Source organism: Schistosoma haematobium, chromosome 1 (assembly GCF_000699445.3).
Source record: "Schistosoma haematobium chromosome 1, whole genome shotgun sequence".
Lineage (NCBI taxonomy): Eukaryota > Metazoa > Platyhelminthes > Trematoda > Strigeidida > Schistosomatidae > Schistosoma > Schistosoma haematobium.
This window is the reverse complement of record NC_067196.1, coordinates 45,503,356-45,613,946: the sequence shown is the minus strand read 5'-3', so window position 1 is coordinate 45,613,946 and position 110,591 is coordinate 45,503,356. Positions and strand designations below refer to the sequence as shown.

Sequence of the window (110,591 nt, the reverse complement as noted above, 5' to 3'; positions counted from 1 at the left end):
GCTGAAAGCGATCGATCATGCATCCACACCAGATCACGAGTGGGAACGCCGTGCTCAACATCCCCTGCAATCGCTAACCAGATTAGATCAGTCGATCCTCAATATATTGATAGTCTATCAAATATATCTTCGAACCTCCTCGCTTCTGTCTTTTCATCTCACTTGGTTGGTACGATTCATATTAGGTGTTACTGGTTAGAGCGTTGTCAAACTCCAAATACATGTGCATCTTCAGGTGGAAGTGTTGATGGATTTAATCGGTTTATGAGACATGGATATGTTTTCAGCTTGGTTGACGTCTATGCACTTAGACTTCGTTATAAGTGGTACTTCGACTGGTCAATCTGTGATCAAATTGTTATAAAATTTTAGCCTGGTCATGTATGTGTTTTCTGCAGCCTGAGACTAGTTTAGGAATTATTTTTTAGGCAATAGTCACATAAAGTTCGTACACACTGGGGAAAAATATGGTATCGGAATATAATATGAAGTCGTCTGTTGCTCACTATCAGCATGGGTGTAAAGGCATAAGGAATATTTGTGGATTCATAACACTTTTCTCCGTAACAAGCGAAAAATAGCCAGGAATGAAGACGCCTAAAGATATGTTTAAAAAGCTGTCAAACAATGAAAAGCATTTGATTGATATAATGAACCGATTGATGCCAGACCATTGTTGGAAACCTGGACGCACTGAACGGTCGTTTCATCTTATCGTGGGACTCCTCAGTAGTGCCCAACCACGATCCTGCTCGCGAACTCAGGGCTTCCAGTCTCGCGAGGGAATTCTTAGAGTTCTAGTGAGAAGCCGTGACCAGTGGAGCTAATCCGTGTCGGATAGCAACAGGTATCCACCTCATTACAATGGAACATGGTCGCGCCGTTTCGTGGATTGGTCGGTGTTAGGGCACGGGCACAGGGGTTTTCGCGCACATGTTACATATTGTCGTGGATTTTTTGTGTTGTTATTTATCAGCTGTTAACATCCTCTTTTCCATCACACGTCAATTTTCGTAATGTCTGTGCTTGTTACATAGTTTTTATTGCAGTTTGTTAGCAGTTTGACGTATTTGTTGCTCATCACATAAGTGAAACTTTAATAAGCTCAATATAGTTATTTGTAGCGATACAAACTCAAGCAAGTAAAATTCGGCATTTTTCAAGTCAAAAATAGACCACAAATTGAGTTTTCAGGAAAATAAGCTTTAAAACCTTTTATATCTGGTTCACCTCCTTGATTATGGTGATGATGAACATGGAAGTTGGGAGTTGTTTATAAAATGTAGGTTGAAGCAACTAGTATTATATAACTTGCTGAGGATTGGCAGAACAAGGGCCACATTCCTTCAGTTGAAGAAAATATGGAACTCAAAACAACCTTCAACCAATACCAAAGTCAAAATCTTCAACACCAACTTCAAGGCAGTTCTACTGTTCAGAGCTGAAATATGGAGAACTACTACAACCACCACCAAGAAGGTATAAGTACTTATAAATGGTTGTCTACGCAGGACACTTGGCCGGATATCATCAGCAACAGCCTTTTGTGGAAGAGAACAAACCAGCTTCCAGCTGAAGAGGAAATTAGGAAATGACGATGGAAACGGATGACATATATTACGCAAATCATCAAACTACATCAAGAGGCAAGCCCTAACTTGGAATCCTGAAGGGAAGCAGAAAAGAGGAAGGCCGAAGAACACATTACGTCGGGAAATAGAAGCAGGTATGAGAAAGATGAATAACAACTGGAAGGAGCTGGAAAGGAATGCCCAGGACAGTATTGGATGGAGAATGCTGGTGAGCGGCCTATGCTCCTTCACGAGCAACAGGCGTAAGTAAGCAAGTAATATAACTTGCTAATATATAGCCATAAACAGTTATATCCACTATAAGTATCATCGTTTTGTACTGAAGTGGCATATTATTATGTAACGTATCTGAGAAGAATTATGTGAATAACAATTGACGTTGATAGTCTTCTCCACCCGCTTTCTGAACATATACAAGAACAGTGTATAACACCATTAGAAGTGTCACATTAAGTAGTCACAAAGTCTTCATAGGTAAAACGATGCTTGTTTCTTTTGAGCATGGTGACAAAACCATGTCGTAGTTAATACTGATTTATGATGTCTGTTATAAGGTTCACGAATAAGCTTTTGTAAACAGGATCCGCGATCACTGACCAAATTATGAACAAAGTTATAATGCATATTGTCGAGTAATATCCAAATGATGCCTACCAACTTTTTGTTAATACCAAATGTCTAGGTGAAATACTAGGTGGGTTAGAAAATGAAATGCGCTGCTTAAATAAAATAAGAAACTTATGGGTTATTTGTAACCTGCTAGTGAAGTCAAAGATATACTGAAATCAGAGTTTTAAGGCAATATGAGCTGTGAAACCATTAACACTTCTTTTACATCATAAACTTGGTATAAACAAATGTAATAAGACTGTGAAGCGTTCACAGTTACATGATGGGGATTTGAAGCTCCCAGTCCTTGACACAATACAACCCTGGAATCGAATAAAAACTATGAATGAGTTAATTCTTGAATTCCTACTCCATTTCAGACTGACTCGTTCAAAGTAATTCATGCAAAACACGTGCCGAAAGTGAACGAGCGATCGAGGCTAAATCACAAATTTCTAGCACTCATATCTCCTTTGTGCCACACTGATTAGTCACGTTTTCCTCATAAGTCGAACGATGCCTTTGTTATGTGATCATAGTAACTATACCAATATCTAAATAACACTAATTTTTGATGTGTCTGTTCTAAAGATTACCAACGAATTTCTATTGACGGAATCCGAAATCTCTAATGAATAGTACTGTTTACAAATAAGAGAGTTATACGTACATTCTGTTACCTGCTATTTGATTAACTTATTGAATTTGATACTGATAAAAAAGTTTGATTGTTTGTCTCAAGACTGATTTTTCGTTTTTCAGAATAGTATGAAGCTTATGGAATTTATGATTATGGAAGATCGCGTGGAAAACCGGTTTACAAGTTTACGATAACTGTTTTATATTGCCTACTGCCATGTTCATTCTTCTAATGAATTATTTAAATATAACTATAACAGCCGTACTCAGTGTTTTACATTATAAATCCTGTATGTATAATTATAGTCTAAATAAAGCCAAAACAAATATTGATGCAGAATAATGTGACTGCATTATATTTCGTGGTTTCTCGCGAGCTGCATACAACCAAATATGTATTATAATTTAACATTGCAGCAAGAAATAGTATGAAACAATTGACATAATAGAAAGCAAAGAATTGGAATGACCTAGGTTATCAATAATAACTATACATATATATATATATGCTTGAACAGGTCAAAGGTTATTTGGTGCTAGACTCAAGAAAACGTTAAGGATGGGTTGTGTAATAGTCGAGTGGAGTTAAGAAGCATATAAGATAAATTTTGTGATAATTCTAGAGGTAATGAATGAATCATTGAATTAAAAAATGATAACATAACTGAATACAATTTGAAGAGTTCACATAATTTGAGAGGATAAAGTTAGCAAGTAAATGTGAGTGAAAGGGATTACGTAAACCATCTTACCAGGGAACTAACTGCATGAAATTGTATAGTTCGGTACTAATACTAATTTGATAATAAACGTAAACCGACAACGTAAAATGTGTCAGGCAGTTGCCTTATCTGTAAGGTTTTACGTGGAAGTCGGATTACTCTTCTAAGTGACTCGTTGATTCGTCAAAATTAAAAATGATATAACGCTAAGTTCTAACGACACTTTGAAACTAATGCAGTAGTATAAGTTCTTAATTCTCACACACAATTATTCGTTAAAACTATTGGTATACCTCCCCATGAAAGTATGAAGAAGACGAATATAAATATTGAGAAAAACTTTATTGATTTGTCATGGCTACTAAAGTAGAAAAGTAAGTTTACAAGTTGTAAATATAGTTAAGTCAAAAATAAAACCACAAAGAACTTTTTATCGTGAATGTGCTGTCTAGTTGTTGATAATTCTTAAGTAAAAATAGTAGACTTTTCTCTCGACCTGTTTCGCGAATTGTTTACTGCAAGTAGACAGATAGCTCAATCTTATGGATGCTGATCTACCAAGGTCGATCATACAAAGCTCAACATTTGGCCACAAAGTCTTGTGAGTTTCTCAATGTTTTATTTGTCTTACCCTGAAATCTTTTTCTTTTCTTTCTACAGTTTTATACCCTCTCATATCTTTTGATTTGCTATTAGTCCTTACTTCTTTAAACCATTAGTTATTTTCATAGCAGTGTGATATACTATATGGACATCTAACCCAAAAAAGACTTTTCAACTATCTGATTTGCTTGTAATATGGACCTAGTAGAGACAGTGTATTCCAACTATGGGCTTTGATTAAAGCAGTATTCATACTTACCATAAACGTAAGAGGGCCTAACATCACAAGAGGAGGGAGGGTGGCGTTACTGACCAGCAAACATGATGGTCGGGAGATAAATTCAATCCACCCATGTCTGTAGGGCAGAACCTTTTGTTTAATTACGGCTCCTTATGGTTTAGTGGGATGTCACGAACTTATGGTATTGAAGCTGATTGATCACGCAAAATACCTCTTTAAATCGTGTTACGAACGTTGAATTGGTTTCACTTCCTACCCAGTAATCCTATTACAAGCAAACTAGACAATTCGCTAATATACGAAGCCTACTCAAGACCCTATGATACCTGAAAAAAAATAATAATACAAAAAAAAGAAAAGGGCTCCAATTGCTTCCATAAAAAAAGATAGCCAATTGTACATCACAATACTGTTTCTAGCACCATATTTTATTTTATAACCACACATAATCCCATACTCTCAGCTCCTTTCCGAATCGCCTCCATTTGTCAGTTGTACGTCCACTCACACCTTGTTAACACTTATTTTCTTTAATCTATTAAATGCTCTTTCTTAACAAATACCTTAATAAAAGAAAATAAGACTGAGTAATCATACCTTAAACATTCCTTTATGAATATTGGCTACTCTGCCTCTAGTCCTTTCTTTACTTGCTCCCTCTTTCGGCCCCCTTGTGATATGGAACGAAAGATTTTATCCTGCACCATCCTCAAAGCCTTAGACATTCCAAAGGGACATAAGGTTGCGACATTTAGAAACTCCCACCTTCAATGGACCTATTCTTCACCACCAGTTGCACATTCGCGACGCAACTTTCGTGAAGCGCGCTAACTGTGATACTGATTAAAACCATCTACATTCATATCTTATAAATCATCAACCCAGCTGTGTAATTTACTACAGTGGATATTGCATCATTTGTATCAATTTGATCTTGCCTGTAAACTGGCATGCCTCATGTAACAAACTGTTATTTGAGAATAAAATTATTATTATTATTAACTCAATAATTTGTTGTTTGCACATCCTTTGGAGCCGTTGAATTTGTATATATTTTTCACTCCGTCTGGGCAATGAAATTGTTGTTGTTTAGTAAGTTGTGCGTATTGTCTAACTTCCTTCTACATCAATGATTAAGAATTTGATGAGCTATATAATTTATATTTCGTAAGTGATAAAGCTTACCAGTAAGAGTTCGTCTTTTAACATATGCCAGTAGCATATGGCGGTAAGGATACCTTCCAACCGTTTCGGCGGTAACCAATCGACTTAGGTACGTTCTCAATATTTTGTTGTCTTCCATATTTTATGGAAATCCTTTAACGCACTATCAAATTCAATCCAACTTCCGAATCGCTTGTTTAGTATAATACATTGAATCGCCTCGCTCACTTCCACTGAAATTTCAATTGAGCATGAAGCACTACAGACAACACGCACTAATTATTAAGAAAGATTATTCCTTGGAAAAAATACTAACTGGAAGAAGTACAACAAATATTTAGGACTTACTGTTAAGTTGACATTTCGTCTTCCTTGTTTAACAGCGATTCACAAAAACCTTGTGTATCTATTACTTTTAAGGTCGTCTTATCTTTTTTACGTTGTTTTCTGGACCTTATCAACAAATTATATAAAGGTGTTGACGTTTACTACAGCAGTTGAGGCCAGAGATCAAGTTACGAAGCGACAACAGAGCTAACTGTACACTACAAAACAGAGAATGCTAAATTAATGCTCTTGGCAGTTATTTTGTGCTTTTTCATGCAGCAAAAGATGACTTAAATATGGAAAAACTTATTACTCATACGACCCAACACACCCACGGCAATTGAAATACAGAGTGACCGCCTCTGTTTAGGCCTTTCAAGGTCGTTGAAACGAAACGGCAGGAGGATTTGAAGGGGTTTCCCGTTTTTCCCGTGCCGGATATTAGACACTAACACTATCGGATGCCGGCTCAGTGGTCCAGTAGGTTAAGTGTTCGCGTGCAAGACTGAAGGCTCTGGGCTCGAATCTCTCGAGCTGGGTCGTGGATGCGTACCGCTGAGGAGTCTGACAATAAGACGAAACGGCCGTCCAGTGCTTCCGGGATTCCAGCTGTAGTCTAGCATCAATCGGTTCATGATCTCAATCAAAAGTTGCGTTCTTCACAACCCTCCACACTGATGATGAAAAGCGTTTGATCCAAGCTGACTGGTCTCTGTTGGTTTAATGACCGCTCAGAATGTTAAGGGACAACTTTTACGATGACCCATCAATTCATGTTAAATATGAAACCGATTAACTGCTCTAAAGCCGGACAAAACGATTTAACTCAGTTTTTGAGCTCGTTTTGTACGTGAAGAATCTTTTATTGTCTTTTTTTGACTTCAAATATTTGTGATGAGTATTCGCGGACTACTGGTCAGTGATATTGACAATTTAATGTAACTGCGGACTTATCAACGTTAACGCTGCAGCTTGATGTGATCTCGGTTAGTTAGTGACTGCTAACATGTCAGCTTGTTTTTAATCACCATATTTATTGCCTATCAATTATTATTTTGTCTATCCAGATATGTTTTTATTTGTTTGGCGAGAAGTGCACTTGTGTGGATGGGCTTACGTGGTTACTAACCCTCTTTTGGACTATCTTATACGATTGTCATGCTGTCGGTGTTTACCTTAGAAGAGGTTGCTAATATCTGCTCAAGTTAATCATAATTTTTCAAATATTCGTACCTCAATGTCATTTCATCTCTTTAATGACAGTTAAAGCGGCCATTATGGCTTAGTATTTCGTAAGTATATTCTGACTGGTGTTTTAAAGACAAAACCTACCACATGTGCTGTATCAAGCTTTCAAGAGTGTCTAGTCTTCACATAAATAAGTCAAGTAAAGGGGCGAGCAGCAATTCTTCGGGTAACCGTTAACAAGTACTGATGACTCGGTTTGAAAGTCTGTATGTCACGGGTATTTTATTCGTTCTTGACTTTTGTACTTTAATGGCATGTTCTCTGAGTTATCGTGATCTGGTGGGAGAAAAAAGGATCTATCAGGTTCAACGTCATTACTTAATATCTAGTATCAAATGCCCTTTTAACATATTGTGGGACAGTACACTGGTCTAGCTTCCCAAGTTGCTTCGGGATTGCATGGGTGGCTGCCCTCTGTACCTTTTCTGAGATATCTGTGTCATTATTTAAGCAAGGGATTGGAGCCTGAACGCAATTTTCACCGAGGTTGTGTGTACATAATAGTTTCTAACTTGCTTTCCGTCTTAAAGTCTATAGTTCCCTGAACCCATTAGCTGTGACCTCGCGGCAGTTAGTCGTGGATTTAAGGTCATGGGTTACTGTTACTCCAAATCAGTCAGCTACAACGCAGGGCCAGGCACATATATACATCGGTCAAGGTTACCATACCTCACTAGCACAACACTAAATTCATAGAGGCATTTACTTCTATGGTAGTAATGTATAAAAACAGAGTGCATATAAGGAAATGATTCAAGAAGGAAGAATTAGTTCATTGAAGGAAAATTATAGAGAAGACAGAGTGTAAACATCTACGCCATTGTGATCAATTTTGAGTCATGTCATTCAGAGTCTTTAACCATTGGTTACGTTAGTCGCGCTGACCTCAACCAAGTAGTCTGCATCTATCAACATGGCTCAAACCAAAAGTTGGTGACTTTATGGACTGCGGTCATGTTTTAGTTTGGCCGCCTCAAATTTTCTTCCAACCATCTCAAACACTAATTAGCATTGCGCGTCGTGATAATTGGTTATTGGGCATGCGTAATACATGGCCCCAAGATCATTGTGAGGCCTGACTACGGACGCTGACTCTTTCCTTATGCTGTACATACTTACCTTTGTATCCGCAATGTTCAGGTAGACACATTTGGCTGCGTTGATAGGTGTCTGCTACTTTCCAAACCAGCTGACCAGAATATATAAGTGTGCCTGAAATGCACATGCATCTGGGCCTCCTGTTATTTCTCTTTGGATTTTTACATCGTCAGCATAAATTAGCATCGAAAACTCAACTGTATTTGAGTTCATTTACGTGTAGTATATAAAGTAAAGGACCTGGGGCAGGAATTTGTGGTACTCTACCAAGTACTGGCTTCCAGAAGAAATATTCGGAATTTGTTCTTACTTTCTGTCCGCCTTTGGTTCTTTTTAGGAGGACTCAACTTGTGGAAAGTGACTGGCCTCTCTGCAAGATCTGTTTTGACCAGCTTTGAGGTTTTGTTTCCTAAACTCTCTTTATCCCTGAAGTCCGAATGGGAAAGAGACGTTAAGGTTTAGCTTTCCCCCCCCCTAATATTCTAGATGCTATCATAAGCTGAGCATCGACTTTATTTTATTTTTTAATCAAATCTCCAAAGTCCAGGCTTTGCTCTTGTTTACTCTTATGTGTTTATATGGAGATCTGCAACCGTTAACTCATGTATTTTAGAGCTCTCTGTAGTTTTCTTCTACTTTCCGTACTTCCTCTTCTTTCTTGGGACCATGCCTACATCTGTACGTTTGTTATTCACTACGTTATGAGGGTTCATCTTGATGGTTTCCTTCAGATCTAAAGCTTGACTTATGTTGACGCTCGTTTCTTCCTCAAGATCTGACAGCTGCTCATCTTCTGCTGGTTGTTCATATGAAGGTATCTTTCTATATGTGTTTAACAGCTCAATCGCCTCAAGAATCAGCAGAAACTTTGTGGAGTAGCATGCTTTGCATAGCTAATGTGATAGTGGCTTGCAACACCTCTTACATGCAGCCAATGTGAGTCCAGTGTACACGTTTTGATATCACTTGTTTCAGTTGCCACATTGCATTACATAGTTGGAACTCAAAGATTCATTCAACGTGGGAAAATACCAGTTTCTTTTCTGAATAGCACGCATACTATCATTTTTCCAGCCCCAACTTAAGATGACAATTAACGTACTTCTCTGGATTCTTTTACAGTAATATCATGTACACAATTTATTTATTTGTTTATTTGAACACAAATATTGGTACAAGAGGGCACCAAATATATATGCACCACAAACAATAAGAATAGAGAGAGAAAAAAAGAAGGTAAGGAGCGTAAAAGAAAAAAAGAACAATAACGAACAGATTAGTGTAAGGTAGTGTAATAATAATAGTGGGGGAAACGGAAAGGTACAACCAGAAGAAATCTTTCAGTTAAAGAAGATATAACCACTTTTTATGAAGAAAGTAAAGTAAAGTTACAGCAGGATCGCCACTAGCTTGTTTCGTTTACATTAAAATTGATCGTGATGCGTAAAAAATAACCTTCCTAGTTTGATATATGCATTGTAACTTGAGTTCACCCTATCGATCGTAATTTGCTTGTATTCGTGTTTAACCTAACCGTTCTATCAACCTTTCTGGATTAGTAGCTGTTTGTATATGGAGTGAGTATTGTCACACTTCCCTTTTTCTTATCATGTTGATTTCTTTTCATTGTGCTCATATCAAATGTGGCAAAATAGGACGATGCAAATTATGGTAAATTGTGCGGTTTAACTGGTACAAACGAGATTAGCAATTAGACCTATTGAGGCAGTTATTATTTTAGAGTATGATGTACATCTAATTTTTCACTTACTTAAATACAAAGTCGGTACCAATAGACATTAAAGCAATTATGCGCTAAACAATAAGTGTAATACCTACGATATAGAGAAAGTGGAATGAGTATGGTAAAATCATACCGTGTTACTATATCATAGACTGACCATCTCTTTTTTCACCCAGTCCTTGTCTCAACAAGTTAGATGCGATGAGGAAGTCTCTCGGACAGCATTCGTAGCACATGTTCAAGCTGCCGAAGCCGATGTTTCAAGATGGTGACACCAATTGACTTATCGTCACTGTGTCCAAATACATATGGCCTCGAGGAACGATTGTTCCAGCCAGTATAGCTCCATTGGTTCACCACGGTAGGCAAGCCTGATCACCACGTCAAGGTAATGACAACGGTCGGGTACTCATGCAGCTACTCAGGTACACGAATTCTCGACTGCTTACTATCCAGAGTGTGTGCGAGATAGCTTCCTGACAGTTTTGTACAAGTACTCACTTGAAAGATGCAAAGGACATACCATACATACGGACACTGACTGCCAACTGATTAAGTGCGGATGACGTGACTTGGGTATCATGGTACATTAAGATGACACCATCTGCATACTCACTGTCGAAGTCTTACTACAGACAATAGATCTACACCACCATTACCTACATCACAGCTGTTTCCAGAATGTAGTCAGTGGCAGAGTTGAACAGGAATGATGAGATTGAACAACGCTTCTTAACGTCGATGCTTGAATGGGAAAATGATCAGAGGTGGTTGTATGTCGTCATTCTGACTGAGGTGTTTGTATACAGAGCTTTCAAGATGTTCAATCAATCGAAGGCGGCTCTAATATAAAATAAACACTATAAATGTTGGCTTGCAATTGGTATCACGGTATTCTGACAGTTGGTGGAAGAGGAAGATATGCTCAATATATATTTAAAAACTGGACGAAAACCAGTCTGCTTCTCACAAGTCAATCTTTCCCCAGATTTAAACAATCTATGATGTACGACAGAAGCCAATGGTTTCGATACGATCGGAAGTAGACTTACTCCGATAATTGTTGCATAGATGACGAACAACCTTTTCAAAAATACAGTTAGCTACCACTTCATTCTGTCATGCTGTAACACTGTCGATCAAATATTTTCAAACAACACAGTCAGGTCTCGAACCGAAAGTTCCTTGCCGTCTATAAAAAGGCCTGGAAGCAAATCGTCTGGGCCTGGTGATTTTCGTGGCTTCAAGGGGTTAGAGTTTCTCGCAGACTTCATCCTCGTCAGGTGAACCGTTCTTCACCGGTCATGGAGGACAGGACAGTTCGATCGATGTCACTAAGACAACAGACCAGTCGAACCGTTTGTCGGGGAGCTCTGCCTATCATCCAAGACGTAAATAAATGTTGTTAATTGACGTTACAACAGGTTCCACCCACACCAGACATCTTTCTGCTAGTGACTTGAATGAATTGAAAGAACATCCGGCATTTGTCAAATGGAGCTGCTGCTTCCAGCTCATTAGCACTCCCAACTACCAGGCTTCTCGATCCTTACGCAAACTTTTCACATTTTCATTACGTAACAATCTCCGTTTATGATCAAACTCGTGGTTGGCTGCAGTGAACTGACGTGCTTCAATGAGTTGTACAGAGCCTGTAAAAGCCAAGTCCTTCTAAGTGGGACGTTTCGCAAAGCCGCAAGCGACTTTACTCGCAACTTTTATGGCGTCATGCAATTGTAGCCAATGCTCATCTACACTTTTCGGTGAGTTGATAGTCCTGAACCTAGTTCGGCTTGATGTTTAGCTACAACAAAAAGTGCAGCTAATTTGATAACATCGATCCATTTATGGCGATGAAGTTGTCGGCCACTGAAACGTAAGATAAAGTTAGCTCGAACGAGACCATGATCAGAGTCCAGATAAATATTCCACAGGGAGCAGAAGTCTTGTACACAACCACGCCAGCAGCAGCTAATCGCGATGTGGCCAATCTGGGTCCAGGCTTGAGATGCAAGGGGAGGATACCAGGTAATACACTGGCGATGACTGTGCTAAAAGTTGGTTCTGGTCGAAAGTAGATTGTGATCTACTCAAATTTCAGGGGCGGTCACCGTTATCTGACCTAGAACCAACAAATCCTGTTTAGACACCCAAATGACTCCTAAGTACATAGAAACCTAACTTGCACATTGTAATCTCCAGCTATCATTACAATGTTTACCAAACGGGTTTTCTTTAGACCATTTAATTGGTGCTAAACTCATCCTTGATTTCATCTGGACTGAAATCAATTCGGGCATAGAGGGGGTGAGCAAAGAACATTGTTTTCTAAATCCCACTTTGACGTAGCATTCTTACATAGCAGCATGTAATCGACTGGCAATGAGGATTCAGTCGACTAGTACAGCCTCTTCTCTGAGGCTTAGTGTGTCACTTACGCCATCAAATCTAGATAATGTCACAGAGTCTTCGTACGTCTACGCATAAAACAGTATTGTTGCATTTTCAGATGGGCAGCGAATTTATAGTGCTTTATTAAGGTCTTGAATACGGTTCTCGGATAGACAGTAAGAGTCGATATTCAGACTGTCCAAAGATATAGCCAAAACATTCTGTTGCACGATCTGTATTAGTGTGCAAACGCTGAAGTATTTATTGTTTATTTATTTGAACACATACATATTGGTACAAGACTGCGCCACACAAAACAATGAGAATTTAAAGAGAAGGAAAAGGAAAAAATGTAAGGAGGGTAAAAAAAAGAATAAGGAAGAGATTGTTGTAAGGTAGTGTAATAATAAGTGGTAATGATGGGGGAACCGAAAGGTACAATCAGAAGAAATCTTTCAGTTAAGGAAGAAACAACCACTTTTTATGCAGAAAGTAAAGGAAGGTTACAGCAGGATCGCCACTGGTTTCTATTCTGAGCTATATCTGATAACGTCTCTAGCCACTGTGTTGCACCATCTCTCGTACCCCAGCCAGGGAGTCGTGAAGGACCAACAGAAGTCAGCCCTTTGCAGCTTTCTTTCATACCACGACACTATGTCATACACTGACCACCTCTCCACTTTTTCCAACCAGTCCCAGCATCGGAAAATAATACACGACGTGGAATTCTCTGGAACGACATTCGTAGAACATGTCCAAGCCACCGAAGTCGGTGTTTCAAGATGGTGACACCGATTGCATTATTGTCTCTGTGCCCGAACACACGATGCCGAACCTCTGCATTACTAACATGATGTTGCCACTGGATGTCAGTAATCATTCGGAGACAACAATGATCAAACACAGAGAATCGTCTAACATCCTCAACTCGGAGAGGCCAGGTTTCACAAGTATGGAGTAAACTGTTCTCACCGACGCGTTGTAGATCCGACCTTTTACAGCCAGAATAACATCATGAAGGCGCCAAAGATAGCCCAGATTGGCATAAGCCACTCTGGCTTTCACTATACGTGCAGTGATCTCATCACTCACACCCCCACCAGCGTTTATTCAGCTACCTAGATACACGAAATTCTAGACTACTCCTATCTGCTCACCACCCACGGTGAGTACAGGATCAGGGTCCTGCCAGTCTTGTAGAAGTACTTTGCACTTTGAAGGTGCAAAGCACATACCGTACCTACGGACATTGGTTGCCAACTGATTAAGTATGGGTTGTATGGTTTGGACATTATCGCACAGTAAGACAATATCATCCGTGTACTCAAGGTCGAGAAGTCTTTCTGTAGGCAACAGATCCACACCGCCATTACTTACATCCATCAGAGCTGTTTCCAGAATGTCATCGATGGCAAAGTTGAAGAGCAATGGTGAGATTGGGTAACACTGCCTAACCCCATTGCTCGAATGGAACAATGGGGAGAGGTGATTGTATGCCCTCACTCTACCTGAGATGTTTGTATATAGGGCCTTTAAGATGTCAATAAACTTCTCAGACATGCACTTCTTCAATAGACAATGCCAGAGTACAGTCCTGTCCAACGAAACACTACGATTGTTGGCCTTTGATAAGTATGGGGGTGTTCTAACATTTGGCGGAGGGTGAAGATATGATCAATACATCCTCGACCAGAACGAAACCCAGCCTGCTTCTCTCGAGTCAATCTTTCTCGGGTTTTGAACAACCTACGAAGTATGACAGAAGCCAATAGCTTGGACGCAATCGGAAGTAGAGTTATCCCCGATAGTTGTTACAGAAACGACGTGAACCCCTTTCAAAGATAGGGACAACTATCGACTCATTCCAAGACGTTGGTACACTCTTTAGCTCCCAGACCTCTGTAAACAACCTTGTCAGTTCCTTAGCCAGAAAGTCACCACCATCTTTAAAAAGAGCCGGATGTAAGTCATCTGGGTCAGGTGATTTGTAGCTTTTCAAGAGTTGAAGTTCCCTGCGGACTTCCACCTCATTTGGTGGATCAGTCGTCACCGGCCATGGAGGACAGGACAGTCTGACTGATGTTGCCGGACCAGCAGGTCAGTTGAACTACCCTTCGAAAAATTCTGACCATCTTCCAAGACGTCGATGGATGTTAGTGATTGGCATCCCATCATCCTCGTAGATTGTTTCGCTCACACCAGACTTCTTGCTACCAGTGACTCGGATGAGTTGGAAGAGCTTCCGGTAGTTACCAGATGCAGCTGCTGCTTCCAGCTCATTAGCACGCTCCGACCACCAAGCTTCTCAATCCTTACACAAACTTTGCCCAATGTCATTACGTAATATCCTTCGTTTGTGGTCAAACTCACGGTCACACGGAGTAGACCGACGTGCTTCAATGAGTTGTACAGAGCCTGTAAAAGCCAAGTCCTTCTAAGTGGGACGTTTCGCAAAGCCGCAAGCGACTTTACTCGCAACTTTTATGGCGTCATGCAATTGTAGCCAATGCTCATCTACACTTTTCGGTGAGTTGATAGTCCTGAACCTAGTTCGGCTTGATGTTTAGCTACAACAAAAAGTGCAGCTAATTTGATAACATCGATCCATTTATGGCGATGAAGTTGTCGGCCACTGAAACGTAAGATAAAGTTAGCTCGAACGAGACCATGATCAGAGTCCAGATAAATATTCCACAGGGAGCAGAAGTCTTGTACACAACCACGCCAGCAGCAGCTAATCGCGATGTGGCCAATCTGGGTCCAGGCTTGAGATGCAAGGGGAGGATACCAGGTAATACACTGGCGATGACTGTGCTAAAAGTTGGTTCTGGTCGAAAGTAGATTGTGATCTACTCAAATTTCAGGGGCGGTCACCGTTATCTGACCTAGAACCAACAAATCCTGTTTAGACACCCAAATGACTCCTAAGTACATAGAAACCTAACTTGCACATTGTAATCTCCAGCTATCATTACAATGTTTACCAAACGGGTTTTCTTTAGACCATTTAATTGGTGCTAAACTCATCCTTGATTTCATCTGGACTGAAATCAATTCGGGCATAGAGGGGGTGAGCAAAGAACATTGTTTTCTAAATCCCACTTTGACGTAGCATTCTTACATAGCAGCATGTAATCGACTGGCAATGAGGATTCAGTCGACTAGTACAGCCTCTTCTCTGAGGCTTAGTGTGTCACTTACGCCATCAAATCTAGATAATGTCACAGAGTCTTCGTACGTCTACGCATAAAACAGTATTGTTGCATTTTCAGATGGGCAGCGAATTTATAGTGCTTTATTAAGGTCTTGAATACGGTTCTCGGATAGACAGTAAGAGTCGATATTCAGACTGTCCAAAGATATAGCCAAAACATTCTGTTGCACGATCTGTATTAGTGTGCAAACGCTGAAGTATTTATTGTTTATTTATTTGAACACATACATATTGGTACAAGACTGCGCCACACAAAACAATGAGAATTTAAAGAGAAGGAAAAGGAAAAAATGTAAGGAGGGTAAAAAAAGAATAAGGAAGAGATTGTTGTAAGGTAGTGTAATAATAAGTGGTAATGATGGGGGAACCGAAAGGTACAATCAGAAGAAATCTTTCAGTTAAGGAAGAAACAACCACTTTTTATGCAGAAAGTAAAGGAAGGTTACAGCAGGATCGCCACTGGTTTCTATTCTGAGCTATATCTGATAACGTCTCTAGCCACTGTGTTGCACCATCTCTCGTACCCCAGCCAGGGAGTCGTGAAGGACCAACAGAAGTCAGCCCTTTGCAGCTTTCTTTCATACCACGACACTATGTCATACACTGACCACCTCTCCACTTTTTCCAACCAGTCCCAGCATCGGAAAATAATACACGACGTGGAATTCTCTGGAACGACATTCGTAGAACATGTCCAAGCCACCGAAGTCGGTGTTTCAAGATGGTGACACCGATTGCATTATTGTCTCTGTGCCCGAACACACGATGCCGAACCTCTGCATTACTAACATGATGTTGCCACTGGATGTCAGTAATCATTCGGAGACAACAATGATCAAACACAGAGAATCGTCTAACATCCTCAACTCGGAGAGGCCAGGTTTCACAAGTATGGAGTAAAACTGTTCTCACCGACGCGTTGTAGATCCGACCTTTTACAGCCAGAATAACATCATGAAGGCGCCAAAGATAGCCCAGATTGGCATAAGCCACTCTGGCTTTCACTATACGTGCAGTGATCTCATCACTCACACCCCCACCAGCGTTTATTCAGCTACCTAGATACACGAAATTCTAGACTACTCCTATCTGCTCACCACCCACGGTGAGTACAGGATCAGGGTCCTGCCAGTCTTGTAGAAGTACTTTGCACTTTGAAGGTGCAAAGCACATACCGTACCTACGGACATTGGTTGCCAACTGATTAAGTATGGGTTGTATGGTTTGGACATTATCGCACAGTAAGACAATATCATCCGTGTACTCAAGGTCGAGAAGTCTTTCTGTAGGCAACAGATCCACACCGCCATTACTTACATCCATCAGAGCTGTTTCCAGAATGTCATCGATGGCAAAGTTGAAGAGCAATGGTGAGATTGGGTAACACTGCCTAACCCCATTGCTCGAATGGAACAATGGGGAGAGGTGATTGTATGCCCTCACTCTACCTGAGATGTTTGTATATAGGGCCTTTAAGATGTCAATAAACTTCTCAGACATGCACTTCTTCAATAGACAATGCCAGAGTACAGTCCTGTCCAACGAAACACTACGATTGTTGGCCTTTGATAAGTATGGGGTGTTCTAACATTTGGCGGAGGGTGAAGATATGATCAATACATCCTCGACCAGAACGAAACCCAGCCTGCTTCTCTCGAGTCAATCTTTCTCGGGTTTTGAACAACCTACGAAGTATGACAGAAGCCAATAGCTTGGACGCAATCGGAAGTAGAGTTATCCCCGATAGTTGTTACAGAAACGACGTGAACCCCTTTCAAAGATAGGGACAACTATCGACTCATTCCAAGACGTTGGTACACTCTTTAGCTCCCAGACCTCTGTAAACAACCTTGTCAGTTCCTTAGCCAGAAAGTCACCACCATCTTTAAAAAGAGCCGGATGTAAGTCATCTGGGTCAGGTGATTTGTAGCTTTTCAAGAGTTGAAGTTCCCTGCGGACTTCCACCTCATTTGGTGGATCAGTCGTCACCGGCCATGGAGGACAGGACAGTCTGACTGATGTTGCCGGACCAGCAGGTCAGTTGAACTACCCTTCGAAAAATTCTGACCATCTTCCAAGACGTCGATGGATGTTAGTGATTGGCATCCCATCATCCTCGTAGATTGTTTCGCTCACACCAGACTTCTTGCTACCAGTGACTCGGATGAGTTGGAAGAGCTTCCGGTAGTTACCAGATGCAGCTGCTGCTTCCAGCTCATTAGCACGCTCCGACCACCAAGCTTCTCAATCCTTACACAAACTTTGCCCAATGTCATTACGTAATATCCTTCGTTTGTGGTCAAACTCACGGTCACACGGAGTAGACCGACGTGCTTCAATGAGTTGTACAGAGCCTGTAAAAGCCAAGTCCTTCTAAGTGGGACGTTTCGCAAAGCCGCAAGCGACTTTACTCGCAACTTTTATGGCGTCATGCAATTGTAGCCAATGCTCATCTACACTTTTCGGTGAGTTGATAGTCCTGAACCTAGTTCGGCTTGATGTTTAGCTACAACAAAAAGTGCAGCTAATTTGATAACATCGATCCATTTATGGCGATGAAGTTGTCGGCCACTGAAACGTAAGATAAAGTTAGCTCGAACGAGACCATGATCAGAGTCCAGATAAATATTCCACAGGGAGCAGAAGTCTTGTACACAACCACGCCAGCAGCAGCTAATCGCGATGTGGCCAATCTGGGTCCAGGCTTGAGATGCAAGGGGAGGATACCAGGTAATACACTGGCGATGACTGTGCTAAAAGTTGGTTCTGGTCGAAAGTAGATTGTGATCTACTCAAATTTCAGGGGCGGTCACCGTTATCTGACCTAGAACCAACAAATCCTGTTTAGACACCCAAATGACTCCTAAGTACATAGAAACCTAACTTGCACATTGTAATCTCCAGCTATCATTACAATGTTTACCAAACGGGTTTTCTTTAGACCATTTAATTGGTGCTAAACTCATCCTTGATTTCATCTGGACTGAAATCAATTCGGGCATAGAGGGGGTGAGCAAAGAACATTGTTTTCTAAATCCCACTTTGACGTAGCATTCTTACATAGCAGCATGTAATCGACTGGCAATGAGGATTCAGTCGACTAGTACAGCCTCTTCTCTGAGGCTTAGTGTGTCACTTACGCCATCAAATCTAGATAATGTCACAGAGTCTTCGTACGTCTACGCATAAAACAGTATTGTTGCATTTTCAGATGGGCAGCGAATTTATAGTGTTTTATTAAGGTCTTGAATACGGTTCTCGGATAGACAGTAAGAGTCGATATTCAGACTGTCCAAAGATATAGCCAAAACATTCTGTTGCACGATCTGTATTAGTGTGCAAACGCTGAAGTATTTATTGTTTATTTATTTGAACACATACATATTGGTACAAGACTGCGCCACACAAAACAATGAGAATTTAAAGAGAAGGAAAAGGAAAAAATGTAAGGAGGGTAAAAAAAGAATAAGGAAGAGATTGTTGTAAGGTAGTGTAATAATAAGTGGTAATGATGGGGGAACCGAAAGGTACAATCAGAAGAAATCTTTCAGTTAAGGAAGAAACAACCACTTTTTATGCAGAAAGTAAAGGAAGGTTACAGCAGGATCGCCACTGGTTTCTATTCTGAGCTATATCTGATAACGTCTCTAGCCACTGTGTTGCACCATCTCTCGTACCCCAGCCAGGGAGTCGTGAAGGACCAACAGAAGTCAGCCCTTTGCAGCTTTCTTTCATACCACGACACTATGTCATACACTGACCACCTCTCCACTTTTTCCAACCAGTCCCAGCATCGGAAAATAATACACGACGTGGAATTCTCTGGAACGACATTCGTAGAACATGTCCAAGCCACCGAAGTCGGTGTTTCAAGATGGTGACACCGATTGCATTATTGTCTCTGTGCCCGAACACACGATGCCGAACCTCTGCATTACTAACATGATGTTGCCACTGGATGTCAGTAATCATTCGGAGACAACAATGATCAAACACAGAGAATCGTCTAACATCCTCAACTCGGAGAGGCCAGGTTTCACAAGTATGGAGTAAAACTGTTCTCACCGACGCGTTGTAGATCCGACCTTTACAGCCAGAATAACATCATGAAGGCGCCAAAGATAGCCCAGATTGGCATAAGCCACTCTGGCTTTCACTATACGTGCAGTGATCTCATCACTCACACCCCCACCAGCGTTTATTCAGCTACCTAGATACACGAAATTCTAGACTACTCCTATCTGCTCACCACCCACGGTGAGTACAGGATCAGGGTCCTGCCAGTCTTGTAGAAGTACTTTGCACTTTGAAGGTGCAAAGCACATACCGTACCTACGGACATTGGTTGCCAACTGATTAAGTATGGGTTGTATGGTTTGGACATTATCGCACAGTAAGACAATATCATCCGTGTACTCAAGGTCGAGAAGTCTTTCTGTAGGCAACAGATCCACACCGCCATTACTTACATCCATCAGAGCTGTTTCCAGAATGTCATCGATGGCAAAGTTGAAGAGCAATGGTGAGATTGGGTAACACTGCCTAACCCCATTGCTCGAATGGAACAATGGGGAGAGGTGATTGTATGCCCTCACTCTACCTGAGATGTTTGTATATAGGGCCTTTAAGATGTCAATAAACTTCTCAGACATGCACTTCTTCAATAGACAATGCCAGAGTACAGTCCTGTCCAACGAAACACTACGATTGTTGGCCTTTGATAAGTATGGGGTGTTCTAACATTTGGCGGAGGGTGAAGATATGATCAATACATCCTCGACCAGAACGAAACCCAGCCTGCTTCTCTCGAGTCAATCTTTCTCGGGTTTTGAACAACCTACGAAGTATGACAGAAGCCAATAGCTTGGACGCAATCGGAAGTAGAGTTATCCCCGATAGTTGTTACAGAAACGACGTGAACCCCTTTCAAAGATAGGGACAACTATCGACTCATTCCAAGACGTTGGTACACTCTTTAGCTCCCAGACCTCTGTAAACAACCTTGTCAGTTCCTTAGCCAGAAAGTCACCACCATCTTTAAAAAGAGCCGGATGTAAGTCATCTGGGTCAGGTGATTTGTAGCTTTTCAAGAGTTGAAGTTCCCTGCGGACTTCCACCTCATTTGGTGGATCAGTCGTCACCGGCCATGGAGGACAGGACAGTCTGACTGATGTTGCCGGACCAGCAGGTCAGTTGAACTACCCTTCGAAAAATTCTGACCATCTTCCAAGACGTCGATGGATGTTAGTGATTGGCATCCCATCATCCTCGTAGATTGTTTCGCTCACACCAGACTTCTTGCTACCAGTGACTCGGATGAGTTGGAAGAGCTTCCGGTAGTTACCAGATGCAGCTGCTGCTTCCAGCTCATTAGCACGCTCCGACCACCAAGCTTCTCAATCCTTACACAAACTTTGCCCAATGTCATTACGTAATATCCTTCGTTTGTGGTCAAACTCACGGTCACACGGAGTAGACCGACGTGCTTCAATGAGTTGTACAGAGCCTGTAAAAGCCAAGTCCTTCTAAGTGGGACGTTTCGCAAAGCCGCAAGCGACTTTACTCGCAACTTTTATGGCGTCATGCAATTGTAGCCAATGCTCATCTACACTTTTCGGTGAGTTGATAGTCCTGAACCTAGTTCGGCTTGATGTTTAGCTACAACAAAAAGTGCAGCTAATTTGATAACATCGATCCATTTATGGCGATGAAGTTGTCGGCCACTGAAACGTAAGATAAAGTTAGCTCGAACGAGACCATGATCAGAGTCCAGATAAATATTCCACAGGGAGCAGAAGTCTTGTACACAACCACGCCAGCAGCAGCTAATCGCGATGTGGCCAATCTGGGTCCAGGCTTGAGATGCAAGGGGAGGATACCAGGTAATACACTGGCGATGACTGTGCTAAAAGTTGGTTCTGGTCGAAAGTAGATTGTGATCTACTCAAATTTCAGGGGGCGGTCACCGTTATCTGACCTAGAACCAACAAATCCTGTTTAGACACCCAAATGACTCCTAAGTACATAGAAACCTAACTTGCACATTGTAATCTCCAGCTATCATTACAATGTTTACCAAACGGGTTTTCTTTAGACCATTTAATTGGTGCTAAACTCATCCTTGATTTCATCTGGACTGAAATCAATTCGGGCATAGAGGGGGTGAGCAAAGAACATTGTTTTCTAAATCCCACTTTGACGTAGCATTCTTACATAGCAGCATGTAATCGACTGGCAATGAGGATTCAGTCGACTAGTACAGCCTCTTCTCTGAGGCTTAGTGTGTCACTTACGCCATCAAATCTAGATAATGTCACAGAGTCTTCGTACGTCTACGCATAAAACAGTATTGTTGCATTTTCAGATGGGCAGCGAATTTATAGTGCTTTATTAAGGTCTTGAATACGGTTCTCGGATAGACAGTAAGAGTCGATATTCAGACTGTCCAAAGATATAGCCAAAACATTCTGTTGCACGATCTGTATTAGTGTGCAAACGCTGAAGTATTTATTGTTTATTTATTTGAACACATACATATTGGTACAAGACTGCGCCACACAAAACAATGAGAATTTAAAGAGAAGGAAAAGGAAAAAATGTAAGGAGGGTAAAAAAAGAATAAGGAAGAGATTGTTGTAAGGTAGTGTAATAATAAGTGGTAATGATGGGGAACCGAAAGGTACAATCAGAAGAAATCTTTCAGTTAAGGAAGAAACAACCACTTTTTATGCAGAAAGTAAAGGAAGGTTACAGCAGGATCGCCACTGGTTTCTATTCTGAGCTATATCTGATAACGTCTCTAGCCACTGTGTTGCACCATCTCTCGTACCCCAGCCAGGGAGTCGTGAAGGACCAACAGAAGTCAGCCCTTTGCAGCTTTCTTTCATACCACGACACTATGTCATACACTGACCACCTCTCCACTTTTTCCAACCAGTCCCAGCATCGGAAAATAATACACGACGTGGAATTCTCTGGAACGACATTCGTAGAACATGTCCAAGCCACCGAAGTCGGTGTTTCAAGATGGTGACACCGATTGCATTATTGTCTCTGTGCCCGAACACACGATGCCGAACCTCTGCATTACTAACATGATGTTGCCACTGGATGTCAGTAATCATTCGGAGACAACAATGATCAAACACAGAGAATCGTCTAACATCCTCAACTCGGAGAGGCCAGGTTTCACAAGTATGGAGTAAAACTGTTCTCACCGACGCGTTGTAGATCCGACCTTTTACAGCCAGAATAACATCATGAAGGCGCCAAAGATAGCCCAGATTGGCATAAGCCACTCTGGCTTTCACTATACGTGCAGTGATCTCATCACTCACACCCCACCAGCGTTTATTCAGCTACCTAGATACACGAAATTCTAGACTACTCCTATCTGCTCACCACCCACGGTGAGTACAGGATCAGGGTCCTGCCAGTCTTGTAGAAGTACTTTGCACTTTGAAGGTGCAAAGCACATACCGTACCTACGGACATTGGTTGCCAACTGATTAAGTATGGGTTGTATGGTTTGGACATTATCGCACAGTAAGACAATATCATCCGTGTACTCAAGGTCGAGAAGTCTTTCTGTAGGCAACAGATCCACACCGCCATTACTTACATCCATCAGAGCTGTTTCCAGAATGTCATCGATGGCAAAGTTGAAGAGCAATGGTGAGATTGGGTAACACTGCCTAACCCCATTGCTCGAATGGAACAATGGGGAGAGGTGATTGTATGCCCTCACTCTACCTGAGATGTTTGTATATAGGGCCTTTAAGATGTCAATAAACTTCTCAGACATGCACTTCTTCAATAGACAATGCCAGAGTACAGTCCTGTCCAACGAAACACTACGATTGTTGGCCTTTGATAAGTATGGGGGTGTTCTAACATTTGGCGGAGGGTGAAGATATGATCAATACATCCTCGACCAGAACGAAACCCAGCCTGCTTCTCTCGAGTCAATCTTTCTCGGGTTTTGAACAACCTACGAAGTATGACAGAAGCCAATAGCTTGGACGCAATCGGAAGTAGAGTTATCCCCCGATAGTTGTTACAGAAACGACGTGAACCCCTTTCAAAGATAGGGACAACTATCGACTCATTCCAAGACGTTGGTACACTCTTTAGCTCCCAGACCTCTGTAAACAACCTTGTCAGTTCCTTAGCCAGAAAGTCACCACCATCTTTAAAAAGAGCCGGATGTAAGTCATCTGGGTCAGGTGATTTGTAGCTTTTCAAGAGTTGAAGTTCCCTGCGGACTTCCACCTCATTTGGTGGATCAGTCGTCACCGGCCATGGAGGACAGGACAGTCTGACTGATGTTGCCGGACCAGCAGGTCAGTTGAACTACCCTTCGAAAAATTCTGACCATCTTCCAAGACGTCGATGGATGTTAGTGATTGGCATCCCATCATCCTCGTAGATTGTTTCGCTCACACCAGACTTCTTGCTACCAGTGACTCGGATGAGTTGGAAGAGCTTCCGGTAGTTACCAGATGCAGCTGCTGCTTCCAGCTCATTAGCACGCTCCGACCACCAAGCTTCTCAATCCTTACACAAACTTTGCCCAATGTCATTACGTAATATCCTTCGTTTGTGGTCAAACTCACGGTCACACGGAGTAGACCGACGTGCTTCAATGAGTTGTAAGGAACCAGAAGAAACCCAGTCCTTCTAAGTGGGACGTTTCGCAAAGCCGCAAGCGACTTTACTCGCAACTTTTATGGCGTCATGCAATTGCAACCAATGCTCATCTATACTTTTCGGTGGAATCGTAGCTAGCCTAGAAGCTAGCTGGGTTCGATACTTACTTGCAACAGAAGTTGCGACCAACTTGCTGACATCAATCCTTTGCTGGCGGTCGCTTCGTTTGCCGCTGAAGAGTAAGGTAAGATTGACGCAGACTAGGGCATGATCAGAGTCCAGATAGGTACTCCAAAAGGAGCGGCAGTCTTGTACACAACCACGTCAGCGGTAGCTGATCGCGATGTGATCAATCTGAGTCCAGGCTTGAGATGCAGAGGGAGGACGCCAGGTGGCACATCGGCGATGACTGTGTCGGAAGTTAGTGCTAGCCAGAAACAGGTTGTGGTCTGTGCAAAGTTGCTGTAGACGGTCCCCGTTATCTGTCCTGCGATCGACAAGTCCCCATTGGCCACCTAAACGACTCTCTTCTGTACTATAATATCTATCGAACGCACTTTCTGGAGAACAGTCAACTGGTGGTGGAATTCGTCCTTGACTGCATCCGGGCTGCAATCTATCAAGGCATAACCGAAGATGACGAAAAGACATCGTTTCTCACGCCGATTTCTTCTCACTTTGATGGAACTTTCTAATCTAACAGCACATAACTGACTGTTAATGGGGATTCAATCGATTAGTGCTGCCTCAGCTCTAGCGCTTAGTGCGACACCAACGCCAGCAAGACCAGACGAAGATGCCACTGCGTCCCCGGATAAGCATACGTAAAACAAGCTTTTCGAAGCGACAGATGGAGAGCGAATTTCTAGTACTTCACCAGATTCTTGAATATGGGTCTCGGCTAGACAACAAACGTCGATATTAAGACGTTCCACAGACATAATCAGCCCTATCTGTTGTCCGACCTGCATAAGTGTGCGAACGTTGAATGCAGCCAGTTTGAATGGTGCACGTGGTTTCAGAAAAGCTGCTTCAGTACTCATATTCGGTGGTAACATTCAATTTTCAACCGGACAGTGATTCGAGAACGTTTAGAGAGAGTCGAAATTCCACCATAGACGAGCTGCTGTATAAGTCAAAAAAATAAGTATCGACAGAGTAGGAATAAAAGGGGGTGAATAATGACGTAGTAAATAATAATAATAATAATAATAATAATAATAATAATAATAATAATAATAATAATAATTTGAATCATTTGATTGTTAGTCGAAGCAAGAAAAGTAGTTTCCACAAATTTAGACATTTCATCATATTTGTGTGTGGGCTGTAATACTACCCGGGTGCCCAGACCGAGGCAGGTGGTTTCCTTAGGGGGCCACACCCCGAGCCTTTGACCTAAAGGTCTGGCCCACAGGGCAGTGGAGCATCATGAGGAGATGCAGTCCCATGGTAGCCGGTGACCGAAAATTGGTTCATACGCCATTTGTTCCTGCAGGATACTGGAGCCCATGTGCACCATTGATTCGGTTTGGGATCCGGTTAAAGGCTGTTTGAATGGCACACGTCGGTTCAGAAAAGCTAATTCATAATTTTTATTCATTGGTAACAGTGAAATTTCGACCAGTCAGTGGCTGGAGTTCGTTTTATGTAGAAAGAAATTTCCACTTTAGGCGAGTTTTCAGAATTGGAAAATAAAGAGCAAACACAACGGTAATGAGAGAAAGTAGAAAAATAGGGAATTTTAGAATTACTTTGTATTTAATTAAGTAAATGGAATAGTCGTTTGTGTAATTAATAGGTTCAGACAAAAGGATTTCGTTCATTAGTAATCATCATAGTTGTGCTGGCTCGAATACTACTCGGGTACCTAGACCGAAGTAGGCTTTGTGCAAATATATCCACCTCTTTTTCGGAAACTCCCTGCTGTAATTAGAACTGTACGTGCCAGGATCTCATCTTTGCGTAAAGAGAAATCAAATGAAATCTAGTGGTCACCATTGTACATTAGATTCAAGGAACTTGATTTTATTGCCCATTATTACAGAAGTTAGTGCTAAGCTTGTAACAGTCTGTTTTTATTTTTCATCTAGATACTAAGTATGACTGAAAACGTGAGCGAAAGTTGTGTCTTCTTTAAAAAACGTAGTCGAAAAAATATACGACAAAAAGAGGGTATTCATTTTGCATAAATTTTATTTTGAGAAAGGTTCTTCTAGTGAAGATGAAGCAGTCATAAAAACTCAGAAAAGACGTCAGATTAATAATATGCTGTATCAACAGGTTTGCTAATGATAACTATAATATACAGTTTTAGACTTCAAAGTTTAGTGGTAACAAAAACTGCTCATCTGATGATGATTCTGATAAGTTTGATAACAGCACTCCTAATACCGTCACTTATAAGGCTTCTCATTCTAAGGTACATTTTTTATAATAATATTTAGAATTTTCAAGGAATCTAGGATAACAAAAGAGCATATTGCAACTGCTACTGTGGAGATCGATACCGATGTGAACTGTGATGCGCAAGCTATCTTTGAAAAGGCTCAAAAATTAAACCAGGTGCGTTTCCTACTTCATTTATAGAACCATTATTCGTTTTTTCAGGAATCTCATAATCGTAATATATATAAGGGACTTAACAATTATGCTCAGTACATTGAAAAGAAAGACACTGTTATGGGCAATGCATCTAGTGGCTTCAACCGTAAAGGTCCTATGCGAGCGCCAGCCAATTTAAGAGCTACTGTAAGATGGGATTATCAACCGGATATTTGTAAAGTGTGTATATTTGTTTTGGGCCTTAAGTTATTTACATTTTAGGACTACAAAGAAACAGGATTTTGTAGTTTTGGGGATAGCTGCAAGTTTCTGCATGACAGATCAGACTATAAACATGGTTGGCAAATAGAACAAGAATTAGCCGAGGGAGTGTATGGAATTGATGGTGAAGACAATCGTTACGAGATATCGCACAACTCTTCTGAAGACGAAGGCTTTGAAGATATCCCATTATCTTGCATGATTTGTCGCAAAGACTATAAAGACCCAGTTGTAACCATGTAAGTTTCAATAGATTTATCTGTCTAATTCTAAAGATGTAAACATTACTTTTGTAGTGATTGTGCTCTTCAGCGATATAAAAAAACTGCACGGTGCTACGCATGCACTACAGATACCAAAGGCTTCTTCAAATTTGCCAAGAATCTATTGTCTCGTATTACTATACTGCGTGAAAAAAAGAAGAAGCATTCTGAATTAAGCGAAAGTGATCATGAAGATCAACATCATTCCTGTTCTCATTCTCCTGTTCAATGTAAAGGAGAACAAAGTGATAAAGGTGACTTTCTTAACAAAAGTGTGGAGGCTGGTTGGGTTCCAACCAATAAAGTCCAACTTCCAAAATCATCAGAGCCGAATTGGGCCAAACCCGAAGCACCAGAATATTGCGATTCCGATGAAGAAAGCGATTAAAACGTTACCGCTACACACAAATGCACAAATATGTATATACATCTGAAATACACAATTAAAATCACTCAACTTTTTTTCCCTTCATTTTGTTCCGCTTGCTTAATATCTGCATTTTTTTTAGGATAATGGATGATTTTTATGAAGTTTTAGGGTGTACCATGGATGCTACAGAAGACGAAATCAAACGAATTGTTAACGAAGCTCGACTTAAGTTCCATCCAGATAAAAATCCAGATGTTTCAAATAGAAAATTCTTGGTCGTAGAAAGGGCATGGAGTGTTTTGCGATATCCAGAAAAACGTAAAGCTTATGACGCTTTGTTGAAACAACATAAAATTATATCTCACTCTGCTGGATTGCCTATACAGTCTGACGTATCATTTGACCAATTTCATGATGAAAGCGAATCCGTTCATGACGTAGATTTACAATCCCACAATCAAGAGTGTCACTGTTATTGGTTTCCTTGTCGCTGCGGTGGAAGTCATGTCTTAGACGACCTTGCTGTACTATGCCAAGTCCCGTATGCAAAGTGTACAAACTGTTCTTTACTCGTGCATGTTTCATACCCTGAATCTCATTGATCAAAAAATCTCGAGATATGCTTTTCTGTTATTTGTGTTTTCTTATTGTGTTGCGTTTTTGCGAATATATGTGTGTATATTTCTGTAATTATTGTTTTACCAAATCCCCTTGGATTCATCTTGCTTATCTTTTAGATTTTACTAATTTTAGATGTCTTCAGACGGGAATGATGAATTCGATGTTCCCTCTGCCCCTCCACCTTTCAAGGGATTAGAAAAAGATAAAGTCGAGACGAGAAAGCGACAAGCACTGTTTCTCCGTCAAGCTTTACGGATCGTTGAAAGATTCGCTCACAATCCTGTGAATACTGATATGCTGGCTTATGCTGTAAGTGTTAATACAGATATCGGGTTAGTCGTTTTTTTTATTTTCGACGATTCTTTTTGTTTCATCAATCGAATGTACTCATTTATTATGAGTGAAGTTTTCTTCTAATTCTCATATATCCGATGAATGTGTAAACGTAATGGAGACCATTAACATAAATATTTTTTATATTCATTTGTACTCTTTCTTAGGAAACGCACATATTCGAAGTAAAGGTAGGAAAACTTGCATTATAACTAAAATTGATTCTATGTGCACACGTTCTAGGAAACCTATGTTGTCACGTGTATTGAGGTTAGTAGTGTGTACCCTTGAATTCAAACTCAGTAATCTAGATGTTACGTGCTTGCCGCGAGACCTGAGGGTTTCAGGTACGACCTGTGCTTTGTTCATGAATTCTTGTTGTTGAGGTGTTCCATAACGAGGAAAACTAGCTGTCTGATCTTTCCTGGTTTTTAGTGATTATTCAACTAAAGTCAAGCTTTAACAAGAATCCGAAATTATTTCACTGGTCGTTGACAAAAATAGGCTTGTCAGGATGTACCATGAACATCAAGACTATATATTAATTGATGATACCTGAATAAAAATATTTGTGTTTTAATATGGCATTTCCTTAAGAGTATTTTCTCAAACTTATTGGTCTTGGGAAGCAGTCAACATTGATTAGATCTAAAAATGGCCTAAGTTCTAATTCACCTCTCGAAACTAACTAGGATGGCAGCAGTATTCTTCTAAATGCAATAAACTGCTCTAGTAGTGATGACTTGTCAAACATTCTTAGTATAGTTTCTTTGTCTTCCAGAAACTTCGTAGTCCACTTCCGTGATGTTTATTTTTCAGGAAATAAGCACTATGTAGAATACCGCAGATCGGTCAAAGTTGAACTAGGCATCATATCAAGTCAAGGTGACTTCAACTCAGCCTGTTCCAATTCAAATTTCACTATTTTATTAGAAATTTTTGTTATCTGGATGTCGTATAATAAGTCGTTAGCGAGATTAGAATGAGTCCATAAATTAATTGCTGGATCATTATACAGTCGACTTATAATGTAGTTTTTAAACATTCATCACAGAGTAGGCTTTGAAGATTTTTTTTGTACGTGAAAATGTTCTAAATGAAACTATATAAATCTCACTATTTTCTTAGTTTATTTAACGAAATTTATATTCAAGTGATGACGTTTGTGTTTTCCCATCAATTTAGTTACCATGGTTGGAACGTGAACAATATGACGATATCTCGATAGAGCGAAACGCTTATGGAAATTGTGGTTATGTATTATGTTCCAAGCCGAAAGGTCAAACCAATAAACAAAAGTACCGTATCTGCACAACCACTCGGAGAGTATACGATATTACCAAGCGTCAAGTGAGTCTCACACATTGGTTTATTTTTTGAGAAATAATATCAGGGCAAATTATAGGTTAGAAAGGTTTATTTAGCGGTCATTCGGTATGTAACAGGGTGTAAGCCAAGGTTTGAAATAGCATATCTTATGATTTATTGATAATTATAAGTGCATTTTAGCGGTAACGAGGAAAGAGTTATTTCCAAAGTACGTGGAAAATTCTGATTTTTCAATATGTTTGTTCAAAAATGTTGAATTCCTTAGTTTCATCACCAAAGTTTGACTTGATGATTTCGAAAGAATTGAGCATCAAATGAATTGCTAATCACAAAAATAATGATAAGTTTGTCACATCCCAAAGAGTACTTACTTACTTATTTGTTATATTGTCCGCACCGTTGTTCACTGTTTCTTGAGTCTCAATTTCATTTTGGCGATCAGTACGTGATTATCTTAGGCTATATCAGCTCCTCTCTTGGTTGTCACTTTCTGCATCGTCCACCTATAACCGGTTTATTGAGGGCACATAGGTTTGCAAATCTCGCACCATTTTCGTCCCTTTCTCCCAGTCCGTGTCGTCCCATGATGTCTTCATATCCGGTGTTGCCCATTCCAACCTTGGCATTTAAATCTCCCATCAGAATGGTCAAGTCCTTTGTTGGACACTTCTCAACGATTGACTACAGCCTAGTGTAGAATTGATCTTTAGCGTCTTCATTGTAGTTGTTGGTAGGCGCATAGCATTGGATGACGTTCATTGAAATGCCCTCTTTCTTTGTTTTGAAGGAGGTTTTGGTGATCCTTGGTCCATGAGATTCCCATCCTATAAGTGCATTTTGTGCTTGTTTAGACAGCATCAATGCAACTCCTTGTGTATGTGGGACATTTTCTTCTTGATGGCCGGAGTATAACAGAAGCTCGGCTGAAGCTAGTCGTTGTTGTACAACTTGCGTCCAACGTGTTTCACTGATCCCAAGCACATCTAGGTTGTATCTCTTCATTTGTGCAGCAATTTGGAAGACTCTCCCGGTCCCCCACATTGTACGAGTATACCATGTACCTAAATAGATGGTTGTTTTGTTAGTTAGAAGGGGTGTCAGCATCGTGACCTCCGAAGGAACTCGGCTTTCATCATGAGGCGTCATAACTTCTAAATGAGGACATTCCGACTCTCAGGACAGAGTTTAAATAGTTTTTTTCTGGTTAAAGTTTTTTTATTGAGTTAGTTTTCTACGGGATGGGTCGCTAACCTCCAGGCTCAGTTATCCCAAAGAGTAGAAGGTCTTATTTCTAACCGAGTCGTTTTTTCTGAAGAAGTTATTTACAATACAGTGCGAAACATCAGAAGTTCATTTTTCTATTGACTGGGGTATAACGAATTTATCATTACTTTTGTTGCTGAACCTATGACTAATTCCTGATAAGCTTATATCACCAGATTTATGTGTTCAAGAATACCGCCTTTCAAGCAGCCTGTTGTTGACTTTAGAAAAACGAACATGATATTATTGTACATGAATCCTGGGATAACTTATTGTGTTAATCAATATCTCATACACTATCGAGTCAGTTGTGATTTTTGGTGTAACAATGTACATAGAAGCAAAGGCGTACGTTAAAGGATCCAGATTGTTCAGAATTCGTAGTACATCAAATACTCATCCACATGACGTTTTCAGGATCCATCGTTGACGGCGGATCCAGTGGTTAAGGTGAAGCATAGTATTACAGAGGTCAGTACTTCTTTTGGGATATTTTCACGTTATAACAATTGGCGACGGGGTGAAGAAAAGACACAATCCAAAGTCATCCTGTTATTGGACGAAATCCAGTCTAATTATTCAACCAATCAGTATCCAGATTGTCATCAGTGTCCTTGAACGACATTGGTCATTATTCATACAGCTAATTTCCATTTACGGTGCTGATTCAAAGAAAAAAATGACTCTCCCTTCCGATCGATTACAGCTGCTCTTTGAACGACATTTGGAGTTATTAGTCAAATTCCGCACGCAGCTGCTAAATCACTCATGCTATAAAGACGCGACGGAAGTGGATGGATTAATATCTCAATTACACAGTGAGCTGGAAAATGACGGCAGCCTCCATGAATCCTCGATGAACTGTACTTCAAACGAAACAGTCATCCATGATGCGCCCAGTGGTCCAGTACTTTCTATTCCAGAAACATGCCCGGTAATGGAGTCAAACTCCATCATCCCCGAAACAGCATGTACAGACAGTAGCATATCCAGCTCACGAAAAGATCCTCTTGTTTTGCCAGAGAATGTGTCCCATACATCAAATAATGGTCAGAAATCTAATACAATTTTGATAGATGCTGTTTGTTTTAGTGACCTATTATCCACTAATGGAATTTTGAAGAGATCTGATGGAAATGTTTCACAAGAATCAAACCCTAATGACCTCATATCTACTGTCGCTGATCCTCACCGTCTAGTCAGTTCTAGTGGACTCTCTACTCAATGCGGGAAATATGCTTCAAATAGAGTCACACTAACTGTTCCTTGGGTATATGAGGACCCAACATTATTTCGAGGGGGAGGATAGACGCGAGAAAAATTTAAAATCCGGACATCAACTCCGGATCTCCAAAAAAGGGAGGTGTTGGGATATTCAGGAAAATATCCCAAAAATTATCCTGTTAAGCCTAATGCTATCCTTGGACATGAAACGGTATCATCTTATTGGTCAATATTTGTTTAACGTGTCATTTTCCTACTGGCCATTATTGTACAATGTTATTCTCTATTTTATGGTACGTTGTGGTCTGCTTGACTGGTATATAAACAAAGTATGTTTGAAATATAATGATTTATAACTCAGAGGGTGTGACTTGTGTTCTGGACTCAACTGGCTGGCCTATACAGGGAAGCAGGACCAATCAGAACCCTAGGTCGTTCTACGTGTTTGCGCGTCTTTGGTCCGATCAATAATTCGCTACCCCTTAATCAGCAGCATATTTTCACAGTTATAACAACTTCAAAGCTCTGTCTATCATAAACGTGTGAATTTTATAGACTATGAGTCTTGATGAATTATGTCGTGCTTAACCACTAGAAATAGGTTTTGTTTTTGTAAATGTTTTGAGAATGTCCGCACTTCCCAGTCTCCATAATCTTAGTTTTAGAAGGAGGTTCGTAATCTAGTAGACACTAAATATTAATTAGCTTTTTATTGCTATTCATTTTTAAAACTCCCAATTAAATCTACTGACTTTGTTCATCGTAGCCATTTTGCTCAGACTGGTGTTACCGTGCTTCATGTTACATACGCAAACAGATTTCTAAAGAACCAGCATGGTGCCGTTCAGCAGATAGTTTAAAACCATGTCACATAAGTTTGCTACCTCCTAATGTTCCAGGACATGTTGGTAAAGTGATTTTAGATGTACAGAATCGTTTACTCTTAAATGGATCTGAAAGTGATTCAAGTATTGAAAACGAACTTAATGTGAATACTGAATCCGAATCTATTGACTTGTCAAGTAGTACATTGGAATATTCACGTAAGGAGCTCGAGAAACTGGCACTTGGAACAAATAATGAAAATAGCATCGTAGTTCGTGACATTTGTCCACATGCATTAGACTCTGTTGAATCTACAGTTACATCTTATGATAATCAGTCAGAAATGTATCTCAAGTCTCCATCAGATTGCGAACAACTGTTGGATAACCAAAATGTTTCTACTAATCTATGCGACAAACTTTCAAAACGTTTACAAGAGTGGCTAACTGAAAAAGCATTTGTGATTCTCACCACCTATACATTTACATCTGAGGAACCAACTTCGGTTGATGGGTTACATAGCAAAATTTTGCAGCAATTTTTCTTAAAACATGTATCATCAAAAGAAGAAACCCGGGAGAAAACTCAATTTTCTGACGTAAGTTGGTTGCCTTTTTATCTGCTTTCTATTACAGTATCATTCCTCAGTATATATGCTTACCACATAATGTGTAAACAAACTGTTACGTGCTTTTAGTCCAAAGCTATAGTTTTATTTTAGATATGGTCGATAGGTGAGGGAAAATATTTCCCTTGACGCAACTAACAAAGTAATTTCGTTGTGAAACTAAATAGGATGTAATGATTTACTGATTGTGACTAACCAGTCTGTCCGCGCTCCGACTTTCACAGAGTAAATATTTCAGTCTTTCAAATATTGATTACTACGACAGGATAAAATTTGACTCCTTTTCCTATTTTAGTGATTCCCATATCTTATTTTGGTGTGCACTAAAATATTACTGTTAACCAGTGTATAAACCTGTTTTGTGATTCTCCTCCACATGTTTTGGTAGCACGTTTAGTGATCCTCGGTGTCTTTCTAGCCTAATTCTAGTGGTTTAGGCCTCTTGAGATTTGCTAATGGTCTCTACGACCTAACGATTAAGGCCTTGTGATTTCTGTGTGTAAAATACAGTCTATATTAGTTGGTATTCATTATAAGGAACTTGCATTTCTTTATTTCAACCTCATATTTGTATCTTAATATCGAGTATTTCCATTTGTATGAGACAGTTGTCTAGAAATCTCAGTATTTTATCCATTAGAATACAGGATTATTTTATGTTTTGTTTTTTCCAGTATCCGCTTACCTGTGTTCTACCACTTGTTGATTCGGTTTCTCCTGAAGTTCTCCGTAGACAAATCCTACTGGATGATCTCAAAAAAAGGTGAAGTAATTATTTTAGGTGCGGTTTTTATGATCATTTAGTTATACACAACACTCCCGTGGAAATGTATGTGGGGCGCATTTTTCCCTGCTGTGTACCAAACTAGATTTTTCACAGGGAACTACAATTAATGAATTTTTTTGTAGACAGTCATTTTTGAATAGGTAATTCGTAAACTTAGGAAACTAATCATTAAGCCCGTGTGGTACAAGCCTATATGATGGCGTGCAAATAATGTAATATCATTTCAATGTGAGCAGTAAATTCTGAACGTAAAGTTTGGAGTAAAAGTACTTATACTAATAGTCCCTTAGTCACGTTTAATGTGGTTAGGGATGTCCCGTTTACTTTCATCGGAGTTAATTAAATTGGTCTTTTGAACGAGTTGGAATCCCAATCTACCAAGTTTTCAGTAGCTTATAATTGTCTTTCTACTTAGCTGGCTTTTGTTTAAGCTAGCGAATTATCGGTGAGCGATAAGTACCTTCTACTAATACTGTATACTAGTGTGCCTTATTCTTCGAGTGAGTCAAAATTATTACTTCGTTTAGCGTAGAATTCCATGGAGAATTCGAATCAAGCAGTTAATAAAATAATACATAACAGCGAACTAAGTGATTGTCCTAGTATTCACTTATTAAAAAAACCTCAATTTACTTTTTTTGATTCTAGCATGCATCCAATATTAGATGCTTTAAAAATAAATATTCATTGTGTATACAGAAGATTAGAAAATTCTGTGCTTTATTTTAAGTAAGTTTCTCAATTTATCAAGATTTATAACTCAATTTTGCCCAATATCGTGAAGTAAGAATAAATCTAATTACTGTAACTATTTTCATAAAATTTACGTTTCTGAAGAAACATCCTTTAGAAATTTTCTTTCACCCACGACCAAAAGATCGTCTTTGTATTGATGAGGATTCGCAACTCAGGTGGATGGTTTTAGTGTCACATTTCCTAAGCTGGGTGGTCTAGCTTCCTTTGTTTCGAAGAATATTAGGGCTTACTTAGAATAGATGTTTTGCGACCATTTTGAATTTTTTCACTGAAATAAAAGTCCGCATCATTCAACGATTAATGCCGTTACATTTCTGTTTAGTTAGTAGTACAGCTTTCGCAGTCATATCTCGTCGCCACAGTTTAATTACTTGTAACATTGGTAGCTGACTTTTATCTCGTCATTCGGTGATGATGAGATATCGATGATTAAATGTCCTGTCATTATGTCGGCTGGTTCAGCTGAACTCCGTTGTCAAGATATTAATTCTCTATTGAGACGATACTGCACGAAAATAAGACATCTTTTGGGTGATGGCATGCACTACGTAAGTCTAGGAAACTTAAAACGTAATTACATTTTTTCTAATTTGACACTTTCTAATTTCACTACTCATTAGCGATATTCCTTTTTTTTCTTTTAGTCTTACAAGTAAGAACGTACATATGAACCAAAACGAAAGTCAATTAATGGCTTTAGTGATCTTATTCCTCATGGCAAACGTAGAACCTGCTTTGGCCCAACTCACAAATGACGAATGTATAACTAGATTTCTAAATTCAATAAATGGACCGTCTTTGTTACTGTTTAAAAATAAGATCATAAACCAGGCGATGACTCTGTACCGTTATGATTCGGATGACTAATCTATTTCAGAACCTTAATGCATCAAAGGACTTATCCCTGTTCCGAAATGTTGGATTTTTTGGTAGCCAACAGCTTCATGTTTGGCCCTAAACATTCACATCGTTTTATGACGGATGTTAGCTAGAGGAAAAACTGATATGTCAAGATCTACATTGGCAAACACTGAACTTGGTGGTTAATGCAGTTGTAAAATAGTAAATATTTTATAACACAAACCAATATTACTTTCTCCGTGTACATGTGCTGCTCATTACTTTTGTACAACAAATAATTTAAATGAAAGTGATGAGAGATTTTTGTAAAGATTAAGATATTACTAGCGCTGCAAAAATGACCAACGTTTATGGATTTTAGTAACGATCTAATAAAGTACTGAGATGTTTCACTAATGTTAATCGCTCTATTTCATTGTCACATTTAGTACTATATGAATCCTATACTACTTTTTTGTTTAGATCTATAGAATAGTATCATTTTAAAATATGCTTATAATATTCTACAGTACTGCGTATTCAGATGATATGCTAGATGTTATACTACTTAGAAAACTGCACTTCTTGGGATGATCGAATTTCCCAGTTAGAGTGTAGAATATGAAGAAATTATTTTAATTGTAAATAATGCTTAAGATCGATTCACTTAAGATTTGCAAGGTAAAGACGTAAGCACAACAAAAAATTGACGTCTCAACGGTGTTATGGGAAGCAAATATCCTTGATATAGGTATCCTTGCCAAGGTGTGGCTTGGTAGTTTCGAATAAATTGAGCTTTGGGTAGATTGTTATAAATAAATTAATATATTTGTAATATCCCAATGAGCAGGGAAATTAGATTTTCTGATGTTTCGTGACTCAGTGTAAGCCACTTCTTCGGAGAACAAATAACTCATTGTGATGTTACAAATATATTAATTTATCCTTGATATAGTTTCTACATAATGATCGAAATCAAATGAACAATTTCTGTAAAAGAATCTAGCCTTATTTGTAATTGCGTATTTTTAAATTGTTGGTTGAGCTTCGAATGCTAGATTGCCTTTTTTTTTCAAATAACACTTGCCCGAAAAGCGAAGTATGATTTATTCTTAGCAAGTGTTTCACCTTGCAACGCAACAAATACATCTATTATACCTACGCAGCAATTGGCCCTTCTTACTTTGTGAAATACACATTACAATTTTTGTAAATGTACGAGTTATACTTCCTATCAATACATCTCGTTATGTTGAGTGCGTTTTGACAGGCTTTATGAGAATATATACAAATATCATAATGTTTAAGCAACTGGATCGAGCGGACGATTGAAACCTCCACGACGATTCATGTACTGACGATACTTTCGCTGTTTTGCTATGTTTGCCACATAAACACTGTTACCAATAACATGCTTTCCTTTTGTTGTGCCGAAATTGCAGAAACCCATAGTGCGCATCATTCCTGCCTCCTCTTCGGTTACAGGTTCAGTTGGTTCTGCTAAAAAGGTGATGGAGCTTCAAGAACAACCTACCCTCTTCATACTCCACGGTTTCTGTTTCAGCTGTAGACATGGGGCTCCTAGAGCGTGTACGACGCTTCCATCTTTCGTCGTTATGATTTTGTTCATGTCTTCGTCGACTATCACGGTCTCTGCGTTTTTCTTTTTCATGTCGGTATCGGCTTCTTTCTACATCTCTTTCATCACAATCGTATCCGTGGTCGCGATCTCTTCGATGGTAGTCTTCTCGGTGTTTACGAGAACGCTCACAATTATCATTACGATCCCTGTATCGGTCATGAGATCTTGATCGAGGGCGTTTGTCATAATCTGTAGATACAAGAAAAACACTAGATTATATGTTATGTGACCATATTCCAGATTATATTTGTCTAGAATTATATAGAAATATATAATGTCTTAGAGGGCAGTTGAACTTAAAGTGATTCCTGACTTTAATTTGAGTGACCACAGTCTTTTCGATAAGAGAGTGAGATAGGGGGTGTAGAGCCTGGACAGCTTTGTAAGTGCAAAAGGCCTACTTAGAGAAAACACAAAACACGCCAAACTCAATTACTTGTGGATTAGAATACTAGAATCGAGGGTCTGAAAGTTTGATATTTTGCGCTTCAAAATAATATCAGGACCGATTACAATAAATATGTCAATTTAATAGTTGTATTCATGAGTGGATTTAAGCTAGACCACCACTGAAAACATTGGAAGGTCGACTTGTCCTAGTATGGGACTCCTCAAGATGTATTTCCTGGAGTTCTAGTGAGAAGCCGCGATCAGTGGAGTTCAACCGTTCTCGTTGTGAGGCGGTTACTCACCGAAAACTGGTGGACGGTCGCGCAATATCGTGGATTGGTTAGAGTTACACATTAACACCGTTGGTTGCCGCGTCAGTGGTCTAGACATTAAGCGTTCGTGCGCGAGATCTAATGTCCTGGGTTCGAGTCCCACGTGCGGGACCGTGGGTGCACACTGCTGAGGAGTCCCATACTGCGATGAAACGTCCGTCCAGTGCTTCCAGGTTTTCAATGATAGTCTGGCCTTCATCGACTAATGAATCCAACTATTAAATCAATACTATATCAATGTAAGGGCATTTCTTGATGCTATCCCCATCAAAGTTCAATATGAATACGCAAGTGACGATATGTTATCCAAATTCATTTTTCGAAAGCTTGCACAAATATGGTAGTCCGTATAACCATGATCGTTAAGTTTGCAATATTCAGATGGAAACGGAGAAGTGATATAAAATTATTCTTACCACCTGCTTAACATATAGCGATAATGATGCACAAGTTCGCGTTTCCGTCTACAGCCCTGCTTGAAAAATTCTAAGAGTCAATATAAATGACTATTTTGAAGTACACATGTTCAAAATAAACTTGTTATATTCGAAGAGTCACAAGGTGTCACCGAAACTACGTCGTCTCCAAAAATATAATTTGGGCTTCTGAACTCTACTTCTTAGTGATGAAATTGATATAGTCTATGACTTTTTGGACTCAGGTAAATACACGTTGAAGTAAAAAAGAAAGAACGCTAACGTCAAGCTAATGTTCTGAGTGTATCAACGGGAATAGTTCAATGGAATCAGTAGGTTCGGTTGATTAATAGACAACGTAACATTATGATTGGTTTCGCGTGCACGACAAAGCTTATGAAAGGAGCGAGCTGTTTGAAATTCATATGCTAAGAACAGAGCCTAAAGATGAAGTTTGCACTGAATCTGATCAAATATTTGCAAAAACTAGTCCCGAAACAATTAAGCTAAGGAATTCGCTTAACTGACTAAAGAGGCTTTTGTCAATCAGTGAGTGAAAATGTGATTCAAGTGCCGACTGGAAAACTGGCATGCAGAGAGGCGCTACACAAAATTGACGGTTGTTCAATACAAGTTAACTTGTGTTTCATACATAAAACCACTCTTGGACAATCCCAACTAGTTAACGCAAGTGCGTCAAAATATGCCTGCATGGGTGGTAGACACGCAAGTTTGAACAGCCATTCCTATTCTTAGTTCATACCAAAGTTGAGTAATCAATTAAAGAAGGCCAAGGCCGAACGCTACTCGCTTTAGACCGTCTTAAAATGGTACGAGCGTTATTAATAACTACGCAAATGTAGAGAGATACACAAGGATCACTGTCTACTCAAATCGTACAATACGAATTGGAGGGAAATATATATCTAGGTTGTAAGCATTTGTTTGAATCAGAACCAATTCTGAAGACAATTTCTGGTGACCGTGTTGTTATACAATGGAAGACCCAGGCTCTCCCTCCGAAGTCCTACAGTGGCTTAGTCATAATATGTAAGGTATCAAGAACTAAAATGTGAGTGGGTACAGTCTTCTTTTAAGCGAGTCAACATGACTGTGTGATTACAGAGGGAGAGCATACTTCTAAGTGAAGTGATAGCTTAGTGGTTAAGTCAATCATTAGGTCGCCGCTTTTATCTTAGTAATCTAGTAGTACTATTGGCTATTAAACCAAATGTAAGAAGTTGACTACACTAAATCTGCACTTGACATTGGGATAGAAATATTAAAATATGAGAGGGAGTAGAATATTCATGTACTTATTACCGAAGTGATAGTATATCAGACATTTCCGACCCGGAAAATGCAATCTACACGATTAATTATCGATAATAAAAGGGTGAGACTGTAATTTATGGAGGAACCAATCAGATTTACGATAACCATTCTAGACGCGAAACTAATTCCGTCATTTGGTTAGTTTTGGCATTATAACTGACGTCAGCTCGTGATTAAAAAGCTTTATTTAATTCCTAACTTTAACTATCAACTTAAAATATTAACCCTAATTCCTTACACTTGTTTATAACCCTCATACTGCCGTAGTATGTAGGTGGATATTCTCAAGGTCTGTATAGCGTCGCTCAGAGGTCATCCATAAACTAGTCTCGCCGGTAAAATACTAGAAGGTAAAAGGAGAGCTTATTGATAAGACTGTAGTTCACATGTTTTGAAAATCTGAGTGCCATACACAGCTTTCAATTTTTTCGTTATAAAATACATAAACACGAACTCATTAAAATGACTGAGAACTGCAACCTAGCACTTGAAAATGAGATGTATAACTGAAGTCACGTTTTTTTATTTTATCCCAAGACTTCACGATAGTATAAGGAGACCACTAAAATATATTCTAACACACCTCTTGGCATCCTATTCCACAATTTTTTTCCTTGGCGGGTCTCTGAAGGTCAATATCCCTAAATGACTCATCTGATTCAAATAGTTGTGAACGATATAGAAGATGCAAATGATATTATTAAGTAGAGGCCTAGAAACATGAAAAAAAGGTGAACAACTGATAATATGTCCAATATCCAAAATCGTTGACACGAGCTTGTATAAACAGATTGATTTCTTTGCAATCTTTTCTTGTTGTTTCAGTACTGTTCCAGTTATTTGGTAATTTCTAATGGGCGGTAGGCAAGCAACTCGATGATATTAACTCCATTCAGTTTTGTCGGCTTGTATATTTTGCAACTCGAGTGCATTTTACTCTGGACTGTAGGGTTTCTGGTTACCAGAACCTATCACTGATAGGTTGGTTGATTGTTCCGTAAAAGTAATAAAGTGAAAATCCGAATGTTAGAAGATGGTTGTTTCAGGCAATAAATAAATCAGCAACTTAATTAATTGGTGATGTGGACATTGTGAAAAGACCGAAGTTTTCGAATAAAAGGAGAAACGAGAAAAACAATAAGCGAGATACGATGTAGTTAATGATATGTAGTAATGTTAACAGTAGTTGAATTATGAGACACATCAGGCACAGTCATTCTAAGTGGGAGACTGACACTCTCAGATCATCGTTTATTTTTCTACCACTCTTAACGAACAATCACGTGTTGGAGCATGTCTTCGTAAGCTTTATTCTTTGTCCCTATCACCCACTCAGTTGCCTATCTTTGTCCTTGGTCCAAGAGATATATGTCTATTTCGAAGAGAGATTATTGGACAGAACTGTAGACTTCAGAATGGAGTTTTATGTTTCATAATGAGGTAAGGACACTAATTCAGTGAATATGCCAAGTTGTCATTGCTTAAAGCACTGAGTTCATTTTGCATTGCCTGCATTTCCGGTGTATTTTGAGTTGGTGTCCAGGTTCTTTGTGATCATTAGCTACAGATTGTACTCTGAAGAAACAAACGGGGGTAAATTTCCATAAAGGACCGTGAAGCTCCTGATGTCGAGACCCTGCAACTTATGTGCACTCTAATTATCCTAAGACGAAACATACTATACTTTAGGTAGTTCTGAAACTAAGATAAAAGTGGATTAGTGAAACCTATCTTTTCAACGTTTCATGTTTCAGATTGGCCCGATAAATTCAAATCCAAATGAAAGTATTTGTTTTCCCAGTTTACGTCATAGACCTTTTACATTTTTATGGAGGCACTTGATGACTTATCACCTGCTGGTGGATTCTAGCGGGACAAGAGTCCCTGTTGTCCTGCATCGCCAGTTGTTGAAAGAGGTCAAACGACAATGAGATTTGTCATTTTCAGCTGCTCCCCTGATTTCTTTTCGATCTATTTGCCCCTTAACATCTGACGTGACTTAAACCATTCTTTGAGCCTTACTAGGCCTAAAGAGCCGAAATAAGATAATCTCCGTTTCTAAGGTTTATAGCTATCGAACGCGGAGATTTATTGTTTACCGACCCTGGAGGTTAGTTGTGCTAATTGTTCTAGTGGTGTGAAGGTCTATACTTAGTGTTCTAGTATGCTTGCTGGTCTCTTAACGGTATTTCTTTCGGCCCACGGTTTGTTGCATCTAGCGTGTGCTGAATCTAAAATTACTCGTTATGGGTGGAGGTTTACTTTCACTGCATTCTAGCTCTGGCACTGATGGTCAATCGTGGTTGGATTTGCATTCATTCCAAGCACTGTACAAAATATTTCACATGGATAAAAGACTGTCCTACTTTCTATTAAATTAACCTCTAGCAGTCGAGCACTAAATAAAATCAGAACTCTTTATCCAACGTCTTTATACTCAATGTTTAGCGTTTTGTGGGCTTAAGGAAATCTCGAGTCTCTTCATGAATATGCCCCATAATATGTTTATTATCTTGGAATGATGAGAGATTCTAGGCCAGGACACCAAGTTGTTGCTCACAAATTCTACCAAAAAAGTATGTATCGCAAGCATTTTATTTAATGGATGAACTTTGGAACTTGCCATGGTTTATTCAAGTGATTATTTATTCAAACGGTTCAAGTTATACTGGACGGAACACTAGTAGCAGTTGCTTAGTTGACATGCCTATCTGGTCGTAGGGGATCACCAATGCCTCCAGGTGGGCACCAATATATAATGACAGTTAAAGCCGAATTTTTAAATGAAATTATGGTTAAATACTGTATTAGATCTTTAAGAATATGTCAAGTTTTCGCTTGAAGGACTTCTGGGAAGTCATTTTGATCACCTCAGTCTGCAGTGAGCTCCCGAATCTGTGCACCTGCGAAGAGCAAAGTTTGTGTCTACAGTCCATCCGGCAATTTTGTGCCTTGAATATACGGGTGTTTCTCTCTCTCTTACTGAAATAAGGTCAACATTTAAGAGGGGTTGTTAGGAGTTTTTAGGACGCTATAAGTTGTTAGAAGATCACCTATTAGATGCCTATACTCTGATAGTAAATATTCAGTGGTCAATTTTGAGCCCTAAAACTGAGTTCGCGTCTCGTCACTGATTACATTCCAGTGTATTCTTATTATTTCGAAGTGAGGGAAAACACTGTATGTTCATACTCTAAATGTGTTTTAATGAATCTGCCGAAGTTTTGCTATCAAACTGCCCGAAAATGCTCTTCAACGTTGCCAGTTCAGGGTCTGCTCCAGTGATATTTTTGTTTAGATCTCTTTCAACTCGGGACATCTCTACAGAGCGGTTGGCCAGTTTGAGTGAGACGTATATCATCTACTTCACCAAAAATGTTTAAGAATTCAAGATGTAAGACATCAACCTTCCCTCTGCCATTAAAGGTGGTATTTTATCCGACCACAGCTGTCAACAGGTTTGTTGTATTGGAGTAACGTTTCCTGAAGCTGCGCTGTTAGGGGTCAAAATATGTTTATAAACAATAAGTAGTCACTTAGAACGTCGTATATATGTGATGTAATGGGCGGTGTATAAAATGTGATACTGATACCTAATGTGCCACGCTCTAAACCAACAACTTGTAGAATTAGGGCCTGCTAAGTTATCAGTAACGCTAATCTGTCACGATGTGACTACCTTATCGATAAGATCTCACTCGAAGACACATTGTTGTCTACTCTGACTCGTTTTGTTATAAGCATCACCAATATATGGTGGAGAACACATTTAGATTAGAGACAGAAAAATATATTCAATATGAATAGAAACGAAAAGCTACACAAGAATGACCACGCCTGCACGGCTGAGTCATGCCATCCCATTAGATCTCGAATAATTAGTCCCGCGTTCTCCATTGTTGACCTTCTTTTCATGTTAATTGTTAAATATCTAGTTTCTCAGTTATCTCATGTTCAGCTTTGAGGACAATGTGGTTAGGGCAAATACCACTACAAACATGCTGCTTAAGCAAGAACAAAAGAGTGATTGAGAAAGTGTATTGGTCCACCGAACAAAATGTTCGAAAACTCACTCTAACCCTTAGAAAATTGACCGATTTCTTCCCATTAGGCTAATTCTGGTTGGCTATCCATATCAATAAGGGAATCTATGATTTTTGAGGGTGTTGAGAGAAGTGCAGACGTTCACTAGCCTCAAGAACAACTGCGTTGGCCACTGGATATTAGTTCACGTTTTCTAGGACGGTGCCTAGGCTTGAGGAATGTGGAAACATCAAACCAAGCTGTTTTCAGAGGTTAAAGCTGCTCCTCTCGATTTAGAATAATGCACCATATCTGAGCCGGGAGAAATGCCCATGTTTAGGTGCTGCGATTTGTGATACATCAGGTCAGCTCACAGGCTCACTCTTGACAGACCTGTGGAGTTGCAGGTGGAGTTCTTATCGCTGTAATTTTTATGTGACAGTTGAAGTGGTGGTGGGTGGCGTTGTTGTCGTGTGGTTGAGTCATCAATACATGACAGCCAAGAACCCTTAGTTGTGACTTGTCGAAGGGAGACTTTGTGACGGAATAAGCTTCAAAGTTTGGAAATAAGTTTATCGATTCACGTTATTTATTACTGAAGGGTTTCTTGTCTGGTTGCCTTTATGAATAGACTGCTTGCCTGTTTGAGCTGCTGTTGTCACTGGTTAGTTTGTATTCCACTCAATGGCGTCTCTACGTATTAACGTTTGATGGTATTATTTTTTTTAACCACACGTTTCTTATATATTTCGAGGACCCATTGCGAGACAGACTAGTTTGTAGCACATAACATTACGTTCAGTCAGAAATCTCAATGAGCATTTACATCAAGTTGAGGGTAAACTTTCCAGTCTACCTGTTGTTGGTCTTCTTGTCTAGCTGACACATAAAAACGACTGAACTTTCAACGCTTGTTGCCAGCAGAATGTTTGAAATCACTTATGCTCATTAAACCAAAGGCTTTGGCGGTAGGATCGTGTTTACTCAGGCGAGCCAAGATTGAGAAGCTGTCATTTAAGAATCCTTCGTTGGTAAATATGTAGTTCATGTGTGACAGCATTTCCATACCGAGTTGCTAAATTGACATTTCCGAAAAATGCATACATTTATTGAGATGAAGAACCGAGCACCAGTAGATTTGTCACCTCAAACGTACTTGATTTCAGAGAAATTGATTTCGAGAAGTTTTAGTTAAACGTAAATCAAGATATGAATGTATCAGAAAGAAATAGAGCTGGGAAATGTTTCCAGTATACGACTTTTCTACTAGGGCTAGGAGCTGGGTTTCATGTAGACGACTCTAAGTAGACGTCTGGAGGTGTTAGATAATTCCATTCATGTAGGTTTTTAAACTCCTGAGTGTACAATTGGCGCTCTGTTAAGCAAGATCGTAGGTACAGAACGGCTTTGAATCACATTCCTGTCCTCCTTTCATTGGGACGTAAACGGATCCCGAGTATTTCTAGCACTTGATTCTTAATCTGAGATGCCATGTTTAAAATATTCATATCGTATTACTGTTATTAGCGTTATCCAGTTCACGCAAAGTATCCACTTTGTTCCGTAAAGTCGCAGCGTTCGTATACAGACATTTGATTCCTTCAATTTGAAACAGGTGAGATTCCTTATTCTGTTCTTTTACGATGTTCTTGATGAGACTGCATCCAGAATGTGCTATGTTAAGTAGCATCTTCACGTTCCGTACTGTTTTCAACATGCAACTGGGGAGCACAACATCCTCTACATCAGGAGTGGCAGTCAGCGTTACGTGAAACATAATTGGATGACTTTTATTTTCAGTACCTTTCTCACGGGCAAGCCATGTAATCGTTGGGATGTTTGGGCTAACGTCTTTATTCTTCTCAAAATATCTCATCGTTACTGTTCCGCAGACTGAGGAGGTCGGAGCTATCTTTATGGACCATAATTGTGAAAAAATCTCTCCTGGACGTGCGTGCTTTCGCAAGTTTCCGAGAAATTTAAGCTTGGCATCCTTTTTATGTGATAGTTAGATTTTGGTCCAGATCTCCGTGTTTTTTGTTGGCTGTTCAGATAGTGTTAAGGGTAGGTCGCAGTGTCGATGCGATAGTTGGTTTGTTTAGAGAACCTGGTCTGTTTAGCACTTTCGACGGTGACAGTCGGTCGTTCTCAGTCGTGTTCAGGGAGGTTCAGTCACCTACACTACAGTTGCATTTAGAGAGTCTGTTATGGGGGTTGAAGTTTATTGAGAGGGTCTAACACCGTCCATGTTATGAGGGGATTGAGTTCTGTCATATCCTTACTAGTGTTATTGTATACTCCATCGATACTGAGGCTATCGTAACTCCTCTTCTCAATCTTACTGCTCGTCTTTATTCGATTATCGGTTAAAAACCTGTCTTTTTTCATAGTTGCTGATGATGTTTCCCTTAGACCTGTGAGGAGTATGATAATATTGCTCAGTAAATCCTCTTCATTCATGTTGCATGAGCCACATGTCCATCTACGACCCGACTTACTTAGTATTTTGCAGGCAGTTGCTTTAAGGTCTGTACATGATTCATGAAAACAACCTTTGCACTTACCGTACGGCATACGACAGGTAATAGCAAAACAGTATCTAGGTCGCCTAATACTAAGCTGACATAAAACGATGCGCAGAAATTAACTCAGATAATACTAAAAAAGTAATTTACTGAAAGTTAGGCTCAGAACAAGTCCTTTGAATCAAAAATGATACTTTTTATATGTAAGGATAGCAAAATCAGGGCGTTAGAAGTCAGTCCTTGATAATGGACAGGAATAGTTCATAATGAATTTCTTCTGGAACTAATGGGTTAGAACAGTCAGTCATTAGTAAAGGGAATGATTGAAGATGGGGATTTTAAGCAATGTTTTACATCACGATCACATCTCCTCGATTACATTTGTAGTGCACAAGTTGCAAAGTTACAGCCGGTCATACTATGGCTCCTTGAAGATTTTATTTTTCATTTTCGACTCCTATTGACGTTATGGGAAGAAAACAGTTAAATGACTTAGACTACGTAATTTAGGTTCTTCACTAATTTCTTATGACTGGTTACCTTATTGAATAATAAAAACTTTATAAAAATTAGTAAGTGGTTATGTTGAAATAGCCAATAAGTTTATGATTACACTTATGCCATAAGGGACTTGAAAATGTGGTCCTCAATAACAACGTTGATATACGAATAGGGTTTTATTGTTTCAAGAAATTGCTCATATTGTATTCGTAAATTTATTATAAACAATTCATATACATGTGTATATATAAACACAGATAAAATCAACTTTTATGGATAGTGTAAGCTTTGGTTTCTTACACGCTGGTGAGGATGGGTTCGGGCCTAGATAAGTTAAGTACAAAGTCCCTGTAATGGTATGTAACGAGATATATTATTGATATGATCTCATTAACATGTTGATGAGATGATTCAATTGCGTTATTTCTGTGATTCCTAGTTCATATCACCATTCAAATAATTTGAAACGTTATAGAATCTCATAGACCAAGGATCACCAAAACCTCCTTCAAAACAAAGAAAGAGGGCATTTCAATGAACGTCATCCAATGCTATGCGCCTACCAACAACTACAATGAAGACGCTAAAGATCAATTCTACACTAGGCTGTAGTCAATCGTTGAGAAGTGTCCAACAAAGGACTTGACCATTCTGATGGGAGATTTAAATGCCAAGGTTGGAATGGGCAACACCGGATATGAAGACATCATGGGACGACACGGACTGGGAGAAAGGGACGAAAATGGTGCGAGATTTGCAAACCTATGTGCCCTCAATAAACCGGTTATAGGTGGACGATGCAGAAAGTGACAACCAAGAGAGGAGCTGATATAGCCTAAGATAATCACGTACTGATCGCCAAAATGAAATTGAGACTCAAGAAACACTGAACAACGGTGCGGACAACATAACAAAAGTTTAATACGACGTTTCTTCAGGATACTGATAGACTCAACGAATTCGAGAGAGTCCTCAGCAATAGGTTACAGGTCTTTCACGATCTAATCCATGAAGAGGGAACTACTATGGAGAACAAATATAAGGTGTTATAACTTGTGATCCTAAGTGCCTTGTTTATTGTATAACGCAAGGATACTGTCAATCAGAGGGCAGCGAATTATCGATCGAACCAGTGATGCATAAAACACGTGAGAGCAGCCTAGAGTGCTGATTGGTCTCGCATCCTGTCTCGCCCAGCCAGTTAAGTCCAGACCCGACCGTTGTTGCTACCTTGACGTGGTGGTCGGGCTTGCCTATCGTGATGAAGCGACCGAGCTATACTGGCTGGAACAACTGTTCCTCAAGGTCCTACCATGTCAGACAGGTCGGTTGAAGAGCGGTAAGACTAAAAGCAACAAACCCAAGGTCCGAAGGCGAAGTCGTACTGCTGACTGTACAGAGGTGTGACAACAGTAAGGTGTTTCCTTCAAGCAACCAGCATGACAGCGATGCTGCCTTCCCACAAGGAGGGGTGGGGTTAGAAAAGGTCGACCGTAAAAATGCACACCTCGCCTTATCCCACGGATATCCGTCTCCGGCAGTAAGGTCTCAATAAGTATGGGGCTAACACGAAAATTACCCATAGAAAGGTCGCGTGTGACCGATCTCAAGCAGTTGTCCCCTGGGCACTGCGGTCACGCCCCCAGGTCACTAAGACCACACCGAATCCAATTTCCTTTTCAGGTACCTCCAGAAGAACCCTTCCACGGTGTGGGCAACCGGGAAGTGATAACCGCCCTCATACCTCTAACAGCACTCAAGACCACTGTATTCATAACCAACCTCCGTCTTCACTTTCTATTATTCCTCCTACATCGACTTTCAACTCTAAATTTCCTCTTTCAGCTTCCTCCTCAAGTGTCACCATAGCCAACGATTCTAGTGCTCAAAACACTGTCCCATGTCTACTGAAACCTCGCTGCAAACTACACATTGGAGCCTTCAACGTACGCACCCTATGCCAAATCGGTCAACAAGCTCCCTTCGCTAGAACCCTAGAATCTCGTACCATTGGTGTATGCTGTGTCTCTGAAACACACATACAGGATCCCAGTGTGGTCATTCCCTTGACCTCACCTCGTCAAAACGGAGAGCCAACGAGATACACCCTCCGTGTATCTCGTGACCCGACGGCCAGCTCTCGTGGACTGGCAAGAGTAGGCATAGCACTAAGCATGAGGGCGGAACAAGCACTGTTAGAGTGAATCCCCGTTAACAGTCGTTTATGTGCTGTTCGGCTAAACGGCTCCGTAAGAACTCGGAAGGATAGGGACACACGTCGTTGCCTTTTTGTCGTTTCTGCCTACGCTCCCACCGAGTGCAGCTCAGATGAAGTAAAAGATGAATTTTACAGAAAGCTATCTGAACTTCTTCAGAAAGCTAAACGTTCAGACATAGTACTCGTAGGGGTGACTTTAATGCCCAGACAGGTAATTTAAACCAAACAGAAAGGCATTTAGGTGGGTATTTCAGTATTCCGGTTCACCCAAATCAAGTGTAAGTCAGACTATTTCGGAAAAAGACGACACTCATCTGCTCTCGGTCCAGACGTTTAGAACGATGGGCGGAACATTTGAGAGAACAGTTCAGCTGGCCTTCAGCTACTCTACAACTACCCTCCATTCCCAGAGCATTGAAGTAGGTCCCCCAACTCCAGCAGAAGTTCAAAAGGCTATAGTAAATCTGAAACGAGAAAGGGCAGCTGGTCCAAATGGATTGGCTCCAGAAGTCTTTAAGGATGGTGGTCCGATTTTAGCGATTAGGCATGCTTATCGGCATCCGACAATGATAGTTTTCCTTGACTTGAAAGCAGCATTTGACTCTGTAGACCGCGAGATTCTGTGGCAGTGTCTGTCATTGAAAGGCGTACCTCAGAAGTACATAAACCTTGTGAAGGCTCTTTGCTCGAACGTTACCAGTCGAGTCAGAGCTTCTGACGAACTGCCATCTGCTTTTGCAACCTCAAGTGGTGTCCGTCAAGGCTGTCCACTTTCTCCATTTTTGTTTAACTTCATCATAGACCTACTAATGGAAATAACATTCTCGTCGACTGAATTCTCGGGTATTGATCTCCTACCAGGAGGTCCACTTATCGACTTAGAATACGCAGACGATATAGTCCTGTTTGGTGAAGATGCTGACAAAATGCAGAGTCTTTTGGTAGCACTGAGCAACAATGCCAGAATGTTTGGAATGCGCTTCTCTCCCTCTAAATGCAAGTTGTTGCTTCAGGACTGGTCTGCGTCAACACCTGAACTAAGGATAGGGAGTGAAGTAGTCGAACGCGTTGACAACTTCACTTATCTTGGAAGTCTGATCAGCCCTAATGGGTTGGTGTCGGACGAAATCCCAGCACGCATTCGAAAAGCTCGCTTGGCTTTTGCCAACTTACGTCACCTATGGAGAAGGCGAGATATCCGTCTATCAATAAAAGGACGAGTATACTGCGCGGCAGTCCGTTCTGTTTTAATTTATGGCTGTGAAACATGGTCATTAAGAGTAGAAGACACTCGTTAGCTACTAGTGTTTGACCACAGATGCCTTAGAAATATTTCTGGGATCACTGGTTAGGTAATAGTGAGGTTTGACACAGGGTATTAGGGAATGATGGTAAATCAGTTGATGAGGTTGTGAATCTTCATCGACTGAGATGGTTGGGCCACGTGTTGCGTATGCCTGAACACCGATTACCACGACGTGCAATGCTAACCGGTGTTGGAGGTGGTTGGTAGAAAGTTAGGGGCGGCCAAACCAAAACATGGCATCAGTGCTTGAAGTCGCTAACTTGTAGTTTGAGCCATGTTGGTAGATCCAGACTACTTGGTTGGGGTCCGCGTGACTTTCGTAACCAATGGTTGGAGACTGTAGGTGACATGGCTCGGAATCGATCACAATGGCGTCGGTGTATACACTCTCTATCTTCCCTTAAACTAAGAGATTAAAATTGCTTCATATCTTTCTTTCTACAAACTAATTCATTCTTTCTGTACTATATCCTTATATGCAATCTTTCTTTTATATATTACCACCTCTGAATTAACTACTTTTATGAATCCGGTGTCCATCTTGTTGTGTTAATAAGGTATAGCAACGTGGACTGATGCATAAATGTGCCTGGTCCTACGTTGTAGCTGACTGACTGACTAAGTCCAGAATACCAATCCCAGCCTCTGCAATATGAATCATTTGTTTCAAACATACGGGGTATATATACCAATCAAACGGACTATAAAATACCATAAAATAGAAAATAACATTTTTACAATATTTGGCCAAAAGTGGCTGTGAATGAGGGAGGTAGTGATTAACAGACAGGTCATAACTCAAGAATGGTAAATCGTATAATAATAGTTCACAGGTCAAAATAAAACTCATAATGAGAGGGACATGAATATGAACAGTTTAGTTACATAACAATTATACGATAAAAATATACTCATAATATTTGTTCATAAATGGATCCCGAAAATTACCATTCGTTATTCTTATCGGGACCTAACAGAAGGGGTTCAAGAAGGTAGTCACTTCAATATGTTATGAAGTTCCAGGGGCCACAAGAAGCACAGCCACAAGGAGAGGATTACTGTGTCTGAGAAGATAGTCAACATCATACAGAGTTCCTAGAACGAATTAAACTGCGAAATCGTGCCTGGAGGATAGCTCACAGACTCGTTCAAAGAAAAGATCAGTGTCAGTCAAGGTTACTTACTCTCACCCTTTCTCTTTCGCCTGGTGATCGACTGGATCATAAAGACGTCAACATCTGGAGAGAAGCATAGGATACAGTTGACACATAGGATGAAGCTAGACGATCTAGACTTCTCACATTATCTGACTCTTTTATCGCACACACAACAACAAATGCAGGAGACTTCGACAAGGGTAGCAGCAGCTTCAGCAGCAGTAGGTCTCAATATACAAGAAGGGAGAAGCAAGACTCTCAGATACAACACAACATGTACCAATCAAACTACACTTGACGGAGAAGATTTGAATGATGTAACAATCTTTACATATCCGGGCAGCATCATCGATGAACACGGTTGTTATGATTTTATGTCCGGTTTTTACCACGTTATTTATCCACCAATCAAAATACGACTTATAAAATCTTCGCACTGTGCCAAACCAATGACGTTCGACCGGTATGAGCAGCCTAGCGTCCTTACTGGTCCTATGTCCGCCTAGCCCGTCCACTTGAGTCCAGAATACCAATACCAGCTTCCAAGATGTGAATCGAACTGAATCGAATCGAATAATTTATTTCAAACATACTGTGCTTATATATCAACCAAAAAGACCGCAACGCACCATAAAATAGGAAATAACATTTGTACACAATAAAGCCAAAGGTGGCTGTAAACGTGAGAGACAGTAATTAATAAACTGAGTATAACATAAGAACAGCAAATCGTACAATAATAATTTATAGGTCAAAATAAAGCTTGTAATAAGGGGAATATAAATTAACATAATCTAATTATTGAATAGTTATACCATAAGACTGTATAGATAATATTAGTCAATTAATATGTTTCAGAAGTTACTCATGATTTAATCTTCGCTCGGATATAACAACGGTGGATCTGATGCATACGTGAAGGCACGGATTGGCAAAGCAAGAGCAGCATATCTACAACTGAAGAACATCTGGAATTCAAAACAACTGTCAACCAACACCAAGGTCAGGATTTTCAATACAAGTGTCAAGACAGTTCTACTGTATGGGGCGGAAACCTGGAGAACTACGAAAGCCATCATTCAGAAGATACAGGTGTTTATTAGCAGTTGTCTACGCAAAATACCTCAGATCCGTTAGCCGGACACTATTAGCAACAACCTACTGTGGGAGAGAACAAACCAGATCCCAGCGGAGGAAGAAATCAGAAAGAAGCGCTGGAAGTGGATAAGACATACATTGAGAGAAGCACCCAACTGTGTCACAAGGCCAGCCTCCACTTGGAATCTCCAAGGCCAAATGAAAAGAGGAAGATGGAAGAACACATTACGCCGGGAAATGGAGATAGACATTAGAAGAATGAACAACAATTGGATAGAACTAGAAAAGGCCCAGGACAGGGTGGGTTGGAGAATGCTGGTCGGCGGCCTATGCTCCGTTAGGAGTAACAGGTGTAGGTACTTAAAGTAAGGGTACACTTTCAATTATTCATAGACCGGGTGTAATTTTTTAATACTCAAGGAAAAACGGTCCTAAAATTCTGTATTGCTTTCTTATATTCTACCTGTTTATAAATCTTTATGTGAAACACCAAATCATTTACATTTTATTACAAAAACTTAAAACAGTCACCGAAAATAAAAATCACTAAGAAATAAACAAAGTTCTTTACATAGATAGTTGATCAATCAGTCGTTGACAGAACTTGAAATGTGGGACAAGTTTGTTACAATCCAAGCACAATGACGAAACTGTTACCAAGTAAAATAAAAAAAGTAGAAGCGAAAAATCATTGATATTACAAATTTTAACATAGAGGATTTGATTTGGAAGTAAGGTGAAATTTAAGATTGAAAAGTACATAAAATTATCAAAATCAAAGATTTAAGCGTAGGATGCAGACTTCTATCTTAATGAAACTGATCATAGCCACATGTTATGTAAACATCGTTCGTGATAAAACTGAACCTTGTAGCACGAATCAGTTCGACAGTATACAACTTCATAGAATTATATTTTTGTTAGATCATAAATGATCTTCTTCCAACCTACTCATATGATGGCTACTAATCGGCAAATGAGTAAACACGTCCTTATGAGAGGAGTTAAGGTTTTTGTCTTGAAAAACCAGTAAATGATATTAAATATACACTGAAGTTATAACCAATGAGTAATTTGTAAGAAATACCTCATTTTAGTTCATATTGTGACTCAGGCAGGTTATGGAACCGAACTTAACAAACCTTAAGTTTCGAACAACATTTCAGATCGAACCGTTCACCAGGTGTATGAACATATAAATGATAAAGTGAGAACAGGTATCTTGAACTATATGTAATAGGCTATAGTGTAACATCAAGTAATTACTTGGCTAAATTAAATTGTCTTAGTGACAGATATTCGTCACCATTGAGGGAAACATCCTAAAATTAGTTATTATCTAGTTAGCGATTTGTAAAAATCTAAGATTATCAATCTACTACTAAACAGTGGAAATAGTACATACTTTCGATTTATTAACGTGTATACAGAAAACAGTAAACATTAAATTAGCTAAGAATTCCAAATGAAGTTGAATTTCGAAATAATCGGTATGCTGGGGATCAAGTAATGACTAAATTAGGAATTACGAAAAAAGTAGTTATTCTGTTCAGCTAACGTTGGGCTTCGTACATTTATAAACCTTGTCACCAATGAAATCAGAGCATTAAATGACTCCAGTTTATATCTTAGGTTTCTATCAGAAAGTTTCATGATGCTAGCTGACGTTTTAACTGTCTTTTCTATCGTGATTTGAAAAATAATATCAAACAATACATTTACTATTTTCAAAGTACACAATTACACAGAGCGACAACTAAATAAATGCTTGGATTGACTCGGGTATACACAAAGGTGTTAGCTGAAAATTTAACTAAACAAGCTGGAGTTCCAAAATTATTAATTTTCGCAGCAAATAATAAGTTACAACTCATGATTACAAAATATCAACACCTTTATGTTTTGTGATTTCTGAGGTCTGGAATAAAGGAGTCAGTGAATACTTTCACTATAGAAGCGTATTTAAAAGGACTAGATAGTTGGAACGTTTGATACAGTGTCAATACACTGACAAAAGAAAGTTTACTGAACAGATTAGGCAAAAATATACACTCCTTCGCATGTTCTGTTAGTAGGTATAGAATGTATTTCATTTCATTTCTCAAAGTTTTCTTGAGAAACCGCTAAACAATTTTTTGAAAACAAAATTATATTCATGAGAATACAGACTTTTAGATCATAATCAATCACCGTAACCCGCTGGAAACTAAAGTTTGTGATTTTAGTTTTTGGCACATCAACAATAACATATTATTTTCTTACAAATTATTCCATATAAAGACATGATAAAATCAAAAATTCCTTATTATTTCAAACCAACTAACAAAGATTAATTTGATAAAGTGAGAAGTAAAGGTAATAACTAACGTTAAATAGCATTCTTTACAAACTTTTACAAACGTTTACACTGAAATCATGTTTATAATTTAAAGCAGTGCACGTAAACCTGAAAATTTATGTTTATCATTGTTTATAAAATTTTCGTATGGATTTATTTAGATTTTTAGTTTCCTTTTTTAAATCTATGTATGTTTGGAGTTAGGGGGGGAACTAATTTGATTCTTTTGATTGTGTTGATTGATTTCTTCCCTTATGAGTTTATAAATGTATCTGATTATAACGAACACACTGAAAAAAAGGAAATATGTTTGATAGTCTGTAATACCTTGTATATTTTATATCTATTTACATATAACTAATAAACTAGAAATATGATAATGATCAACTGAGTGATATTTAAATAGTAACTAACATATACACTTGTTTACTTTGTTCTTATATCTTTGTTACTGGACAATAGTTAATATAATATAGGTCATATAAACAATTTGATTAAGAAATGACTAAATGTTTCTGTACAGTTATTCCATAAAATGTATAAAATGGCCCATTTAAATTAGTTTTGAAAAATTTATCATGTACATCTTATAACGTTGAATTTGTAAATCTATCTATTTAGTTTAGTATATAATATTTTCACGGTATGTGAATATAACAGTTAGAGTGAAATGAAAGTTATGTATTTATTATATCAATAAAATTTGGAAATTTCTATCATTTCTAAGACATAAATATACACTAAAAAATAACATATTTCATCTCAAGTTTAAGGGAATACAACTTTTATTGGATTTAATATAGTTCAATAAAGACTGAATAGATATTCTTAAATTTTTGTTTCTTCTTTGATAATAAAAGCTTAGTGATCCAGTAATCTAATAGTTTTTACAACAGAATAATACAAGCAATTACGACTGAATAGTATACCCTTTGAAAAAAGTTATTCGCTAAAGAGACTCAGTAGTTAAATGAATAAGTCATTAACCTCTAAAACAATATGTTATATCCTAGTGAAGATTACATTACGAGTAACTTCTGAGACCTGTTAATAGAATTACATTATCTATAAATTCTTGTGGTATAACTATTCAGTAACTAGATTGTGTATATTTATATTCATCTTATTATAAGCTTTATTTTGACCTATAAATTATTATTGTACGATTTGCTGTTCTTATGTTGTACTCAGTTTATTAATTACTGTCTCTCAAGTTCACAGCCACCTTTGGCTATATTTTGTACAAATGTTATTTCCTATTTTATGGTACGTTGCGGTCTGTTTGGTTAGTATATAAACCCAGTACTTCCGAAATAAATAATTCTCATAGTGGAGGTTGTTATTGGCATTCTGGACTCAAGTGAAGGGCGAGGCGAGCAACGGACCAGTAGGATGCTAGGCTGATCAGACCGGTCGGACGTCATTGGTTTAGTACAGTATAAGGGCGAATAAGTAGTATTTTGATTGGCGAATAGATTACGTGATAACTAGAGGGTCATAATGACACAACACAATAGGTACTTTTTTCTGATCTAGGTGGGAAAATAAATATTGCTACAATCATATCCACCAAATGAATCCTAGATAGGATGAAACTTACTTATTAGAATTCACTGTTAATCACGATTTCATGTGTAATTAAATGTCCAGCAAAATAGTAATGTTGAAGCGTTCACTCATGAAATAGATTTACCAACAAAGAATAATGAAAATTCAGTCTTGATTACTGAGAATAGGATAATGCAAACTTAAAAATTACCAAATTGTAAATTAATAAAAAAAGGATATTTTTAAATAACATTTGAAGTCATTGTAATTCGTTCATAGGTAAATAATTTTAAACAAAAAATAACTACAACCAAGAATATTAATAGTGGAGAACACTTCACTTCTACCTGAAGTTTGTGCTGATGATATCGTTCAGAAGAACGATGAAAGCTCCACGAGCAAGCTATCCATTTCAGAAAACAAAACTCCAACAAAATGTTAGTAGTAATTTGATAAAACAGTTCAATCCAAAATATTTTTATTATTTTGTGCATTAGCAAATGTGAACATTTATTTCTCTTATCAATACAATCATTAGTTGAAAAAAACTTATAAATATTGAGATACAAGTAACCAGTGAGTTTCATTCTCATGTATATGAATATAGTATAAAAACATTTCCACCAGTATTTTGAAAAATCCATAATCAAAATATCGAATAATATTTGGGTATGACAGAAATTTTAATATAATGTATATTCTCGTTCAACATTATTTGTTCGTTTAGGGATAACAAAACTTTACCACCGTTTAGTTTACTATTACTACAGGAAAGTCCTACTTACTGCCTTTTTGTGGCGGGGGTGTTGTTTACGAAACTGAGAGGACGAAAAGTGAATGTCCGGCGTTTTGACCTGGTTGGTGGATATCGAGCATCCACCCAGGGAAGTTGGAAAACTCCGATCCCAAACCAATGGTATACATGGGCTCCAGGATCCTGAGGAAACAAATGACGTGTGAACCAATTATGGGTCACCGACTACCATAGGACTGCATCTCCTGACATTACTCCACTGCTTTGTGGATTAGACCTTGAGGTCAAAAGCTTGGGGTGTAACCCCCTAAGAAAACCACCTGCTTCTGTTTGGGCACCGGGGAAGTATCCAAGCTCTCACATAAATCAAATAATTTATGTGGTGTATCTGTTGGGTGCCTCCTTGTACCAATGTTTATGAATTCAAATAATAATAACAACAACTACTATTCCCAAAATTACAAGATTTGATAAATTTAAAATGGACTTTTATTTAGAGTCTACTGGAAGAATCCATGATAAGAGCTAGGCGAAATTTCTTGAAATATAAAGATCGAAAGGTCTTCTTTGTTGGATTTTAGAATTATACAAGTTAGTGATGTATATTCAAAGATGTGTAGTGACTTACTTTTATCACGAGAACACGATTGGTTTGATGAAAACAATTATTATTATAACCAATTGTACCAGTGCTTGTTTTAATGTGCTCTTTGTTAAACTGGGCTAAAAACACCCATTATACTTACTTCGATTGTGACCTTGTGCGAATCCGGTTACGCTCAGTAACCAAGCTTGTATCCTGGCACGATCTCGGTATTCTTTCGATACCACGAGATCGCCAGCAAATATATCTCGACTTGATCCATTAACTGCCTTCTGATATTTGGCTTCCAAGGGATTTTATGGATATCCTGGCACGCGTTCCTTTGTAGTGGTGTTGACAGTCTACCGCGACTCGACGCCACACGACAGATGTATTAAGGTCTTTTAAAGTTCATTGAGGAAATTAAAATCGTGAGTTTCTGTTTACCAAAAATAAATACGATTAGTTATACTGATCAAAATATAATTGTTGACAAATCTTATGTATTAGTATATCTTTCAATAAAAGAATTAGTTTCTACATTAATAAATGAAATCGGAAATTTGAACTACCACCACTCAGTGGTCTAAGAATATTATGCGTGCCAAGATATCTGATCGTCATAAGTTCAGTACAATCTACATTCATGTTGGCGTATAACGAAACATTTGTCCAATGCTGAAATAAGGGATTCTTCATATAAAAATATCTATTACTTTTACAGTATTCAATCATAATTCAAAATCAGTAATGTAAATAACATAGTATTTCTTCATGTTTACAAAGAATTGATATATGTATAGTCAATACACTATCATTATACAGTTTTAATTCATATCAACCTACAAAAAGTTCTCTGTCACTTGTAGCTATAAATAATTCATTAATAAACAGGCTAACTTCAAAATATATTGATAATAGAGGTGATACTTTTGAAATCTGCCTTAGCCTTTAATGTTTTTCTAAATATTAATGCGATAAAAAACATAATTCAAACCACCGGTTGGTTGATCTTTTTTAGATTCCTATCCTTATTCAGTTTCATCTGTGGGTTAATGTCATACTTCCGATTTCAATAATTCCACAGCTCAAGGATTCCTATTAAGAATTGTGAAAAATCTATCCACCTGTATTCATATGACTACTTTTCTAATATACGTTTCAATAATCACAATTCCTTTGAATCGACTGCTTTAAACAGATATTTTTTTTAGGGCTAAAGACAGAAAGAATGTTTTTTACAATATAGTTATCCTTTATGATAATAACAGCAAGAAACAAATGAATTCTTTGTATGGTATTACCTTTTCAGATGGACATTCAAAATGAACCTCATTTGTTTAGAACAAGACAAACCAACAAACACCATGAATGATTAAATATACATAAATTATCTTTGTCATGTATTTGTCATGTCAATTATTATGGTGTTATGAAATAAGTGGTAATCTATTTACGGTTTTACAGGAAAATAATCAGTAATGTGTTATTTAGTTATATTATCTCCTTGGTTTGCGTTAAAACACATTTAGATGTTTAATGGTAAATATGTCAAGTATAAAGTAAGTGTATGAGTGTTTTAGTGATCATCTATTGTCATTTTAGTTCATTTACTCAACACTCACTGTATGTTCATAACTGCAACACAATTATACAGTAATTTCAGAGAAGATAATTATTTTTTTCACTCTATGACTATTCTTATTAGTTGACTACCCTTTTTGGTACTGTTGTAATTATATCCAAATTCAAAAACACAGCTGAATAAGATCTATCTAAATCGTATTTATTATTTAAATATAACTAACTAGCAATGTAATTATAATAATCAATGAAAGTTGGCCTATTAAATATTGATGAAAGTAAATTCGTGCTTAGACTTGACTACATATGACCAGTGATGAGATTATGTAATATATAACTTTTCAATTAAAATATAATATAGAATTTATTTTTTTGAACGTGTTCATGAATGTTAACAATCAGTAGTTAAAGTATTGCATCATTCGAATTTATGTTACTTATGTGATTGAAATCTACTTTTATCTGACAATAACCTATTTTGTTAGCCATACAAATGTAAGCATGTCTAATATTATGGACGAAAATATTTCTTCTCAAAATTTGACATGAAATGTGATAAGTGAAAATGAGAATTCTAATGTAGACTAAAAACTATTTATCTCAGTATAGGGTTGTGGAGATTTATTAAGTTTTTGATTGGTATCAATAACCAATTGATGCTAGACCACCATTGAAAACCTGGAAGCACTGGACGGCCGTTTCGTCCGATTGTGGGACTCCTCAGCAGTGCGCATCCACGATCCCGCTCGCGGGATCCCACAATAAGACGAAGCGGCCATCCAGTGCTTCCAGGTTTTCAATGGTGGTCTAGCATCAATCGGTTCATGATGTCAATCAAAAAATATTTGTCTATTAAATAGAGGACCTATAGTTTATTCTTATTATAATGACATATACATTTTGTTGTAATGTATAATTATTAATAGATTTTCTTGTATACAACGTTAATTCAAAAGAAATATTAGACAAACTTCGGAAGTGTAAAAAAATGTCTATCATTTTTGTAGTTTTGCAAGGAAAAATAATATAAAGCTTGTTTCATAACTGATTGTTATTATTTGGATCCTAATGATTAAACTGGTGAGATTATAATTTATGGACAAACTAAACACGTATAAGATAACAGGTCTCGGATTTTGGTATGAAATTCATTCATCCATTTGGATAAATAGAGTTTTGGCAATATAGCTGATGTCAGTTCGTGATGAAAACTCTAATCTTAATCATCAACTATAAATCATAATTCGAATTCCTCACACAGGTTTATAACCCTTATTTGGTTCTGGTTAACATATGGACACTCTCAAGGTCAGTTTAGCGTTGCTCATAGGTCGTCCATAAATTATAGTCTCACCATTAAACTTTATTTTGAGTTATTTGCTTTGTATAACGTGTTCACTAATAAAATATCCACAGATTCATGATGATTTGTGCAGTTGATTGATGCCTGCTTTTGTGTTATGATTTAAAGTTTATTCTATTTAGTGGTGAACAGATCGAGTTTGGTGGTTTGACATAGTTCATATGTTTGATTGATTTACTATATTGGATTCTTTAGTGAAAAAAATGATATCGCTCATTAAACAGATTTATTCTTTATGTAATAATATGACTTATGCTTTGATCAACACTTTTCCCTTTGTCGTTTAAGTTAGACATATGTTAAAAATTTTACAAAATCAGATGCTTTATTTTCTCTAAACTTGTTGCTAACTAAAAATGTTATAGAAGCAATTTGTGGATTCGGTTGGTATGCGAACCATAAGCCCAAATACTAAATACATTATTACAAATTCAATCTGTTATTATATATATAAGCTTAAAAAGATGACGTTATTCCATAAAGAAAATTACTATTGGATGATAAGTAATCATTCAGTACACAATGACCAGTTCGTTTTGATAATTTGATTTGACAGAACAAATACACTTCAAATTAATCAATGATACAGTCTGTGATAAAGTTCTTGGATTACTTAGATCTTTACCGATGATACCCCTGAAAAACCAGTAATCTGTGCTCATCAAATCTTACATGATAAAATTACTGCAAACGTAACATAAATATAGCATCATAATAACTAAAAATTTTATTAAAATGGCATTGCTATTTTTAACTCCTATACATTACTTGAAGATGTGGCATCACTAAAAGCTCAATTCGTTGATTAGTAAAATGAACTCGTTACGTTAAGTTGAGTTATCACGTTTAATTAATCAATCTTTTTTTGTAAAAAAAGTCTCTGACCTTTCAAAAAGTCAGATTTTACATTTGAAAGAATTAGAAAAATTACTCATTAAGTCTATGATATGCATTATAATCAATTAGTCTATCATGTCAATGAAAAACCCATATTCTTACATTATTGAAGTCTAAATGTATAAAACATTAAAATACCTCATAGATCATTGTAGTCCTAAATTATTCTATAAACAAAATCAGCATTCACACAAATTTGTTAGTTTCATTGTTTACATTAAAAGTTCAAGCGAAACGCCTTATATATATATATATATATATATATATATATATATATCATGTGACATAATAAACTGAGGTTAGAATATAATTAACAAGTTTTTGCGTATATTAGAAAAGATCAATCCGTTCATCCAGTTCATAAACAATCGATTATAAAATGTTCAGTTTTATTCGCGTTTTATCAATATTACTTAAAAGCTTATTGTCTTAGTAACTAAAATGTATTTGTTAGAAATAAATTGTTGATTTCATAATTGAGTTAACTTGACTGATTCGATATGAAAATAATTTATCAAATATACCTCAAGAATTCAATGTTTATAATGTTGATTTGAAGTACTTACTCAAAGAAGTTCGAAAAAAAAATCACTAGAAAAGAAAAAAATATTTTACAGATTATATTTTCAGTTAGCGACTAACAGTGTCATCCGACTGAAAAGATTCAAATTTAGACAAAATACACACCTTGAATTTCATTGCTAGTCATTAACCACAAATATAATCAACATATGACCATAAAACGAAGTTCAGACGTACATTAAAACAGCGTGTATACTTATAGAGGAAAATAATATAGAGTACTACCTATTAAATCCTGGAAAATACAATACCTAACAAAGAACTGTATATATTCATCTCCTAAATATATTTTTTGACTACATTATCTAATTATTTGCCAGTATATAAATTACAGTTAAACTATTAAAGACAAGCGATGTACATTAATGGTGCTGCTGATGAGTTTCACACAAGGACAAAATAGATTGTATTTTTCAATAGTTTATAAGATTTTATCAGTCTGTTGAAGTAAAGAGAGTGACCTAAATGTGATAAAATGTAGAATTGACAATTACTTTTCTTTAATAACAATCGATAATATATTCTTCTAAATTCATTTGAATAAATAAAAGTACCTTTCGATTGAAAAATACAAAAAACATTAGTGTGACTTTTAATTCATTCATTGAATACATACAAAATTAAGTACTATTGACGCAATCAAACCATACAGCTGTTTATTTGAGTTAAAACTATTATTGTTGATAAACCTATCTACATAAAGAAAACGTTGGGACGAGGCTTTTTTCAAGCCAGTGTATAAGGGCTTAAATAGGCTTGTAAGTGTTTAGCAGTGAAGACGTTTACGCTATTTCATTTCTGATTTACTGATCTGTTTTTCGAAAAATACTTGAAATTAAAAGAAACAACAATGAATATCAATGAGTAAGTTAGAACAAAATGTGTTAGAAAGATTCATTTTAAGAAAGCCATATGCATATTTTGTAGGAAAATGTTAAAAAAATCATTGAGTACCAACAATGCTCTTTTGCTTTTCACATGAACTACTCCTGTACACACAACGAAAATCTCTCATAGTGGTATCGGTATTTCTGCTATGAATTCATTGCCTGTAAATACTTATATTTTAACGGATAGATTTTTAGAAGTTTAAGTTTAAAAACCAATTTTCAAATATCTGGACTATGAAGCTTGATATTCAATCACTGTTGGAGCCGATTACTTAAAAACCTTTCTGAATAATTACTCTTATTGTGTTGGCTTGGTAGATTTTGTGCAGTGATGCTAATCAAGGATGAATGTTTCATTATTAACATCAATGTTATCTATACGCTTATATTATTATTTGCAATCTCTTGTCTTCCATCTAATTTTAATTTTCTTTTGCTATGCTGATACCATGGGCAAGATTATATTTATCCCAGGTCTTTCGTTATGTAATCTTATGCTTCTGTCGATTAACAATGTAAATGTTAAATCGTCAAAAAATATCAAAGGTAATGAATCAGCTCCACAGATTACCTATTAACATAAACGATGATATACTCAATATTAATCTCATTCAGTTAATACCTATGTCTGTAATGCCTTCACAGAAAACTGCCATATAGAGTGTGTTTACTATTCATACCATTACAATATTCCAGTAGTATATAGACTAACTAATATTCTTTCGATTTATTAAATCAAAAAATGTCTGGTAAATAAATTTTCAATGTTGTTGGAAAAAAAGCGCCGATCTTACTTTATCAAATAACTTTTATAATTTTTTGAATAAAATATAAACTGTCAACGTAAACTACTCATATTACTTTCTTATTCATAGTTGTATCTAAAATGTTTGATTTTAGTAGTATTTCGATAAATTGAAACACTTTGTGTATATGTGCGATTGTTCTTTCTTTAAGTTAAATACTACGTGTTCAAATTCGTATTTAATAAGCTTGGCAAACCTGTGTAGTTACGAATCCCTTTAGAAATTGCATTGAAATTAATTATTTCTTTAAAATTTCCAACACTAGAATAGAGATGCTTCTAACCAGTATCTTAAATATTATAATATAGACATATTAGATTCCTGTGCAATCTGGAATACACTATTAACATTGTACACTGTTAGTAACATTAAATGTTCCATTGATTCAAGCTTAAATTGAATGTGATTTATTGTACAAGTTAAAGTTAGTGACAATTTCATCAATGCGTATTGATAAAAATATCTAATTATAAGGAAATACTTATTTAATGTTCCGATAGTAATATTAAATGATGGTTACCAACACTTTGAAATTTTGAAAACATTTTTATTATACTAAAACCCACTATTATTGTCATTATTATTATTATCACGAGAACCGTCATAAGTAAACTGGAGACACAAGTGTATAAGAAGCCGACCGACACAGATCAAATTCTCAACTACAGTAGAAACAACCCTAGAGCTCACAAAATCAACCAGGTACAAACTTTGTTCAAGACGGCGGAGAAACACTTGCAGCTCAAAAAATAAAGAAAAGTTCTTGAAGACCATCTTTCAAAAGAACGGCTACCCATTCAACTTCATCGAAAAATACCAACCGCACGCATCATCAGAAACAAAGTCAAACACACAAACCAACAAACGGATCACTCAACCATACATAAAAGGTATATCAGAAACTACAACGAGATTGTTGAAACCTTTCAGGATAGGTGCTGCACACAAACCCACAAAATCACTACAATCAATCCTATGCAAACCAAAGGATGAAATGACAAAAGAAGAAAAATCGAGCATCATCTACAAAATAAATTGTACTAAATGCAAAAATCACTACAGCGGCCAAAACGGACGCCCTTTTCATTTAGCCTGCATGAACATCAATTAGCAGTCAAACGCCATGACATGTACTTACTAATATCAAAGCACGTGGACAACTGCGGACACACATTCGACTGGAAAAATGTGAAAATATTGGATGGAGGCAATTCTAAAACCACCAGAGAATTTTTAGAAGTTTGTCACTCAGGTCAATCAACAAGCACATTGAAATCGATCCAATTTATCAACCAATCAGGGAAATTATGCACAAACATAGGACCGAAAATCAAATCGATGGGAGATACAATCAAAACAAAGTAAACAATGAAAAGTTTAAAGTCAACAAGAATCAGCTAACATCGAGGTTTATAGGACAAGCTGTGAACCATATGTGGAGAAATTCGAACACTTCACTTCTACCTGAGGTTTGTTCTGATGTTGTTCAGTAGAACGATAAAAGCTCCATGACCAAACCATCTAGCTCAGAGAACAAAACTCCATCAAAATTATTATTAGTTTAGGCATAATAATTAGTTAACTGGAGTCCAGATTTTTTTCTTAAAATTAATCATACAAGAAACAATACAGAAAATCATTTAATGAACTTTGTAAATGCTTTATAATTAATGAGATAATAAGATATTTTAATATATAAATATTGAATATTATAAACGTATATTAAGGTATTTGACTTAATTAATATTACAGTCGTTTTATGTTACATAAAAATCTATATCTACATAAAAAATGTTCTTGTCATAAAGTCAAATAAGAGAAATGAAGAGAGATTCATTAGATGACTATAATACGGTAGTGTTTTTCTAAAGAATTGATTATAATATCCATTACATCTTTGATCCATACAGATATAAATTTGATAGTTCATTATTTTATTTATTTAAAAGAAAAACAGAAATGTTTATTCTTCAGTAAAATAACACTAAAAGATTTAGAATAACTCTCTTTTTGTTTATACATATATATGCATAGGTGTTTTTCAAATGTATTATTATCTAGTCAAATACAGACTGTTGTAACATTGAATATGAAACAGTTTTGTCTAACTTGAGGAGAGCATATACTAAACAAGTATAATGCGAATATCATTATTATAGAAAAATCTGAACAGCGGAAGGAATCAATAAAGATTAAGATAAAAAAAAGAAGTATAAAGAGAAGGAAATCTTTTGAGAAATGAAAGATAACAAAACATATCCGGATTGGTTCTTATCAATTTTATTGATTTTCCGTGAATACGCGGATGAAATGTTTAAATAGACAATTATTTATGAATAAATTAAATGAATGAATAACTAAACTTATAGTGTTTCACCTATTCAGTTATCTCTCATCATGGATTTAATTAGTTTTCATAACATGTGATTAAAGTGAAGGGTTTAGTATTTAAGATATTTAATATTTTCAGTAAACAAATCTTTGTTAAAATAATTCAGTCAATAAGCAAAAAGGAATAGTGGTTAGCAGTGGAATCTAGAACGCGTGTTTCGTCCTATTTGTGACTCGTCAGCTGGATGTATCTGCATCGAAGAGTTGATGTTCATTTCGGGACTCAAAGGAAACAATACCAAGTTAATTCAATCGATAGTTTGATAATGTTTATATTTATTCATAATCTTCCAGTATGAAAATGTTAAAAATGTACTTATGTAGAAGAAAGGTATATTGTAAAATATATTCACATTATAAATCTCAAATATTGTTCGAATGGGGTATCACAATTTAAATCTGACCGTTGTTACTACCTTGAAGTGGTAGTCGGACTTCCCTATCGTAATGAACGAATCGAGCTATACTGTCTGAAACAATCGTTCCCCAATGTCCTACCATGCCAGACAGGTCGGTTGAAGAGCGATAAGACTAAAGGAAACAAACCCATGGTCCGAAGGCGAAGTTGTACTGCTGACTGTACAGAATTGTGGTGGCAGTAGAGCGTTTCCTTCATACGACCAGCATGATAGCATTATTGCCTTCACACAAGGAGGGGTGGGGTTAGAAAATGTCGACCGTAAAAATGCACATCTCGCTTTATCTCATGGATATCCGTCCTCGGAGGTAAGGTCTCAACAAGTAGGGAGCTAACACGAAAATTAGTCACAAAAAGGTCGCGTGACCGACCTCAAGCAGTTGTCCCCTGGGCACTGCGGTCACGCTCTCAGGGTCACCAAGACCACATCTAATCCAATTTCCTTTTCAGGCAGTTCCGGAAGAACCCTTACACGGCTTGGGCAACTCGGAAGTGATATCCGCCCTCATACCTCTAACAGCACTCAAGACCACTATGTTCATAATCGACCTCATGACTTAAAAGTTTAATAGACACGAATTAATGAATTAACAAATTGGTTTCATCAAGTAGCTTGAAATATAAAGTAAATATTTAATCTAATTTAGATAGTAACTACAAAATGGAACAATAACTGTACATGATTTTTCCAATTTTAAATGTAATGAAAACGTAACTCGATGTTACACGTAAAAAGCAAGTGTATTAAACCGATAAAGCAAAATTAAGACAATATTCATTTTCCTGAAAAACTTGATAGTTTTTTCGCTCTTCATCTATATCTTTAGGGGTTAATTATCGGAAATTATAATTTCTTTTAACTAAGTCCAAAACATGAAGTATTTATTTGAAGTTCTTTTTTCAACCGGTGAATTTAGTGAAATATTTTCATCTACCTTCTTACCAACTGTAATTTTGATTAGAGTATTAACAACTCATAAGAATTATTTACTTATATTTCTCCTAATTTAATTTCTTTTTCGGCTAATTAGATATGTACGCATATCATCTGGGTGATTGTTAATTAACCTGGTACTCTTTTACTTCTTTATCTCATTATTGAACTTCGATTAATTTTGTAATCGACTTATTGAGTGAGATAAAAGATGCATATACCTTCGATATGATACTTAGTTCATATAAGTACAGGTTATTTTTAAATTTTTGTATGATTAATGTTTTCAGTTTATTCCATTGCTACAATAATGTACACTTAATCAAGTAGGTTGGATATCTTTGTCTGAGTTTATCTTCACCTGTATTAATTAAATAAAAGGTATTCAATATAATAAAGTAAATTCATCAGTTATGAAAGTGTTGGTTATTTGCTTTCATTCTTCAATCTGTTTTATTTTAAATTCAAACAGTTAAATTCATGAGTCGATTTAAGTTAGACCACTACTGAAAGCCTTGAAGCCGCGGACTGCTGTTTCGTTCTAGTGTGTGACTACTTAACAGTGCGTACACATGACTCCGCATCCGGGACTCGAACCAAGGACCCTGAGCCTTGCGCACAAGCGCATGTCTACTAGACTACTGAGCTGGCATCCAAGGGTGTTAATATCTAACTCGCGCAACCGTTCATCCGTTGTCTGAGATGGATAACTGTCTCAAATCCGACATTTATTGCACTTCTCTCGTCACGGCATCTTTCCAGGTTTTCAATGGTGGCCTAACTTAGATTGATTTATAAATTCAACTGTTAAAATTACTATAATTTTCACGACTTCCCATTCTGATAATTATTTGTATCTATCAATACTGAAACAGTAACTACCCCAGGAGAAACTTAATTCTATTTAGAGAAACCTACAATACGGTTATATTTTGTCCTAAAGACGTATTTGATCTTTGATATTCTATTCTAGCCATTCGAAATATTTTCAACCTATCATTCATCAGAAATACGAAGCCTAATTTTGAATATTTTGTTGTTTTGTGAGAAAAATATCTAGTTAAATGACAATACACCTGATACTTGGTTTTACTAAGATAATTAATCATTTTATTGTAAATGATAAATAGCTTAACCATTCAAATAAGAAAACGTATTACCGAACTACAACGAATGAAAGTGGATAACGGATTTTATGGAAAATCAAATGTATAAAAATGTAAATTAAATGATGTTTATATTAATGACGACAAAAACGGGTTTCTGGTTCAAATATGCAGTGCACAATCATCAAAATAAATCAACAAGAAAAAGTGTAAAGGCTCTCAAGAAACGAGTAACATACAATATTAAAAGTGGTATACTCGTGAGCTGTCATCCAATCAACAAAATGTACGAGACCAGTATTTTATTGCTATTCGTCAGCAAGATGAATCTACTGATACTTTCTATGTAATACAAGTCCACATCATTTAGTATTAAATTTAAAAATATAACCTAGGTCATTTCGATCGTCTCGTACTGAGATTTCCACACTAAATGTTAAGTCTTGAATAAATCCTATCGATGAATTCAAATCAGATTTAATGAAGTCACGTTCATAGCTACGGTATATTTTTTGTGGGGAATTTTATTCTTCAGTTTCTTAACACAATAATATTGAAGAGACAGATAAAACATGTTCTGTTAATAGATAACTTAATATGTCCCAGAGAAAGTGAAGTGTGTTATACGATTACTATTTTAAGGTCGAATAGGTGATGTATACCCTATGATGCATACCCTAGTCATATCTATTCCATTTTTAACTTTGATTTGTTCCATAGCAATGCTACGTTCTAAATTAGATGTAAAGCCGTAACAGTTTCTTCAAAGTAACTTTATCTAAGACTAACGAATAATAACTGGTAGGCGATAAAAGAGATCGGGTTAATAATCTTATGCGAACCAACCAGCAAACGGTTGCCAGTATCCATTCCCCAGATATTACTCAATTCTGTCGGTTATTTAAATTAATTCGAAGTTAGTTATATCTTAATGTATATTTCAAATGGTGTTCCATCCATTTAAGGTTGGTTAAGCCTTGTCTCGCGAAGCCATTGAAGCTTTTTTGGCCTTGGTTTCCGTGTATTCAAGGTTGACAGATCCAGCGCGTGGGTGTGACTTCGTGGGAAAATCGATACGCCTGGGTTTCGGCGTTCAGGCATTGCACCAGGGGCAATTATACTTGACATGCATTCTGGTGACACCAGTTTTCACTCATCCATTCCTTGGCATACACATTGGTATACTCAATATGGGAGCAAATATACGTTACGTGCGTGCCAGTAATACATATTTTCCCTAAACCGTCCCATAACATACATATAGGTATATTTATCCACCTGAGAGGGTAGATAATCAAAGCTCCCTTTGCAAAGCATACCGAAATTAACTATCTCTTACTCATTACAAGGATGTTACCGGTAAAAAAGACCTTCATCCATACACTTCATGACATACACATAAGCGTAAGCATTCTCGGAGAGCGTTGATAAACACTTCTACCTAGAATTTGATACCATATCTTTTTATTATATCTTAGATTTATTGGTTCAGGTCGCTGATTTCATTAGATATAGGGCAGACAGTTCAGCTTACCTTCCTTTTGCGAACCCAGCGCGTAACCTTTGTATTTATATACATACATAATCACACAATCCGAAACTCATAAGTATACACATACATATATATATATAAATATATACATTGAGCAACATTTAAGATTTAGTGGACCGAGATTGGAAGTTTTGTGTAATATAGTTTACAGCGTCACGAGGAAACCTCAGGTCGGATTTTTCTGCCACATTTCAGATGGAGATTATATATTGAGGTCCACTTTTTTAATTAAAGGTTATAACCCTCCATTTTTAAATATGAACCGAAAGTTGAAAACGAATCACTGTATTCATCCTAGTTAGGAATGATGTAGTCATCATGTACAGAATAAATGTGTCAGTAGTAAAGCATTTTACTACTACTAAAAAAACACATTTAAGCTTCTTAATAGGTCATAATAGAAACAGAGTACTAAATTATTTATTAAAAGGTTATAAGATTCCTTAAAATTGACTTTCCAGCATTTATGAAAAGAATAATAAGAGACAATAAGAGACTTCTGAATGACATTTAAACTTTAATTATAATCCGGCGTCCTGCTTAAATATCTGGGTTACCTGTTCCTGCCATCTAGATATTTCAACAAGTTGTCTGTTTTCTTGTTTCTTTTAACAGGTCATTATGTCGATTAATTGCATAAACTATTCAAGTGCGCTTTTAAGAAAAGTTTACGACCTTTCTCTGTACAAGTTTTAGAAACGCACAATCTGAAACATCATGGTGGTTGGTAATATGCATTGAAAAGAACGAACATTATGCAGATATCGATTCTCGAACTGTTAACATTTAACTGGCGACCACTCAATATTTATCCTTAAAATATCAATCAAGAAATTAGAAACGGAAACTCATTAAACTACTTTGTGCTACGAATTCTATATTGTACCATAAATATAATAATAAATAAAGCTAATTATAATAATAACAATAATAATAATAATAATAAAGTAAAACACGTTTTCTATGTAAGTAATTAGTTTGCTAAAAACAATCATGTAAAATTATCACTATTAATAACATCACCATCATTATTAAATATGAAATAGAATATTTTAAATGTAAGTGAATTTAGGCAAGTATCATAATATATCAGGTTACCAAATAACCAGTAGTAACTGAGTTCAGTATGTTAAATGTAAATAAATCCAAGTTTATTAAAGCCATTTAAAATGAATTAAAGAAGTCATATGGTATAACAATAATTTCTTTGTAGTGGTTTTTAGTGGTTATTTTAATTCATTTGTTGAACTCTTATTTGATAATTATAAAAACCTTTGTGTTAAATAATATAAAGAATTATTAAAGATATCTATAACAGACATTTAGAAAATAGTACAATAGTAATTTTTTTAATGGTTGAAATCATGAGACAATTGAAGCTAGACCACCATGACAAACCTGGGAGCACTAAACGGCCGTTTCTTCCTAGTATGGGACTCCTCAGCAGTGCGCATCCATGACCCGCCCCCGTGAGATTCAAACTCAGGATCTAACAGTCTTGAGCGCGCGAACGCTTAACCATTAGATCACTGCTGAGGAGTCTCATACTAGAACGGAACGGCCGTTTAGTGCTTCCAGGTTTATCATGGTGGTCTAGCTTCAATTGACTCATGATTTGAACTATTTAAATTACTAAAATCTCTACAAAACCCTTTTTGATAACAATAGTAATTATCTAATTGGAACAGATCTAATGTATGTATATTTAATAACATTGAATTTCATATCCTATTCCAAAACAAATCATTATTAATTAAGTGTTAATCATTTGTAATTACAGATTACTAAAAATAATCAACATGTGAATATCTAAGATTTGTTTATTAATTAAGACGAATTATATAATTTGTATTTCATTTAACTTTATTATTTCTAAAGTGAAATCATAAGTGAATTTACACAATTACACTTTATAAATAACAAAAAAAAAACAAAAAGTAAAATAAAATAAAACTAACGTAAAATGATTCATGGTTGCTTCAGTCACTCATTTGATCATAATGTGTACTTTTAACGGTGATATTTATAAATTGTTCTAATTTAAAAATTTAATATTGGCATTGAAATAACTATATTGAACCTTATGCTGTAACTAATATTTACCAGAATATAATAATACTTTATATCTTTGTGAATCTTATTATATAATAGATAGTCTTGACTTCATACATCATTATTGTCTATTTTAGGTTTGGAATTTTCATATTAGAAAATGCTATTTTATCACGATTGAATGAACTTAACTTGTAAACTATAGTCCATAATTTCGTTACTTCAATAAAACAGAGACATTGTATCAATTAATTTTTATCTTCAGGTTAGAATACAAAATCGGAAGTTAGAAATTTCGATATGATAAGTTCCACAATTTTATAATTCTTAATGTCAGAGGTAACGGATGTTGGCAATAAAGCCTTAAACGATGGGTATTTTATTAGATTAACTTGCTGTTGTGTTACTTCGATAACAGGATATCAACCAGTTCATGAGCATTTAAAGGGTTCAACATCATAAGTGAATGCTTGGTAATAGTTAATGGAAATCACTCAGCTACAGGTTAGACTTATAATAATGGAATTGTAATATCAAGATTTCATAGATAACTTATCGAAATTTGTATCTAACTTTGCTCCCTTATCGTGAACTTTGCTAATCGTAACAGCAACTGCGTATATGTAGATCTACTCAGATTAAGTAAACATGTGCAATATCACTAGCGATTCCGTAAGGTATCATATTCATCTGCATTATATTCACTTTAAACACAGTACAGAAGACTAATCGGCTTATATATCAAGTAGATTAAACGTAGTTTGTCAAAGAGTATGAGAAGGTTACCTTTTTAGATAACTTAAATAAAGACATAGGAAAACAATGGTGGTTACTCACCTGGTTCTCATTTACATGTACAATGTTTCGCTTATTCTAGTTGATCGTATATATAAAATAGAACCTCCTACACGATCTGTTTTATTTATATGCTATGTTTATATGATCCATGAGGACTAAAACCCAAACTGTTGGTAATAATGAAAATACCTTAAATTCATTTATCACTCTAGTATTTAATATATACCAGACAATGATCAACATTTTAAGTCGAATGTCTTTCCTTTTGCATCATATCATCATTTTCTTTAATGTTTTTGTCTGGTTCAGTTGAAAAGGTTTGAAAATTCACTTCAACATTATGCTAAACATATTTCAAAAAAGACGAATTCTTAATTTCTGAATAATTCCCTAGAAATTTTTGACAGAAATGTATCATCGGCTAATTTATTGCTTTTCTGTACATTATTCAAACACTGTCAGTTTATCATCATGGCTCTACACTAATATATATATATGATTTACAATAATGAAATAATAATGTCTTGTGCAAAGTAGCAACTTCTTGATTGTCGAATAATTACTTTGATTATTATTATTCCTCCTTCTTCCAATTGCTCAATGTTAATTTATAATCGAAATGTCACCATGTAATTATTACGTAACGTATCTACTGGATGAGCATTATTTCATTATTGTATGTCGTATATATATATAGTAGTGTAGAGCCATGATGAAAAACTTAATTGAAAAGAAATTTCTTCGCTCGATTCGGTCCTTCTTTTTTATTAGGCAAATGTCAAAATGGGAATTTTCACTATATTGTCTGGTTGGTTCATTTCGACTTGTTTAGGCTACATATTGGATAAAAGTTAAAAATTTTACTAACTAAAGTTACATTAAAAAAATAATTAAAACAAAAAAAAGTGATCAATAGACAATTTTCTTTAAAAATAAGAATTCAAACAAACTTTTCAACAAAATTCCTATTTTGAAATGTATCATTTCGAAGCATAAGATGCCATTACATAATCAACCTATTTGTTTAACTATAATGTCAGGGATAATTTTAACATGCAATATTTATTCAAAAGGGAATTTTTAGGAAGAATTTGCAACAAGTGAAAATTCACTAGAATTCTAGCGTCAAGAACATAAATGATTGAGTTATTGTTTATAGGTTCAATTGTATCTTACATAAATTGAAATCATAAAAGAAAATATGTTTTCAGTTGTGTAAACAGTGTGTTGACAATTTCAAACGGTTCTTGAGCAAACATCTTTAAACTTAATGAGTTTTGATGGGGATACTGTTATTGATCTTCTTTCACTCTGATGACCTTACTTTTTACTTTAAGTTCAAACTCTTCTTTAGAACTCGGTCATTTTTTGAACTAGGTATTATGTAACATATAATAATTAATTTTGCAGATTCGAAAACCTATCTTTGTGTGTTTCATGAATTTCTATTTTAGGATACACATATCGTTAAGGTTAGAATAATAATTAACATTATGAACAATTTCCAATGACTCTAACAAATCTTTTTTTTTCTTTTTTATGAATCTACGTGCATATCACCTTCAAACTTGATTAAGAGTCTTTCTCCAATACACCCTAACAACGAGCTCAAATGAAATACAATAGAAAATTAGTGATTACTTAATTTGTTTTTAACTCAAACCAATCAGTCATAATCCGAAAACCAAAACTGAATGAATTAGCTTTAAGTAATACTTTCATTTAAATAAATGCTCTTATGTTCATCTATGTTAATCGGTTGTGTAAGAATGTTCATACTTTGTTAATTAAAATGCAAAACGGAATGCATTTAGCTGAAAACATATTTTTCGGTACTTTTAAATCGATATGATCAAATGTTTACAAACAAAAATTATGTCGATAAAATTTCTAGTAATTCAATTGTTATGATCAAATGTGATGTTGAAAAGAGCACACACAGCAACATTTTTCAAGTGTCCTTTAAAATACGTTTTTCACTAATAATAATAATAATAATATTACAATCGATCCCTCTTTTTTAAAACGACTAGCAGTTATAAATTGCTTAAACGTATAGACAGTGCATGCAAGAAGTGAAGTTATAGTTTAGGTTATATATTATGTAACTATGTATAATATAGTGAGTGTGGTAATATTTATATTATACCTTACTGATCAATGGAAAGTTGACTATTTGGTTAAATGTAAATTTTTTGTAGTATATTTTTAAGACTAACGCAGAAATGTCTCTACTGATTCGTAGTTTTGAAAATAGAATACTTTCAAAATGAAAGCCAAATTTGAGGGTAACTTTGAAATCAGCATATATGAGTGTAAATCTTATAATATTGATCCATTTTATTACATAACTACTAAACACTGCATGGGTATTTTTAACTTCATAGTGATTTTTGTGTAAAAAATAAATCTCTTCTCAAATCTATTCCGTTTTAAAACTGGATGACTAAGATGCTTCATTTTAATTGCGTTAAAAATAACAAACGATAAGATGAAAACCTACTGCTTTGGCTTTTTTATTTAAGGAAATATGAATAAAATGTATTGGAATGATCGAAATAGTTGTTTACTTGTTGTTGACTTTTAAGTCAGCTCAAATATACTAGTGAGGATTTGCTGACTATGGTTATCTGTAAAGGTTTCAGTGTTTAGTGACTGTGTCACATACAATACTTATGGCTGATTCTATACTTATTTAACGGATGAGTTTTGCGCGATTTTTGTGACGTAAGGCTTACTACATCTGTTAGCTACACTTCTTGATATCTGGCCCAGTTACATTTGACTTGTTCATAAAGTTGGGGATAACTCCAGCTTTTCAGGCCAAAAAAGGTAATAAGAACAAGACTCTAATGTAAAGTATTTGTTCAGTTAATGAACTGAAAAATGACAGTGTTCTGGGAGCAAAATATTGCTAAGATTGGAAGATGTTGTGAACAACCTGGAATATTAACTATCGGATTTACAAGTTCCAAGTTTGTTTTTGATTGTATCAATTGTGAAATATATGAAATAAAATAAATGTATACTGAACGCTTTTTGTACAACACTGACATTAACTATCCAAGAAGAAATGTTTGAAAGATCAAACCATTGATAACTGAGTTTTATTTCTAATCACATAGACATCAAGAATGCCCACGATGGATACACATGTATGTCTATTATATGAACATATCAATTATACAATATGTCATTTTGCTTATCACCGGTGTCAGAAATCGTTTTTATTACTCATATTTATTATGACACAGTATTAGATGTAGTCGGGAATTCCCACTCCAAAGATTAATTAAAAATACCTTTCTTACATATTTTTGCATACGTGGATTATCGAGAAAATAGTCCTGATTAGTTGTACGAGCCGTAGTATATAAAGAGTCCCGAATTTTAAGATATTGAAATACATTTCTTGCAAGTAAAGAACTTACACAAATAATTTCGAATGGTACTTAACACATTTCTTGTTCGTTAATAAAGATAGATTGTAGCTAATAGCGTAATATAATACACACGTTCCGTTCGATCTTGGTCTGATCAGCTGGATGTTTTTCCATTCCAGTTTTAAAGTTTACACTGAAACTCAATTCCAATACCTCTTGCTTCAGACGCCAACTCATCATTAACTGAGCTGTTGAGTTGGAAAGAGACTGATCAAGTCAATCCTTTCATAAAAACATTGAAAAAGCTCAAACATTTACATACACACTTTTATTGTTGGCTTGCAACTGATAATGCAACTAAACTTCGAATTTTTAAGCCTTTCACAATGATGAATATTATACTATTATTGTGATAATTTTTAATTGTCAACAAAAGGCGCTGATTTCATCCGTTATATGTTTAAGATGGATGGAGTTTCTAGAAGAATTGGACTTTACCTCTTTAATGCATCATGAAATTATATCGTTTATTACCCTACTTTATATGATCAGCTTTACAAAACATTATTAAATTTCTATCTCAACAATTATCCACTACCATAATTTTTCTCTTTCACTATTTGAAAGTCATTCGTCAAAACATTAAAACAAAATTTCTTTGACAAATCTACTATTCTGTGAATTTAAGCTACTATGAGTCAATATAAAAAACATTAGACTGAAATAAAGTAAATCTTATTGCATAATTCTTGTTATCTTTAATTCCAAATAAAATTTTAATTAATTAATTAATTCATAGATATTTTATATATAAATTTTGATAAATTAATTCCCCTTTCGTTACTAAGGTTATCACAGTCGATTCGTGATTGATCAAGTTTACTTCTAATAAAATTTTTATGCTAGTTGAGATAAGAAAAAAGTTCTTCTGATAAAGAATTACAAAAAAATCAACTTTCTCAATGTTTTAAATAATTTGAATGAAGTATAGAAACATTTCTATAGGGTATTTTAGATTTATGGTACTAGTGGGCAACATTCATACCTATAGCTTGTATTGAGTTATATTCACTATAACGGATTAGAGCAAAAGTATCTGGTGAAATAAATAAATAAAATTATAAATCGTAATGGAGAATCAATTTAGTTATCATTAATTATTTTGTTACGTAAGAAAAGATAACTGGAATGATTGTGAACAGACTAACAAAAGGATATCTAAAATCAAACAATCAAATATCTTTTATCTATTTTTGCGTGCTAATACGAATCTACTAATCACTCATAAACTTACTGTATTGAATCTTCATTCACCAGTAAAAAATATTTTTATTCTTCTGTTTTCGAACTGCATTATAGTAGTCACAGAAACCGCACAATTAATCAGTTTATTGGTAAAATAGTTTATCGATAACAGATGTAATATTTATATTCATACTAAAAGTTTAGTTAATGGAAGATTCGAACTTCCGTTTTATGTTGAAGAACACTGTTGTTTAAGTGGCCAATATTTTTCTTTTTGCTTTAGACACTATGCATTCTATTTAATCATTATTTATTTTAATGATCAATAACTATTTGTAATTAAATAAATAATGACTGATAAATCAGATTTATTATGTAAATTGTATGACTATTGACTTGCTGTTTAGACTGTTTAACACAGTGTTTAAAATATCTTGTTCATTACTCCATCTAAATCAAATTACATTAAAAGTCAGTTTTACATTATCATAAACTTCACAATTGGATGATTTCTAATTCGTAGGATGTATGGACGTTAGCATAATGAAATGATATTTATAATTTGTTAAATCAAACATGTAAGTGTTAATAGATTGTTTCGCACATAGATATGTATATACTAGTTAGAATTGAATAACCTATTTCATAAGTTCAATTAAATCACATCATACCAAAATTATATAACGCTTTTTAATTTCTCTCAAAAAAAGGTTCTGCTTTTTTCTAATTAATTGTTATAGATTAATATCAGGAAGGGTTTTTTGTAGATAATACAATGATTTAATAGTTGAGATCATGAGTTAATTAAAGCTAGACTACTATGAAAAACTTGAAAGCACTGGACGGCCATTTCCTTCTATTATGGGACTCGTTAGCAATTCGAATATAGATTATAGATTAATTACTGTTCATAAATAACTGATTCCAACAATTTTTTTGAAATGAAATCATGTTACTTTATGCTTCGTTCAGTGTATAATAATATTTGTCATGTTATTTGTTTTTCTACTTTCTCGTTTGACTTCATCCATCCGTAAAATAAAGAAATAATTATATATATATATATATATATCTTAGTAGTTGAATTCATGAGTCAATTGAAGTTAGACTGTGGTGCGTGCTACTTATATTGACATAAGTAGTATATAACGCGAATCAGGAATGTAATGTCTGGCAGCAGAAGATTGCGAAGATCAAGAAAGGAAGAAGGGGGATAGAAATGGAAGAACAATGAAGTCCGAGAAAATTATTGAACATTTTGTAAATTAGGTATTATAATATCGTTTTTCTATTTTACCAAGTAACTCTGTAATGTTATGGTGATTATAATTTGGTTGTCCTCATCTATGTTCTCCTTCACTACAAGACTACTATGGAAAACCTGGAAGCATTAGACGACACTACTGAGGAGTCCCATAGTAGAACGAAACGGCTATCCAATGCTTCCAGGTTTTCCATAGTAGTCTAGCCTTAACTGGATTATGAGCTCAACTATTGAAATTACTATAATATCCACAAAACCCCTCTGAATATCTATCTATCTATAAGTCCGTACATGTATTAGATAAAAATATAAGAAAGATGTTTACGGATTAATTTCATTTTTTTATTTTGAAAATTTTATTTCATTGCATAAATTCATCAAATTACCTCTAAAACATTATTCGTGTGTGTGTGTGCTTGCATGTGTGTTTGCGTGCAAAAAGTAGAAATATATCTGTCCTTTTATTACATAATTTAAAAGAGATGAAGGAAATGAATTCACAAAAACAAATAAAAAGTTTTTGTAAACAATGTACTCGCGAAAAATCATTATTATTATTATTAACATTTTTTTGGTGATAAATGATCATTGGAAATAAAGGAATAAAATAATTGGATTTTTTGTTTAAATTTTGATATTCCAATCACTTTAAATAGAGACACAGAATGATAGATTGTTTTCTAGAGAAAAACGATGTATTAGTTTCATAAAATGTTGAATCAAAGTTGAAGTATAGAACTTTATTTATTTATTTCTATGTGTATATATGTTTCTGAAATTCGAGAAGTTGAATATGTATACAAATTTATAGGATAATCTAGTCTAAAACAGTGTAATACATAGATTGTGATTTGAAAAGTTTTAAAGACAAAATTGTTTGGTTTTTTTTTAATTATTTAAAGTTATTCAAACTAGTAGATTGAATAACATATTGTGTTCAGTGATTAGTTATTTACTTAATTACTTACCTATTTGAGCCTGTTGTCCTTAATCGAGGAGCATCGGCCACCCACTAACACTCTTTATCCAACCCTGTCCTGGGCACTCCTTTTCAGTTCCTATTTATCCTTTATACGTCTGTTTCTATTTCATGGCGCAGTATGTTCTCTGGTTTTCCTCTTTTTCGTTTTTTTTCAGAATTTCAAGTTCGAGCTTGACTCGTGATTCAGTTTGATGATTTCCTCAATGTATGTCCTATCCACTTCCAACGTCTTTTTAGAATTTCCTCTACAGATGGGAACTGGTTAGTTCTCTCCCATAGTAGGTTATTGTTGATGGTATTCGGTCAACGGACATTGAGTATCTTGCGTAGACAACTGTTTATAAATACTTGTACTTTCTTGATGATGGTTGTGATAATTCTCCACATTTCACCTTCATACAGTAGGACTGTCTTCAAATTCATATTGAAGATTCTGACTTTAACATTGGTTGACAGTTGTTTTGAGTTTCATATGTTCTTCAATTGTAGGAATGCTGCCCTTGCGTGTACGATGATTAATTTGTTTCAAATATTTTTATTTGATACAATCAAATAAAACTAATTAACAAATGATAATAAAATATATCATAATATGAATTCAATTAGAAAGCTGATAAATTTAACCATATCAAATGTTCAGATGTTGATTATAAGCAAATCTATCTTAGAAACTACAGTCATAAATAAATAAAAAAGTGTTTTCGAGAGTGATAATTCAGTTTGCATCTCATCAAAACCCAGATTTTGTAGTAGACATAAAAATTTAATAGTAACAACAGAATAATGAATGGAAAAGCATATAGTTGACCGTAAAAGTAGAAGATTAGCTATTAGATATACAAATTCGTAAACAGAACTGCCTTGTTAAATTTTTGAATAAACCTAATGGATCAAAATATCTATCCATCGCTTTTTATGATCATTATTTAATAAATAATATCAATCTCGAGTGATAAACAGTAGTCAGAAGAACGAAATTATACAACCAAACTATAGTGATGATGACCTTTATTACATAATTGACTATTTTTGTATGAATTTACTGAGTTCATAACTGGAAACCATGTTATAGGAAGTCCTAAATCCTTGTCTTTCTATAAATAGATAACCCACTAATGAAATTAGATATGTGATACTTCATTTCACATATTGACGTGTCCAAGAGTAAGTCAACTTAATTAGCCTCTTTCCCTTCACTTCCAGATAATATCACAGTGTGATAAAAACTATCGTTGTGCTGAACAAATCTGGACAAACTATCACCTTTATTTAAATTTTTTTCTCAAAAAACGGTAAACAATTTATAGTTTTAGTGAAGTCAGAAGCTATAATTACTTAATAAATCGGGTTTTGACCTTACAAGGCCAATTTCAAAATAGTCTTATATGTACATGAAGAATTTCAAAATATAAACAAGCTTTTGATTACTTACATTTCACCTAAATACTAACTTTGATTAAGCCGAGATAAACAATTTTAAATAGAATATCAGTTAGTATTATGGTGTTCCCTTAGAGAAAAGATAGTGTCTGTTATTTATTAAAGTGATGGTTTAGCAAAATATTCATTGTTTAAGTATGGTTCGGTCCTTTGATCTCTATAAATTGGTTAAATTTAGTTTGATAGAATGAACACAGTAATTTTAATTGGATTTACGTGAAATATTTTTGTCCAATCAGGTAGAAGTAGACGTATAATGGATTCTCTTATCAAGTAATTACAAGGATATGCTAAACAGTGATAGTCCATTTAACATGTCCCACTTAATTTGTTATAAAAATATTTGAATGCACTGATTAATTTCCAAACAAGAACTTTGTACTCAGAGAATAATCCGACTTCTAGAAAGTTGAGTGCTTGTGTCAGATTACGCTAACAATCATTAATAATAATTATTATTAAAATGGTTAATTATAATTATTATTGATACTAGATCACTAATAACTATCACTTTCTTGTATTTCTTTTCTAATTCCTCAGTAATAAATATAATTAGTCATTCAATGTACTAGAGAATGATTTTCAATGTCCAGTAGTAATCAAATTGACTGTTACAAGTTTTAATGGGATATAATTGGTTTTGATTAGCTGAAATCAATACTCTGCGATGACACTGATTAAAATTTCTAAATAGCCAAAAAAATCTTTGCCTCACCTAGTGTCATTCATTATGACTCTGTTAGGTGCTTTTTAAAACGTACAGACTATCTTCAAATAATTTCCAACATTAAACGCTATGATTACAACATTATAAGTATTTAAAGACAGTGAAGTAAATCCTTGGATATGTTGGTTAGCGCTCATTGTAGTTTGTTGAGGATTAAATGTTTAATAATATGGATTCGAGTTAATGATTCATATTATTATTTTCCTTAGTCCAGGTTCATGCACTCCACCATGAGCCTCACCTTAGGAGTGAGGGTTAGTGTTATTACCCATCTTCCTAAACATAATTAAATGAGATAAGAGTCAAACAAACGACATACTGGTGAAAACCTTTGTACTTTATTTAAAACCCCGGATCGGTTGATGGTATACATTTTAGAGGCTCTTATCGAAACCCGAAGATTTGAGGCGTAATTCAGGATGTTTGTGAATCAAGTATCATTTTCTTTACCATGATACCTCAATGAGTTTGATAAATCAACAAACCATGATAAATATCTTATTTTGAATACATTTAGTTAACATACATTTCATGTCGCTATATTAAAAAAATCTTAATTGAAATATCCAGCAAGATTCGCGACCAACAAAAATTTACGAGCGATAATCTAGAGTCAGATTAAAAAATCAATATTAACTTGAGATTCGATTAAGTACTATGAAGAAGCTTTAAAACAATTAAGAATTCTGGATAGTCAATTATCATAACTGTAAGGTGAGATTTTAGATCTGATCTGAAACACATTGATGATAAGTAATTTTCATTACACCTTGAAAGAAGTTCTAAGTTAAAGATCAATTTAGATCATATAAATGGATCGATGATTGGTATGTTGACGTCAATTGATTCAATACATTTTCGATGAATACTAATGAACTTTTATAAGTATCTAGTTGAGCAAAACAATGAAAACACGTGATACCTTATTGTAATTAACTGAACAACTTCAAGATTTTTAAATAGTTCGTAATAAATACATTTTACAGAATGTAAGACTTGGTAAAAGAGAAGATTCACAATATTCTATTGTTTCATTGCTTCATATAAATTCATTCACTGTATATGACTGAAAATATAAAATTTAGTGGCAATTAGTTATTTGGATCGAACACTAGTATTCTAATTAATAACTTCCGCGTTACAGTAAAATTTGATATTTTTTAAATGTAGAAACTATGAATAGTTTGGGTTATTCGGTCAAATGTTAATTATAAGCAAATAAAAATAAATTTAGTATTTATCAGAACTGTTTAATAAACTTGAAGATAAGCAAAGATGGATATTGGCTAGCAGTGGAATTTAAGACACGCGTTTCGTCCTATTTGCGACTGGTCAGCTAGATGTACCTGCATCTAAGAGTTGATGTTCACCCTGGGACTCGAACCCAATACCATACGCCAATAAGAGATTGATCAATTACAGTCTTAAACATCAATGGAAAAACTCAAGTAAACAATACCAAGTGAATTTAAACTTGAAGATAGTTTTTTTTTAAAAAGAAGTATTTATTTCACTAGACTAATTATGTTGTAAAACTACTTAGTAAATATTCAGATATTCAAATAGATAAAAACGACATGTAAACCTGTTACGTTAAACTAGAGAAAATTCATGTGTTGATTTCGTTTTGTAAATACTATAATGAATGTTTGGATAATGTTCCCAAAAGAATGAATAAATGAAACTGACAGTAACTATATATATTTGTCTCTTTGACAGCAGTTTACACACACACTTATAAATCACAACTTTTTATTTGCTGTATCAATGTTCATTATTAAGCTACAAAATTCATCTAGGAGCTGACAATCTGTGTTTTCCATAACAGTCATTTTCAAACTGTATATTTATGTGTAAGCTGTAAATTAATGGTGGATAAAATAAAGATTCACTAGTAAAAGGCACGTTTATCCATCCTTTCGTAGGCTGTGGACAAGCTCCTATTTAGTGTAAACACTCTGTTGTTTTACGAATAGTAAAGTAGTGTTTGATCTATAAGTGTGAAACACATTGAAAAAGTCTTCAAATCAACAATCTATAATATCTCAAAATTATTGGTTGTAATAAACTCCACTTCATTTATTTTAGGAGATTCAGATAACCACATATTTTTAGTAAATGTCTGCTTTTCTGTTAATATGATACAAATAAAGTAACCTCTTATGAGCATAACATATTTTTTAAAATCTCATTAATCCTTACTGCAACATTGAGAAGACTTTAAAAAACTAATTTGATTGAAACTAAGATCTTAAAAATTAATGTGAAATCCTAATTTAAGTGGTTTGATAAATTCTTTAACCCTAATGATATCATATGAGATAACTATTTCTCTTAAAGTATGGAAAGATATAATCACACTTATCGGTATAAGTATGGGACAAACGACATATTCCTATAAATTTACTTATTATCTGTACAATATGAATAAATTCTAATTATTGTATAACTGGGCACTCGAACTTTAATTAACAAACTCTATGTTTCAGTGGTATTCCATTATAAATAAATTTTTTATTGTTGCTACACTTTACAAAACGTGTGAACGAATGTGATGTGCGGTTATTACATACACATCAGTGCTGTAGGGTATATATATATATGCAAGTTTTGTTTTATTGTATGGGATCACTGGCACTGAACTGCATTAAAACCGTTTACAATATAACAAGCCACATTTTGACCTTATACAGCTAAACAAATCGCCATGTGTTGCCGGAAATTATATATATATATATGGGTCCGCCAAGTATTAACTACTAAACATTATGCATTTTCAGATTAAAAATCGTGTTTATAGTTAAGGTGAAAATTTTCATTCAGTCACATGATAAATAAATAATGTATTAATTACTATGTATTGAAAATATTTTTTTAAATTTGATAATAAAGAAGGTCAATTTAATTATTTTGTGTATGATGAAATTCATTTATAACCGATATAAAATCGACTAACTTTCTATCAGTCAGCTTAGAAAATATTCTGGAATTTGTGAAGAACTTCACTCGCATAAGAATGTCTTTAAATTTCATTTTGGTAGAAATCACAAGTTGGATAAAAAATATCCATGCTCGGGTATTAGAGAAGCTCGATAACATGAACAGTGATAAGCAAATATTTAAATATATTTAGAGACTAACTGAAATGCGGTGGCTTGCGAATGACTTAAGTATTCCATTTCATCAATAAACTTTCAGTTGAGATAAGAAGATATTTGTCATTAGCCATGTGTTTCAGTATTGATCATTTGGATTCCGGTTAGTATTACTCTTTTAAAAATTCCCATCCACAGTAACAAATGTAGTTGTTGAGCCATATAAAAGTCAGCTTACTACTAACAAGACCAATTAACATATGAATGGATTGGTAACCCTATAGAAAAGAAATTTTTTGGGCTGGTAATTTAAATAATGAGTTAAATAACGAATTAACAGCTGAATAGCTATTTTATTATCTAAAACATAATTCGTAATAATTTAATTTTGTTGAAAATAGTATCATTTTTATCAACGCTTTCTCATGATGATATCTGAAACGCTCGATTGCGTGCTGAGACAGTTGAGCTACCTATTTTCCAGCTGTAAAAATATATAAATTAACCTATATTTATTGTAACATTGTACAATTAATACTGACAGTTCCTTACTGTAACAAAACTTATAGTATTAAATCAAGCTATTATTAATATTAGTGATAGTTCCGTTCTAATCAAATAATGAACTCAGGTAATTGACTTTTTATGTCTCTAAGTCTCCTATTTGAATCAATGAGTCAAATCGTGAATAGATGATTTATCAAAGAAGCAAAAGAACAATAGACTAAATTAACAAAGATCAGTTATAAAATCATTGAATCTATTCAACAGAACGCGACAAAACATTATATTCAAAAGAAACCGAAAAATAAAGGGAAGACCTGACAGCTTGTTGTGTAGAAAATGAAATTTAATGTCAAAAACAATAAATAACAGTGGTAAATAATAAAAATAACTGTTAAGATTGTAAATTATTTGTGCTATTTCCCTCCTAAAACAGTTGATAATACGTAACCAAAACATTTACCAACATTAGTACCTTTCCTCATCGATATCGGGTAGACCTTCTTTACAACTAGTGTGACATCCAGTTATTTTATTCGTTTCTCCTCGAATTCTTACTGTGTAGGTATTGCGTATTGATAAAGCATTTTTTCAGACCTATAGAGAGTTTTGTAGGTAATTGTTACACAGAGAGGACTTTTACATAATCCATCCCTATTCTCTCTAAATAACACAGATATGAGTTAGGGAGCCATTACCTTCATCCATAAATAACTTAAAGAGAGGTTAGGTAGTATCAGATAAGGATGCATTATTGTTAATCTGTTAAATCAGTGACTCATAAATTATGGGATTTGTAAATAATCCGATTTCGAGTTACTTTTAAATCCTAATGTTCATTCATCTCAAATGGAACTAACTTACATAAAATAACATTAAATAATAATAACCTATTTTTCACGATCTTAGCCACCAAAATCATACTTTAAATCTGAAAATAAGTGTAAAGTGAGACATAAGTTTTTGAACAATACTTAAATCCAACTATACAGTTGTCAATACCGTAGCTAAAACGCATAGGATTAGAGATAGTTGTTGTTGAGAATGTACCTCATATAATTTTTGAAATGGTCATTACAATTGTTCATCGCAGTAATTAATTTTGTATTAGTAGTAACAGTAGTAGTTGATACTATTCAGCTGAATCATTCAATATGTAATCAGTCAATAATCTATTTCATTAACTTAAGATAGATCGAAAACATTTCATAGAATATGACGGTATATGTTAATGTTAATAAAGTTTATTGATTATCTATGTTAAATAAGTAATAATCTAAACATATAAAGATTTGGATTAAATAAATGTGAAACAACAACCTACTGGATTTTATTACCAGACGGTTATTTAATTTTAAAAAATCTCCTTTTTTCAACTATGGACTGTACTATCAAATATGTTAAACATAGTAAATCTGTTTTTTTTATTTATTTATAAATATTTGATAAGATGACGAAAATGTATTCGCATTACTTAAAACTTTCACTTAAAATTAAGACAAGTAGTCAAATGACACAATTTGAAAATCCTAATTTTATTCCAAAATTGTAGTCATGCACACAAACACTATTTTACTTATATGAATAAAACTAACTTAATTTTTAAGATATTTTCAATTGAATTATATTCGTAAACAAAACGTTAAGAATCGTATATTATTAATATGAATAGTAAAAGTATAGGTAGTAGTATTAGTATTATTAGTAGTAATGATAGTACTAATAAAAATAGCGGTAGCAATAGTATTGGTTACAATATCAATATACTATTAAATATATATTTGTTTTACTGTAAATACATTTTGGCTACATCTACCAATAATCCATTATATACTTAATTAGCGAAAGTTTTCAGTAGTTGTATAACATGTATTACGTGTTATAGAAATATATTAAATCTAATAACAATAATGAAACTGATAATAAGGACACTAAATAGGTTCAAATTATAAAATGAATACATAAACTATTGAATAAGAATCTTCTTCCTTGTCATCATAATCTTTTTTTATTGTTACCTTCTATTGTTGTTGAGAAAATATTAAAGAAAGTAAAAAGACATAGAATAGGAAGAAAACTTAAAGAATGTTTCAGTCAGAAAATAATTAAAACGTAAGGCACCTGAAACTTAATTTTTGAAGAATTAATTAACCATAAGAAAAGTCAATTAAAGGTCTCAACTAGAAGTAACAGTATTAATGGTTGTAATGGTAACAATTGTAATAGTATAAATTAAACAATGTTTGATAATACAGTATAGTATAATTAATATGAATAATGAGCACTATGAATGACTGGCTTAATTGTAAATGGGAAGAGTAAGAAAAAAACCAAAAGACAGTACATTTTTTCAGACACAAGAAGTAAACTGAAGAATATCCTAAAGAGGCTAAATTAGATGTATTTGTGTTTTCTTAAGATAAAAAAATATTAAGGAACACATAAATTGAACACACATAAACGATATAATTATTTTCTTTTCTTAAATAGTAAAAACAGATTTTTTTTAAAAATGTTATGTTTTGCAAAAGATTAAAGAATAATTTATTTTCCTGAATCTTTGTCATCAACACAAACTTCAAAACCTGTTCCACCGATAGAATTTTTTAAACCAACCAAACGACATTCAACTAGGACAACAGTATTTCTTGTTATATTAGAGAGTTGTACAGCAACTAATGGTGCTTGATAATTATTCATTCTTAAATAGGGAAAATAATTGTTTGATATGACACCACTATAACAGAAGAAATTAAGAAAAAAAGAAATAATTGTAAAACTTTAATAATAAATTTTATTTTCGAGAACAATTACAAACTAATTAATAGAAAGAAATCAATTCATTAACCAATTGGAAACAATCGCTTATCAGCTGCTGATGATAATCATTTAAAATAGTTCACATTTCAGATTGGAATAGAATTAAGAATAAATCGATCATAATTTTAGTTAAATGAAACAAATTGGTTTCGAATTGATACATATCAAAGGAGAGTTATTTTTCATCTTACAGATGTAAAGGGAAAAAACTAATTAATCACTAATATGTTGAATAATAGTAAGCAATTGAAATGAAGTATGCACAAATATCACCTTTTTTTTCAAAACTAAGATCAAACAATCTGGCTATATCATTGTTTGATAATCTTAAGAAAATCAACTATATATCCTGTCAAACACAGATTCTCATGAATTTGAAATAAACAAGTGATCATAAAAACTATTGGCAAACAGTAAAGCATAAATCTAAGAATATTTAGTTGTATCCATGACTTTGTATTTAAGAAGAGGTAATATCGCATAGTTAATGAATTGTGAGTGAATTCAAACTACAGCATTCATCCATCTCTATGTTTATTTTGGGTGATGTATACTTGTTTAACAAGTTATTTATCTGGTAATTTTGGCATCTTTTAAACAAACGTTTTAATAAGTAGTATGGAGCTTGGTAAGATTGTTGAATTATACTAAGATCATGAATTAATCTGTGCTAGACAACTTAAAAAACAGAGAGCATTAAACAGCTGTTTCATTCTAGCATAAGACTCACCAGAAGTATTCATCTCTGACACCATTAGAAATCAAACCCAAAACCCTCGATTCTTCACACCACTGAGTTGGCACCCAGTGGTCCATATTTCCGACATAATTCCATATTATCGACATGCAAGTATAATTCACACTAATTATTTTTCTTCGATTGGATTAGTAACATTAGTCAAAACATACATACCAATCTGCACTAAAATGTTCTCCTTATATTGTCTCATTAATTATAGAAACACGTTGATAACTTCGCTTATGATTTGAAAGATTGAATTTTAAAAGCAATTGTATACGATTTAAATGTATAATACGTAAACACTTACTACTTCTTCCCATTTGGTGCTATGTGTTCTGGAAAGTATCTTACAATACCAAGGGATTCTTTATCGAATTCATTCTAAAACAGCAACATTGGCAAATCAATAAAAACTCTTCATAATATGGGACTAAACTGAAAAATATTATCCTTTTTAAAAAATATTATTAGTAGTGTCGCTAAAACGTACTGAACTAAGGTGATTTTTTATTTTTTTTTTGAGACTTTTATGTTCTTCATTAGTCAGTAAGCTGACTGTTGGGTGAAATTACTGACATGTGATTAAGAAAAAGTAATAATACTTAGTACGTACATCTTATTTATACGACTGATTGGTTTTTTTCAAAACTCCACGATTAGCTTTCAACCATAAGATTAATTTATTTCCTATGAATCAAGTCGTTTATGTCGATTTAGACTGATTATTCTCTAGGTTACCCACAACTAAGCAAAACATTTCATGGACTGTTACGGATACTCAATGGATTGTCTATGTACACACTCAGCAATATATATCAACGAGGCACTATTACAGAGTAACAATCAAACTCTACAACTGTGAACACAAACGTTTATTTGAGTAATCATATACCCCAAGGGTGTCTTCATCTGGTTCATCACTGATAACTTGATTTCCCTGTAAAGGTAACTTTGAATAGATGAAGGAGAAACTAGTTCACAATGGTTTACTCTGCAAATACGTCGCTGCACTGAAATGATGTTATGTCTTCTCTATGATGATGAAACAGACTATTTCTTGCCTAGATTATTGAATTAAACTACATACTAATCTTGTAAGAATAATAATATTTGTATAGAATGTTTTATTCTTTCTCACTACAAACTATGAAAGATGTGAGCAGTATTGGTTTTTTAAGTAGATTCGTAGGTAAATATTTTCAATAATTTTTCACTTAGAATGATGACAAACTCTATACGTAGGAAAATGATTTCTCCTGTATTCAGTACAATGGGTTTTGTGACTTTACAGTATGAAAACCAGTGAAATTTTTTATTCTGGACGGAAGTTTTATTATTTTTGTTTTCAACATTATGTCAAATTAAATTTACAAAAATTCACTTTTACATCGGTTTTCCAATTATTTGCCAGTTTTATTAACGTCTCTCTAAATATCGTTGTTTTTATTGCATATAGTTCTGTGATTCTGAAATATCTTCAGCTTGACTAATATCTGTCAGTTATTAAGTCACGACAATGATGTCTTGTTTGGACATCAGACGTTTTGCACTGAACAACATTAGTATGCACTGTGAATAATAGTATCAGAAACTATCCTCTTCACTGCATCATTTATCTATTCTATCATTTACAACATAACACTATGTATGCTGTCAAAACGATTGTTTAACATGATTTAAGCATACTTTAATTGACTTTAAACTGTTTCATTTATGTGCTGTGTTCCATTTGTATGGACAGATATAAGTAGTATGTAAAAGAAATTAAAGGTAGGATTCTTACGGACAGAAGAAGAAAATAAAGAGAAAAGAGAAGAGATCTGAAAACCATAGAAACAATAACAGAAATGAAAGAACAATGGATTTTATATAGGACAACTCAAGGAAGATGTGCAAATAATGTAACTCTTGTATTGTTTTCTTATTTTGAGTTTGATTTGTTGTTACTAAGTTCTCGTTCATTACACTTGCTCGAAGACTCAAAATTTTTGCTTAAGTAGAATTAACCATTTAGTCAATTGAATTTTCTCCTAGTGATTAATAAGAACACGTCCATTTAGCGAGCTTGTCTTTTTTGACTGGGTGTTGTAAAGATTGTAAAGTTTTAAATTCCATATCACAGACTGACTACAGTTAAACCACCATCGGAAACCAGGAGGAAATGAACATCTAATTTCTCTTATAATAAGACTCTACAACAGTATACAATCATAAATTTCACAAGGGATCGAATTAAGGACCTTCAGACTTAGCATCAAGCAATCATGTATTTTTCCCAGTGAATAACGTCAAGAAATAATTCCCGGATTTCTGGTGAGGAGTCATGGCCAGTGGGATTTCGTCATGATCAAACTGAAACAAGTTTCACCAATGAGAGCGGATGGTGAGTATGTAACATCCCAAATCAACTGAATTCAGAAATGTAAACCATAATATGGGAACTCTGTGGTCTGAAGGTAAAGCGCTCACCGTAATGCTTAAAAGTTTTGTGGATCATCCTTGGTGGGGTCGTCAATATCTAGTTCAGAAACATCATATTGCGGGATGAAATAACTGTGTTCATATTTCCTGGTTTTCAATGATTTTCTAATCAAATTCAATCTGTTATGTGAAATTTTAAGTAAATAATTTTCTTGAGAAGTTATCTATGTGATAAAAGAAATCAGCTCTAAAATTTTTATAATCTTTGAAATTTTAAGTTTCATAAACATATAATTAGTAATGGATTACAATTGTCTTCTGGGAATAAATTTCTTTTTGGGCATAACGTAAAAATCACAAGCTATAAATATTAAAACGACAGGTAATCCTGATGGAATCTCAGTTAGTGAACAACATTACAGGGATATATTTGGCTTGTTATACAGCACAAATCATCTGCAGGTAACATCACAACACTGTAAGAGCATAAAAATATCATACTTTAACTTAAAATCAAATGAGATCATGAACGAAATCTCGTAATTATTTTCAAATAATAAAGAAGCCTTATTTCGTTAAAGATACACTAATCAAAGCAACCAGGTTAAAAATTCCAATCTGTTCGAAGTACTGAGGCATAATATATTTAGTCTGTTTTATTCTGCTTGCCAGATCGATTCGAAGTGAGCCAAATTATTCACATTAACAAATCCAAGTACTCCTTCCTGCAACCATCATTCATGCTGATACTGAACACATGATTGGTATAAATACCAGGTGTCTAGTGATAAGTCTTTTTACGTTTCACTCTCAGGCTCTGATATAATGAAAGTGAAACTCTTGAAAATGGTCACGGATTATTGGGTACCCTGCCTAATGTCAGTAGACTTGTTGCATTCTAAAGATCCATAATTTGTTCTTTTTAATAACTCATAGGATAAGTTCATAAATGAGCTGCCTTCATCTATTACCATTATTATTATTATTATTATTATTATTATTGAGAATTATTATTATTGAGAAGAGATAATGAATTTTGAATAAGGTGGATCACAAGCTGTAAAAAATTGTTCACTTCTTTATATTCATCATATATTTAATAATCTTTACGGTCAGTTATTCATAGACTTATTAAGCATGTTAACTGTAACCTGATTTAAGCTAATTTAAGCATCAGATATTTTTGGAGGATGATATTTTATAAGTAGCAATGTTAGAATGTCCATTGTAATGAAGAGTACTTAATACAATTATTGCTATATATATATATATATATATATATATATATATATATATATATATATATATACAACCATCAGTACCCAGAACTTTGCTTGAAAGTTATAGTAATCTATTATTAATATAAATATGACCATAAGAATTCCGTATAAAATATTCTTATCCCAACAACTTGACATGTAGTATGGTTATATTATTACTAGAACATTTTAGTATTCCCCTAGTTGATATGATATATTAAGGAAGGGTGTAAAAAAAGTTAGTATCACTTACTGTACCTCCACATTCGATAGCAGGTGATGGAATCGATTTAGGATCTTCCAAATCAGGTAACCAACCGTAGATCTAAAGTATAAACAGAGTTATACAAAGACATATTTGCTTAGTAGAGTGTAACTGAAAACATGTTAAATTGGTTTACCTAATATACAGAGAGATTGTTGATTATGATTTAAAGGTGCTTGGTTAAAGATTAGTTCCTCAACCTTAATGAATCTTTTGTAATGAAGAAAATGAAAGTAGAATATATCGGTTATTCATATAATGGTAAAGTAAACTAGGTATATCTGACTAATCAAAACAACTCATACTTTCCTTTTTTGACTAGAAATAGCTTAAAATTTATGAATACCAACGACAGATAAATCACACATCATGCCATTTATGGGTAAGAATGTGTAACTATAATATGAAATTCCATAAATACATCTGATATATTTGTGAAAGACGTGAAGGACATCTAAACATACTCGATTTATTTTCAAATAAAGACATAGTTTTCCCTCCAATATAGTTTTCTCAGTTGACTGACATTCACCCAAAACACTGAGATCAAAGCTGCAGGGGACATCTGGATTCTGTGGATGCAAACCAGGTCCGCTGCACTCTTCATTTACACCTTTCGAGCCATATTTACTAAACAGTTCATTCACTTTATTAATATACGGTTGGTTGATTGTGGATTGGAAAGTTGCAACATGGATAAACGTATTAAAAGTGTTTGGTCTTGCAGCAAGTTCTATTCCTAGACAAAAGAAAAACGATGCCAAGAAATGAAATGAAATTTGAACTAGTTATCCTTTAGTTATTACGTGAAATTATTGATATATTCAGACACAATGTTAGATTGAGCTTCCTTCACATAACTCGGCTAACTAACTTCAAATAGGTTGAAGTTTGATTTTTTTTATATTTTAAATGGTGTGTTAGGAGATCTGGCCATTCTTGATAGCTATATGGCTTTAATTTGGAGATGCTAACAGTTTAATACGTAAACGTAGGATATAAAAACTGATTTCTAAGCTATAAAAATCTATCATCATAAACATGAACATCGAAACTGAAAAAAATAGACTAGAGGATATATGGTTTTCTTTTCAGTTCAATAATAACATGAGTTTTCTAAAATGCCCTTTATCCATTGTGAGAAACTGCCAAGAGTTGGTAAAGGGAAAAAATAATGCCATTCCCAATCATATCTTTTTTAACCATTATGAATCCTCAGCATTTAAAGCTTTTGTGAGATTTAACCACATGTTTCAATAAAAGGTTTTCTAAAATCATCTAAAACGTTCATTACAAGAGTGATGAAAGATAATATTGCTAATCTTAAGTGAACTTTACACAGAAATACACCGGTACTTCTCTAAAGTTATAAAGCAATTTGTACATTAGTTTATTTAAAAGCCTGGCTTAACAACTACAAGAATAATTCTCCAACGTCAAACTCCTTAAACTAAAAATCTAATATCATTGTACCGTGCATCTGGCTTTAAAAATCACATAGTAAACACGCATATCTGGCTTTTAGTGAGAAAAATAAAAGCACATTATGAAATTATTAGCTTCAAAAAGAAATATGCTTGACATCGTGAACGAAGTTAGTTTTAATGGAACCACTTTAAGACACTTCGTTATTCCTTTTATTTTGAAAATTCATATGAATAATCACCAATTGATGGGAACAATGAAAAACTTTTAGGCCGTAGGCCGAGGTATTGTTTAATGGTTTATAGAGAGAGTGGTAACTGCTAACACACATTTTACTTCATATATGTTAACTGTCTGAATCTTTTTTTTTATATTTTCAGGATTGCAACTGATCAGTCTTTTTCGGCGTATATGAATCTTGTGCGGATTGCCCTGATACTGTAATTAAGTCTGTCCTTGCTTGAAACAAATTTTACTCGTCTCTTTAATTCATAAAGGATACCTCGTCCATGCTGAAACCAGCTTAAAGACACAAACACATTTTGTGTCTCACTTTTATTGATTATTTTGAATAAATGTTCTTAAACCTCCTTTTATACGTTTCTGCATTTCAGATGGTTTGGACATAGTTCAGCGTTTAGTTTCGACTATTTCGCTGCTTATTTGAATCCTATCTAATTAATATGGTAAGCTTAGACACGTTTAATTGTTTTATCTAATGAGGAAAGTAATATTTGTGAACTAATAAAAATGCAAGACTTCCAGTTTGAAAAATATTTTTCCAACCATATAATGCAGTTTGCTTACAAATGATTTATGAAACAACATCCTGTATCAATTCATTAAATATGTGCAGATTATTCAAGTAACTTACAGTAATAAGGTAGACTGGTGTTTACATGCATTCTGAAGCCTATTTGTTTAAGCACGTCTTGTGCAAGTCAGTAACCCTATGTTAATGTATTTTTCACCGTCTAGGGAAACGAAACAACATGACTTAAGATTTACTAAAAATGGTGGTTTTATATGTTTAATATCACTATACTCATCGCAATATTTTAAATACTCATTTCAATAAGTGTTCTGATATTCCACGTTAACCAATGAAGAAAATCGCCCAACAATCTTTTTCAATAGATCTTTTATCATGTATTTAAAAGAGAACCAAAGTTGCTCCATTATCGAAATGAGTGTCTGATGAAACGATGGTGAATTTTGACCCGTAAAAAATTATTGAAGTCATTAAAAAACTACAATCATTCATACTTGGATCTCAGTGGGGAATTATAATGATCCAAATCGATCTGGTTAAACTTCTAAACGATTAATAAGAATCTTGCAGTTATGTTACATCAAAGTAGGTTGCGACAGTTAAGAAAAAGATGAAAGATATAGTTAATGCCGATTTCTAAGCTAAATGTAAAGATCGACTTTGTTTCTAGACCTATGCTACTAAAACTTAAGTCAGCTGGAACACCAAGATAAAATAACGATATGACAGAGTTTTAACACTTTGAAAATGCATGACTAATCTTATATATAGAAAGATGTTCTGTCACTTACGTACCAGGGTTATTATGGCTAAAGAGATTGTCGTATCCTTACTTTATTCTCTTAAAAAATCACATTTTCTTCTACTAATGTTACTTTCCTCAATTATTTAGATATTACTGGTTCATGAAACATCGTTTATCTCTTCTGGCTAGTTTGAAATTATTGAGCTTCTAGTGTACGTTAAACGATCTTACACTCGATGATTTTAATCTTTAAACCACCACTTTTAGCTTAAGAAGCAGAACGGATCCCATCACAACATCAACATTTTATGAGGTGCACACTGCTGACAATATTACTAAAAAGCTATATCGAATAATACCCATTTTGATATATATTTCTATCCCAATATTGCCTAGTTATCTTATATTTTGTTAATATTAAGGAACGTTTTTCTTTCAATATGCTGTACAAAGACTTGACATGTTCTCAAATTCTTGTGAGCCATCTACTATCCTATATTTTTTTCGTTATTCTTTCCTGAACTTTTGAAAAAGGGAAACGCTAGGTTATTTAGCGTCTTTGAAACTGCTAGTAGCGCTAATAGTGTATATATTGAATATGTTACAAAAATAGGTAAAAGTAACAATCTAAAACCTTGTGAATAATTAGCAAAAGTTATTTTATCAAATATAAATCATATGACTTATAATTTCTCCTTTTTTGTTAAAATAACATGTCTGTAAACTAGAGTCCACGTCCGTGCAAAGAAGCACAGATCTCCAAAACTTTTCTACTTGTCAATCATTTTGAGTTCCAGGGTATACAACTGTTAATAGTTCCTAAAAATATTTTTAAAAATGTTTGGTTCCTCCTGTTCTGAGATTTAAATAATTAAAAAGAGAGGCTTAAAAGCATTTCCCATAGAGGATCTTTTACCAGAGCACAATATTAAATTGGGTTATTTTTACTGTATAGTGTAGAATGTTTTGAAGGAAGTACAATCTTTCCTATTTTTTCTATCTAAAAGCTTATACGTTTTATAAAAAAACAGATGTATTATCAGTGAACCAAGCTTTTACAAAATAATTGTATTTGCAATCTAATTCATTTTTTTATTGCAAGTTTCCCTTCAGAAGGCTACTATGATGGTTTCTTTTGCATTGGGTAATTATATCGTTTGACTTGAATTACTAAACTAAAAACATGTAAACAGCTTTTTGATTAACTTCGATATTCCATCATATTGTTAGTATTGCCAGCCATGTTATTCATCGCACCTGTTGCAGGCTTGCTCTAATTATTTACACGCGACTGTTGATAGCGAGTATCGTGTACCATCATAGTATGGAGTGCTATTTTGCGTTCATGTAACATTAACTACTCTGAACCTCATCTCATTCATCAGTGGCTGCTACTACCTTCGTGCTCACACAAAGATTTACTTGTTTTCAAAAGCTGCCTCGTTTGCAGCTATTTATACACATTCTGTACATGTTTTATGGTTTTCATACCATATGTTGCTGTCAACACTATTATTTGCTCTAAATACATCTGCTAAAGATGTCTTCTAAAATTAAAAAAGAAAGATAAAAATTCCTACGTTTGTACAATTTTAAAATCAGCATATGTGATCGTGTAATAATGCCCTAACATAACAACCGGAGCTTATGACTAGAAAAACTGGCAAAGTTAAAATTATTCTGAAAAAAATTTGGCGGTTTTCATATCAGATTGAAATAGTATTCATATAAGATGTAAGCAAATATTAAACTGAATATAATGCGAGAAAAACTAACCATAAACTTCTCACTGTTTAACCTAAAAGGTTATGCTAGGTACTATACATTAACTAACCAGTGTATAATAAAGTAACAGTTTTTTCTTCTAAAAGGCACTTTTGTCTAGACCTCCACTCTGAAGCAACCATGCCCTAACAATGCAAATAACTGTACATTACTTTGGAAATCGATATTGCCTGTCAATTGGCGGTTACAACGAATCATTTTACATAGTATTAATTAATGTTTCATGCTAACTACCACAAATGAATCCAAGACAAAAGTTTTTCAAACCACCACTTAGTAATGACACATTAAAATATAGAGGATGTTTGCGTTTATCATATTTTTATGCATGACAGATAAGAATAAAAATAAGTCACTGAGTATCTTAGATCTCCGTGGTATTTCCTCAGCATTGTTACTAAAATTGGCAAGCGTTTTGGGCAGTCTTTCGGAAAGAGTACTTCTTTAGGTATTGGGTTGAAGTACTTAACATTCCAAAATAATTTGACATGGAAATCTTTATTTAATTTTTTACGCACGGCCTAGAGGTTTCATTTGTTTTATCACAGTTCCAGGAAACTTTCATCATTTAATCTGATCGAAACTAGAATAATTTCTTTCATTTTAAAGTGCGTTGTTTATAATGTATGATTTTTTAATATCCCTTGATATCGTGACGTTAAATGAGATGACAGAAGAAGTAATAGTTTGATGCTATGAATATATAAATGCAATTATTATGTCTGACTGTTGTAGCATCACGATATCTGGTACATGTCATCGCCAGGGTCATAAACTAAATACTTATAATTCTGCATGATCTATGATCAGCCAAATTCAGTGTTACATTAAAAAAGAATGGCAAACTATTACCGTTATTGAGGCGCTCGGTTTTGTGCTAAAACAACGGAAGACGTTTTAGAAAGATGTAAGGGAACGCTGAAAAGCACCTTCCCTTGTATTCTTGAGAAAAATAAAATATTAAAACACATTTTATACTATGTAAATAATGGTGGGTGTTTGAAGATTTTGATGGATTAAATATCTCTAAATTTTTGAGCAGCAACAACAATATGAATAGGTCATGAATCACATTACAATCACATATGTGATATTTAGGAAACAAGTAAATAATTCACGAACCTGGCTGAAATCTCAAAATGCTTTGTTCCCCAGTGAGTGTTGGAACTGTTTTACTGACGTATCCATACAGAAAAACTGATAGCATACCGACGAAGAATAAAGCCAAGAATGTGTATGCCACGACGTAAAATATGAAAATCAAAACTGAAGTATTTTATAGTACAAAGACCGAACACAAACCCCATTCTCTGCAAGTCCTCCCTAAAATTTCATGTTTTTCTGGATTATAGAGAGTCCTTTTAAACCTGGTGAAACGACTCTGTTGAACAGCTTTCTTCATTTTGTATGACGACAAGCTAATGCTGTCTTCAAATTACCGCTACAACAGTCAAGGTATTGGATAGTAGCTTAACTGTGACTGGTAAAAACAAATGACCTAACAAAGAAGACTTAAGTAAAATAGACATCATTGATAAAAACATGTAGTGTATACTCAGAGTATCTTTGTTCGACTGTATAATAAAAGCAGTCTTTTGTCAGTGAGCGGTCGAAAAAAAAGAATTCAATTTTTAGTTCCAGGCGCTCACAGAATGTCCACGGACGTATATTAAATTATCTGTGTAAAAAATTTTCAGCAATTGATTCTTAGAATATTTAAATAATCTTAACAGTGACAGCTATATGGTAAGAATATTCAATCAACAGATGAATATCAGGGTTAGTGTGATTTGATAAGCTTTTGAAAATCTTGAAATGAAGACCACATCAGCTAATCTGTAATCGAGCGAAATTCTTCCTATTCTCCCTATTTCTGTGCACTCCATGATCTAAGTCCAACAACTGTCACATTGAACACCTGCGTGGGTTGTGTAGCAGTAAATAAATCCCTAAGGTAAATAGTTCTGTAAGGCTTCAACACTTGATGCTGACCTTGTTAGTTTTGCTGTACTCACCCAGAAGTGAGCTTCCTGTCATGCGTCTCCACCGGATCACGAGTGATTATGCCATGCTAGGCATCTCCTACAACCGCTAGCTAGCTCAGCCCAAACTCTTCTCGAGATACCGATGGCCTTTCAAATATAACTTCGAAACTTTTCACCTATGACTTCTGATTTCGCCGGGTTGGCATCATTGGATTATAAAAGTGTTACTGATAAAGGTATGGTCAAACTTTGAATACTTGTGGCAACTTTACTTGCAACTGGAATACTTACAAGAATACCCGAAAAATATAAAACAATGAAGAAAGCTTTATACTTTTTATAAACGTCAATGCATATCCGTACTTAGTATTTGAGTGAGTAACGCGTTTGGATTTAAGGCTATAGGTGGTACATTTGAATTTAAATACGTACATGACCGTTGTCCGACTAATGATAGTACTGAATCAGTCCACTGGGCACCAAATGTAGACCGGTTAGTTCCGCTCTTTGATGTCTACAATAGAAATTTACAAGTTATTGCAAAACAACTGGTACACAATTTTATCTCGCCAAAAATCTCACTTTATACACTACTTATCAGCGATGTGGCTACCAACATGTGTTTATAAGACGAAATCCTCGGTTGAGACGCAGTTTCAGAACACGTTCAAAACTGACATCCCTCCAAGCCTGGATCGATGAATAACGCAATCGAAGCTGAAGTAAATGAATAGCCACGGAATTATTTGTAAATTCAGATACACACTGTTAAGAATAGTATCCGTTGCATAACTGTGGAAGTGACATTTTACTATGGTTTTGTAACGGCATAGGTTGATTGGTTAAGTGTTTACCTCAAACAACTAAGCATATATCAAAACAGTAGAGTTCAAGTATTCATTCACTTCCTTATTTTGTATAGGCATTATATTCCCTATTACCTTATATTGAATGTTGAGAGGCTTTGTTTGTCTGAACAGGTAATCCCACGCTTCACTGTGACTGCTTACTTTAGTTACGTACGCCTGTTACTCCTCGTGAAGGAGCATAGGCCGCTCACCCCCATTCTCCATCCAACCCTGTCCTGGGCAATCCTTTCCAGCTCCTTCCAGTTCATATTCATTCTTTTCATATCTACTTCTATTATCCGACGTAATGTGTTCTTTGGCCTTCCTCTTTTCCGCTTCTCTTCAGGATTCCAAGTCACGGCTTGCCTAGTGATGCAGTTTGATGATTTGCGTGATGTATGTCCTATCCATTTCCATCGTCTTTTCCTAATTTCTTCGTCAGCTGGAAGCTGGTTTGTTCTCTCCCACGAAAGGCTGTTGCTGATGGTATCCGGCCAATGGATGTTGAGTATCTTGCGTAGACAGCTATTTATAAATACTTGTATCTTCTTGATGGTGGTTGTTGTAGTTCTTCAAGTTTAAGCTACGTACAGTAGAACTGGCCTGACGTTGGTATTGAAGATTCTCACTTTGATATTGGTTGAAAGTTGTTTTGAGTGCCATATGTTCTTCAATTGTAGGAATGCGACCCTTGCTTTGCCAATCCCTGCCTTTACGTCTGCATCTGAGCCTTCTTGTTCATCGATGATGCTTCCCAGATATATGAAGGATTCCACATCTTCCAGAGTTTCGCCATCAAGAGTGATTGGGTTGCTGTTCTCCGCTTTGAATTTGAGGACCTTGGTTTTCCCTTTGTGTATGCTGAGGCCTACTGATGCAGAGACTGCTGCTACACTGGCTGTCTTCATCTGCATCTGTTCGTGTGTATGCGATAGGAGAGCTAGGTCATCTGCGAAGTCCAAATCATCTAACTGATTCTGAGCTGTTCCATTGTATTCCGTGTTTTCCTTCAGATGTCGAGGTCCTCATAATCCAGTCGACCACCAGAAGAAGGAGGAAGGGAGTGAGTAAACAGCCTTGTCTGACTCCGGTCCTTACTTGGTATGTATCTTTCAGCTGTCCTTCATGCACTACTTTGTATTGTAGTCCGTCGTATGAGTTCCGGATAATATTGACAATCTTCTCATAAACTCCTTAGTGTCGAAGAAGTTTCCATAACGTCCTCCTATCTACACTGTCAAATGTTTTTTTATAATCAATGAAGTTGATGTACAGTGACGAATTCCACTCAACTGATTGTTCGACGATGATCCGTAGTGTTGTAATTTGGTCTGTGCACGACCGATCCTTACGGAATCCAGCTTGTTGATCTCGAAGTTGGGCGTCTACTGAATCCTTCATCCGGTTCAGCAACAATCTGTTGAAGACTTTCCCTGGTATTGACAGTAGTGTAATGCGTCTGTAGTTTTCACATTTGCTAAGATCTCCTTTCTTTGGAATCTTGACGAGGTGCCCTTCTTTCCAGTCCATCGGCAATTGTTCATCCTCCCAAATCTTTTTGAATAGAAGGCGAAGTATGTTTGTAGTTACTTCGATGTCTGACTTCAGTGCTTCAGCTGGTATGTTGTCGGGTCCCGCTGCTTTCCTGTTCTTGATTTGTCTGACGGCCATTCTGATTTCTTCCTTCGTTGGTGGATTGACATCTATAGGAAGATCTGTGTGTGCTGCTTCGATGTCCGGTGGATTCATTGGAGCCAGCCTATTCAGGAGTTCCTCGAAGTATTCTACCCATCGGTTCCGCTGTCGTTGAATTTCAGTGATCGACTTGCCTTCTTTGTCTTCGACCGGTCTCTCTGGTTTACTGTATTTCCCTGCTAGTTTCTTCGTCGTATCGTTAAGCTGTTTCATATCTCCTTCTCTAGCAGCTTTTTCTGCCGTCGTTGCTAGTTCTTCCACGTATTTCTTCTTGTCGGCTCTAATGCTCCTCTTCACTTGTTTGTTCGCTCCTGTGTATTCAGCTTGTGCTTGAACATTCTCTGCTCGTGTTCGGTTGTTGTTAATTGTTGCCTTCTTGTTCTTCCTTTCTTTGATGTTGTCTAGAGTTTCTTTAGAGATCCACTCCTTATGATGGTGTTTCTTAAGGCCCATAACCTCTAGACACGTTGAAGTTAATGCTTCCTTGATGCCTTTCTAGTTGTCTTCCATAGTAGCTTCTTCTTCCTTCAGTAGATCTTGTAAGGCTTGGAACCTGTTGTTGAGAGCTATCTCGAATTCATTGAGTTTTATCAGTATCTCGAAGGAAGGGCTTATTGAACCTTTGTATTGCTGTTTGTCCACTTGTCCAGTTTTTCTTTAGCTTCAGTTTTAAATTGGCTACAACTAGGTGGTGATCTGAAGCTATGTCAGCACCTCTCCTGGTTCTCACATCTTCCATTGTCCTTCGGAATTTTTTGTTGATGCAAATATGATCTATCTGTGACTGAGCGAAGATCTAAATAAAGACTTATTCAATACTAGCCTGGTTTCTTCTGTCAATAGCACAACGGTTACCTAAAAGCAAGAAACTACTAAGCCCTGTGAATTACAAGTTTGATTCCATTTTTTACTATTAAATTTACTTTTTTCACGTAGTCGTGAAAGTAGACTTTCTGATTATTCGTAACAAAAGTTTGATGCATATATATATATATATTTATTTATGCATAATGTATTATTTATCTAAAGATATTTGTGTTGTGGTAACCATTTTCCATGCTAATTTTATTACTATATTGGTCCTAATCATCACATCAGACTCAATGCAAACGAAAAGCCTGAAGGACTTGTTACCAGGGGAGATGGACACTGCCTCCAGGTTTTCCAAGGTGGTCTAGCTTCAGATGACTCATGATCACATCTGTTGAAATTACTGTAAGATCCATTTTTAATGTCGTTTGTGTGAAAATCCTTCCATGTATACACTTGCAGTTTGTTTCTATTGATTCCTTTAGTTGTACATTTTGTCGGTTTTTTTGATTCCATTTGAATTGGTAGTTTTTGTATTTTATCATAGTTTTTATTCTCTTACGCCTTCACTAAGTTTCCATGTTTACTCCTGAACTGCATTTATGTTGTTTTACTTGATACTTAGTCTTGGGGGCAGCCATATTGGTTTGTTCCTCATTTTGATTGTGTTACTTGTATTGACTGGAATTGTGCATTTTTTGATTGTGAATTGTAGCACTCTTCCAGAATTGGAAACGCTTTATGTCATAAATCAACCAAATATTATCTTTTGAACGAATCTGTGCGTGGTCTATCCAGATAGGATAGAACAGCATTTGTTTGTTGCGATTGGTAATTTTCTGTCATCCTTTGTCAACTTCCTTATTTATTGTAATTTAGATTTGAGTAATTGAACAATTATTGGTTGGACAGCTGAGTGATCATATTTGTTTAGGTAACAATGTACATTTAAATTTATGATGAATTTTAGAACCATCATTTTACCCAATTACTTTGTTTTGGTTTCAACCGGGCAAGGGCGCGTACGTAATCCACCTAGACAGCAATTCTTCAGTCCAAACCTTAGTTTGGATCTTACAGACACTGTTATGACTACAAAATTCCGACTTCCAGAATTCGGTCGTAGTGACCCTGAGTTGTGGTTTGCTCAAATAGAGCATTATTTCACGAGATATAATATCAAATCTAAAGGAATTAGCTATATAGACTCATGTTCTATTGAGATTTAGATGGTGGTTGGAGGTAGTCAACAGGAAACCCTGGACCCGAGTTTCGTGCTACTTGGCACTCGTCAGCAAGGTGTACCTGTAATCCTGAGGGAACTGATGCTCCCTGGCGGATTCGATCTCGTGTCACCCAGCTTCACAGTCAGAGACGTTACCACTGAGCTATCCGAGCCGTGACTAACCTCCTGTAGGACTGAGATGTAATCACAATTGATTGATCACTGGGTGGTGATCAATGTCATGCTTGTCTAGTCCTTATTAGTGCAGATCGAATGCTACCGATCATGTGTCGAGTCACCTAGACTGTTGGCCACATTGCAACATGATCGATAGCATTCGATCTGCACTAATAAGGACCAGACAAGCATGACATTGATCACCACCCAGTGATCAATCAATTGTGACTCATGTTCTATCCTCCCTCCTTCAGCCGCCAAAGATGTCCGTGACTCGATTTTAAACCCACCACCACCACAACCGTACACCATCCTAAGAAGAGTGATAATGAACCGTTTATCATTATCAGACAGTCAAAGAATCCAAAGGCTTTTCTAAGGACATACATAAGGTGACAGGTCGCCGTCACAGGCTTTGCGTCACCTCCAAGTCTTAGTGAGTGATAACACAGTGGGTGAGACAGTCCTAAAGCAAGGAGAGATATAAGCCGTCCCATGCTACGTTCAACACTGTTTGGATGCACAAGATCCCGAAACCTCCTTATCTCGTTTAGCGCGTTTAGCCGAAAGAATAACGGAAAGAGGTTCTCCAACTGTATCACGCACGATATATCACACACAAAAAGAAGGACCAGCAAAAAACCCAGTCATAGAAGAACTAATTGCTGGTATTTATTGTCTCATTGAGGCTGTTGCCAGAATGCAAAGGAGTCATAGAAACAGGAGCAGGTCACCAAAATGACCAAGACCCAAGACACAATGCTGGTTAAAAATGTCCAGACGATCTGGGCAGTTCTGTTGGTATCATTGGAAGTTCGGTGTCAACTCAACCAAGTGCATGCAGCCATGCGCCTGGCCTAAATAGAATCTCAAGAATACGGAAAACGGAAAACCCCTCCCCAGGTCGCGACGACTGAGGAGGAGTGCCTAAACAGTCGCTTGTTTTATGTTAGAGACAGGAACTCTGGCTTGAACTTCTTGGTATATACTGACTTTGCTTTTAGTGTCACCCCTCGAAATAAAACTGAGCTGGGTAGAGATACATCACTAGTTACACTTCAAGATGCCAATAAAACTGAAATCGCGACATTTGGGCGGAAGACTTTAACACTGGACTTGGGGTTCAAGAGGCAATTCCCCTGGGTTTCCACTGTGACCGATTTAGATCTGGGAATACTGGAGGTAGACTTTCTAGAGACATACAAATTTCTAGTTGACACCATAAAACGACGCTTAACGCTGAAAGAAACTTCGAATTACAAAAAAGGCAAAGAAAGTCACATCACATCTCTCGACTTGATACAAACTCCTCCGGTAACAACAGCGAAATCCCAAGATATACTAGCAGAATTTTTTGCTTAACTAGACCAAACCCGCAGCCTTCTGAAGGCAAACTAAAAGCAAGTCATACGATGAAAACCGAAGGTGCACCTGTGTTTGCAAGACCCAGGAGACTAGCACCATATAAGCTCAAAATCGCTAGAGCTGAATTTGACTACATGTGTACTATCTGTCCCTCTGATGGTCAATGGGCATCCCCTTTGCATATAGTCCCAAAGAAGAATGGTGACTGGCGACTGTGTGGGGACTTCAGAGCCCTCAACCGTCAAACCGTACCAGATAGGTACCCATTACCGCATATCCAAGATTTCGCCAACGGTTTACAGAGTATGAAAATATTTACTAAAATTGACTTAGTCAGGGCATATCACAATACCCTGGTAGCTGATGAAGCTGTCCCCAAGACAATTATTACTATAACTTTTGGCTTGTTCGAGTTTGTTCGTATGCCATTTGGCTTATTCAATACTAGTCTGGTTTCTTCTGTCAATAGCACGATGGTTACCTAAAGGCACGAAAGTTGTACTGCAACTGCTTAGCACAAGCAGTCATACCAAGTCATTTCTCCCCCGTCTGTTCACCAGTTTCCCATGGCCAGCCAAAGTTCAGAGAAAAAATGGAAACTGTACTAAAAAGCGTCGTATATTTTAGACAAAATTTTAAAAAGTATGAATTATCACCACTAAATATTTCTGGTAAATAGTTTGCAGTGGTTTAAAATCTACTTACGATAACTAGCTTTTGTTTACGAACATCTCACATGACTTTGCTCTCCTATCTCACATAGCCAAACGTCAGGTCAGAATAGTCAGTGTGTCAGAATCCTCTTCAGCAGTATGCCTCAACATATACAGGGGGAAGATGCAGGCCCCTGAAATTCAATTCGGCGAACACTAACCCAATCACATTTTATGGAGAGGCTCTAGGAGATGTGGAAAGTTTTACGTACCTGGGCAGCATCATCAATAAACAAAGAGAATCTCATCAACATATCAAGGCACATATTGATACAGCAACTGCAGTATTCTCACAATTGAAGTTCATATATAACTCAAAACAACCTTCAACCTACATCAAAGTCAAATACTGTTTTTAGCACTATATTTTATAATCACACATAATCTCATACTTTCAGCTCCCTTCTGAATCCCCTCCACTTGTCTATTGTATGTCCATTCATACCTTGTTTACACTTATTTTCCTTTACCTATTAAAATGCTCTTGCTTAACAAATACCTTAATTAAAGAAAATTAGACCGAAAAATCATACCTTAAACATTCCTTCATGAATATTGGCTACTCTGCCTCTCGTCCTTTCTTTTACTTGCTCCCTCATTCAGCCCCCTTGAGATATGAAACGGGTGACTTCATCCTGCACCATCCTTAAAGCCTTAGATATTCCAAAGGGACATAACATTGCGGTTTCTAGGAGCTCCCACCTTCAATGGACCTATTCTTGACCACCAGTTGCGCATTTGCAACGCAACTTTCATGAAGCGCGCCAACCGTGATACTGACTAAAACCATCTACATTCATACCTTTTAAATTATCAACCCAGCTAAGTAACTTACTACAGTGGGTATTGTATCATTTGTAACAATTTGATCTTGCCTGTAAACTGGCATGCCTCATGTAACAAAGTGTTATTTGAGAATAAATTATTATTATTATTTTAAAATCATCAGTACAAACCTCAAGACAGTTGTATCATGCGGGACTGAAACCTGAAAAGCTACTACAACCATTATCGAAAAGGAACAGGTGTTTATAAGAAGATCCTTGCTTAGGATACTATAGGTTGTTTGGTCAGATATTTGACTATCCTTTGCACTTAATTGAGACTTTCATAGCATCACTCCAAACTATGACTGCACAAACGCTTATCTCTACGTCATATCTTACTGCAATTATCAGTTATTTTTCTCATTTTTTATTTCATTTTCGTTACTAATTTGGCGATAAATACATAGTCGTGTTCATAAACACGATTATTTAAATATATGCGTATTTCATGTCTCCTTTATTTCTATTCCCTCAGTTTTCCCCCCTTCTTTTTTTAAAGTCAATTCAATATTCCTCTCAATTACACAGAACCTGATTTATTATTGTCATTATTCTGTTATCATTATTATCATTTTTTTCTCTTTCCCAAATATGGCAAATATAATGCTAGTATTATTGAAACTTATGTATGGCATTCTTCAAGAAAACCGAAATGGTTTTATTCACGACACTTACGTAATCATAAGATGTCTGTGAATAATAATAATGACATTACTTTGAAGAGGAAAAGAAGATAAGAACAACCTACATACTGAAGTCAGGCACTTGCGATCGAACTAAAAGTTACTGCTACGCTTAGATACTAAGTACCCAGCACACATCCGGTAAAATAACGCTTGTAAAATTTTAAACGTTTATTCACAACCATGTTCATATTGATTTCAGCATACTAATTAAATACCCCATTAGCTGCCATCAGTACTTTCCTCAGAAGCCCGATAGAGAATAATAGTGAACAGTTTGAATTATAGGTGATATGCAAGGAATTACAAATCTCGAAAGTTAACGTCGAGTGATTCCAGAAGCATGTAGGCTATTCATATAATCATTCAAACGGTAAACGTTCATCCACATCAATAAAACATGGCAAGAACAAGAGAAATCAGAGGAATATCTTACATCGAGAAACGACTTGTCAATTTTTAATACTGAATCTCTAAGAGTACAAGTTTTATGGTATTCTAGAAGTGCTTAAGTGATGTTTATATAACTGTTTAAAATTAACAGTTTGACACTTAGATGTTTATTCTACAGAAGATGAGTGGTTGTGCAGAAAAGATGAGAAATAACAGGGAATGTAACTTCTCGTGATTCACCTCAAGATATTAGAAGCGCTTAAAACACTTTCCTCCAAAAACTGTTTTCTGTTTTCTTCCTGAGATGTATGAACAGAACCAGTTGCTTATCCACATTCCATTGTTAACTTTGGTAAACTTGATTGGTGGTCTAGGAATGGAGTACATAGCAGAGGTATGATCTAGAAATGCTCACTGAACATCCTGCATACCATTTTCCAATTTCAAAACCATATTGTGATACAGAACAACGGCGCCATCTAAGGTATTTACTTAGCGTTTTAAAGCGAACTGATATTTATCAGCATGTTATTTCGATGCAGGTTGAAGGCGAAGCATAAATAGTTTTTTACACTGTTTTGAGAAAAGGTAAGGTTATTGCTGTATGTTTACATTTAACATTTTTGTCGTTTGATCCCTTTATTGGTATTGGGATTATCGTTGTCTTTCTTTACAAAATACAGTCTTCCGAGTCTCCTACAAATTTTATAAATCTCGAGAAACGTTCTAAGGCATATCAAGAAGATTTGTTCAGTTTCCACTTTATGCCACGGATCCATTATAAGGACCGCTTCGACTAGAAGCCTGGTGTAATGTTTTAAAAACTAAAGGTAGATCACCGAATTGTCACTGAGTATTTTGTTCCACATCCCACTGGTGCAATCATATAAGAAAAGAAGTAACAAAACACGTGGATGTCGGTTAACCTTTAGCCGATCGTGAGAACTGAACCTGGGCAAAAAATTGTATCAATACTATTATTGAACTTGATAGTCTTAAATAAATTATGTATTGAGTAGAGAGATAATAACTGGTATGTTTTTTGCAATATCCCAATGGATGCAAAAATTGTACTTCAGACGTTTCGTGACTTAAGGTAGGCCACTTCTTTAGGATAAATAAACAGCCCGGTTATTAACAAAAAAAACGTG

At 35.6% G+C, this 110,591-nt stretch overlaps 4 protein-coding genes across 8 annotated transcripts; 1 reads left to right on the top strand and 3 right to left on the bottom strand.

Annotated features, from left to right (window-relative positions):
• Positions 1 to 6,843: 6,843 nt before the first annotated feature.
• On the top strand, positions 6,844 to 37,040 carry CWC24 (RNA-splicing factor; the record flags this gene model as incomplete). 4 transcript variants are annotated; one of them, XM_035730748.2, is given in 17 exon segments in its annotated part: positions 24,451 to 26,416; positions 26,451 to 26,524; positions 26,559 to 26,663; positions 26,699 to 26,806; positions 26,852 to 27,025; positions 27,068 to 27,306; positions 27,343 to 27,584; positions 27,604 to 27,721; positions 27,840 to 28,137; positions 28,454 to 28,630; positions 29,840 to 30,004; positions 30,835 to 30,889; positions 32,170 to 32,516; positions 33,237 to 33,893; positions 34,598 to 34,686; positions 35,359 to 35,439; positions 36,111 to 36,333. In XM_035730748.2, 17 exon segments carry the CDS (start codon positions 26,344 to 26,346, stop codon positions 36,331 to 36,333), a joined length of 3,225 nt encoding a protein of 1,074 aa, XP_035586293.2. In that variant the 5' UTR covers positions 24,451 to 26,343.
• Positions 37,041 to 37,107: 67 nt separating this feature from the next.
• Positions 37,108 to 41,627, bottom strand: SNRNP27 (U4/U6.U5 small nuclear ribonucleoprotein). The gene is made up of 3 exons (XM_051208813.1): positions 41,005 to 41,627; positions 37,841 to 38,137; positions 37,108 to 37,806 (listed from the first exon to the last, which is right to left on the bottom strand). Exons 1-3 carry the CDS (start codon positions 41,012 to 41,014, stop codon positions 37,610 to 37,612), a joined length of 504 nt encoding a protein of 167 aa, XP_051074217.1. The 5' UTR covers positions 41,015 to 41,627; the 3' UTR covers positions 37,108 to 37,609.
• A 9,419-nt stretch (positions 41,628 to 51,046) lies between these two features.
• On the bottom strand, positions 51,047 to 62,554 carry MS3_00001375 (uncharacterized protein). The gene is made up of 3 exons (XM_051208812.1): positions 62,455 to 62,554; positions 57,188 to 58,911; positions 51,047 to 55,877 (listed from the first exon to the last, which is right to left on the bottom strand). Exon 2 carries the CDS (start codon positions 57,777 to 57,779, stop codon positions 57,378 to 57,380), a length of 402 nt encoding a protein of 133 aa, XP_051074216.1. The 5' UTR covers positions 57,780 to 58,911; positions 62,455 to 62,554; the 3' UTR covers positions 51,047 to 55,877; positions 57,188 to 57,377.
• A 25,408-nt stretch (positions 62,555 to 87,962) lies between these two features.
• NKB3_1 (putative sodium/potassium-transporting ATPase subunit beta-3) lies at positions 87,963 to 100,230 on the bottom strand. Of its 2 annotated transcripts, XM_051208810.1 has the most exons (6): positions 100,022 to 100,230; positions 99,842 to 99,985; positions 94,457 to 94,731; positions 93,981 to 94,052; positions 90,355 to 90,428; positions 87,963 to 89,222 (listed from the first exon to the last, which is right to left on the bottom strand). In XM_051208810.1, exons 1-6 carry the CDS (start codon positions 100,119 to 100,121, stop codon positions 89,030 to 89,032), a joined length of 858 nt encoding a protein of 285 aa, XP_051074214.1. In that variant the 5' UTR covers positions 100,122 to 100,230; the 3' UTR covers positions 87,963 to 89,029. The 2 variants fall into 2 exon arrangements, with proteins under 2 accessions (XP_051074214.1, XP_051074215.1); XM_051208811.1 differs by lacking the exons at positions 87,963 to 89,222; positions 90,355 to 90,428 and adding an exon at positions 92,713 to 92,944 and having other exon boundaries at positions 100,022 to 100,176.
• Between the last annotated feature and the right edge of the window lie 10,361 nt (positions 100,231 to 110,591).

Bases quoted from the DNA above. Each gene is read 5' to 3' on its own strand.
- MS3_00001375 (XM_051208812.1), bottom strand. From the start codon at position 57,779: ATGGATTTTTCAAAATACTGGTGGAAATGTTTTTATACTATATTCATA.
- SNRNP27 (XM_051208813.1), bottom strand. The intron at 37,807-37,840 runs GTAGGTTGTTCT...TCACCTTTTTAG, and splicing joins AACCGTGGAGTATGAAGAGG to CAGAACCAACTGAACCTGTA.
- NKB3_1 (XM_051208810.1), bottom strand. From the start codon at position 100,121: ATGAAGAAAGCTGTTCAACAGAGTCGTTTCACCAGGTTTAAAAGGACT. The intron at 94,053-94,456 runs GTATGTTTAGAT...TTTATACTTTAG, and splicing joins TTTATTTGAAAATAAATCGA to ATCTACGGTTGGTTACCTGA. The intron at 90,429-93,980 runs GTAAGTGATACT...TTGCTGTTTTAG, and splicing joins CTATCGAATGTGGAGGTACA to AATGAATTCGATAAAGAATC.